This window comes from Musca domestica, unplaced genomic scaffold, assembly GCF_030504385.1.
Source record: "Musca domestica strain aabys unplaced genomic scaffold, Musca_domestica.polishedcontigs.V.1.1 17, whole genome shotgun sequence".
Lineage (NCBI taxonomy): Eukaryota > Metazoa > Arthropoda > Insecta > Diptera > Muscidae > Musca > Musca domestica.
The window spans coordinates 12,072,614-12,182,159 of record NW_026712230.1 but is presented as its reverse complement, the minus strand read 5'-3'; the positions used below and the strand labels follow the sequence as shown (position 1 = coordinate 12,182,159).

At 36.6% G+C, this 109,546-nt stretch overlaps 1 protein-coding gene across 2 annotated transcripts; it reads right to left on the bottom strand.

Annotated features, from left to right (window-relative positions):
• Positions 1–837: 837 nt before the first annotated feature.
• Positions 838–78,339, bottom strand: LOC131801657 (putative transcription factor SOX-15). 2 transcript variants are annotated; one of them, XM_059120548.1, is made up of 4 exons: positions 77,409–78,339; positions 67,561–68,592; positions 6,637–7,619; positions 838–3,216 (listed from the first exon to the last, which is right to left on the bottom strand). In XM_059120548.1, exons 2-4 carry the CDS (start codon positions 67,656–67,658, stop codon positions 1,394–1,396), a joined length of 2,904 nt encoding a protein of 967 aa, XP_058976531.1. In that variant the 5' UTR covers positions 67,659–68,592; positions 77,409–78,339; the 3' UTR covers positions 838–1,393. The 2 variants fall into 2 exon arrangements, with proteins under 2 accessions (XP_058976531.1, XP_058976530.1); XM_059120547.1 differs by having other exon boundaries at positions 67,561–68,348.
• Between the last annotated feature and the right edge of the window lie 31,207 nt (positions 78,340–109,546).

Below are 109,546 nucleotides of genomic sequence, written 5' to 3'. Positions count from 1 at the left end.
TTAATAACTTCAAATACGACATCTCAAACAATTTCGGTGAGTATTGTACCTAAAATCGTCAAAATACCGAATATAGGGAGGTACTGATATATGAGGCCTATACGAAGACCTGGACCTGCATAGACAATTTTCTGTCACAGACTGTAGTTCCCATTACGAACTCCAAATGCGTAATTTGAAACTACTACGGTGAATAATGTACCTAAAATCATAAAAATGCCGAATATAGGGAGGTACCGTTATATGGGGTCTATACGAAGACCTGGTCCTGCATAAACAATTTTCTGTCACAGGCTGTAGCTTTCATTACGAACTTCAAGTACGACATCTCAAACACTTTCGTTGAGTATTGTACGTAAAATCGTCAAAATACCGAATATAAGGAGATACTGATATATGGGACCTATACGAAGATCTGACCCTGCATAGGCAATTTTTGAAAGTATATAAAAATCTGAGCCGATTTCGATGAAATTTGGCAGAGGTATTTTCGAGCTGTATCTCATGTCCGGTATCAAACATCCTTGTTGTGGAGTACATATTACGCATGTGAGGGACTTTAACGCCAAATCGGATGAAGCATATATAGGGCAGCTATAGCTATATCTCAACCGATTTTTTATGTACTTGCTTCTAGACTGAGTTCGATCGGATGTGCCAAAGTTCAGGTCATTTGGACTGATATTGGCCATTTGGTGCACAATAAACTTGAATTCGGATGAAGATATATATGGGAGCTATATCCAAACCTAATCCGATCTCGATAAAGGTATTTTAGGCTGTGTATAATAGCTGGTATCAAATATTATTCTTCTGCAATGTATTTTACGCATTTGAGGGAGTTATTGTTCCGGCATATCTGGGTCAAAAAGTGGATATTGGTGAGAAAGTGAATATTTTTGGTACGGCTTCTTTAAAAAGTCTAGTTTTTCCCACATTCCGTAGAAGGGCTTGACGCACGCAGGATTGACAGCAGCAATTAAATGATTCTGCTTCTTTAAAAGTCTAGTTTATCCCGCATTCCGTTATCCTTCCAATGAGCAAAAAATAAAAATAGTGATTCAAGATATGTTCAATCGATTTTCTTTTATTTACAAAATTCACTTTATATCAAAATAAACAATATTCGTTTACACAATAGATTTTCATTTTTAACAAGATGCAATACTGGGATGGATATCTCATGAACGAGTGGAATGATACAAACAAAACTTGCTACACACATACAAAAAAAAAAGATTACAACTACTATTGATACTAATACAGTATAAATGAATTTATTTTTTATAAATTAAAGAAGAAAAGCAAAAAAAAATGTTTTATATACGATTAAGTTGAATGACGCAGGATGTTGTGGTCCAACGAAATTTGCGGAATAACTCCCCAAATAAAATCAATTACTATAGCAGGTTTTGCGTACACCAGCCAAAATATTACTAATTTCTTCATCACGCCTCGATTCGATAAGCATTTCTCCCACACCCAAAACTGTGCCCGAGTTTGGAACCGTTCCGAAAACTTGCGGATGATGATGGTGATTATGGGCATGGTGATGATGATTGTGCGGATGGCTGGCATAGGAAGACGTTGTTGACGACTGTACAAGGCTGGCGGGCAAGGAAGGCGTTGTTGCGGCACTGGAAGTTGTTTGTGTCATATTGATTCCGCCACCAAGTTGCGAGGGTGAATTGTTACCACTATCCCCGATGTGTGACATTTGTGTCGACAACTGGGGACTGTAATGATTATAATGAAGGTAACTTTGGTTTTGATTGTGAGAGGCGACCTGACCATAAACTCCCCCTGCCAATGAACTCTGCTGCAATGGCAGGGCCAGTTGGAGGGGAAACGATTGCCCAGCCAACGAGTAAGGCAACTGACTATAGTAGCTACCACTGGAGGTAGATACCACCATGGGATTGAAGGTTTCATAGCTGTCGTAATTGTGATTGGTGTCGGGATATTTGGTCTGCTTCAAAGCATTGATACTCTTGAGAGTTTCATCTTCAATATTGCCGGCATTATTTTCACTTGATGCCGAGACGTAATCACTATCGACAAATTGGGATCCATGGGCAGCGGCTGCATGGGCACTGGAGGTATAACGCAAATAATCCTCATAGGTAACATTTGGGCTTACGTTGTAGGCATTGGAGGCTACCAAATAATCTCCGGATGGTGACACACCTGTCTGTGCGAGACGCGTCGAATCTAGCGCCGAAAAATTGATGTCGCTTTGATGCAAATGCTGTGAGCTATAACCCAAATGCATGCCACTGCCACCGGAGGAGTTGGCATGGGCCATTGACGTTGTATGGCTGCTCAAGTGGTGTTTATCCTCATCCAGACTCGATACAGGCGGATAAAACGTACCCTTAACCGAATGGCCATGGTCCAATAGACCACGATTTGTACAGGTCACATACATGCCGCGTCCGGCCACCACTGACATCGATGTGGCACTTAGCGGGTATGTATGGGATGAGATGGATGTTTCAGCGCTGTCTTTACTTTGTTTTTGTGACTCTTTTGAGTGTTTCGTTGAGTTTGTGTTGCTGCCTGTGCGATTTCTGCCCTGGTTCTTTGGCGAACCCGTTAAGGTAGGGTTTCTTGAGCCAATTTTCTTGTAGGTCGCTGAAGAATTAGGCGATGCAGTGCCATTCGACTCCTCAATGGCAAAACTACTTCCCGCCCTCCCTGAACTCAATTCCGCACTTTGTGCCGTCGCTGAGGGGGGTTGACAATTTAAATATTCCCCATTATCAGCTCCACCTCCCGCTCCTCCTCCGCCGCCTGTTAATTCCGGATTACTATAACAATCCAAAGAACTGGGAGAATAGTTCGATCTTAAGGTCTGTTCATAAAGACTGGTGGTGACGGCCCCACTTGTCGGTGGTAATTGTATTTGCGGTGTGGAGTTCCTTTGATTTGAACTCGTTTCATATGTCCCCGAAGACATGGAGTTTGAGGGTGGTGTTGCCGCCGATTTTTGTTGGTTATTCGCGCTTTTATTGGGCGATTGACCCCCATTGGGGTTGGTTCCATTTTGTTCCTTTGCCACGCCATTGGGTTGCAGGGAACGCATTTTTGATTGTTTCCTTCGCCGTGGACGATATTTGTAGTTGGGATGTTCCGTCATATGTATAACCCTGAGACGTTCAGCTTCTTCCACATAGGGTCTACGATCTTGAGGTGTTAGAGATCGCCACTTTTTACCTGAGGAGAAAAAATGAAGAAGAAAATGTAATTAATTTGAATATAAAATAGATGTGTTCGATAACTTATCCAATAAAAATTACTTAACAATTTGGACTGAAAGAATTTTTTTTCTCGCCTACAAAGATTTTGAAAAAAGTTGTTCAGAAAAATTAGATATGAAAAAATAACACTGTGCAACACAATGTGAAAGTAGAGCTAAAACTGGAAGTTACGTGTATTGGCATTTTGAAAGTTTACATAACAAAGTAATCTAAAAAGATTCCTTGGAATGCATACATTTAACGCAAGTTATGGTATTCAACAAATTTACTTGTGTCAAAAAGTCAAAATCTTATTTTAATGTCTGGAATTCAAAATACTCCTTAAAAGAACGACATGAAAGGCTAAATTATTCTTCAATAAATTCCACTACAAGTCAACTAGAAAATGAAATCTCTATTTCCAAATATATCAGGAAAATATTTTCATGATTTCAAATTAATTGTGCACCAAATGGGCAATACAAGGCCGAATTTAAAAGATACAAATGCTTCGGCATATTTAGTCCTTTGAACTTTAAATTATAATTATGATCATAGCGTGTATGATTGAACTCTCCCATAAAAACTTTTAATTGTTATGTGGAGCTCTACTAAATTAGCAAAGTGGTGTAGGGTATCAAAAAGTCGGCCACGCCCGACTTTAAGACTTTCTTTACTGGTTTTTGATTAATTTTTCATCTGTCTTTTAGTAATCAAGTAATCTTTTAGTAATTCATCAAATTTAGTAATATTCAAATCTAATAATATTAGAGTCGCCGCAAATTTTCTTTTCAGTTTCAGATTTCAAGCACTCTCTGTTCACACAATACAAAATTGTATCAAATACAGTTCTATTTAGTACTTTCCGTGCACCTGAAACACACATTTCCAAAACCACATCTTTATCACAAAACTACCGTCAACAGGGAGCCCAATACTAAATTTCAAAATTCTGGCTTTTCCCTGCATCCTAAACCTATCTGTCCTAAATTTATTACCATTTAGTACAGTTTGCACATTTAGTACATATTTTTAAAACCACCTTTATATATCAAACTAAATTTGTAACTACATAAGAAGCTTGAAGTCATGGATAGGCATATTTTGTGACATTTCATAAAGGGATTACAGAGCCGCACTAAAATTCTGCCGTCGTTTTCCATTATAATTTGACATTAATATGCCTAGCCATGGCTTCAAGATTTTTATGTACTTGCACCTTTACTTTCCAACCGTGATTCTCAAATGTCAAGTTTGTAGCTCTATCCGTTCACATACTACCAAATGGATAGAAGTTTAGTAACATTTTGGAACTGTTCGTAGCTAGCTCATTTCGTTTGTCTAATACGAAGTATTTAAATTTTAGAACATTTTAATACTTTTCGTACCATTTTAGTACGTAATTCCAAAAACGTAGCCTTATAACATGTATACGCACCAAGACTGACCCGTATGTAAAATTACAAGATCCTACTTCAGCCGTTTCGTCTGCGCGTTGATTCTCGATCAGTCAGTTATTTCACAACTCTTTTATTAATTTAGATAACAAGCTGAACCCAGTGCGCTTTTATATACAAATATTTTGTGGTTAAAAAAAACAAATTCGTCATCATCGCTACATCGACTCCAAATGTCCTGAAATGGATATGGTCCAAAGAGATCGTTATTTCGATGAGGCACGTTTTGGCCGTATCAAAGGAAATATACCTTCTCTAGCTGGCTGAGGGTATAATAAGCACAAAACAGTAAAACTGGGAGCCAGCAACGCGGATCCGGTCATTTTTCTGCATAAAAATAAATTTTATAATATTTTCTACTTTTCATTTATCTATTAAAAATGATAAAACCAATAAGTAACCAAACATAACCAAGAAACCAAAATCTCCACCACCCATGTTATAAGAAATTTACTTTCTCCGACTAAACAGTACAACGCCAAGTTTTGCATGCATTACGAAGTACATGTCGCCTGGCGTTTTGGGATGGGTCCATACAGTTGGTCTCTAAAGGGTTGATCGCAACTCTCCCTCCATCTCAGGCTTCTGGGACAATCAGTACGGCTAACGTCATTCTGTGGGTAATTATTAGAAACTCAGACCCAGTATGGTAATTTTTAAAATGGTAATGATTTAAAATGGCATTACCTTGAGTTGTAACAGTCTTTATACCCTACAACACTTTGTGTTGGGGGTATTAAAAGTTTGATTGGGCCAAAAATTATGTAACACCACGAAATATCTCACCGACCTGAGTCGATCTAGCTATGTATGTCCGTCCGTCCGTCTGTCCATGTGAATTTGTAATCACTCTACAGGTCGCAATTATGGCCCGATTTTCACGAAATTTAAAATGTAGGTGGGGTTATGGTCAGAATAGAACCCTATCGTTTTTGGAGATAATCGCATATTTAAGGGTTGAAATGGACCAAAAACAGAAAAATTTCCTGATTTTGCACTTGCTCTATAGGTCACAATTATGAACCAATCGACGCGAAAATTTATATGGAGTTACAGTTTAGGAGTGGGCAGTAGCGGGTAAAATAGACCCTAACTTTTATGTAAGAAAATAGGAAAATGTCCACTAAACCGCGAATATTGTCAATCCCAGCCAAATCACAAATACATTAAAAGAGCACTTCTGATCGTTAGAGTGACGCTAATAGCCAAGACATCGGATATATAGCAAAATAGGTACAATATATATGTAAAAGAATTGATCTTATTTATTCTGGTTATAAATCAAGAACCGCTGGGCCGATTTCCACAATTCCGATCAATTCGGAATGGTCTCTTGCCATAAAACGATGAAATATAAGAAAATCGCGGAAAAATATACCAATATATCGCATGCGATTTTTTCAATTTGACTTACAATTTTGAATTGTAAATTTTCTAAAATTTTACACCCCCCAACACTACGTTTTGAGGGTATTATACTCATATCGCAATTATCGTCCGATCCACACGAAATTTTGCATGGGGGTAGGGTCAAAATTAAAGCCTATTGTTCTTAAGATGTGCATTTAGAGGTGCAAATAGACTAAAAAAAATATTTTTTTTTTCTAATTTTTTTAGTCGCCCACAATTGAAAACTAATCGACACTCTGGCGAATATTTACTCCTTATTTGAACTGAACTGTGTAACTGAGCAATAATTTCGTTTTCTCTTGCTTTTTTTTTCATGTATAAAACGAATTAGAATGTGATTCAGTGCAGATTTATAGGTCTAGCTGTTTGCCAAAACACGTAAATAAATTACCACTTACCACTGTGTGGCGAATGAATCTATATCTATGGTCAAAGCCAATATATTCCTAGAGAACACTAAAAATGGGAAGTAGAACGCGTAAACACGCGTATCTAAGATGCATTCTAACAAAATATACAAACATACTTACCCAACATTTTACTCAAATCCGCATTATGCAAATCAGGATTCTCATCGGCCAATTTTTTACGTTCGATTTTGGCCCAGACCATAAACGCATTCATGGGCCTTCGTATTCTAGCTTCTTTGGCACATTTAGACTGATTGTTGGCGACAGCACGAAATTTAACTTCGTTGACTAATTTGTGACGTTGATCCAGATAGCTGGCATTGGCGGCACACAGTTCACCTTTGTAATCATAGGCCCACATGGGGCTATCCATTAAAGTACCGGACATCACACCACCACCGGCGCCGCCGCCGCTAGCACCAAGGCCCACCGATGATGTTGCGACACCCATGTGCCCAGCATAATCCTCGGTATCCGAAGACATTGCAATCGACATCATATTTGGATGCGTTAAATATTTATTGAGCATTGTGGCCGAGGATGCTGCTGAATTCGCATTGGCTAGCATAGAGGGTATGTTGGAACCAATTAAATGCTGAGATGTTTGTTGCTGCTGTTGCTGATGCGGATGGTGTTGTATGTGCTGTGAATGTGTTGTATGTGATCCAGGCGAAGGTGTTGAGGCGACCATATACGAATTGGACATTATTACCGAATTGTGACACTGCGAGGTCAAAGGTAACGACACGGCAACAACACTACTTGGATCTGGCGCATTATGAGGATCACCGTCATAACTGTTGTGGTTGTGCGTAGGTGTAGACCTTGAGGTGGAATGATGATGTACTACCGGTGAGTGGAGGCTAGACGAGGAATGTTCACTGCCATGCCGATATTGGTAGGCAATATCTGTTGTGCTGCTGTTGGGGCCGCTTGCAGCCGCTGTTTCATGTAGCGAACCTAAACGACCGTCGGCAAGAATTGCATTTGCAGTTTGCTCATGAAGTTCAGCGCCATTACCGCTGCCACCGGTCACGGGGTTGTTGCTGCTGCTGTTGTTGTATTCTGGGGTACGATTTATGGGTGAATTGTATTTTTTTGAACTAAAAGTAGAAAAAAGAAGAAAAACGAAAAAAAAAATGTTAAAGAGTTCAGTTCAAAATAAAAAACAAAAGCGAAAAGAACGCTAAGTACAGGAGTTGAAGTTAAGTTAGTCGGTAGATTGCTGACAGTGAGTGCATGAAGAAAGTGTGTTTCTAAGGGGTTTAATATAAATTTAACAAATGTCGCCTGGCCAGACAAAGGAGCAATGTAGAACGTATTTCACGCGACGAACAGGGGCGTAGATAGTAGTGGCAACCCGAACAGGAGGTTAGCAATAAATGACCCATTAAGCAAAAATATTCAATAAAGAAATGTAAGCACTTTTAAAAATATTTGAATAAATCTCTTGGCAGCATAGCAAAATTGTCACAGGTAACAAGAAATTACGCTCTTTAAATTGTTTATAAGTTATCTATCGATTTTACCCTTACATTTTATTGCACACCTATATAAATGTTGTATACTATTATTACGTATATCAAAATTAATTTGTCGGTGAGCTGAGTCGGTCTTGTTATGTATCCGTCCATGTAAATCTTACAAGCCTGTTTGGTACTAATCGGATAATTTTTATGAGACGAAATCGGCCAGGAGCTTTTATCGGATAAATGAGCAAATTTCTATAACTAAACTTGACCATTTTGGAACAACAAAATACTATGGTATCTCGAACAAACATGTCAACACTGTTCCAGTGTTTCCTTTTTCGGAAAGAATAGTAGGAAAATTTTCATCGTTTACAGCAAAAAGTCTTCAAAATCTTTAATTTTGAAGTTTACAGAGGAGGAACCAAAAACTATTTCAATGTCTCCATATGTGAACCCATGGTATAATTATTACAGGTAACAGCAAGTTTCAACTGATTTGACTCTATAGTAGTACTAGTGTCAAAGTCGATATGACGTTTTGTGATTTAATTCCATTTCTTTATATACAATAGGTATACCCTTTTTATACCCTACAACACTATGTGTTGGGGGTATTATAAGTTTGATTGGCCCAAAAATTATGTAACACCTCGAAATATCGGTTTCCCACATAGGAAAGTATATATGGATCATCCTATCTCGCCGAGCTGAGTCGATCTAGCTATGTATGTCCGTCCGTCTGTCCGTCTGTCCGTCTGTCCATGTTAATTTGTAATCACTCTACAGGTCGCAATTATGGTCCGATCTTCACGAAATTTGGAATGGAGATCGGGGTAGGGCCAGAATAGAACCCTATTTCTTTCTGAGATGATCGCCAAATGTTTAGGGGTTGAAATGGACCAAATACTGAAAAAATGTCGGATTTTGCAGTAGCTATACAGGTCGCAATTATAGACAACGCGGAATTTCGCATGTAGCTAGAGTTTAGGGCGGGGAAGAAGCCTACTAATTTGATTGGCCATCGGATAATATTTAGCGGGTAAAATAGATCATATATTTTGTGTTGAAAAAATTCAAAATTTTTCATTAAACCGCGAATATTTTAAATCCCGGCGAAATCACAAAGCCATGACAAGGTTACTTCTGACCTTTACATTGATGTTAACATCCAACAAATCGGATATATAGCAAAATATGTGCGATATATATGTCTATCAAAGAAGATATGATTGAAAGATCTCATATATGTCGAGAACGGCTGAACTGATTAATTCATTATGGCCTCTCGGCAGGAAAGAAAAAACGTCTAAAAAAATCGCATAAAAATATCTTTTTAAAGATAAAAATATTGATTTTGTAAAATTTTCTCATATTTTTTCAATTTTGTCATATTTTTGGCAAATTTTCATTTTGAATTAAACATTTGGTAATATTTTTACAGCTAACAAAACTAAGTGGTTAGGATATCAGGATATCATATACAGATCGCATTTATGGCCCAATCCTTACGAAATTTTGCATGGGGATAGGATGAGGGTCAGAATAGAAGCCTACTCTTTTTGGAGATGATCGCCATATATTTAGGGGTTGAAATGGACCAAAAAACTGCAAAATGGTCGGCAGGTCGTAATTATCGCTAGATCCTCACGCATTGCAAAAACCAAGCAGTTTTGGATAGCCATCCAAAAATATTCAATGTGTGAAATAGTTTGCCAACTTTTGTAGACAAAATACGAAAATGTCCATTCCAGTGACTTTTCGGAGAATTCACAAATTCGTTTAAGAATATAGTCAAATGTCTGTATCTCATATAGATGTGTTTCAGTCAAAAACCAATAATAAATGTTAATCTTTTGCCACTTCTGAGAGATTATAGGTCTTTGGGAAATATTGGTTCCAGATCTAGGAAGACCGTTTACGTGCAACATCTACCAATAAATTGGAAATGAGCAAATTAGTTTAAGTTGCTATTATTCGAAAATTATAGAACGAAACCTGATGGTTTTCTTTTATAATTTGTCACAATATCTTGTGGAATTCTTTCGAGTATCTCGCCTATATAAACTGTATCGTTTATAGTAGTGTTGTAGGGTATTCAACGGTCGGCCCCGCTCGACTGTAGCCTTTGCCTACTTGTTTTGATATAAAATTCCACTGCAGGGCTATATGAACATATTTTTTGCCTAGTAATAGAAAAAAATCGCCGTTGTCCTTAACAAAACGCCAAAGGCGATGGTTCCGTAACTTTTTTGCGGTTAAGGTCGCTGTTCCAACAGCTAACAGGGGAATAATGTGAAAGCATTAAAATTAAATATTTTAAGAAATATTCTTCTGCATTTTCACACTGACACTTATATTACATACAAAAATAAAATTGTTTGTGGTTGTTGTTACGATTGTTGTACAACAATACTTGCTGTTACCTGTAATTTTTCTACCAAGATGTGAACCCTATATTAAATTTCAGAGTTGTATATCTATCCCTTCACCCAATACCAAATTTAATACCATTTAGTAATTTTCGTTCTCAATACATAATTTTAAAATTCAGCTGTTCACAATAAACCAAACTTTCATATTTACAGGGTGAGATAAAAAAACTGCAACAAAGTCAAACGCCATAATTTTTACATTTTTTTTTAATTTAATTGAATGAAAGCAAAAAATGTCGGAAATAGCATCAAATTTTAGAATATGTTTAGATTTGTTCGAATTGGTCACCTTTGGCACGAATTATGGCATGAAACCGTCATACGCTGCCCGAAAGTTGCTCTGCGGTATTTTGGCCCATTCCCGGCGAAGCGCTCGCTTGAGGTGATCGACTCTTTGGTATTTTTTAGTGCCAACCTTGCTTTCCAAAATACTCCAGACACAATATTCCAATGGATTGATATTCGGAGATTTTGGTGGCCATTGGAAATGCAGCGAGGAACCTCATTTTGTAACCATTCTGCGGCAGAAATGTTTGCATACCCAAAGCTTTAAAACTCCCTCCAGAATATTTTCGGGAAAATATTCGGCATTTATTCTGATGCCACGGTCGATTAATACGAGTGGAGAGCGAACATCATCACCATGGCCGGCGCTTGAGTTCTGGTGGCAAGTAAACACGATCATTTTCTTTGTTTACAAGCTGCTGGACAAAGAATGTTTTCTCATCGGAGAAAACCAAATTCGGCAGTTCACCACTTTCAGCCAAGCGAAACAACTCTTTAGCTCTTTTGAGTCTATTTTCTTTCTGTTGCGGTATAAGTTCTTGCATTTTTTGGAATTTCAATGGCTTTACCCTGACCCCATTTTTCAATATTTGCCGAATGGAATATTGCGATATGTTCAGCTCACGAGTCATTTTCGGCCACTGCGACGCGGGTTTCGATGTTGCTGTTTTCTTCCGTCCACTTCCTTGACGTCGGGCTACGTTACCAGTATCACGGTAATGAGCGATGGTACGAGACACAAAAGATTTATTCACATTTAAATGCTGGAGTGCCCTTACGATAGCCACTTGTGGTTTTCACACTATTACGCTTGAATTCCGTCACAAATAACTTTTTTCTGGAAAATTATCATCAAAATGCTTTTAAACGCTTGTGAACTATATAATGAGCTGTCACTGGACGAGTGGTTTGGAAATGACAGCAGTCTGTAGATGGTTGCAGCTTTTTCATTTCACCCTGTATATATAACAAATTTTTGATTCTCATACCAAATTTCAAGTTTTTAACTGTAGAACTTTTCGAATTTCCAAAAACCCCTTGTTACATCTACCCTGCACTCAATCAGCGGCTTTCATTCCAAATGTCAGAATTCTAGCTCTTTCCTTTTATCAAATACAAAGTGTTAAATTCATAGTACCTTTAGTATGTATTTCCAAAAGCCGAGCCTTATCACACGCACCATGCATATAGTTCAAGATTCTAGCTTCAGCTGTTTCGTCTAGCCAATAAATCCCTAATATATGGACATTTCGTCGTATGGGGCATTCAGAGTTAAACTACGTACAAAGAACCCGTGTTGGTGCGTTTGAAAGCTATGTGACCTCAGCTGTGTTATTGTCCCTCCTACTACAAGTGCTTGTAATAAACGACATCCATAAAGTTTGACAGTATTGAGATGCTGTTTCCAAGCAGAGATGAACTAAACTGAGCCAAGCAACCTCTAATCGGTCTGTCGATATATACTGACGGACCAAAGATGAAAAAAGATACCGGAGCCGGAGACTTCCGTGAGCAAATAGGAATCGCCTACTCCTACAAGTAGGATGGAAAATGCAGCGTTTTTCAGGCAGAGATTGTTTAAAACTATGGAAAATGAAATAACTAAATCAATTACTATATATCAATTGCGATGCAGTGCAGAAGTGTAGAACGATTCTGAAAAATCGGCACACGACTCTACCAAGTCATTGTAATATTGAAGGGAATGAGAAGGCCAATGAATTAGCAACGAAGGGCTTGGAGTCTTTGAAGTCACCGACATGTTAAAACCGACATTTTAATAGACGAACAAACCACTGTGCAAGGTATCAAAAGCATCTGGCCAGATAAAGGGTGTCCCAAATAGAACGCCATTTTGAAATTTGGCGCCATTCGAAGTGTTATTGCTTGGCGTTTAAACAGTTCTTATTGTCTGCTAATAGAAGGTATGATGTTAGTAAATATGGAGCGGTACACGAATACCAAAATGGTGAAAGTTTTGCGGCTACAGTTCGCATTTGGGGTTACCATAATGCTATAAAATAGCTAACTGTAAAGAGATGAATTGAAAAAATTTCCCGATACTGGGTCTGTTAGTGATGTAAAAACAACAACGAGACTTCGACCAGTTCGATGTCGCTCATCCACCTTAATTCGATAACGAGCTCGCCGAATTGATATGTCCAAATCCACTATCAAACGAATTTTAACAAAAGATTTGACTCAGGAGCTGAGGCCAGCTGACCATGGACAGCAAAGGGAGTTCGTTAATTGGGCATTGGAGAGACAACATGAAAATACTGATTTTGGCAAAAAAAATCACTTTCAGTTATGAGGCCCTTTTCCATCTTGATGGTTTCGTCAATAAGCAAAATTGTTGCATTTGGGGTGAGGTGTCCCTGTGGGGTGTGGTTTTTGGGCTAGAGGAAAAATTTGACTTTTTTTGTGAAAAGACGAAGGTCAAGCGCAAACAGTCAAGGGTGTTCCGTATCGTGATATGATAATCAGTTTGCTTAGAACTGAAGAAATGAATGTGGAGGGCATGTGGTTTCCACAAGATAGCGACTCGTGTCATAGAGCCAGAGAAACAATTCAATTGCTGCATCAATCATTGTTATTACCCGTGTTGGCGACCAGAATTGGCAGAATTTTCTTTAGGGTTTTCTGAAGCCGAATAAGGTGACGAAAACTCAAGCCTTAAAAAAGGAAATTTAACGCTGCACAATGAAATACAGCAGGATTTATACAAAACAGTCATTGAAAATTTCATTAAAATATCCGTGAGCTGCGATATATTCATAACTTCATTCTGTCTACTTTACTATATCATAAAGTTTCACTATTTGTTGTTAGTTTCTATGTTTTATTTAAAATGTAAAAGTTACGTTATAGTTGGGAAACCCTCTCTTCGCGTAGTCTCCACTAGCATGAACAAATTAACGTTGCGGATAACATTAGGGATATCAACTGGTCAACATTCGGTCTAAAAAATTCCAAATTACGTCTAACGTCAAATACTGCAGGCTGTGTGAGAAAGAGAATGAAACGATCAAACACTTTTTGTGTCACTGTCCTGCTCTATCAAGGAAAACACTATGTGCTGTGGGGGAACTTCCGACTCATGATCTCAGTGTACATTCAGAACCATATATAATTTTGCAAAAAGGCTGTACAGGTTCCGGAGGCGAAGTTATAACACCACTCTATTCGAAGCCGTCCTTCATCCTTTCTACTTCTATACAAAGATTAATCACCTTTCATATATTCCGACTTTAATTTCTCTTTCTTTTTCTCTTTTACAAAGAATGACCACAATGGACCGTAAAGGTCTCCGAGGGAGCTGACCTAACTCAACCTAAAGCCCTAAGACCTGTACTGTGCGAAATATCATCTCGAACACATGCACAAAGTGCTGAAAGCTATTAAGATAGTCAACTTAGACAGTTTATTTCTCTTTACAATTAACATTTGCTAATAAAAAACCAATAAAGAAAGCCTTAAAGTCGGGCGGGGCCGACTTTATGATACCCTACACCACTTTGCTAATTTAGTAGAGGTGCGCATAACAATTAAAAGTTTTTATGGGAGAATTCAATCATACACGCTATGATTATAATTATAATTTTAAGTTCAAAGGACTAAATATGCCGAAGCATTTGTGTCTTTTAAATTCGGACTTGTATTGCCCATTTGGTGCAAAATTAATTTGAAATCGGATAAAGATATATATGGGAGCTATATCCAAATCGGAACCGATCTCGATAAAATTTGGCAAAGATATTTCTGAGCTGTATTTGATATATTTCCCTGAATATCGTTGTTACGGAGTGCAAATATGACAAATCGGATGAACAGTATATATGGGAGCTATAGCTATATCTGAACCGATTTCGATCAAATTTGGCATACTAGCTTCTAGACTCAATTCGGTCGCATGTGCCAAATTCCATCCCATTTGGGCAAATATTAGACGTTTGGTGCACAATAAAATGTAAGTCGGACGAAGTTATATATGGGAGCTATATCCAAATCTGGACCGATCTCGATTAAATTTAGCAAATGTATTTCTGAGCTGTATTTGATATATTTCCCTAAATATTATTGTTACAGAGTGCATATTACGGCTGCGGAGGACAAAAATAACAAATCGGATGAACAATATATATAGGAGCTATAGCTATATCAGAACCGATTTCGATCAAATTTGCCATACTTATTTTCAGGTCCAATCTGATCGTACGTGCAAAATTCCATACTATTCGGACTGATATTACACGTTTGGTGTACAATAAAAGGCAAATCGGACGAAGATATATATGGGAGCTATATTTAAATTTTGACGATTATCTCCAATTTCAATAGGGTTCGTCCTTGGGCCAAACAAATGATTTGTGCAAAATTTCATCTGGATAGGGCAATAAATGAGAACTGTACTTTGTTTACAAAAATACACGGACAGACGGACGGACGGACATTCATAAATCGACTCAGAATGTGATTCTATGCAGGTCATCAGAAGGAACTATGGGAACAAACAAATGCACAAACACATAATACCCTGACCACCTTGTGGTGTAGGGTATAAAAACTCCACAAATATGCAAATTATCACTATACATTGACTGGTGTCTCCCATCAGAGAAATTCTGTCAAAAAAAAAAACCTACGCCAATGCTATGGAAAAAAGTTGGTAGTAGGTAAAAAAAAGTACACACAGAAGAAAGAATCTAAAAACCGTGGCAACTGACGACAGTTAACGATTTATAGGTTCACTAAATATATGTATTTAAAGTAGACATATTGACAGTTTATCCTTAAATATTGAAATTGAACGAGAAAAATTCCCCCCGAACACAGCCAACCAACCAGCCAGCCAGCCAGCCAGCGATCCAGGGCAGACATACAATGCAAAAGGTACCCCATGCCAGAAAGCCACAAAAAACCAAAGCAAATTCAAGTGTCGTGCTTTAACTGGGCTCTTTTGGTCACCCAGACCACAACCGCCGCCACCACCGTCATCACCGGTTGGCGGCGGCAGCAGCAGCTTCACTCCAAGTACTGGCAAAACGTTTAAGTTTAAACAGAACTGCATCACTTTTCCATTGTACTGTGGTGGCTACTGCTTGGTATTTGTTGGTAAGCCATGGGTTCACGTTTTTGTTGCTTTTGTTGTTATTACTGGTGTTCCTTAGTTTTACAACAAAACTACTTTTGTTGACTGTTTTGATTGCCCAGTTTAAGAGAAAAGCCTCAAATATCCATTCATTGTCGTTGTTGTTGTTGCTGGCCATTTTGTTCTTGTTGTGCTGCTAACCAACCATCCAACCAACCAACCAGCCAGCCAGCCACCAGCCGGCCAGTCAGCTAACCAAAATATATATTACCCAGCTCAATGAAAAATTCGCTTAACATCGGTTTTCGGTAGACATACTCGTAAATGTAAATTGGGCGCGTGCAGCTATTGTCATCATCAAAGCGGATACCGCAACGGTATTTGCCGATCGACACATACTTCTCTAAACTAAACTCCTTTAGGTTTGAAAAAAAAACCCGAGGACGGACATGCAACGAGTCGAATGGCTGTGGATGGGGACAGACAAGCGGATAAACGGATCTACGGTGGAAATGAAAGAAATATATAGCAGCCAATGATAAGAGGATGTGTTCTGTTCGTATGCAGAATGGGTGACACTGAGAAACAGCGAAATAAGAAAGACTATTTAGCTCAAGCTGAATTGAAGTGTAGTCTATTCAGTTTAAGATGAATAAAATTTTTCCTAGGTGTACAAAATACTTTGTACATACTTTTGAGTGCGGTTGATGCGCTGGGATATTCTAAAATTATACAATTCCCAGCCGCCATAAAATATCACATGTGAAAAATTCGGTGATCTTGTGAGCTGACGCATACGATAATGCGTGAGGTTATGACCCACACGCACAGATATCGATGCGCTCAGTAGATGTACAAGACCACTTGAATGAGATATCGAGCAGCCCTGCAATGTTCTCGATTCCATATTAGAATAGATAAGAACAATTGTGTGGCTGCGACTAGGTTAAGTTAGATTAGTTTCAGTAGGACGTAAGGAACATATTTTAAAAATAAAATCAGAATTGAATCAACAACCAAACCATTCGGTCGTATTCTTTTCTCATTCATTGGTCCTTCGAAAAATAAAGAATCGACGACCTTAAATAAAATTGGTTTGAGTCAAAAGAACCAAAAAAGAAGTAGCTATTCTTCAAAAAAGAGGAGAACAGCTACAAAATAAAAGTCTGCTGAGACATTTTAAAAAATAGTCGAAGAGATTAAAGTATATGAAAAAGCCATAGTGCAAAAATAAAAAAGTCATAGAGGCAGAATTTAATATATACATATTACAAAAAAGACCCAAAGGGCAAAAATTACAAAACTCGTCACAGGGGCAAACCCAAAAAAAAGCAACTTAAAAAAAGAGATAAGAGGACAACAAAGTCCCAAATAAAGAAAAAACATACAATTTTAAAAAGAGGACATTAAAAGTCCCAACTGAACAAATCAAAAAATTGAAAAAAGCCAAGAAGGCAATATAAAAAAGTTTTGAAAAGAGGACACATAGTCCCATCTAAAGCATTTAAATTAAAAATGAATAAAGAAATTGAAGAAGATATTAGCACTTTGGCAGATTATTTCCAGTTATTAACGTCGACGTCAGCTTTAGAAAAGGTGAAACACGCCGCGGCATGGAAGGTACTGGTAGAAAATACATATTACCAGTTACGACGGTACTTGAGGGTACACCAAAAATATCTTCCAACCCATATGAAGACAGTACCCTGTGATGTGGATATGTGTATGTTATCGGCAATGAAGCTTTTAGCAATGATGAAGAAATCGAAGATTCGATGAAACCTTCATTACGATGGATACTCTCGCTGAAATGTGAATATTTAACTTGGGAAGAGCAAGGGGAAGAAAACAGAGAACTTAACTATGTAGAAACAAAGGAAGATTACGACAGAGAATTAGAAGATGGTTTACACGAACAAATGCAAGCCTATGAAAACAATTTACAATCTCTGCAGGGACAAACAATTGAATTGCGTTCTCAATTAATAATCGAAGTGGAAAAATGTGAATCGATACTGAGAAATGCAAAGGCCCACAAAAAATATCTGCTCGAGAAATCTGAAGAAATCCTGCGGGCCAAAGATGAGAAATTCCACATTTTGAGGAAGGGAAAGAAGAAGAAGAAAATTCCGCCCTGACCAATGAAGAACCCGAAAAACATAATGATATTGGAGAAAAGGAAAAAGGAATAAAGACGCTAAGCTCAGAATGTCCCATCATTTCCAACAAATATGGGAAAGGATTAATCGAAGAAGTGGGAAAAGACAAACACAGTTCTCTGGTTCCAGTTCCTGAAAGATATTGCCTTAGAGAAATCAATACCAAACCTCCAATGGCCGTGAAAACAGAAGAAGACATAGCAGAGCGTACCATGGAGCCAATGGCATTCCTTTCCGACGTGAATGATGGCGGTCTGCATCGATGTACTATTAATGCGGTATGGAGAATGAAGCCGGCAGATAAAAGTGGTGACATTGGCAAGAAGGACTGGACGAATGGAAGCAGTTACTTAATTGAATATTTAGATTGTTTGAGCATATATAATTAGTTTCCTTTTCATATTTTTATTAACATACACATTTATGCCGCCCGGGAGAATGTACAAAATACTTTGTACATACTTTTGAGTGCGATTGATGCGCTGGGAAAATCTAGCAATAAACAATAAATATTCTAAAATTATATATTTCCCAGCCGCCATAAAATTTCATATGTGAATAATTCGGTGATCTTGTGAGCTGACGCATACGATAATGCGCGAGGTTATGACCCACACGCACAGATATCGTAAGGAACATATTTTAAAAATAAAATCAGAATAGAATCAACAAACAAACCATTCGGTCGTATTCTTTTCTCATTCACTAGGGGAAAACTCTATTCAGCTTAAGCTGAATATAATTTTTCCCAGAAGAAAACTGTATTCATCTCAAGCTGAATAAAAGTTATCCTATAGAAAACTCCATTCAACTCAAGCTGAATTAAAGTTTTACTATGGAAAAACTGTAATCACTTTGGGCTTAAGCTGATTTAAAGTTTTCCTATAGAAAAGTACATCCAGTTCAAGCAGAATTGAAGTTTTCCCATGGTTTAACTCTACTCTTATCAAGCTGAAATGTTGTGGTGTAGAAAACACTATACATGTTGAGCTATATACTTTCTTACGAATTGTTTCGCTAAGTGCATTTTGAATTAATACAGGGAGGGTGCTGCCTCGGTTGCCCCGAGCATCAACATGCTTGGTTGCAGAAATCAAAAGCATTTGAATAGCCGGCATCCACAGTACCACTGGCAGCGGTGGCGGCGGCATCAACATTTATGCGACACATCTTCTTCTTATTCTTCTCGTTTGGCCTTAGCCTACGCTGGCTGCAGCTTCTTCTTCTTCCTCTTTGGCTTTTGCGACACATTTCGTAGTAAATACGGCCTTCTTGGAATTTGCCAAAATAAAATGTATTCGCAATTCCAAATCTGCAAATACCCGATCGAATACGCCAATGTGACTGTCGGAGCGAATTCATAGCACCGAAAATGTGAAATGCGAAATGTGATGATGACACTCGGCCACTAAGGCGGCTAGCCGTTTGTCCCACATGGCTAATACGGTATTTATGGGATAGTTTTGGTTGTGACAGACACAACGATTGGCATTCCCGTTGGTATGTCCTTTCAACACATTTTTCTTTTTGAAGAATTCGCCAGATTGGGAATAAGACAGAGAAACTGTGCCATTTGTTGGCGTGGTCAATGCTGTCGTTCGGCTGCTGCATTGAAAATCTATTACAAAATATGAAACTAGGACTCGTCTTAGAATTGACACATTGCCTTTGGGGATATTCGGCTATTGTTTGCGTGGTGTCTTTGTTTTGAAGAAGCTGTCATTTCTTTGTTGTAGCATTTCCATAGATATTCGCTAACTGTAATGTCAGGCCAAAAGGAATTCTCAGGGCAAGCGAAGAATGAGTCCAAATCTTGTCTGACTCAAAAGGATGTGAGCCACAGTTTGATAATTTATTGAGGATTTTGTGACATTTTATTGGAAGGGTTAAGCTTGATTTGTGGAAGCTGTATTTTTAATACGAATACAGTGGTTTGCCGGACATAGATATTAGCTTCGATGAACAGAAAAGCTTAATATATTTATTTTAAGATTTCTTTAGGAAAGATTAAATTCGTTTTAATAGGAAATAGAGTTTTCCACAGGAAAACTTCAATTCAGATTGAGCTGAATAGGGTTTTCCACAGGAAAACTTCAATTCAGATTAAGCTGAATAGAGTTTTCCATAGGAGAACTTTCAATTCAGTTTGATCCGAAAAGAGTTTACCATAGAAAGCGTTCATTTCAGCTTGAGCTAAATAGAGTTTACGATAGGAAAATTTGTAATCACTGTTTTCTCCACTGAATTACATATGCCTAAGAATAAACTTATTTTTCGGCAAGCCCTTAGCTCCAGTATAGTTTGGCATAAGGCAGTTCTGCACAAAATGAAAACAACACTAACAACAAAAGTAGAACCGACAAAAAGTGACAGTGTCACAGCATAACCGTAGCAAAATGTTCTTTTGTTGGTGTTGTTCACCACATTATGCTGCAAATATATGCGAGTATGTGGTGGTACCGTGACGACATTGCCGGCAGTTATTCCAAAATGTTCTGCAATGCCAATGGGCTCCTTATTTGAAAACTCTTTTCTGGGGTACCTTGTGTCTGATTTAAAATAGGGCAACGAGCTACCGTGCATAATGTGACATACACACATATCATATCTGCTATGCATTGAGGAACGGCAAACACATAAATGTCCTCAACAAACTACAGTGTGGATAGCAAACATAAGGTTAAGCAAGTAAGCAAAGGCTATCGACGTGCGGGGCCGACCATGTGATACCCAACAACACTACAACATGTTGGAAGCTCCCTTAGGCCCAAATCTATTTTAGAAGATTTCGTTTTTGAAATAATGTCATAGAGCCCTGCCCTGATATTACCCTTAGGTTTTTGACCCGAGCAATTTGCCCAATATTTAAACACTCCATCGTGTTTTTATACCCTCCACCATACATAGTATGTAGGGTATATTAAGTTCGTCATTCCGTTTGTAACTCATCGAAATAATCATTTCATCATCATCAATCAATCAAGATCATCAATAATCAAGACGATTTAGCCATGTCCGTCCGTCTGTGCGTCTGTTGTAATCACGCTACAGTCAAAACGAATTAAGATAGGAAGCTAAAATTTTACACAGATCCCTCTTTTGTCTGCAGGCAGGTCAAGTTCAAAGATGTGAACACTTTACCCCCTGACAGGGATTTCTCTATATAGGTCCATGATATCGTATATTCCCCATATAACGCTACCCCCCGATATTCGGTATTTTGATTATTTTAACCACATTTTCTAATGGAATGGTCTGAAAATCCTTATGAGTACTTTATCCCTTGAAAAAGAATTATCTATATAGGTCTACGATATCGTATAGCCCCCATATAACGATACCCTCCGATATTCGTTATTTTGATTATATTAGCCATATTTTTCAACGGAATTGTCTGACAATCCACACAAGGAGTACCTTGCAGGTACTTTATCCCTTGGAAGAGAATTATCTATATTGGTCCACGATATCGTATAGCCCCCATATAACGGTACCCCCCATATTCGGTGTTTTGATGATTTAACCCACATTTTTCAACGGCATTGTCTGAAAATCCACACAAGGAGTACCTTGTGGGTACTTTATACCTCGGAAGAGAATTATTTATATAGGTCCACGATATCGTATAGCCCCCATATAACGGTACCCCCGATATTCGGTGTTTTGATGATTTTAGCCATATTTTCCTATGGTATTGTCTGAAAATCCACACAAGGAGTTCTTTGTGAGCCCTTTAACCCCTGAAAAGTAATTGTCTATATAGCTCCACAATATCGTATCTCCCCCCATAAATCACCTTCCGATATTAGATATTTTGTAGATTTTAACAGAATTTTTAATGGATTTTATTTTTTGAAAAATTTCTAGTTCGTTCCAAATAGTGGAGGGTATTCAAAGTTTGGCCCGGCCGAACTTACTGCTTTTTAACTTGTTATGTATTCAAATCAATTTCACACTAAAGTTGTTTTCCATTTTACACCTAAATATAATTAAATAATTCTTAATTCTTCCCTGTCCTTAACTCTCTTTTCATGCAAAATTCCGTGCGTCTCGTACCATCGCTCGTTACCGTGACACTGGCGATACTCTCCGCTCATATTAGCCCGACCTCAAGGAAGTGGACGGAAGAAAACAGCAACATCAGCAGAAATGGTTCGAAAAGTAAAGAAGCGACTTGATCGAAACCCATATATTGTAATTTTCCATTCGGCAAATATAAAAAAATGAGTTCGAGGTAAAGCCATTGAAAAGTGCAAGTACTTACACTGCAACAGAAACAGCAAGAAAATATACCGAAAAGAGCTAAAGAGTTGCTTCGGTTGGCCGAAAGTGGTGAACTGCCGAATGTGTATTTTTTTTTTCGATGAGAAAACACTCGTTGTCCAGCAGTTTGTAAACAAACAAAATGATCGTGTTTATTTGCCAAAGAGGTCAGCTGAAAATGTGCACCCTCGGTTGGTCACAAGAACTCAAGGGGCGGCCATGGTGATGGTGTGGCCGCCATAACCGACGATGGTCATTCTCCGCTCATATTAATCGACCGTGGCATCAGAATAAATGCCGAATATTATCGCGTATATTATCGGAGGATATATTAAAGCTTTGGGCACGCAAACATTTTGGCCGCAGACCTTGGATATTCCAACAGGACTCAGCACCATCGAACTCAGCACCCGCCACCCAAGAATGGTTACAAAATGAGGTTCCTCGCTTCATTTCCAGCGCATAATGGCCATCAAAATCTCCGGATACCAATCCGTTGGACCATTGTGTCTGGAGTATTTTGGAAAGCAAGGTTGGCACTGAAAAATACCAAAGTGTCGATCACCTCAAGCAAGCGCTTCGCCGGGAATGGGCCAAAATACCGCAGAGCAAAATTCGGGCAGCGTGTGACGGTTTCATTGGCCGTTTGAAGGTCATAATTAGTGTCAAAGGTGACCAATTCGAACAAATCTAAACTTATTCTAACATTTGATGATATATCCCATATTTTTGCTTTTATTCAATAAAATTTAAAAAAATAAATTATGACGTTTAACTTTGTTGCATTTTTTCATCTCACCTTATATATAACAGATCAGAGGTGGGATCATGTTTACTATGCAGTTAAAATTTATAAAAGATAAGTTATGCATAGCTAAGAAGGGTTATTTGAAATGTACATACCTTTAGTTAATTGTACCACGAGGAAAACTTTAATTCGGCACAGTTAAATATGGAGTTCTATAGGAAACTTCAAATCAGCCCTTCTGAGTTAGGGCTTTTCTTTTTAATAGGAAAGCTTCTTACTCATCCTTATACAATTTTTCAGCAGTATATAACTTTGAATACATAAACATTCTTATTTAAACTCAACCATACATTAAAATGTTTATGGCTATACACATGTGGGTAGGTAGGTACGCGGCAACTGAATATTTCAAACGTCCACACATTCGAATGCATGGATTATGGATCAGCGATTACTTCAAGGAGACCTTGCTTTTCCCCATGGCCTCATACCACATGGAGAAACACCAAACAGTAGTGAGTTGCAGTGGATGCTTCAAAATTCTCAAACAAAATTTGGAGACAAACCGACAACCGACAAAGTCGCGTACTCAGCGCTCATAACATTGGTTGATGTTGCCTCTTGTCGTTGCCACAAACATTTGGCTAGCACACTCATGGAGCAATACGGGTACAACAAACCACACAGAGCATGCATGTAAGCAACAACAAAGCAAAGACAATCAAATCAAGTCGAACAAAGTCGATATATTTTCTGAGCTGTAAAATGTCAACATCTTTAAGAAATGTTGCATATTCGAAAATCTGGTCCAGCAGTCGTCGGCGGCGGCAACATGTTACTACCGTGGCTGTGTGTGTTGTTGCTATTTTGGCGACTTTTTAATATACAACAGCACCACACCAAAAATATTGCCTTAACTAGCCTCCTTGTCCGCCTGTCTGCCAATTGACCGACCGCCTTGTTTATTCTATGCCTCTAGTTTCGAGCTATGGATAGTTTTTAAGCAGTAGTGTGTGTAGAGTGTGCTCGTGTTTTTGTTTAATATAAAACTCTTTTTCGGCCAATGGGGAATTAGAGGTTTTGGAAATCCTATATATATTCATTCAAATGAATATTAAAACCGAAATTTTTGTTAAATAATTCAAAGCCATATCAAGAACATGTTAAATCTTTTGTAGACCTCAGCAAGGCACTTGATTGATTACAATTTTCAGTAATGTTTTGAAATCTTAACAAGAAAATTCGGGTAAAATATTCATATCTCTGAAAGCGATGAACCGTATACAATATTTTAAACTTTAACAAAATCAGAAAATGAAAACCTTATTCGAATGGTCGATTCAAATCTATAAAAATTCCAAATCGATAAATGACCCTTGCAATAATTCAATTTCTGTCCGGGAATGTATGTTATACATATCGACCAATTTTTTAAATTCTGAAATATTGTAAACACAAGTTCCGCCACCGGAACTAGAACGCACTACGAACTACAAAAACAAGTTTTTTTAAAAACCACCGAATATCGGGTGGTACCGTTATATGAGGGCTTTACAAAAACGTTGACCTATGCAGGGTGAGATGAAAAAACTGCAACCAACAATAGACTGGTGTCATTTCTAAGCAGCGTTCGAAAATAAACAGTACACTAACATAGTGTACTGTACCGGTACAGTATCACTAAAAAAATTTTTAGCGGTAGTGTTCCGGTACACTACCACTAAAAAATATTTTAGTGATACTGTTTCGGAACACAACGATGACCGTAGTGTACCGCAGTCGGAGCGCTAAAAAATCGTAGTGTACCGCAGTCGGAACACTAAAAAATCGTAGTGTACCGGAGTCGGAGCACTAAAAAAACGTAGTGTTCCGCAATTGGAGCATTAAAAAATCGTAGTGTAGCACATGTACCACATTAAAAAAAAATCGAAATCATAAAACTGATTTTAAACACTCAGCCATACACTGTAAAATATTTACTTTTTTACACCAACACTCATTCATTTTTCGGTACCACAAAATAGCAGGTAAATGATTTGCATAATAACCCATTACAATGCAACCACTGAAATAACCTTTTTCGCGGAAAATTCCAATTTTCAATGGTTAAATACAAATTATTATGACTTCAGATTTGGTCCTTTTTTATTCTTTCTACCTATTCCCATATTTTTCTACTTTCTTCAATCTTGCAACCAATCTAAACATACATGACAAATAAAATAAATCCAGCTTTTATTTTCATAATATTGAATTATTCTAGTAATTTTTGCATTTAATTATAATTTTTCTCACAAATCGTAAACAACACATATGTGGTACACTACCGATACATTATTTTTTTAATGTTCCGCCATGCGGTACACTACGATTTTGTAGTGCTCCGACCGCGGAACACTACGATTTCGTAGTGCTCCGACTGCGGAACACTACGTTTTTTAGTGCTCCGACTGCGGTACAGTACGATTCTTGTTGTGCTCCGGTACAGTATCACTAAAATATTTTTTAATGGTTGTGCTCCGGTACGGTACATTATCTTAGTGTACCACTCCACCTCGGAACGGTACAGAACACTACGGTACAGTACCATACTGTTTATTTTCGAACGCTGTTTCTAAGCCACTCGTCCGACATCTGTTAAAATTACTTGTTATATTATTTATAAGCGTACAAGAGCATTTTTGTGAGAATTTTCCAGAAAAAAGTTATCCGTAATAAAATTCAAGCGTGATAGTGTGATTTCTTTATATTTGGCTGGAAAACCACAACTGGGTATCGTTAGAGCACTCCACCATTTAAATGTGAATAAATCTTTTGTGTCTCGTACCATCGCTCGTTAATATTAACTGGTACTAGTAGCGTAGCTCGACGTCAAGGAAGTGGACGGAAGAAAACAGCAACATCAGCAGAAATGGTTCGAAAAGTAAAGAAGCGTCTTGATTGAAACCGCGTCGCAGTGGCCGAAAAATGGATCGTGAACTGAACATATCGCAATACAGGGTTGCCCATATTCGACGGACCCATCTGACAACGCCATAACTTTTGACAGAGATGTCACATCGCTTAATGACATACCACGTTTGAAGCGTCAGTCCAAGCAGATTTTTACCATGAACCAATACACGCCACGCGAGCGCTCTGATATAGTTGAAATTTACAAGAAGTCAATTGTGAAAACTCAACGTGCTTTTAAAACATTAAAAAATGTGAGAAGTGCGCCTTCTAAGAACACCATTAAGCGTTTATACGAAAAATTTTCGACTGGTAAGGCTCTTTCTAATCCGAAGAGGCCATATAAAAGTCGACCAAGGCGATCGGCCGAAAATATCGCTGCCGTACGTGCCAGTGTTGAGAGGTCCCCAAGAACACCCCAAAAACGCCATTCTCAGCAGTTGGGCATGGCTCGGTCCACTTTACAACGATTATTCGCATTGATTTGCATTTGTTCCCGTACAAAATTCAATTGACGCAAAGAATGTTGCCTGCGGACAAGCCTCGTGGATTGTAATGGGCCCAAAGGGCCCAAAGGTTCGTCAAATATGGTCAACCCTTATTTAATTCGGCAAATATTACAAAATGAAACAGCAAGAAAATAGACTCAAAAGAGCTAGTTTGGCCGAAAGTGGTGAACTGCCGAACTTGGTTTTCTTCAATGAGAAAACATTTATTGTCCAGCAGTTTGTAAACAAACAAAACGATCGTCTCAAAGAGGTCAGTTGAAAATCTGCACCTTCGGTTCGCCACCAGAACTCAAGCGTCGATCATGGTGATGGCGTGGGCTGCCGTAAAAGCCGATGTGCGCTCTCCGCTGGTATAAATCGACCGTGTCATCAGATTAAATGCGGAATATTATCGCGAAAATATTCTGGAGGGTATATTAAAGCCGTGGGCATGCAAACATTTTTGCCGCAGGCCTTAGACATTCCAAAAGGACTCAGCACGCGCCACTCAATAATGGTTACAAAATGAGATTCCTCGCTTCATTTACAGCTCACAATGGCCACCAATATCTCCGGATACCAATCCGTTGGACCATTGTGTCTGAAGTACTTTGGAAAGCAAGGTTGGCACTAAAAAATACCAAAGTGTCGATCACCTCAAGCAAGCGCTTCGCCGAGAATGGTCCAAAATACCGCAGAGCAAAATTCGGCAGAGTGTGACGGTTTCATTGGCCGTTTGAAGGTCATAATTCGTGCCAAATGTGACCAAATCGAACAAATCTAAACTTATTCTAAAATTTGATGCTACTTTCGACATTTTTAGCTTTCATTCAAAAAAAAAAAAAAAAAAAAAAAAAACAAAAAAAATGTAAAAATATGGAGTTTGACTTTGTTGCCGTTTTTTATCTCACCCTGTACACACAATGTTTCGCCACCAAAGTTAGAACCCATTATGACCTACAAATACCAATTTTTTGACAAATCCATGCAAAAATGTGGCTAAAATCATCAAAAAACCGAATATCGGGAGGTACCACGTGAACCGATATATCTGATTTTCAATACCAACCATCATAGACACAATACAAATTGTTCTGCCAAATTTTGAAGCTCTACGTCAAATAATGTGGTTGGGCTGTATCGTGATTTCAACAGACATACAGACGGACATTGTTCAACCGAATTGTATGCTGATTATGAATACATATATATACTTTATGTGGTCTACAACGAATATTTAGGGATGTTACAAACGGAATGCCAAAGTTAATATACCCTCCTTTTCAAGGTGGAAGGTATAATAGAAACAGTAAATAAAGTTTCCTTTTGAAGACTTGTTTGTGTAAAAAGTAATCATTTTTCGAATGTATCCATTTTTGAAACGAAAAAAAAATTTATTCAACTGGTGTAGCTGAAAAATTTGTATGAAAAATTTGTCCAAGAAATAATAAAAAAATGTTGCATTTTGAGTTACTAAAATGAGTTGATGGAATGAATTTAAATTTGAATGTGGACTATTCGCTGACAAAGTAGCGGGCACTGGCTAGTCTATCTATAAAATGTGAATAAAATAGACAAAAACTGTTAATTTTATAGGGTTGTGGTTCTCGGACCAAATTTAAATATTTTAAAAACTTGACGAATTCGAAAAATGTTATCAAGGAAGATCATGCTTCCGAAAATTCCTACAATCGGAAAATTAAAACTAGGATGTAATGGAAGTAATGAGAAGAAGTTAAAAAGTATATCTTGGTTTAGCCGACAGATGTATACCCTCAGCCAATGTTCGATTATTAAAATATATTTTGACTTGTGTTATGATTACTCAAATTGTTGACCATCTATGCAGTAGGTTCTGAAGTAATGGACCAGTATTGTTCATTTTGTATCAGACCTAAACACATATGATATAAATATTTCGACGTGCCAGGTTTGAACTTTATTGGTAACTTCCTTCACTTCGTATGAGATATGTGATAATTTTTAGAAAATGATAAAATGTGCGTGAGGTATAGTCGATCGAAGCTTTCCATTTTCATTCTTCATGTCGTACAGATTAATATATCGAAGTAAAAAAAAATACAAACAAATCGAATCTTTATATCCAATTTTGTGGGAATTCATAAATTCCATATTCATCTTAAGTTTCTGGTTGAAATCAATATTAAGACATAACAAGTTGTAAAGATAAAAGTATTGTGGGTGAGGCACCAGAAAGTCATTTTCACAACAGATCTTTTGTTAACAAAAATGTTTGTATGTGTAAAATTTTCAAAATATTGAACACTATGTGTGTGAGGTACCAGAAGAAATCGTCCGATCTCTACCATCTTTATAATAGAATTTGTGTAACAAGTCTGAATGGAATCGGATGTTCATTTCACCTTTTATGATCTTCATGAATATTAGAAATGTTGACCCTTTGTAGGGTGGTACCAGAAGGAGTAGACCGATATATACCATATTCACACCATATATATACCATATTCGTGGGGGAGATGCCAGGAGTATTCCCATCTCTACCATCATTATAACATGTCTTGTGTTGATGGAAATAATCAGATGTGCCAAGTCTAAATGGAATCGGATGTTAATTTCGCGTTTTATGAGCGACCTTTTGTGGGGGAGTACCAGAAGAAGCGGACCGATATATTCAATCTTTAATACCAGATCTTTTGTTCATAAAAAATATTGGGATCTGTGAAAGATCGGATTCTTGCATCACATTTTATAAGGGTTATAATTATTCAAAATTTTAACCCTTTGTGGTGGTGGTAATTGATGGAGTGGACCGATACTACCCGTTTTTGCACCTGACCTAGAACTGATGCATATATTAAGATTTGTAAAGTTGGAGCAAAATCTAATTATTGCTTCTCTTTCTGTGCAGAAAATATTTTTTTTGTTTGTTTTTTTTTTACCTTTTGGGGGGGAGGTACCAAAAGGAGTGGACCGATGTATTCCATATTGGTACCAGACCTTGGATTACTAAATTGGGATGTGTGAAATTTGAAGATAATCGGACTCTTACATCATACAGGGTTGCCCATATTCGACGGACCTTTGGGCCCTTTGGGCCTATTCAAATCGACGATGCTTGTCCGCAGGCAACATTCTTTGCGTCAATTTAATTTTGTACGGGAACAAATGCAAATCAATACGAATAATCCGTTGTAAAGTGGACCGAGCCATGCACAACTGCTGAGAATGGAGTTTTTGGGATGTTCTTGAGGACCTCTCAACACTGGCTCGTACGGCAGCGATATTCTCGGCCGATCGCCTTGGTCGACTTTTATATGGCCTCTTCGGATTAGACAGAGCCTTACCAGTCGAAAATTTTTCGTATAAACGCTTAATGGTGTTCTTAGAAGGTGCACTTCTCACATTTTTTAATGTTTTAAAAGCACGTTGAGTTTTCACAATTGACTTCTTGTAAATTTCAACTATTTCAGAGCGCTCGCGTGGCGTGTATTGGTTCATGGTAAAAATCTGCTTGGATTGACGCTTCAAACGCGGTATGTCATTAAGCGATGTGACATCTCTGTCAAAAGTTATGGCGTTGCCAGATGGGTCCGTCGAATATAGGCAACCCTGTACATAATGGAGTAGACCGATATTTCTCATTTTCACACCTGACGTATCACTGACGCAAATATTAGGATTTGCAAAGATGGAGCAAAATGGGATTATCCTTTCTCTTCCTACTCCTATATACCCTCTGTAGCAATATAGCTGAGGGTATAAAAACAGTACCCAAAACGTTTTAACTGTAATTTTCAATAGACTGACAGTTTTCTTCCTCCTGAGAAAGCGAAACGCCAAATTACATCCTCTTAGGTTGATAAATGAGTCTTTAAATTTCAAAATATTTATATTTGTGCAATACAGTTTTAAAACTGTAAAGAAACCCACCGAAGTACGAAATAAATACCAAATAGTTCATGATAGAGTCTAAACGAATAACAATTTTTAAATCAGGAATATGTTTCCGGGAGACATTTTAATAACTAAGAAAGTCTGTGGGGATTATTTGTGAAAGAGTAATTTTTAAGTTCAGGACTTTTCAGCCCATAAGCGAAAACTACAATCTATGATTCATACATATCTTCACATAGACCAAAATATTATTTATTTTCGTTTTATGATGGTTGTTCTACTGCTTCAAATTGTAATGACAGTTGTTGTTGGCCTTGTTCTTTTTTCGCCGTTGCTCTGTTGCTTTCAAAGGAGTCGAGTATTTGGTGCAACTGCTGCAAGACGAACAAAAAAAATTGCAAAACATTTTAAATTATTGGTAGGAGACATCAAGATGCCACACTTTATGGTAAAATAACAAGAACAACAATAATGTCATCCAGTGCAACAACGCCAACAACAATATCGCCAAGCTTAAAATGGATTTTGTTTATGGCCAAGAAATACAAACAAAAAACGTATGCAAGCAGTCTTCCTCACTGCGACGGTATGGAAAACCGGTAGAAAAGTGTCAAGGCTTTAGCATATTTCATGAGAAGTGGCTTTAACACGTCCCTTTTTACTTTCCGATTCGTTAGCAAACTCATCCAGCCAGTCGGCCAGCGGCCCATGTAGAAGACAGCCCGCCATATCCCAGCATCCATTTCAATGCAAACCATGCTCGATCCAAACACTAGGATTTAGTTCTTGTTGTTGGCAGTTTTGGGGCCTCTGTACCGATGACGTTGGTGTTATTGGTGGAGATATTGTGTTGTGCCTACTCGTGGTGGCGGTGTTGTTGTTAGTTGTGGCGGCTGCTTCTAAACCTGGATCATATATCGCCAACTACAACCAGAAACAGAGCAGTAGAAGAACATCGTCATTTACGTCTTCGGCTGATGTTGTGGTTGCTGCTGTTGTTGGTGTGTTGTAGTCGTTTTGGTTGTTGATCTCCCGGTCGTCTTCGGTGTCACATACAGCGCATGCTCTCGTTCATTCGTACACACAGTGGCAAAAGATTTATATCACCGCCAATAATGGCATTTTTGTAACGATACGTTTTTTGTCATTATTTTTAGGAGAGTATAAATAAATTTCAATAATTGGAACGATTCGTTTCATGGCAAAATATGATAAAAACGTCCAAATGGACTTATAAATATTAATGCCCACCCTCCAAACATAGAAATGTGTGTGTGTGTTTGTGTAGTGGCATATTTATAGCGCATAGTAAAAAAGTGTCCGAATAATTATAGAAACAAATAGGGGTCAGTTAGTACGAGATTTGTCATATATAGGATAGTTTCCCCAGGTAATAAGAATGGTGGACATCCGTTAAATCGTCATTAAATTCCCCTAGTTCAAAACTTAAATAAATATCAGAGCTAGCGGTTCAAATTGTAAGGAATAAAGCATACGAACTAAGATTACCATTGAATGTAAATTACAGCTTTAGAATGCTTTAAATTCGAAATTCAATGAAATGAATGAATGGGAACCATATTTTAATCTGAATCGAATCTCACTTAATTTGATGGAGGCATTTTAATGTCGTATGTGATCTCTTGTACCAAAATATATACGACTCTGAGAAGGCTTATATATTATCGGATGAAGCATATATATTTAAGCTAAAGCAATATCTGAATCGATTTCATCCAAACCATTCTAATTAGAACTTGATTTTGTGATCCACAATTTTAATCTACTTGTGCCAATGTAGTATGGATGACACAAAATCTACATCTACCATTGTTATGGAGCGCATATTATGGCTTTTAAAATAAAATAACATTGGAACTAGCAAGTACCCGTAAAGTCCACCTTAAACAAAATTTGTGTTAGGCCTTTTTAGTACTAACAAGTAAAAAAACATTAAGTTCGGCCGGGCCAAACTTTTAATACCCTCCACCTTAGCGCAAAGGAAACATTAGAAGAAATGTGGCAAAAAACATTAAAATGCCGAATATCGGGAGGTACCGTTGGACCTACACATGCAATGTTTCGCCAAAGAGCTAGAACCTATTATGACCTACAAATACCAATTTTCAGATAAATCCGTGGAAAAAATGTGTCAAAAATCATCAAAATACCGAATATTGGGAGGTACCGTTATATAGGGACTATACCAAAACATGGACCTTTACATACAATGTTTCGCCACACGAACTAGAACCCATTCTGGCCCATAAATACCATTTCTAAGACAAATCAGTAAAAAAAATGTGGTAAAAACCATCAAAATGCCGAATATCGGGAGGTACCGTTATATGGGGGCTATACCAAATCGTGGACCCATACATGCAATGTTTCGCCACCGGAGCTGGAACCCATTATGACCAACAAATACCAATTTTTAGACAAATCCGTGAAAAAATGTGGCATACCGAATATCGGTAGGTACCTTTATATGGGGGCTATACCAAAACGTGGACCTCTACATGCCATATTTTGCCACACGCAAAGGGACTCGTCATGACCTACAAATGCCAATTTTCAGACAAATCTGTGTAAAAAATGTGGCATAAATCATCAAAATACCCAATATCGGGAGTTACCGTTATATGGGGCCTATACCATAACTTGGACCGATATATCTCATTTTCAATACCAACCATCCTAGACACAATAAAAATTACTCTGATAAATTTTGGCGCTCTACGTCAAATAATGTGGGTTGTATCGTGATTTCAACAGACAGACGGACATCGTTAAACCGACTTAGAATTTTATGCTGATTATGAATATATATACTTTACTAGCTGGCCCGGTCCGCGTTGCCGGCCCGTAGTTTTTGTCTATTATGCTTACATTCCCAAGCATAATTATTCACAGACTGATATAAGTGTTCACGTACATGTCGATTTAAAGTGTTTTAAAATACCTGTACCCATTTTTAACCAGTGGGCTTCAATATTTAAACCGTGGGCTTCAACTGTGTGGATGTGCTATACAAATCTATTAAAAAGTATATATCAATCTTATCGCCATATAAGGGATCAAATTAATTTTTAATATGGTAAAAATCGTAGCAAAATCTTCCAGTCAAATGAGCAGTAATTTGGAATTTGCTGTATTTTGTATACTACATAACTGAGGGCTGAATGATTTAAGAATAGCCAAAGTTAATTACTTTTTTAAACCCATTAGCAACTTAGATTGTGCATTAGAGTCCTCATAAGTCCCCCTAACCATGTCAGTCTGTTTGTCCGCCAAAAGGTGGACTTGAGAGGGTATTATAACATGGATAAAAATTCTAAAATTTGTAGATATGTTGAAATTTTAGTGTAAGATTTTCACCCCCCTAATACGCATTATTAGCCAAATTCTTTGAAATGTGGTTAAATTAGGAGGTACCTTCTTTATATGGGCACTACTCCGAAACATCGACCTACATTGAAAAAAAAAATATATCAGAACAATATAGCATGTCATAGCATTTCGCGTGATTTAAATAAGTAAAAATAGTTTTATCCACCTCATAATTGCGGGCAGAATGATAAGATGGGAATTAATTTTATTTGCCATTTAAATTGTAAGTTGGAGACCCCTTAAAAGTACGTTTATATATATGAGGGTTAACCCACTGGATTTGGATTTAAATTGCCATATCCATTACTTTTACTTCAAATAAATCCTCTCAAAGTAGGTTAACCCTACAAAAAGTTCTAACGTAAACATGGCATAAAGTCCATATTTTCATCATAGGATAATTCAATGATGAAACAAATATTCGGTCCCGTGCTACTTTCTTATATTTGTAATTTGTTCATGTTTCCACAATTTATTTCATATGGATGCACATCCCAAATCTACGTTCCCAACCAATATTCTCTTGGGGGTTAAAAATTCAATAGAATACAAAATGTTCTTTTCTGACCACACATTAGATGTGAAAGTGGACTTGGGGATACTCCAATGTGGGGACTTTACTTAAATAAATTCCTATGTGGCAATTATCTGTATGATGGTTCCCTACCCCAGGGTGGCATAAATAAAATTTTTTAGCCAAATCAATTGATGAATGTGGTCAATACCAATATGGGCCCTACTCTGAAAATTTCAAATTTTATGCGAAGAGGTTATCTACCCCCTTAGAAACAAAAATGTCAAATAAGGGCCAAAAAATGAAAAAAGTGGCCGGCCAAGACCCCAAAAATAACTTAAATCATAGATGGTTATATAAATATGAAATCGGGTTGTTCCCTTATCCGTGAGTTATGATCGATATAAAGACCTGCAAAAGTGATTTTAGGTATTTTGAATGTTTGGGAAGAATTTCTGGAAGGATATAAAACCTTTTCTTACTAAAAGTCCCATTCGCTCTACTATTTTGCACCTTTTATTTCAATATTGGTATATTACTTATTATTCTCCCAAAGAATTTTGCATTTTGAGCTCTCATTGGACGGATCATTGTCACGCTTTGAAATGAGCCCCATTAAGCTTTTTCGGTCATTTTTGTTTGTTTAAATGTGTTCGCATCTTCCAGCCAACCCAATATGATAATACAAATTGAAAAAAAAAATTGACAAAAAAAGAATAACAAATTGAAAAAGTCTTCAACTTTTTCGCTGATTTTTTACAGCAAATGTTTTAAGATCCTTCCTTACAAAGTTTGTCAATAGAATGTACTATTACTTTAAAATTCGATTCCATTGAAAATGTTTTTTTGATTTTTGCAATGAGATCTCTTTTTCATGATTTTTCAGCGATTTAAAAAAAGTAATTATCTTTTAACTTTGGTGTGACCGCGTTAAATTATTTCGATATCATCTATTCCGTTTCGCCACCACATAATTCGCTACTACACTTCCCGCCATCAATTTCAGTTCTCAAGAAATCAAGTCAATTAAATAAATTGGTATAAATATTCGAATTCAAAAATAAAATATAAAAAAACACTACAAATGTACATTAGAAAAAAGTAAGTCAAAATGGAAAAAAATCATGCAAAATAAAACATTACTATTGTACATTTGAAAAGTCAAAATGAAAATGTTAATATATCACATTTTTATGCGATTTTTTTGGATATTATCCTTTTCGGAGAGTAGACAACTCCGAATTTGTGTGAATCGTTAAAATTAATCCAGCGGTTCTTAAGTTATAAGCGTAGTAACTAACACAACTTACATTTATATATATAGATGGGGTCTACGACGAATATTGAAGGATGTTACAAACGGAATGACAAAGTTAATATACCCCCCTTTCTAAGGTGGAGGGTATAAAAATGCATATTTTTCTTCGACAAAATTTTCTGATCATAACTTCATTAATTGTACTTAATTTTGCAAACCTTCGAGGTTTTCTACATTATTAAAGTTTTTCCCCTATATCTCAATCCCTCTCAACAACAGACACTAACAGTGACTTCCATTTCAAACTTCAGGATTTCAGCTCTTTAACTTCTCCCATTACCAAATTTAGTTCAGTTTAGTACTTTTCGAACAACTATAGTACGCATTTTCAAACCCACCTCCATACTCCAATAGTGACGTCAATATCAAATTTCAGAATTTCAGCTCTATTTCTTCACACAATATCATATTAAGTACAATTTAGTATTTTGGGTGCAATTGTAGTACATATTTTCACAAACACCTCCATATCGCAATCTAAGACACCAGCAGAAACCTCAGTAGAAAAATCCGAGATTCCAGCTCTATCCCTTCACCCAATACCAAAATTTGTACCACTTAATACTTTTCTAACAATTGTAGTAGACATTTAAAAAACCACCATCATATCTCAATCCCAGATACCAACACAGACCTCAATATCAAATTTCAAGATTCCAGCCCTACCCCTTCACAGAATTCCAAATTTAGTACCATTTAGTACACATAAGTACGTATTTCAAAATTACATTCCAATTGAAGTCTTCATTCCAAATTTCAGGATTCCCCCAAAAATTAAATTATACTAAATTTAGTACCACTCGGTGCACATAAGTACGAATTTCCAAAACTTTCTTCTTACATCCATCTTAAAATGCAATTTTAATCTTATTTCCAATTTTCAGGATTCCAACTCTACCGGTTCTCCCAAAAATTGAGTTATACCAAATTTGGTACAATTTTGTACACATAAGTATGAATATCCAAAACTATCTACATAACTCAGTCCTTCAATGCAATAATAATCTTATTTTCAAATGTCAGCATTCCATTCCAATTTTGTACCATTTAGTACTTTTCGTGCACACAAGTACAAATTTCGAAAACTACCTCTATATCCCAATCCAACACACCCCCAAGTTCAAATTTAAGGTTCCCAGTTCCTCCAAATTGGAATTGTACCAAGTTTAGTATCGTCTAGTACTTTTCGTACTAATTAGAAAATCAACCTTGATTCTAATGACAAATGTCAAGTTTCTAACTCTAACCGTTCACATGATACGAAATGATAGTAAATATAGTACATTTTAGTACTTTTCGTACACTTATAGTGCGAATTTACAATAACCCTTTGATATATCCATCACACACTCTATCAGTCACCCTTCTTCCAAATGTAAGAGTTCTAGCTGTACTGATTCGTTAATCATATTAAGTACCTTTTAGTACTATTCGTACCGTTCTAGTACGAATTTCCAAAAACCCAACCTCACCTGACCCCTTCGGATCAACTCTGACCCTCACCCACAATTTCAAGATTCTAGATTCAGCCGTTTCGACTGGGCGTTGATGAATCGTTAAATCAGTTAGTCAATTACTTTACTTTTTTATTAATATAGATTCAAGTTTTTCCTTTTTTTTGGAAGGAATAATAGGCAAATGTTTACCTTTTACACCAGAAAGTCTTCAAAATCTTTCATTTTAAAGTTTACCGAGGAGGATATTAGTAAAATCATTGCATGATGGACCCACATCCAATTTTTTTGTCAAAAACTATTTCAACGCCTACGATATGAAACCCCTTGAAACCAACAGTTCATTCTAGATATCAACAATGATCCAAAATTAGTACTATTCAGTACTTTTCGAACAATTATAATACGCATTTGCAAAACCACTACCAGATCTCAATACCGGAGACCTCAATATCAAATTTAAAGATTCGAGCCCTATCCTTCACCCAATATCAAATTTAGTACCATTTAGTACTTCTCGTTCACTAATAGTACATATAGCCAAAACCACCTCCAAAGCTCTACCTCAGATACTAACAATAAATATTAAATTTCAAAATTGTATCTCTATCCTTTCACCCAATGCCAAATATAGTCCCATTCAGGAATTTTCGTACAATTATAATATACACTTCCAAAACCACCTCAGTATTTTAACCACAAACACCAACAGTGACATCAATATAAAATTTCCGGATTTCAGCCCTATTGCTTTACACAACAGCAAATTTAGTACTATTTAATACTTTTCGTACACTTATAGTACGAAAACTCAAACCAGTTTCTTCTCTCAACCACAGACAGCAACATTGGCATTCATATCAAATTTTAGAACTTTTAGCCCAATACCAAAATTTAGTAACATTTAGGTTGTTTTCGTACAATTATAATACACACTTCCAAAACCACATGACCACTTCAGGGTTACACATGAACAGTGATCCTAATACAGCATTTCAAATTGCAATCACACTACAAGTCGCAATTATAGTGTGATCCCTCATGAAATTTTTCATGGAAGCGGCGTTAAGGTCAAAATAGATTATTGTTTTTGGAGATGATCGCAAAATATTTAAGGTTCGAATGAACCAAAAACAGAAAAATAGTTTACAATTAAGACCAATCGACTCGGCATTTTGTATGGGACTAGAGTTTAGAGCTGGACAGGAGCCTACAAATTTGGATAGTTATTGAAAAATATTTAGCGGGTGCGATTTACACAGCTTTTATGTAAAATAAGTTAAAAAGCAGTAAGTTCGGCCGGGGCGAGCTTTGAATACCCTCCACCTTAGGGTAAAAGAAGCATTAGAAGAAATGTGGACCTATAATTACATTGTTTCGCCACACAAACTAGGACCCATTATGACCCACAAATACCTATTTTTAGATAAATCCGTGAAAAAATGTGGCAAAAAAAAACTAAAATACCGAATACCTTTATATGGGGGCTATACCACACCTATACTTGCCATGTTTCGCCACACGCTCAGGGACCCGTTATGACCTACAAATACCAATTTTCAGACAAATCCATGAAAAAATGTGGCATAAATCATCAAAATACCGAATATTGGGAGGTTCCGTTATATGGGGACTATACCAGAACGTGGACCGATATATCTCCTTTTTAATACCAACCATCCTAGACACAATGCAAATTGCTCTGCTAAATTTTGGCGCTCTACGTCAAATAATGTGGGCTGTATCGTGATTTCAAATATATGCCATCTCATTTATCAAAGCAAGGGATATTAGTTAGATCGCTTATAGCTCAAGAATGGTTGGACGGATTTGGACCATTCTCACAAATTCAGAGTGACCTTTTGACAGAAAAGAAGTAAAATCTAGAAAAATCGCGTAAAAAGATGCCAATAAAAATGTGAATATTTGTTATATATTTTTTTTGTCGCATGAGATTCTTTCAATTTGACTTACAATATTGAATTGTACATTCTGTAATATTTTTTCACCATACAACACTATGTGTTGCGGGTATTTTATTCAGGTCGTAATTATAGTTTGATCTTCGTGAAATTTTGCTTGGGGTAGGATTAGGATCAAAATAGAAGCCCATTATTTTGAAAGATATTTGCAAAATATTTGGGGTTTAAAATGGACCAAAAACCTAAAAATTGTCAAGAATCTAAAGTCACCCAACAGTTCTCAACTAAGGACCAATAGAAATGGAATTTTCTTTAAAGTTTAGAGTTTAAGCTATCGGATAATATTTAGTTATTGCAATGGACCACAAGTTTGTGTAAATAATAGCCAATAACAGAATCACAAAAGCATGATAGGCGCACCTTTGATCTTTACATTGATGCTGACGAATACAGCTAAATATCAGAGTTACAGGAAATCATATAGAGTAATTATTTTTTATACCCTACACCACAAGGTGGTCAGGGTATTATGTATTTGTGCATTTGTTTGTAACAGGCAAAAGGAAACGAGATAGACCCATAGTTCCTTTTGATGATCTCCATAGAATCACATTCTGAGTCGATTTATGAATGTCCGTCTGTCCGTTCGTCTGTCCATATATTTTTGTGAACAAAGTACAGTTCGCATGTATTGCCCGATCCAGATGAAATTTTGCACAAATCATTTGTGTGACCCAAGGACAAACTCTATTGAAATTGGAGTTAATCGGTCAAAATTTCGATATAGCTCCCATATATATCTTCGTCCGATTTGCCTTTTATTGTGCACCAAACGTGTAATATCAACCCGAATAGTATGGATTTTTGCACACACAACCAAATCAGGCCTGAAAAAAGTATGGCAAATTTGATCGAAATCGGTTCAGATATAGCTATAGCTCCAATATATATTGTTCATCCGATTTGTAATTTTTGTCCTTCGCAGCCGTAATATGCACTCTGTAACAACAATATTTGGGGAAATATATCAAATACAGCTCAGAAATGTCTTTGCTAAATTTTATCAAGATCGGTTCAGATTTGGATATAGCTCCCACATATATCAAGTGGGCAATATAAGTCCGAATTTAAAAGATACAAATGCTTCGGCATATTTTGTATTTTGAACTTTAAATTATAATTGTAATCATAGCGCGTATGATTAAAAAAAAAAAAACATTTAATTGTTATGTAGAGCTCTACTAAATTAGCAAAGTGGTGTAGGGTAGTCGGCCCGCCCGACTTTAAGACTTTCTTTACTGATTTAAATATTGTTTTGAATACACATTAAGACAACATAGGGCGTAAATATAAGGCAAATACTGCGAATATTTGCATGAGCTTGTGGTTTCGGTAAACAGCCAGGATAAAACTTTTGCAGGATTATACAATGTACCAATTCTACAAAATGAAAATATTCTTTCGAAAAGAACGATTAAACGCAAATCAAGTTCGGAGATGGAAAATATCGGTCCACTCCTTCTGCATTAGTATTATCGGTTTCATAACATCCCCTACTCCACAAAAGCTTACTATTTCCCAAAAAAAATTAACAATTATCTCAAATCAAGGGGAAGAAGTACACGATATAGGCCACACCTGGCACATCAGTTTTAGTGTTTAATGCTTATATTTAAGAACACTGTTATACTCAAATTAAATTGCCTAAAACAAGTAAAGTGTATAGACTATGGACTCTCAGCTGCAGTCTATCAAACTGATGCAACTTTTGAACCCATTCTTTTAAGGACTATGAATAAAATGATCATTGACCACCTTTATCACACCTTCGGTAATTTGGAATTCATTTAGAAATCATGCTGCAAGGCATCTAGTTTCGTTTTCCTTATGATTGAGGGCATAAGCAGTTCAAGGCAGATTATCTTGTTATTAGCTATTTTGGGGGTAACTTATATTGGCATCAGTTTGTAAGACCACAAAATATTCTTTGGGAACACAGAGATTAAAATTCTACGTCAATTAAACTATGTCCGTCTCGTCCATCTATAGAGAACATGATAGGGGTTGAATTATTTATGATAGATGTTTTAAATTTGCACAGACATATACATTATTTTTACGATGATTCGTATTGAGGGAGGAACCGATCTCGATAAAATTTGGCAAAGATATTTCTGAGCTGTATTTCATATATTTCCCTGAATATCGTCGTTAAGGAGTGCATATTACGGCTGTGGGTAACAAACATAACAAATCGGATGAACAGTATATATGGGAGCTATAGCTATATCGGAACCGATCTTCACCAAATTTGACATAATAGCTTCTAGACTCAATTCGCTCGTAAGTGCCAAATTTCATCCCATTTGGGCAAATATTAGACGTTTGGTGCACAATCAAAGGTAAATCGGACGAAGTTATATATGGAAGCTACATCCAAATCTGAACCGATCTCGATAAAATTTAACAAAGATATTTCTGAGCTGTATATCATATATTTCCCTGAATATCGTTGTTACGGAGTGCATATTACGGCTGTGGGTAACAAACATAACAAATCGGATGAACAGTATATATGGGAGCAATAGCTTTATCCGAACCGATCTTCCCCAAATTTGACATACTAGCTTCAATTCGGTCGTAAGTGCCAAATTCCATCCCATTTGGGCAAATATTAGACGTTTGGTGCACAATCAAAGGTAAATCGGACGAAGTTATATATGGGAGCTATATCCAAATCTGAACCGATCTCGATAACATTTAGCAAATGTATTTCTGAGCTGTATTTGATATATTTCACCAAATATTGTTGTTACAGAGTGCATTTTACGGCTGCGGAGGACAAAATTAACAAATCGGATTAACAATATATATGGGAGCTATAGCTATATCTGAACCGATTTCGATCAAATTTGGCATACTTATTTTTAGGTCCAATCTGATCGTACGTGCAAAATTCCATACTATTCGGACTGATATTACATGTTTGGTGCACAATAAAAGCAAGTCGGACGAAGATATATTTGGGAGCTATATCTAAATTTTGACCGATTATCTCCAATTTCAATAGGGTTCGTCCTTGGGCCAAACATATGATTTGCGCAAAATTTCATCTGGATAGGACAATAAATGCGAACTGTACTTTGTTTACAAAAATACATGGACAGACGGGCGGACGAACGGACATGCATAAATCGACTCAGAATGTGATTCTATGCAGATCATCAAAAGGAACTATGGGTCTAACTCGTTTCCTTTTGCCTGTTACAAACAAATGCACAAAGACATAATACCCTAACCACATTGTGGTGTAAGGTATAAAAATTTACCAAAAAATGTCTTTTTGACCACAACCCCATTTAAATGGTATCTTCAACTTTAAAAAAGAAGCGTTAAACCAGGCCAAACATTTAATACCCTCAACCATTTACAAAGTTATACATTTTTAAAATGTGTCTATATGTAATTTTTTTTTTTCATAGGCTTTAGTGTCGATTCCGAACTTCAAGTTCGAAATTTCAAACAATTCCTGTGCATAATGCCCGAATCCGTGAGCCTGCATAAAGATTTTTCTCTCATAGGTTGTAGTACCCATTACGAACTTCAAATACGAAATTTTAAACAATTCTGGTTCATAATGTCTCTTAAATCATCAAAATTCCAAAAACGTGGACCGACATGGCTATTTACGAACTTAACCTGCCTACTGGCAAAATACACACGTTTTCAAAATTTTAGCTTTCTACCTCAATTTGTTCGAAAGATAGCGTGATTACAACAAACAGGCAGACCGACATCGCTAAATCCAGAATATTTGTAGGGTAGGGGCTAAATTCATAAAAATACCAAATGATCCAAAAATGGCCCTCTTCTGCCTCTGAACAAAATCCGCCCAAACATTGACTAGTTTTGGTTGCATTGGCTTATCAATATATGTGCCCTAAATTCGACATATTCGTACAGCCGAAGGATAAAACTAACTATTTCAAATCAGACATGAGCTAAGTATTACCACTCACGAAATAAGTACTAGTTTAAAAACAAGTAAAACATCAGTAACGTTCGGCAGGGACTAACTTTTAATACCCTCCACCATTCAGAAGGAACTTCGAAAATTTCAACAAATTACAAAAATACCGCTTGAATGATGATCTTTATACGGGGACTACACGTAGACGCGGACCTGCATAAGTTTTTTTTTTTTTGTCATAGGCTGTTGTAGTAACAATTATCTTCTTTCAAATCTTCAAATATGAAATTTGAAACATTTCCGGGCTTAAACCATCAAAATACCGAATAAAGGGAAGTACCGTTATATGGAGGCTAAACGAAGACGTGGACATGCATACGATTTTTTTTGCACACGCTGTAGTACCCATTACGAATTCCAAATAAGGAATTTTGAAACAACTCCGTTGAATAATTACCCTAAAATCGTCGAAATATCGGGGGTACCGATGTATATGGGCTATACGATATCGTGGACCTATATAGACATTTCTCTTCCAGAGATAAAGTAGATCTATGCATACAATACTCTTTCAGGAGGTAAAGTACTCACAAGGGACTCCTTGTGTGGAATTTCAGACAATTGCATTGAAAATTTTGGCTACAATCATCAAAATACCGAATATGGGGGTACCGTTATATGGGGCTATACGAATTCGTGGACCGATATAGCCCATCTTCGAACTTGACCTCCATGCAGACAAAAGACTGATGTGTGCCAAATTTTAGCTTCCTATCTTAATTCGTTTTGACTCTAGCGTGATTACAACGGATGCACAGGCGGACGGACGGACACGGATACTAAATCGCCTTAGAATTTTACTCTGATCAGGAATACATACATACGTTGTTAAGTCTCAAATGAGTGAGCAACAATAGACACAAAACTACTCTTTAAAATACCCCGCAGGTTTGTATCTTAAGTCTTTTTATACCCTCCACCATAGTATGGTGGGTATATTAAGTTTGTCATTCAGTTTGTAACACCTCGAAATATAAAGTTTAGACCGCACAAATTATATATATTCTTGATCAGCATAAAATTCTATGTTGATTTAGCGATGTCCGTCCGTCTGTGTAAATCACTCTAGCTTCCGAACGAAATGAAAAATTTTCTCAAATGCATAATAAGCATAAGCGAAATTATTCTCCGGATTTGTTTCAAATTTGGTATTTGAAGTTCGTAATAGATACTCCAGGCTATGACAGAAAATTGTCCGTGCAGGTCCACGTCTTCGTATAACGGTACCTCCCGATATTCGGTATTTTAATGATTTTAGCGACATTATTCACCGGAATTGTTTTAAATTAGGTATTTGAAGTTCATAAAAGATACTACAGTCTATGACAGAAAATTGTCTGTGCAGGTCCATATAATGGTTCATCCATATATTCGTTCATCAAAATTGCCTATGCAGTTCCACGCCTAAAATAACGGCTATATTCGGTATTTTTAAAAAATTAACCAAATTTTTAACAGATTTTATTTATTTATTTATTTTTTTTTTTTTTTTTTTTGAAATTTGCCAAATTCGTTCCAATTGGTGGTGGGTATTCACGCTTTAGATTTTTTACTTGTTATTTGTAGGAGGCTTGATTGCTTTGTCATGGACAATAATTGTATAAAGCTGGCAGACTTAAAACTTATTTTAATTCATAAAAAGCCTATTTTCCATTTATTCCATATTCCAAAAATTTAGATTTTGTATGCACATATCTATTGATCGATTACAGATACAATCTCCAAATTTGGAATGCGTAACGGAATTTGGAACAAAAATAAATTGGCCAAATTATATTGAAATCGGTTCTGATCTGGATATAGCTCCCATATATATTTTCGGCCGATTTCAAGCATTTGATGCACCAAACACGCTATGTTTCCCTAATGAAAAATTGATTTCCCAAATTATATTGAAATCGGTTCAGATTTGGATATAGCTTCCATATATATTTTCGACCGATTTCGTTTATTTGATGCCTCAAACACGATATGAATGTTCGATTCCAATGAAATTTGGAATGTTTAACGGGATTTGATCCGAAAATTAATTTATCAAATTATATTGAAATCGGTTCAGATTTGGATATAGCTCTTACATACATTTTCGGCCGATTTAATTTTTTTGGTGCACCATACACGATATGTATGTTCGATTTCAAAGAAATTTGGAATATGTGACAGGATTTTGATTAGAAAATAAATTAGTCAAATTATATTAAAATCTGTTCAGATTTGGATATACCTCCCATATATATTTTCCGCCGATTTCACATATTTGATGCCCAAAACACGATACGTATTTCCGATTCCAATGAAATTCGCCATGAGTGACTCAATTTGGTACAAAAATAAATTTGACAAATTATATTCAAATTCGCTCAGATTTAAGGTTTGATATAGCTCCCATATATATATTCTCGGCCGATTTCACATATTTGACGCACCAATTTCAATGAAATATGAAAGTTGAGGCGGAATTTGGTGTAAAAGTACATTTTTTAAAATTAGAACAGTGTGGCTTGTTTGTTCGGGATACCGTAGTATTTTGTTGTTGCAAAATGGTTTTTTACAATTATATTTAAATCGGATCAGATTGGGATATGATTACGCCTTAGGCTAACACTTAAAAACAACACAACAATTAATTTGAAATTCCCTTATTACGGGGAAGTATGTTGCTACCTCGAATTCACTAATTGGAATAGAAATGCCACTCAACTTCAAAAAATTGCAGTTTCATGCACGCTTGGTATTTGGTAGCGAAGCGCACAGGGTTCAGCTAGTAGAACTATATTTTTCTGACTAGAGAAGAAATAAGTTAGGCCCTTAAGTGACAATATATTTGATTTTACATTTTCCTTGAAGTCGCAGTCATAATTGTATTCATCAATTAACCTTGACAACACAAAAATACAATTCACGATTTCAAAACATGGCCTAATTTATGCTAATGACCGTTTAACTACCGCATTTATCCACTTCCTCTATTGGAGGAAGCAGTCACTTCACACATTTGCCCATTTAAATGGGGTTTCATTGATCTCATACCGACCCCCGCCCCACATGTGAAATTCAATAAGAAATTTACTTCTCCTATTCTCTATTCTAATATGAATTACCACAACAATTCCTATTGAAATTCAATTCAAAATTTCACTAGCCAACAACAAACAATAGCCAAAGGAAGACAAACGAACTAAACTAAACTAAGCCAGGCCAGACCAGACCAGACCCGGCCAACAAACAATCAAGAAAGCACAAAACAATCACTGTTAGTTGGCCTGACTGGCCGGGTGGCTGACAAATATGAAATTTACAACAATTTGTCTTGCAATTTGTTTTGTTATACTCTCTGGCAGCGCCACTAACTCTGAATACAATAACAACAAAAAAGCTGCTACTGCTCTCAACTGTGGAAGCGCAACAAAAACAAATGGAAAATGTTAAAAACAAGGTGATGATGCCGGTGTTGGTGGTGTTGATGCTGGTGGTGATGCAGTGAATCACGTTCATTCCAGGGGTGTATTGTTTTTGTAATACTCTTTACATGCCGTTCCACATAAGTACGTATGTATGTGCGCATGTGTGTACACAAATAGATATGGCTTATAGGAGATTTGTAACGAATACCGATTGGCATCACACACCGTCACCATCACCAACGCCATCGTCATCATCATCACCTTCGTCATGATCATCGTCGCCTTGTTTTCCTTCTCTCACAATATAACGGAAACCATTTTGGTTTTTATTTGCCTTTCTGGTAGGGGGTGTGTCCAACCAATGATCGAAGAGCAAACTGTGATTCTAGAGTTGCACTTCATTGGTTACCCCCGGTGGAGGCCTCCTAAATGCTCACAACACAGAGTGTTATTTTTAAATTGACTTGGAGAGTAGAGCTCTTTAAACATTGTTTACATATCGAATGAACACACACACAGACACACACCGACAGACAGATACACTCAAACTTACACTTATATAGAAATCTGTAAAAAAACCTCACCGAAAACCAGTCAATCTGGTATGTGGTGGCTGGCGCACACACACACATTACCACAAGCCACATAACTAGCCACCCAACACACTTTAGCCCGGATTCAATATTCGAGCTAATATGGAGTTGGAGTCGGCGTTGTAGTTTTTTGTTTTTGTTGCTTTACCAAGTGGCGCAGTAAATATGGAGAATTGAACAAGAGTGTCCATTGTCCATTAGCACCCATACATGAATATCTTAATACATGCAGCCACATATATGGCAATCGTACGTTTGGAGATATTCATTGCTCGCTTGGATTTGAAGCATATGTTTTGGAATATATATGTGGCTTTTATATATCTTCTTTATATAGCCATAAGTATGCACGTGCAACTACAATGTTGTCAGTTTTGGTTACATGGTATATTTTTAAAAACAAAAGTATATACAAAATGTAAACTATGAAAACATGAGTCTAGAACTCTCAATTTAAAGAAATCCCAATTTTCCAATTTTAGAACGATTATAATTTGAAATCGAATGAAAGTAATATATAGAATATATAGGCACGTAATATGAATCAATTTGCACCAAATGTGATGAAGGTAATTTAATGCTGTATATGAAGTCTCGTACAAAATATCATTGATATATAGTGCATATTATGGTTTTGAAAAGGACGGCCCAAATATAGAGGAGCTATATCTTTATCTAAATCCCTTTGGTTGAAACTAGTTCTTTCCTCTAGTCGTACCTTGAATGGAGGATCTACAATTCAAACTAATTGGACAAAACTAAGGGGAAATATACTATATACAGGTTATACATATTCAACGGACCCATCTGGCAACGCCATAACTTTTGACAGAGATGTCACATCGCTTAATGACATACCGCGTTTGAAGCGTCAGTCCAAGCTGATTTTTACCATGAACCAATACACGCCACGCGAAATAGTTGAAATTTACATTCAACAGAAGAAGTCAATTGTGAAAACTCAATGTGGCTTTAAAACATTAAACAAGTAAAAAAGCTGTAAGTTCGGCCGGGCCGAACTTTGAATACCCTCCACCATTTAGAACAAATTTGGTAATTTTCAAAAAAAAAAAAAAAAAATAATAATAATAAATAAATAAACACAATAATAAATGCACAGACAATTTTCTGTCATAAGCTGTAGTATCCGTTACGAACTTCAAATACCAATTTTGAAACAACTCCGGTAAATGAAGACCTATAGCCCCCATATAACTGGAGGTACCGTTATATGGGGGCTATACGAAGACATGGACCTACATGTCCCATTTTCAATACCAAAAGTCCTGCAGACATAATACACATTTGAGTAAATTTTTATCAACCTACATCATTTCGTTCGGAAGCTAGAGTGATTTCCACAGACGGATAGACGGACGAACATTGTTAAATCGACCTAGAATTTTATCCTGAGCAAGAATTTATATAATTTGTGGGGTCTTAAATGTATATTTCGAGGTGTTACAAACGGAATTACAAACTTAATATACCATCCATACTATGGTGGAGGGTAGAATAATTTTTAGAAAATGTTAACTTGAGCGTGAGGTACCAGATATAGTCGACCAAAGCATTCCATCTTCATATGTATTCGATACATATGAAACCAGTACAGAAAGTATTAAAGTCGGTCCCGCCCGCTACACCACTTTGCTAATTTAGTAGATCTCCACATAACATTTAAAAGTTTTTATCGGAGAATTCAATCATACAAGCTATGATTATAATTATAATTTAAAGTTCAAAGGACTAAATATGCCGAAGCATTTGTATCTTTTAAATTCGAATATGTGTTGTTGTTGGATAAAAATATATATGGGAACTATATGCAAATCTGAACCGATCTCGATAAAATTTGGCAAAGATATTTCTGAGCTGTTTTTGATATATTTCCCTGAATATCGTTGTTACGGAATGCACGGAATGTAACAACTACAACAAATCGGATGAACAATACATATGGGAGCTATAGCTATATCTGAATCGATTTTCACCAAATTTGACATACTAGCTTCTAGACTCAATTCGGTCGTAAGTGCCAAATTTCATCCCATTTAGACAAATATTGGACGTTTGGTGCACAATAAATGTAATGGAAAATGTATTTCTGAGCTGTATTTGATATATTTCCCCAAATATTGTTGTTGCAGAGTGCATATTACGGCTGCGGAGGATAAAAAGAACAAATCGCATGAACTATATATAAGGGAGCTATAGCTATATCTGAACCAATTTCGATCAAATTTGGCATACTTATTTTCAGGCCTAATTTGGGTGTATATGCAAAATTCGATACAATTTGGGCTGATATTACACGTTTGGTGCACAATAAAAGTTAAATCGGACGAAGATATATATGGGAGCTATATCTAAATGATGACCGATTATCTCCAATTTCAATAAAGTTCGTCCTTGGGCCAAACAAATGATCTGTGCAAAATTTCATCTGGATCGGGCAATAAATGCGACCTGTTTACAAAAATACATGGACAGACGGACGGACGGACATGCATAAATCGACTCAGAATGTGATTCTATGTAGATTATCAAAAGGAACTATGGGTCTATCTCGTTTCCTTTTGCCTGTTACCAACAAATGCACAAAGACTTAAGTGCGCCTTCTAAGAACACCATTAAGCGTTTATACGAAAAATTTTCGACTGGTAAGGCTCTTTCTAATCCGAAGAGGCCATATAAAAGTCGACCAAGGCGATCGCTGCTGTACGAGCCAGTGTTGAGAGGTCCCCAAGAACATCCCAAAAACACCGTTCTCAGCAGTTGGGCATGGCTCGGTCCACTTTACAACGGATTATTCGCATTGATTTGCATTTGTTCCCGTACAAAATTCAATTGACGCAAAGAATGTTGCCTGCGGACAAGCCTCGTCGATTGGAATGGGCACAGTGGACGGACATGGGTCCGTCGAATATGGGCAACCCTGTACATCCGAATTAATATTAACAAAATTTGGCAAATGTATTTCTAGACTGTTTATTATATCTTATTACCGCTTTGGGGGATATTAAGAGCTATATACAGGGTGAGATGAAAAAAACTGCAACCAACTTCAGACTGCTATCATTTCTAAGCAGTTGTTAAAATTATTCCAGTGACAGCTTATTATACTGTTTACAAGTGTACAAAAGCAAAGCGTAGCCCGACGTCAATAGTTCGAAAAGTAGAGAAACTACTTGATCGAAAACCGCGTCACAATGGCCGAAAATGGCTCGTAAGCTGAACATTTGGCAAATATTGAAAAATGAGCTCGGGGTAAAGCCATTGAAATTCCAAAAAGTGCAAGAACCGGCCATGGTGTGTGCCGCCATAACAGCCGATGGTCGCTCTCCGGTCGTATTAATCGACCGTGGCATCACAATAAATGCCAATAAATGGAGGGTGTATTGAAGCCTTGGGCACGCAAACATTTTGGCTGCAGACCTTGGACATTTCAACAGCAATCGACACCATCGCACTCAGCACGCGCCACCCAAGAAACGTTACGAAATGAGGTTCCTCGCTTCATTTCCAGCGCACAATGGCCACCAAAATCTCCGGATACCAATCCGTTGGACTATTGTGTCTGGAGTATTTTTGAAATAAAGGTTGACACTAAAAAATACCAAAATGTCGATCACCTCAAGCAAGCGCTTCGCCGGGAATGGGCCAAAATACCGCAAAGCAACATTCGGGAAGCATGTAACGGTTTCGTTGGCCGTTTTAAGGCCATAATTCATGCCACAGGTGACCAATACGAACAAATCTAAACTTTTTCTAAAATTTGATGCTATTTTCAACATTTTTTGCAGAGGTATTTTCAGACAGTACCTGATGCGCGGTATCAAATATCATTATTGTGGAGTGCATATTACGACTTTAACACTAAATCGGATGAAACATATGTATGGGAACTAGAGCTATGTCAGATCCGATTTTCGCTAAAATTTGCTTCTGAGCTAAACTGCATCGGAAACTCCAAAATTCAGTCCATTTCTGACACTAGCAATTTGGTGCACAATAAACCTGAAATCGGATAAAGATATATATGGGAGCTATATCTATATCTAAATTTAAATTGTTTGGAATATTTCATCTCAATCGGATAATAAATACGGCCAGCACTTCGTTTACAAAAATACATGGATAGCTGGACGGACGGACAGACCGATCGATATGCATCAATCGACTCAGAAAGTGATTCTACTCAAAAGTATCAAAAGTATTTTTAGCATTTTTTGAAAGGAGGATGACTTTTGCCAAATTGTAAATATTGAGATACACAACGTTTGATGAAAATCGCAGACTTGTTTCGCATGTTATAAGGGATATAATTATTTAAAATGTTGAACCTTTCTGGGGGAGTAAACCGATAAATTCCATCTTCACACCAGATGTTGTGTTAGTGAAGGTATTGGAATGTGTAAAGTTTAGAAGAGAATTGAAGTTTGAAGAGAATTGAATGTCCAATACTCATTTTTCGATCGTTTCGGCTATTGAACCTTATGTGAGGGCTTTTTAAAGGGGTGGTCCGTTATATCCCGTCTTCACACCAGATCTTGTATATGCAGATGTATTTAATTGTGCGAAGTTTGAAATGAATTATACTCTTATTTTACATTTTATGATCGTTATAATTATTCAAAATTCTGACTCGTTTTGGGTGAGGTACCGGAAGAAGTTGTCCGCTATATCCCATGAAAATATTGGAATGTGAGAAATTTGAAAACAATTGGACTCTTATTTCACATTTTGTAAGAGTTATAATTATTTATGAAGAGGGCCAATATTTTCTATTTTCGCAAAATTTGAGTAAAATCCAATGATCTGTAAAAGGGTATTTCCTATAAAAATATTGACTTTTTGAGGGAGAGGTACCAGAAAATTAGGCCAATATTGCCTGTCTCCAAACTCGATCTAAGTTTGATAAAAATGTTGCAATGTATCCAGCTTGGACCGGGTACTCCCTTCGAGAGTTATCATGCGCACTAGCCAGTCAGCCAAAGAGATAGACGGCGGACGCCCTAAGATCGACTCCTATTTGGTCCAAAGAGACCTAGGATTTGAAACCTTTTATCGATAAGGCACTTTTGGACGTATCAAGTTATATATACCCTCTGTAGCCATTGTCTGAGGGTATAAAAATCTAAAATATTTCCGAAATAAGAATTATTCTAGATCAAAATTTAGCACTTTTCCCAATTCACTGTCCTTTTTAACATGTTTTGACCATAAACAAAAGGAGCCCTTTAGCTTGAGATATAAATCGCAATTTAAAGATAGATAGAGCTTTGAAATTTGATAGACATCTTTGAATTACATCCAGAATCATTGGTTTAGGAAATGGGTCCACATTTTGAGTTAGTACCCCCGTGAGAATATATCCGATTCCAAGACTGATATTAGTCATTTGGTGCACAATAAACTCGAAATCAGTTAAAGATATATATGGGAACTATATTTAAATTTGAACCGATTCTCACTAATTTCAATGTTTTTCGTCCTTGGGCCAAACAAATATTTTTTTGCAAAGTTTCATCTTGATCGGGCAATAAACACGATCTGTACTTTGTCTACAAAAATATACATATACGACTCAGAATGTGATTCTATGCAGATCACCCAAAGAAAGCATGGGTCTAACTCTCTTCCTACTTATGTTACAAACAAATGCAAAACGGCACAATACCCTGACCACGGTGTGGTGTAGGTTATAAAAGAATTAAGTGGACGGAGACGTTGTAGGGGAGCCATACCAAAACAGAGACAATTTTCTACTACAGGGGTTGTTATCTGTTGCGAGTCTTTAATATTACAATTAAAATAATTCCGTGAAAAATGTGGCTAGGATCATCCTAACACCGAATATCGGTCGGTACTGATATATGGAAACCGTGGAGCAATATGGGCAACGTTCTGAAAATAGAAAAATTAGATTACATCTTCAAAACAAAGAATATCTGAAGGTAACGTTATATATGGACTATAGTAAAAAATGTACCTGTACCGGAAATGTTCTGCCGCTGGAGTTAAAACCCGTTGCAAACTCTCAATACCCAAAATGGAACAATTCCGTGTAAATATATGACTAAAACAAAATATGTGACGAATATCGGAAGGTATCGTTATATGGGAGGTTATATGAAAACGTGGGTCGATATATTTCATTTTCTATAACAACCATCCTAGACACAATACAAACTAATGTGCCAACATTTCACTACGTTCATTAATGTGGACTACAGAGTGATTTCAACAGACATCGACTTAGTCGTTAAATCGACTTAGAATTTCATGCTGATCATGAATGTATCATATTCGACAAATCGATGTGTTACAGGTGGAGTGCATAAAAAAGCCTAACACGAACTGTTGGAGCGAATATACAATTATACAATTTTAAGGTGGATTATTCACTGGCGCAGTAGCAGGCACTTGCTAGTACTATATATATGACAAGTTTGACATATATATATATATATACCCGAAATAGTTCGAACTCTTTCTGATCCTCCCTACAATATGTCAACATTTAAAATAATAATAAGCCTCTAAAGGTGGAAATGAATGTCCGATTTACTTCAAACCATTCCGTCCACTGACGTAGTTAGGGGGAGTCTCAGGGTCAGGAGTCCCCCGTGATGGTAAATTTTTAGATATTTTTAGGAATTTTGCTTGGTTTTGTCGGTTGGGCCCTCCCCTGAAATGGTACCATTTCTAACTAAGTCGGTGTCCTATTTCAATATTTGATCTCTATTAGAGCTAGTGTGGATATGGACAATTAAAATTTCGAAATTAATCGCACATATATCACATATAAAAGGGGTCAATTAAGCTTAAGTATGGCCCGTGGAGCATGGAAAATACTGGCTCACTGTTCCTCTATCGGAACACTGGCTGAAGTTTTCTCAAGGCCATAGTATGCCCTCTAAAGCAAAGATATTTGGTACGATAAAAATATGTCCATGAAATTCATGTCGGAAAATTGATTTAAATTACGATGCAGCTCTGGAGAGCTAGATAAGGTATATATAATTTGATACGGCCAAAACGTGCCTCATCGAAATAACGGTTATAGACCACAGGTCTCTTTGGCCAAATCCCTTTCAGGACATTTAGAGTCGATATAGCAATGTCCGTCCTTCCGTCCGTCCGTCTGTATGGGTGGTGCTTGGTACATCGTAGTATTACTATCAAACTTAGATTGAGTTCGTAGATGGACAATATCGGCCTTTCTGGTACCTCCACCACAAAAGATAATAATTTTCAAAAAATATTTTACAGCACAGAAAGTGAAAATTTAATCCGAGTGTGCTCCGACTTTGCAAATCCTTATATTTGCATCAGTGCAAAGGGTCAAAATTTTCATTAACCATGAAGTTTATAAAACGCAAAATTAACATCCGATTCCATTCAATCTTGGCACATCTCAATATTTCTATCAACACAAGATCTGTTATAAATATGGTAGAGATAAATATGGTAGAGATCAAGATTTTGAAAAACAATTCACACAAGGAAAACGAAATAAGCATCCAACTCCCTTTAAATTTCACGCATACAAACATTTTTGCTAACACTTGATCGCAATAATTATAGCATATTTATTTACGTCCGATACGAAGTGGACAATATTGGCCAATTCCTTCGCAACCTAATCCATTGAGGGTCAAAAATTTGAATAAATATAACAGCAGTCAAAATATATTTAAAGAATCGAACATTGGCTGAGGGTATAGATCTGTCGGCAAAACTGACTGATACTGCCTAACTTCTATTTTAGTTCCATTTAATTGAAATTTAAACCGCGGTATGGCAAAATACTCATTACATAACAAATTCCCAATAAATATTTATATTCGTTGTGGGTAAATATGCAGTGGAGTAGGTTATCACAAGGTCGACCCTACCTGCCTTTTGTCCCTTTCTTATTGGTTTCTTGTTATCTTTGTGCCGCAACATGTTGTTTTTGTTACTTTTATTTAATGAAACCAACCAATAAACATCCACCGCAGCAAACCCGCGGCATCCGCAGAAGCAAAAACAATTTAACTGGTTCTTGTTCTTTATGAAAGGAAACAAAATCTCAGTCGACACATCTTCAGTGAGAGTCTGAGTTTCTTTCTACTCAGAGTGTAAATTATAAAACCCAAATGATTAACCAACCACAACAACTCCACATCATTGCTAATTAAGATAATTAAAAGAGTGAAAGAGCAGGAGAGGAAGATCTTAAGAGAACCCCAATAACGCAATGCGTTCATGTGGATACTGTGGCATGACATTGTGCATGTGTGTTCGTAATGGAGCCGCAGTAAGCTCTCCCATGTGTGCACGAAGGTAATACAAGTGATTTTTCATTCGTTCGTTCGTTGCCGTTCATTCGGTGGATGGAGCTGTTTTGTTGGTTCATTTAGTTTGTTGTTGCTGTTGGCATTGGGGGCCTTCTTATGTATGGTTGTTTATTGTTGCTGTTGTTTTTATTTTATTTATCGAGGCTACATGACATGATGTTGTTATTGCTGTTGTTTAGTTGTGGGTTCTCATGAATATATTTTCTCTTTTGTGGGTGATGTGCGGCAGACCGAATGTTCGTTCATTTGCTAGCCAAATAGCCAGCCAGGTATGAATGTTGGTGTGTTGCTGTGGTGTGTGTGTGTATGTGAGTAAGTGTCTGTTTTTGTGTCCGTTGATTGCTGTGTGCTTTTCTGTAATATTTCTTTTTTCTAAGTTAATGGCAACGCAGTAGACCTAATTCTCACAGCACCATGCTCAGTCGCATATTTAAGATCTTGGAAAATAACCACTAAGACCTCCATCAACAACATCAGCAGCAGCAGCAACAACAACAACAAAATGAAAATAATCATAAAAAATAGAAGTAAAATAACACAGCTTGTCTAGAAAATCCTCCCTCCATACTCCTCCAAACCGAGTCACAATCCAGCGACACAGAAAAGTAAAACGCGCGCGTTTGGCTTTGGCAACTTTGGCAAAAGACCCAGCGCGCAATCTGTTGTGGTGGCAAGTGAATGAGCCAAAGAAACAGCAACAACAACAACATGCTGTGGTTCAGATCATGAAATACTAAATTAATGTATTTATCATTTACTACACGAACCATGACATACATACGCTTATAAATATCTATGCACGGCGCACAGCACTCACTGCCAATATGGCCTGTCATACGACGACTGCCTGCTGTTTTCCACATCTACATGTATATATGTATGTGTACTTAAGTACATACTTAAATTTTATGTAAGTATGTAGTGCATACTAAACATTAGTATAAACAAGCCAACAGCAGCATAGACATCAGACCCACATTCATACTAATGTACAAGCAACTCATACAGCAAAAAAACAACATCCATCCAAATACAGATACAAAATTGACGTTCCAAATTTGTACTCGGAATGATGTTATGATGATGACGACGATGAAAACCTCCACCCTAACCCCAAGAAAATAAAACTAAAACGTAAATAAATCATCACGCTTTAGACATTTCTGTCTGACTGCTTTATTTTCATTCATTCATATTTGGCCAAGCTCACAACCGAAAGTCTCCTCCATTTCTTGCAGACAGAGACGTTTTTAATACTTTCACCACCGAAAGAAATACATTCTTCAACATAAAATCCTCTTAAAATGGAAGTTCTTTGTGGAGTCGAGACAACGTCATTAAGACCACGACCAAATGAATTAATTATTTTTGTTTTTGGCTTTTTTTAACAAAAATTCAAGGAAATTTTAAAATAATAAAACAAAATAATGGCACTAGCTAAGCTGGTAGCATTGGCATCAAAACAAAATTAATAAATGTCCAAAAAACATAAATCGTCTTTATTAGGTCACTCAGTCAACCGTTTGTATTTCAACAAAATGTTGAATGATTTAGTTAAATTTCCATCTAATATTAACAAAATATCTTAAAATTATATGGGAAAATTGTGAAATATAACAAAATATTGTTAATTTAATAAACATGCCACATCGAATCTGAAAAGTCAAAGAGCAAAACAAGTGAAAATGCTTGAAATTTCGACTTGGTGAAACTTTTGTACCCCACAAAATGAAGGATAATATTTTAGAATTTGGGGTTTCAAAGTGAAAAAGTCAGAATTATATTAAAACCACATCAAAATGTAGGAAAAATACGACATCGACGTACTTACAAATACTTATGACATTATTAATTGCAACAGGAAAATACAAATGTAAGACAGCTAAACCCGAGCGGTCGGGGTGACTGTATCATCACTATGCATATTTAGAACTTTTATCCGTAACAAAAATACGTAGATATTAGGAAAATGTGTGAATGGGAGATATGTCTTTATTTCAAACTAGCTGGCCCGGTCCGCGTTGCCGGCCCATAGTTATAGTCTTTAATGCAAATTTTGTATAGAATAATATTTCACAAATCTGACTCATAAAGGTGAACAAATTTTAATATAAATATTTATCCGACTAAATAGAAATAAATACCAAGGGTTCTCTACTCACAAAGTAGCCTAAATACAGCAAAATCGATTGGAAAATGTGGTCAAGACCCTCGAAATAGAAAAGCCAAGATGTCAAATAAAGGCCAAATCAGGGGAAAAACGTCATGACCACGGTCATAGCTGAAATCAGGGATACATTCATATGAGGGTTATACCAAAACGTAGCCCAACCAATATTCTCTTGGGGGTTACAAATTCAATAGAATACAAAATTTTCTTTTCTGACCACACATTAGATGTGCGAGTGGACTTGGGGATACTCCAATATGCGGACTTTACTTAAATAAATTCTTCTATGGCAATTATCTGTATGTAGGGAACCATCATACAGGGTAGCATAAATACAATTTTTAGCCAAATTGATGAATTTGGTAAAGACCAAAATGGAACCTACTCTGAAAATTTCAAATTTTATGCGAAGAGGTTCTCTACCCCCTTAGAAACAAAGATGCCAAATAAGAGCCAAGAAATGAAAAAAGTGGCCAAGACCCCAAAAATAGCTTAAATCGTACGATGGTTACATAAATATTTAATCCGTGTGTTATGATCGATATCAATGCCTGCAAAAGCGATTTAAGGTATCTTGAATGTTTGGGAAGAATTTCTGGAAGGATAGAAATCCTTTTCTTACTAAGAGTCCCATTCGCTCTACTATTTTCCACCCTTTATGTTTGGTATTTTACTGATTGTACTCCCAAAGAATTTTGCCTTTTGAGCTTTCATTGGACGGATTATTGTCACATGAGAGAAGTAGGCCCACGCTTCGAAATGAGCCCCATTAGGCTTTTTCGGTCATTTTTGTTTGTTTAAATGTGTCGCATCTTCCAGCTGAACCACGATGTAGGCCCTGGAGTTGAAAGGTAGATGTCAGTTAACATCTTATTTCGCACTTATTTCATTTTTTGGTGAAAAATTGTATATAGTGAAAAATTATTCTTTATTTTGTTCACAAAAAATTCACTGAATTCAATATAATAATACAAATTGAAAAAAATTGACAAAAGAAGAATAACAAATTGAAAAAAATCTTCAACTTGCTCGCTGATTTTTTACGGCAAATGTTTAAAGATGCTTACAAAGATTGTCAATAGAATGTACTATTATTTTAAAATTCGATTTCATTAAAATTTTTTTTTCGATTTTTTCCCGATTTGAAAATTTTTGCAATGAGATCACTTTTTCTGGTTTTTAAGGGATTTTGAAAAAGTAATTATCTTTTAACTTTGGTGTGACCGCGTTAAATTATTTCGATATCATCTATTCCGTTTTGCCACCACATAATTCGGTACTACACTTCAATGTAACCCGCCTTCAATTTCAGTTCTGAAGAAATCAAGTCAATTAAATAAATTGGTATAAATATTCGAATTCAAAAATAAAATATAAAAAACACTACAAATATTCATTAGAAAAAAGTAAGTCAAATTGGAAAAAAATCATGCAAAATAAAATATTACTATTGTACATGGATATTATCCTTTTCGGGCAGTAGACAATTCAGAATTTGTCTGAATCGTTAAAATTGGTTCAGCGGTTCTTGAGTTATAAGCGTAGTAACTAACACAACTTTCTTTTATATATATAGATAATTTCTACTAAATTTGGCTGAGGTATATATTTTTTGGTTTATGTGACCTCTCGTAACAAATATCGTTGCTATTTTATGACTTTAAGAAGGTCATACACAGATTTCGACAAAAAAATGGCAAAAAACGAATCGAACCTCTTACAATGAATATCATTATTAAAGAGTACACATTACGGGTCAGCTTTGATGGGTGTAAAAGTCAAATCGGTTAAACATATCTGCAATTTTTTTTACAAATTCAAAAAGGTTGGGGTATTGTAATAGGTTAACAGTTGTGCTATTTGAAAACATTTGAACATATTTAGGCAAAATGAAATCTCTTAGTACGGTTCTCAAGGAGATTTCTTAAAAGGATAAAAACATGGAAGTTGTGACCATGTTGATGTAAACCAGTGAAAAACCGGTAAGAATTTGGAAGTTTTCAAATTAATTCCGACGAAAAATATTGCTAAAATCATAAAAAATAAAAATGGAGCTAATATCGGCTGTGCCAAACTTTAAATGCCCTCTGCCATTTTTTAAAAAATCCGAAACAATACCTTAATTAAAAACCCCTATATATGTGGGCCATACGAAGAATTGGTCCTGCCTAAGTAATTTTTTGTCATAGGCTGTAGTACCAATTCCGAACTTCAAATATGAAATTTGAAACAATCCGGTGAAAAATGTCGCTAATATAGTATAAATACCTAATAGAGAGAGGTACCGATAAATGTGGGCTATACGAAGGCATGAACCTGCAACAACAATTCCGGTGTGCACCCACATAGCCTACTATCTGAATTCGTTCGAAAGATATTGTGATTACAATAGACAGATGGACATCGCTAAATCGACTTAGAATTTTACGCTGATCCAAAATATATATACTTTGTAGAGTAAAAACGAAATGGCAAAATTAATATACCCTCCATAGAATTGTGGAGGGTATAAAAATACCGAATATAAGGAGTTACCGTTATATTAGGTCCTATACGAAGACGTGTAATTTTAACAAAGGCCATTTGAATATGAAATTTGGAACAATTCCGGTAAATAATGTCGCTAAAATAGTCAAAATAACGAATATCGCGAGGTACCATTATATGAGCAATTTTCTGTCATAGGACGTAGTACCCATTGTGATCTTCAAATTACAAATTTGAAACATTTCCGGTAAAAATCAACAAAATACCCAATACTATACTATTTGCGGTAAAGTATCAGCAGATCTGAAACCCATTTGTCGAGAGTGAAAATTCCACTCAGAAAATCCCCGTATCTACTACATAATAAAAGCAAATGTTGAACCTAATTGTACGTCTTTTCGAATAATCATAATAGATCTGGAACCAATATTTTCCATAAACATACAATCTCTAAAAAACATCGGTATTTTACAAAGCAGATGCTACTACTACTGCTACTGCTTTAAATATTTAATTCGTTCTTTCGGATAGAACTGAAATTTTTTATTTAGGTATTTGTGATTTCGCCAATTTGGGTATTTTATTACACAAAATTGTGGCAAATTTCAACAACTAAATATTATCCAATGGTCATCAAAACTACTATGTAATTTTGTGAAGATTGAACGATAATTGCAACCTGAATATAATACCACAAAGGTATTGTAAGGAGAAACAAATATTAAAAAAAAAAATACAATTCAATACTGAAAATCAAATTGAAATTAATCTCATGTAATTAATAATATGACCAAAAATAAAAATATTCAAATTTTGATTGGCCTTAAAATCGTTAACATCCCGAACATCAATGAAACTAAGAGCATCATCCTCGTTTTCCCAAATAATATTCAACGCGTCCACAATCGACGGTTCCAGATTACCTTTAAATCGTCACCATACCAAACGCAAGCGTCATCCGAATACAAGCATCGTAATTCCTGATCTCTCGCACCAATTAACCTTTGGGGACAATCAATAAGTTCCCGATTATCTTCAAATCGTCACCATCACGAACGCCGAATACATGCAATATAATTCCCCGACGCTCACCCAGGATTATCTATCACCTTCGAATCGTTGGCTAATTACACTCCACATCAACCACCCGAGTGTCAATCGTGAAAACCCCAACATCATTCCCGATTGTCCACAACTCGGTCACCTTCATGTCTACGAGATGTCGTAAACGTCTAAATCTCGATCATCAATTGAACAGCACTACTTTAGATTCCCGAACATCTCTTATAGTCTTATCGATTTAAACACGAGTAGATTGTAATATAGTATTAACAAGTAAACAAGCAGCTAAGTTCGGGCAAAACGAACTTTTAATATCCTCCACCATTTGGAACGAATATGGAAATTTAAAAAAAAATAAAATTCGATAAAAATTCTTTTAATGCCGTTATATTGGGATCTATACGAAGACGTGGAGCTGCATAGACAATTTTCTGTCACAAGCTGAAGTACCTATTAGGAATTTCAAATATGAAATTTCAAACAATTTCGGTGAGTATTGCAGCTAAAATCATCAAAATATCGAATATAGGGAGGTACTGATAGACAATTTTCTGGCATAGACAATTTTCTCAAATAGACTGTTGTTCCTATTACGAACTCTAAATACGAAATTTGAAAAAATCCCGGTGAATAATGTCCCTAAAATCGTCAAAATATCGAATATCGTGGACAGACAGACATTTCTCTTCCAGGGAGAAAAGTGCTTAGACTGAATTTCTAGTAAGGATTTTTAGACTATTTTCATAAAAAAATTTGGCAACAATCATCAAAATACCGAATATCGGAGGGTACCGTTATATGGGGACTATACAATATCTTGGACCGATATAACCCTTCTTCAAAATTTAAGTTTCCTATCGGACGGACATGGCTAAATCGTCTGAGAATTTTACGCTGATCAATAATATACAGGGTGAGATAAAAACTGCAACAAAGTCGAACGCCATAGTTTTTACATTTTTTTTAATTTTATTGAATAAAAGCAAAAAAATGTCGGAAATAGCTTAAAATTTTAGAATAAGTTTAGATTTGGTTACCTTTGGCACGAAATATGGCCTTCAAACGGCCAAACAAACCGTTGCCGAATATTGCTCCGCGGTATTTTGACCCATTCCCGGCGAAGCGAGAAATCACATTTTGTAACCATTCTTGGGTGGCGAGTGCTGACTGCGATGGTGCTGAGTTCTGTTGGAATGTCCAAGGTCTGCTGCTTTGCGTGCCCAAGACTTTAATACACCCTCCAGAATATTTTCGCGATAATATGCGGAATTTATTCTTATGCCACGGTCGATTAATACGAGCGGAGAGCGACCATAGGCTGTTATGGCGAGTTCTGGAGGCCAACCAAAGGGGCATATTTCCAGCTGACCTCTTTGGCAAGTAAACACGATCATTTTGCTTGTTTTCAAACTGCTGGACATGTTTTCTCATCGGAGAAAACCAAATTCGGCAGTTCACTACTTTCGGCCAAGCAAGCAACTCTTTAGCTCTTTTGAGCCTATTTTTTTCTGTTGCGGTGTAAGTTCTTGCACTTTTTGGAATTTCAATGTCTTTACCACGAGCTCTTTTTTCAATATTTGCCGAATGGAATATTGCGATATGTTCAGCTCACATACCATTTTTCGGCCACTGCGACGCGGGTTTCTATCAAGTCGTTTCTTTACTTTTCGAACCATTTCTGCTGATGTTGCTGTTTTTTCCGTCAACTTTCTTGACGTTGAGCTACGCTACCAATATCACGATAATGAGCGATTGTATGAGACACTAAAGATTTATTCACATTTAAATGCTGGAGTGCTTTAACGATACCCACTTGTAGTTTCGAGCCAAATATATATCTCGCTTGAATTCCATCACGATTAACTTTTTTCTGGAAAATTCTCACCAAAATGCTTTTGTACTCTTGTAAATACAATGAGCTATCACTGGAATAATTATAACAGCTGTCGGATGAGTGGCTTAGAAATGACAGCAGTCTGAAATTGGTTACAGTTTTTTCATGTCACCCTGTATATATATTGTTATGTCTAGAATTATTATTTCGATGAGTTACAAACGGGATAACGAACTTAATGTACCCTCCATACTATGCATGTTGCAAGGTATAGAAATCAATAAAACATCCGATTTTTAGCCCAAGGAAAGTGAGAATTCTACTCTTCTCATATGGTTTAGTTGGTCCTTATGGAGACCCTGGGTACAGCTGAGCTTACCTTGGCCGACGAGAAAACCACGTTGCAATCTCTTTGTAGAGAGTAAGCCTTCATACAAAAAAATTTTCAAGATTGGCCCATATTTTAAGAGTTGACGAAAACAATGCACAACTGAGACTTTATACATTATTTCCAGATATTAAGTTTTTTTTTTTTTTTCAAAACAAGCCAAACAAAGTTTTGGGGTTTGGCAGGAAAAAAACGGGATTTGGGACCCTATTGCCCTGGTCTGGTAAAGTTTTCCACTGAAAGTTTTAGCTTGCACCTGCCATACCATAAATAAAACGATCTATTTTATTCATTGACATTCATTAAAATACACCTCGCTATTCCCTAGGTAGTTAATTTCTAAATTAATTTATAGCAACAACAACTAAACATAACGAAAAGCATAGCAAATGATAAAAAGACAGAAATTAAAATCGATAAATATGTTGAGTCATTCATTCGGCGATACGGTCTTTTGAAAGGTTACTCAACACAAAACACTTGCACCCATTCTCGTTCCAGCAGAATAGAACATGCCATGGAAAATAGTACGAACAGCAACAACAACAATGAATGTGAACTTAACTTAAATTCTAAATGTAGAAATCTGCATAACGTCAAGTGTCTCTGAAAATCAGTAATTACAGAAAATGTAAAAATGTACATTGGTATGTAAATAAAAGAAGGTAACGGCACAACGAATAAATCGGAAACACTCAGTGTTGTTGTGCTGCTGTTGTTGCAGTTGTAGCTGCAGCTGTTATTGTCGTTGTCGTTGCCATTGCAGTTGCACAGGGAAAAGCTACAAGTTGTCGTAGACCGACAAACACACACACACACTCACACAACTAAACTCTTGCTTTGCCATTGTCACACACAGCGAACTACGCCTGTACACCTCTATTTATTATGGTTATTATCTAAAAGATATGTATCTACGTTTCACTTGGATATAATTAAAAAGACAAACAACTAAAACAAAAATAGCAACAACAACAAAGTCACCAAACGGCAATAATAATCAAAAATACCTACAGACATTTTTCTACAACATCATAGGGTAAGAACAGAAAAAATTTAATTAACGTAAGAAATTATAAAATCTCGGGTGCCTATTTTCAACAATTTATTAGTTCTATTTATTTTCTGTGATCGGAATCGTAACACTGGTAAAGACCAAAGACCTAAAATGGTAAAGACTAGACAAAATGCATTTTGAGCAAGTGGTTTGTGTCTACAATACATAGAGTAACAGCATATGGCAGAGACATGTTAATATAAAAACCACAATTACAAAAACGAATAACAAATAAAAATTTGAAAAATTCAAAATTTTGGTTTGAAAATTCTATTCCATAGACCTTTCCAAAAATTTTCATTTTGTCTTAGCGGTTTAAATCAGTTAACATTGGTAACTATGTTGTTATGATATCGTAACAACAGAGGCATTTTCGCAGGGTTGCCATATTTTATTTTTGTCTTGTCCTATTTTTACACTTCTATGTCTTTGAAAAGTAACTTGACAGTTTCATCATTACTCAGACAAAACAGCTGCAATTAGAATCTTGAAATTTTGTTGGGGTTCACCATTGAGGAAAGGGTGTAAAATGCAAGCTATAAGAGGATAAACGTTTTTTAAATCCTAAAACTAGGCAAGATGATGTGTTTGTAAATTCTAACAGGTTGTAAGGGATGGATAGTGAGTATGTAAATACTCAACGAAATTGTGTGATTATTCGGATATTTACCCAAATACTGGGTATAAAGAATTTTCTTTAGGGTATTTAGTAATTCTCCTCAGCCATATGGCTAGAGGGGGTATATATCATTTGATACGGCCAAAATGTGCCTCATCGAAATAACAGTTTTAGACCCTAGGTATCTTTGGACCAAATACGTTTCAGGATATTTGGAGTCGATCTAGGGGTGTCCGTCCGTCTCTCTGACTGGCTGACGCACGATAACTCTCGAAGGAAGTATCCGATTTAATTTAAACTTGGTACATCGTAATATTATTGTCAAACTTAGAACGAGTTCGGCGTTGGACAATATTGTTCCACTCCTTCTGGTACCACCTAAACAAAAAGTCAAAATTTTCACAGAAAAACAGTAAATAAAGCCCAAAGTCGGGCTGGGCCGACTTTATGATACCCTACACCACTTTCCATGTATCCTATTTGAGCAGATATTACACTTTTTAGGCACAATAAATGTGAAATTGGATGAAGACATATATGGGAGCTATATCCAAATCTGAACCGATCTTTATAAATTTTAGCAAAGGTATTTCTATGCTGTATCTGACAGTTGACACCAAATATCGTTGTTGTGGAGAGTATTTTACGGTTGTGAGGAAGTAAGCGGATGAAACATATATATGGAGCCAATAGCTATATCTTAACCGATTGTCACCAAATTGGATACACTTTCTTCAAGGCTAAATTTGTTAGTATGGGTTTATATTAACCATTTGGTGCACAATAAACTTGAAATCGAGTAAAGATATAGATGGGAGCTATATCCAAATCTGAACCGATCTCGATTAAATTTCGCAAAAGTATTTCTGAGATGTATTTTATGTGTTTCTCCTAGTATCGTTGTTACGGGGAGCCTATTTCGGCTGTGGAGAAAAATATTTAAAATCAGATGAATAATATTATTATATTATAATTTTGACTCACTTATTTCTAGGGTCAATTTGGTAATATGTCCCAAATTCGAACCAATTTGGCCTAATATTACACACCTGGTGCACAATAAAAGGCGCACTAATTTTTGACCGACTATCTCCAATTACAATAGGGTTCGTACTTAGGCCAAACAAATAATTTTTGTAGAATTACATCTTGATCGGATAACGCCACCTTTACTTTATTCACAAAACAAACAAAAAATGGACTCAGAATGTGATTCTATGCAGATCATCAAAGTAACTATGGGTCTATCTCGATTCCTTCTCTGTGTTACAAACACAAACCCACTTTAGAGCACAGTGTGCTCTAGGTTAGGCCGTCATAGGAGGGTCATACTAGTTGAGAGTCACTTTCTAGTTGAGAAAAATATTTAGATAAAGCAAGTTGTAAAGAATAGTTGACTTGTTTCGCAAGTTTTGACAGATCAAATTATTAACAAGTTAAAAAGCAGTAAGTTCGGCCGGGTCGAACTTTGAATACCCTCCACCACTTGGAACGAATTTGGAAATTTAAAAAAAATAAAATCCTTAAAAAATTCTGTTAAATTTTAACAATGGCTAATGGCAAACCATGCCTATGGACCAACATAGGCATGGTTTGCCATTAGCCATTACCATATTCAAATTCGAAACTTGAAATAAACGGTGAATAATGTACGTAAAATCATCAAAATATCGTATATAGGGAGGTACCATTATATCGGAGCTGTGCGAAGACCTGGACCAGCATGGACCAGCATGGACGGAAGAAAACAGCAACATTAGCAGAAATGGATCGAAAAGTAAAGAAGCGATTTGATCGAAACTCGCGTCGCATTGGCCGAAAAATGGCTCGTGAGATGAACATATCGCAATATTTCATTCGGCAAACATTGAAAAATGAGCTCGGAGTAAAGCGATTGAAATTCCAAAAAGTGGTAGAACTTACACCGCAACAGAAATAAAATAGACTCAGAAGAGCTAAAGAGTTGCTTCGCTTGGCCGAAAATGGTGAACTGCCGAATTTGGTTTTCTCCGATGAGAAAACATTCGTTGTCCAGCAGTTTGTAAACAAATGAAATAATCGTGTTTACTTGCCAAGAGGTCAGCTGATGCTGAATGCACCATCGCACTCAGCACGCGTCACACAAGAATGTTTACAAAATGAGGTTCCTCGCTTCATTTCCAGCGCACAATGGCCACCAGAATCTCCGGATTTCAATCCCTTGAACAACTGTGTCTGGAATATTTTTGAAAACAAGGTTGACAGATCATTTAAAGGAACTATGGTCTATCACATTTCTTTTTGTCTATTACAAACAAATGCTCAAAGGCATAATACCCTGACCACAATGTAGTGTAGGGTGTAAAAATTCTCCCGACCTAATTGTGACATAAGTACTTTTGGAGCTATATTACCGCACAGGCGGCAAACCATTATTTAAATCCAAAAATTTTAGTGTTGCAGGTATTCAAATAAATTTTCAGATCGGTACTCCCCCCAGAGTACCAACTTTCATAAATTTAAATCTAAAACATATAATATGGGACCCCACACCGTTCGTATGCGTGCATGTATGCAAGTCGGATAGTAAAGTACAGGGGAGTAAAGCAAGTTGTAATGATAATGAAGGAGAATAAAAATAAAAATCTACAACAACTTAAAGTAGAAAAAAAAACTTTGTCATGGGAAAAATGTAAATATTGTATTACTTGTAATTTGTTAGTAGATGTTGTTGTTGTTGCTGCTGCTGCGACTGCGACTGTTGATGAGAATGATGTTGATGTTCGTGATCATATGAGGGTTCCATTTTACGTTGCTCGACGTCGTCACCGTAAATTTCGTTGTGGTCTTCGTCACTTTATTTGGCGGCTTTGACTTTGCAGCAGAGGTTTGAGAGAAGTAGCAATAGTAGTACTACAGGTGGTGGTGGTGGTGGCAACAAAGTCCGTGGTGCTGGCGGTTGTGGTGGTTGAAGCGGTGGCGTGGTGGACAGGCCAACACAGCGGCGGCAATAAAACACAACAACAGCAACTTTAAGATCACTTTGAAAACTTTGTGTTTTAAAAAATAAATTTACGTTGCTAAAATGTATTTGTTGTTGTTGTTGCTGCTGATTTTTGCTGTTGGAGTAACGTGGTTGCCTTAGTAATGCTAATAATAATGATGTTAATACTGATGATGATGATGACGACGATGATGATAGTAATAACAATAATAATGGTAGTAGTGCTGGCCAAACTAGTACTCGCTGTTGCTTTAGGGCCAAAAGCATTTTGTTCAATGTTGCATTTTTCCGTTAGATTTTCCCTTCGCCAGCAAATGAGCGTTTCTTTTTCTTTATATTTTTCTTGGGTTTTTTCTCACACACTAAGACACACACACACCCACTTTATGTAGGCACACGCAAACACTTTTAACGAGATTTCTTAAAAAAAAATGCTTGTTGTTTTCTTTTAATTTTTCTTCTTTGGGTGCACTGTGTTTTCAATTCTTCTTTCTGTGTTTTAAACGGGAACAATGAAAAAAAAATGATTACTTATTTATATTTTCAGGGCACTTGAAATTTTCTTCTGGCAGTGCGGTTTTCTCAGTTATTAAATCTCTTAGGTTTTGACTACACAATTACGGCCTCAGACGATGACGAAAATTTGTTAACTGAGGTTGAGAGCAGTTCTCTGGCTGGCTGACTGCCAGCATACAATGTGTGTCATGTATTATTTTAAACGGTTTCCTGTGCATGACTAATTCGCAAAATTATTTTTTTTTTTTTCTAATTTCAAGTTATAAGTGATATCAACAGAGTTGGACTTTGTTTCCACCGAAAACGCAAGGCAAATGTTTATAATGTGAATTAGATTTTGTTAATTTATTCATTTTTCCAAAGGCATTTTCGTGTTCGTTTCTTAAGTCTTTTGTTTTGGTAAAGGTATTTCGTTATTTATATATCAAAAAAATTGAAAGTAACCAAATCTCACATAGGAGTACATAATCATATGAAAAACCTGCACCATATTAGGCCTTAGTCACATACGTAACACTTTAAATGTGATTTTTATACCCTACACCACAAGGTGGTCAGGGTATTATGTCTTTGAGCATTTGTTTGTAACAGGCAAAAGGAAACGAGATAGACCCATAGTTCCATTTGATGATCTGCATAGAATCACTTTCTGAGTTGATTTATGCATGTCAGTCCGTCTGTCCATGTATTCTTGTGAAAAAAAATGCAGGTCGCATTTATTATCCGATTGAGATGAAATTTTGCAAACAACATTTGTTTGGCCCAAGGACGAACCCTATTAAAATTGGAGATAATCGGTAAAAATTTAGATATAGTTCCCATTTATATCTTCGTCCGATTTGCCTTTTATTGTGCACCAAACGTGTAATATTAGCCCGAATAGTATGGAATTTTGCACATACAACCAATTAGGCCTGAAAATAAGTATGCCAATTTTTATCGAAATCGGTTCAGATATAGCTATAGCTCCCATATATATTGTACATCCGATTTGTTATTTTTGTCCTCCGCAGACGTAATATGCACTCTGTAACAACAATATTTGGGGAAATATATCAAATACAGCTCAGAAATACCTTTGCTAAATTTTATCGAGATCGGTTCAGATTTGGATATAGCTCCCATATATAACTTCGTCCGATTTACCATTTATTGTACACCAAACGTCTTAGTCTAGAAGGTAGTATGTCAAATTTGGTGAAGATCGGTTCAGATATAGTTATAGCTCCCATATATATTGTTCATCCGATGTATTGTATTTGTTACCCACAGCCGTAATATGCACTCCGTAACAACGATATTCAGGGAAATATATCAAATACAGCTCAGAAATATCTTTGCCAAATTTTATCGAGATCGGTTGAGATTTGGATATAGTTCCCATATATATTTTTATCCGATTTCAAATTAATTTCGCAACAAATGGGCAATACAAGTCCGAATTTAAAAGATACAAATGCTTCGGCATATTTAGTACTTTGAATTTTAAATTATAATTATAATCATAGCGTGTGTGATTGAATTCTCCCATAAAAACTTTTAATTATTAAGTGGAGCTCAACTAAATTAGCAAAGTGGTGTAGGGTATCATAAAATCGGCCCCGCCCGACTTTAGGACTTTCTTTACTGGTTATATTCTAGCATTTTGAATGTTTTTAAGGGAGGTATCCTTAACCAAATCGAATACTAGGTGAAGGGGACCGAAGTATCCCTTCCTATATCTACACCTAGTGGTGATAGAAATATCGAAGCGTGCAAAGACAGATGGAAATCAGGAAATATTACCTTCATTCACATGATTAGGAAGAAATTTTGAAAAAAAAAAACAAAGTACACATTTTCGGGCGGCCCGATTGGAAAATCAAAAATTTATGTATAAAAGGAACTCAAACATTCTAAATATGGCGAAATTAAATGGAAAATATGTCAACTTAAAAAAATATGTCAACTAAATAAATTTAAAAAAAATTTCTTCAGATCTGAAGCCCTTTTGATTAGAATAAATATTCCGCCGAGAAACATCCTCATATCTATTACTTTGGAATAATCTTCATGGATCTGAAACCAATACTTTCCAAACAAACCAAGCAGACGTTCCTAATGCGATTCCTCGGAAAAACAGAAATTTAAAATTTTTTCCATGTATATTGAATATGTTACTTTCACTTAATTCTTGTCACCTAGTCCTGCATTTACTTTGGTTTCGACCAAAACCACGATGTCATGAGAATCTATATTTGTCCTATATTTCCGTCCTATGTCCTGTTAATGGCTATTCAAAACAATATTTGAAAATTTAGATTCCTCTATATGGTTTCCTGTATCTCCGATATTTGGCTATGTTCGTCAAATACATCAGCATCAATGTAAAGTCCGATCTCTACCATCTTTATAACAGATCTTGTATTGATGGAAATATTGAGATGTGTTAAGTCTGAATGGAATCGGATGTTAATTTCGTGTTTTATGAGCTTCATGAATATTCAAAATTTTGACCATTTTCGGGGGAGGTAACAGAAGGAGTGGGCCGATATATCTCATTCTTCACACCAGACTTTGGGTTAATAAAAATATTGTGATTTGTGGATGCTTATATAGGATTTTATGGTCGTTTTGGTTATTCAAAATTGTAACCCAGGAGGAATGGTATTGTGATGTGTGTAATTTGAAGATAATCGGACACTTACATCACATTTTATAAGAGTTATAATTATTCCAAATTTTGACCGTTCGTGGGGAATGTACTTGATAGAGTGGACCGATATTGTCCATTTCTGCACCTGAACTAGCACAGATGCAAATATTAGGATATGCAAAGTTGGAGCAAAATCGGATAATTCTTTTCTCTTTCTGTGCAGTAAATTATTTTCTTTGAGAATTTCGAATTTTTTGTGGTAATAATATTACGATGTACCAAGTTTGGATCAAATCGAATACTTCCTTCGAGAGTTGTCGTGCACACCAGCCAGACGGACGAACATCGCTAGATCGAACCCAAATGTCCTGAAATGGATTTGGTCCAAAGAAACCTAGGGTCTAAAACCATTATTTCGACGAGGTACGTTTTGGCCGTTTGAAATGATATATACCCTCCGTAGCCATATGGCTAAGAGTATAAAAATGTGCAATTCAAATTGTAAGTTAAATTAAAAAAATCAGTAAAGAAAGTCTTAAAGTCGGGCGGGACCGATAAATATTAAAAGTTTTTATGGGAGAATTCAATCATACACGCTATGATTATAATTACAATTTAAAGCATTTGTATCTTTTAAATTCGGATTTGTATTGCCCATTTGGTGCACAATTAATTTGAAATCGGATAAATATATATATATGGGAGCTATATCCAAATCTGAACCGATCTCGATAAAATTTGGCGAAGATATTTCTGAGCTGTATTTGATATATTTCCCTGAATATCGTTGTTACGGAGTGCATGTTACGGTTGTGGGTAACAAATATAACAAATCGGATGAATAATATGTATGGAAGCTATAGCTATATCTGAACCGATCTTCACCAAATTTGGCATACTGCTAAATGCTAAATGCTAAATTCCATCCCATTTAGACAAATATTAGACGTTTGGTGGACAATAAAAGGTAAATCGCACGAAGTTATAGATTGGAGCTATATCCAAATCTGAACCAATCTCGATAAAATTCACCAAATGTATTTCTGAGCTGTATTTAATATATTTCCCCAAATATAGTTATAACAGAATGCATATAACGGCTGCGGAGGAAAAAAATAACAAATCGGGTGTACAATATATATATGGGTGCTATAGCTATATCTGAACCGATGTCGATCAAATTGGCATACTTATTTTGGGTGAATGTGCAAAATACCATACTATTTGGGCTGATATTACACGTTTGGCACACAATAAAAGCCAAATCGGACGAAGATATATATGGGAGCCATATCTAAATTTTTACCTATTATCTCCAATTTCAATAGGGTTCATCCTTGGGTCAAACGAATGATTTGTGCAAAATAAATCCGAACTCTACTTTGTTTACAAAAATAAATGGATAGATGGGCGGACATGTATAAATCGATTCAGAATATAAAGAAATTACGCTTGAATTCCATCACGAATATTTTTTTTGTCTGGAAAATTCTCACCAAAATACTTTTGTATGCTTGTAAACCATATAATAGGCTGTCACTGGAATAATTTTAACAGCTGTCGTAAGAGTGGCTTACAAATGACAGCAGTCTGAAGTTGGTTGCAGGTTTTTCATCTCACCCTATATTTATACTAGAATTTAAAGTTCTAGCTCCACTTATCCGCTCTCGCCTAGAATGCTTTTATCCTTTTTTAGCCACAAATTTGTTTTTTCTAGCCACAAAAAAATATTTTTTCCACTCTTCCTCTCTCAAACCTGTACAGACAGTTGTACAGACAGTACTTTATATGCTAGTCACCCTCACTCCATACCTAGGAAATAATGTAATTTCCTTTAAGTACTTCTTTAGTACTTTTTTCTGTATATCTGACTAAATTTCGGAATTCTAGTTGTGACTCATTTTCATATTCGAACTTCAGCAGGTTGTTACGCATCCCTTATTAGATGAATCATATAAGCTCTTCTACCTATGCTCTCGTTTCCTTTTGCCTGTTACAAACAAATGCACAAACACATAATACTCTGTGGTGTAGGGTATAATATAACAAAACGGATGAACATGGATGATGATGGAGCTGCAACTTTATCTGAACCAAATTTAACATACTTGTCAATATGGTCAATTTGGTGATAAGTGCCAAATTCCATTGTGTGTCTGGAGTATTTTGGAAAGCAAGGTTGACAATAAAAAATACCAAAATGTCGATCACCTCAAGCAAGCGCTTCGCCGGCAATGGCCCAAAATACCGCAGAGCAACATTCGGATAGCGGTGACCAATTCGAACAAATCTAAACTTATTCTAAAATTTGATGGTTTTTCCGACATTTTTTTTGATTTCATTCAATAAAATTAAAAAACTGTAAAAATAATGGCGTTCGATTTGGCTGCAGTTTTTTTTATCTCAACCTGTATTCGAGGTTTACTGGAATATTTCATAGTTTCTTACATAAAAGTTATGGTCTCTTGCAGTTGCTCTGCATGTCGCAATAATAAACAAATCAGCACAAGATTTAGCTTGGGGCTAGAGTTTGGAGCTGAAGTCTACCATTTTGATTGGTCATCGGACAATATTTAGCGGGTAAAACAGACCATATATATTATTAATTTCGTCATTCCGTTTGTAACTCATCGAAATAATAATAAGCGTAAAATTATAAGACGATTTACCCATGTCCATTCGTCCGTTGTAATCACGCTAGAGTCAAAACGAATAAAGGTAGGAAGCTAAAATTTTGCACCGATCTGTCGTTTGTCTGCAGCAAGACAAGATCGAAGATGAGCTATATCGATCCTCGATATCGTATAGCCCACATATAACGGTACCCCGGATACTCAGTATTTTTATAATTTTAGGCATATTATCAATGGAATATTCTGATTTTCAACCCAAGGAGATCCTCGCGACTACTTTACCCCCAGAAAAAAATTTCTGTAGAGGCCCTCGATATCGTATATCTCCCATATAACGGTACCTACCGATATTCGGTATTTTGATAATTTTAGCCACATTTTTATGGAACCGTCTCAAATTCCACACAAAGAGTTCATCGTGACTACTTTACCCCCCCGAAAAAAATTATCTGTATAGGTCCACGATATCGTATATCCCGATATTCGGTATTTTGATGATTTTAGCTACATTTTTCAATGGCATTGTCTGAAATTCTACACAAGGACTTCTCTGTGAGTACTTTATCCCCCGAAAGAGTATTGCCTATATATATACGCTTACAACTAAAGTACGGCTGCACTGATTTTGACAATTCACATCACTTCGAAATGTTCTCTTGGGAGAAAAGGATATAATCCAAAGGGAAAATCGCATGCATTTTTTTCAATTTGACTTACTATATTGAATTGTACATTTTGTAATATTTATATATAAATATACCCATCTACACTATGAGGTGGACAAAACAGTTTATAACACCCCGAAATATTAGTCCGACCATGTATTATATCGATCTTACTATCTCGCTGAGGTGAGTCGACTTATCCAGTTAGAGCTTAAAATGGTTCGAAATAGAACATTTTCCTGATTCCACAACAGAATCATAACTTATTGTGACCATAAGTACGTAAGACATCGCCTGGGCAAATATTTTGGTTTGTTCCAATGTTCTACATCTTAAGGTAATTAAATAATAATTTAAAGCCATTATGGCTTAAGAATGCGGCCAAAGCCCTTTATAGACTGGTATCGGCCGGTACCGCTATATTAAGCTTCCGTCAAATCGAAATTATAAAAACCGTATGGCAAATATCAGAACAGGCTAATCAACACTGAATTTTATTCTGTTCAATTATGTTCCTTGAAATATTCTCTGGATATGAAACAGAATGATAATTGTAAGGGCATATCACGTCGATGGTTCTTTACCAATACAAAAAAAAAAACAAAAATTAAAATCATATGTGATTATGACCTTTAAACCACTAAAACTAAGGAATTACAGCCAATTATACGCCTGAAGCCTTCGAAATACCGAAAATATATACTTCATTGTGAGTTAATTTACTATAAGATCCTATAGATAGATATAAATATAAGGAATTATATGGAAGCTATAGCAAATAGGACATAAAAAGGACCAAAAACAGAAAAATGACCTGATTTTGCTGTCGCCCTACACATCAAAATTATAGAGTATTTTTGATGAATATTTTTGATGTCGAAAGCCACTTCCCACCGAAATCGAAAAAATTACACTTTTTTTCTTACATTGATACAGATTTCATTGACGTATATACATATAGAAATATTAAGTTTTAAATATTGTTTTAAATACCCATTGGCACGACAGAGACCGTAAATATATTGCAAATGCAACGAAAATTCACATGGCATCGTGGCTCCTACCACACCCAAGATAACCCTTCTGCATGGCTGCCGGACTGAGGTTTGAATACCCTCCAAATTCAAATTTGGAAATTTTCAAAAAAAAAATCGGTTAAAAATTCTTAAAATCGTAAAAATACCGAATATAACCGTTATATTTGGGTCTATACGAAGACGTGCAACTTTTGTCATAAGCCATTAAAATTACATAAACTCAAAAAAAAAGTAAAAAGACATTAAGTTTGGCCGGGCCGAACTTCTAATACCCTTTACCATTGGGTAAAGAAAACATTTCTATGCAAAAGTATTTCACACAGATCTATTAGAAATTGTGGCTTAAATTTATGTATGGCGCACATACTATAGGAAAACGTGGACCCAGGTATTCAATGTTTTGACACCGAATGTAGAACCTACTACGAGCTACAAATACCGATTTTTAGACAAATCCCTAGACTAGACTATCAAAATACCGAATATCGGACTACAAATACCTTCTTTTTAGACAAATACGTTGAAAAATGTGGCAAAAGTCATCAAAATGTCGAATATCGGGTGGTATCCTTATATGGGGCTATACGAAAACGTGGACCTATGTATACAATGTTCTGGACCTAAAGCTAGAATCCATAACGAACTGCAAATACCAATATATAAGGAGAGGTACCGTTATATGGGGACTATCCCAAAACGCGGACCGATATATCTCATTTTCAATATCAACCATCCTAGATACAAAAGAATCAACGATGCCAAATTTAAAACCTCTACGTCAAATAATGTGAGCTGTATCGTGATTTCAAAAACAGACAGACGGACCAACCGAAAGACAGATAGACGAAAATCATTAAATCGACTTCGAATGTTATGCTGATCGTGGAATTTTCTATATAGGTCCACAATTTCGTATATCCCTCATTTTTATACCCTCCACCTTGGAAAGGAGGGTATATTAAATTTGTCATTGCGTTTGTAAAACTTCTAAAAAATATATTGTCATTCAGTTTGTAACACTTCAAAATATTCGTCATAGACCCCTTAAATAATATATATATATATATATATATATATATATATATATATATATATATATATATATATATATATATATATATATATATATATATATATATATATATATATATATATATATATATATATATATATATATATATATATATATATATATATATATATATATATATATATATATATATATATATATATATATATATATATATCCTATCTATCTTAATTCGTTTTGACTCTAGCGTGATTACAACAGTCGGATAGACAGGCGGACGGACATGGCTAAATCGTCTAAGAATATTATACTAATAAATAATATTTATTTCGATGCGTTACTAACGAAATGGCGAATACCCTCCATACTATGTACGGTGGAAGGTACATAAATGGGCCATATATGAACATAAAATATATGATATGTTTATGTTTGAGAAAAAAGTTTTTACTGTTAAATTTATGATCTTTCGTCATTAAGAGATTGTAGGTTTTTGGACTATATAGATTCCAGATAAATGAGGACGAAATGAAAGAAGGATATAATAATCCCAATATCCGCTTTTAAAATTGAAATTAAAACATTATAAACCCCACAAAACGAAAATTAGAGAGCGAACCTTGAATGTTTTTTTAAGAAGTCCAATTATGTATCCTAATATCTTGAGGAATTCGTTTATTTTGTACCAAGGGTATCACATCCACAGAAACTTTCAAATTAATTCTGGTATTGTAATTCTCGTATTTATTATGTTTTAAACTCACGTAAGATAAATGTTTTTCAATAAATTTTGAAGAGAGAGAGAGAGAGAGTAATGACTTCGTGAAACAAAAGACTTAGAAAACGAACCTGCCAAAATTCATCTTTGCAATAGCGCTTGTTTCTTAAGTCTTTTCCCTTTTTTTATTTTTACATCAAGATTTAACTAAGGGGATGATCATCACTCCTGTCCTTATATGATACAATAAAATATATCCACAAGTTTCATTAACGCCTGAAGACGTAATCAATTTCATTTGAATTTTTAGATTCTTACATCTTGACTCTGTAATGTGGTCTGTAGATCACGAATACTTTTTTAAAAGCTCAATTATCTTTTAGATGTTTTCCCCTAATTTACACACATGTAATTATTTTTGTTAGCACTTTTACACGCTTTTATGAGCTCTTCACCAAGCGACAAACTTTTATCTCGATGTTGTGCAAAGAATCTTCTTGAGATTTTTTTCTTTCTTATTTTGTTTTGATGTTATTTTTCTTTATTTATTTTTTCGTGTCAGGCAATTTAATTTGCAAAGCAATTTGCGTTGAACAATCTCATCTGATCTTTAATTTTCCTTTAATTTGAATACTTTATTGCCATTTGGATGAAATTTTCGAAATCACTTTTTGGGTGGCACAACGACTGCGACGACGACCACGACGACAACAACGGCACTGGAAGACAAACAAACCGAAAATGCGCTGCGAGCGAGCGAGTGAACGAAACGAGCGATCGATTGAAGAACACGATGATGGAGATACAAAAAATAAGGCAAACCAAAAAAAAAACGAAAAACTTCAAAAAAGTCAAGCAATCGGGGCAGACGCGACTTTAAGAAACGCGTTTTCAGATTGCGGAACGTCTTGCACAGACTTAATGAACGTATCTGGTGCTTAAAATCAAGGGCTCTGCAATTTACATGCCTTCTTGTTGGCGGTGATGCCGATGGTGGTGGTTGGTGTTTGCTGGCCGCTTGTCTTACTGCTGACAATATTATAGTTGTTGTTGTTGTGGCTGGTTGCAGCAAGAGCAACAGGCCAAGTCGACCCAGCACAAGTATCTCTATACTCTTGGGAAAAAAGTACACAACACCAAACTTAGCATGAAGACAAAACAGCAAATACAACAACAGTACATACCCCCAACAAAAACAACGCAACACTTTGAATTTTATTTTAATTTTTTTCTTAAGTTTTAAGATACGTTGTCTTAAAGAAAAAACACTCATACACTCGTTGTTGTTGTTGTTGATTTCATGCAACTCTACTTTGTTCTAATGTTGCATTCTCGTGGTGTTGGTGGATGATCGCCGATACAAAATCCCATAGAATTCACTTTTTTGAGAAACAAATTGAATTTTCGAAATTTGAGCACTCATCCGTCTCAATGTTCTAAACACGACCGTTCGACCGTACCGTCATCGTATTACAGAGAGTCGTCTCATTTGGTTAACTTGACTTAACTGAACTACGGAGGTCGAACGATCAAACAAGCGACCGACGGATAAACCAACAAACCAACCCCATGCACAACCATTCGTTGTTTTGTGTCAGTATGTGTATCACACACATGTTAACCAGCTAGCCACTGCTGTGGCCAAAAAGCATTCTCAGTTTGGCTCAAAATTGTTGAGCACAAGTAGGAATAACCAATTTAACATCACTCTCTCTCTCTCTCTCCCTTATTTACTCTCATTTTAAGTGGTTCTCACGAATAAAGCTTTGCTGTATGATAGTGTTGCCATTGGGTTTTTAAAAATACCCCAATATCGGATAGCCCCAACACCGATATTAGGAATTTTGTTACACATTTGACACATTTTCAACGAATTTGGAATTTGGAAAAAGGAACCAGCAGCAAATCCCCTCTCTGTTGCTGACGGCAAGTAAAAAGAGAACCGGATACGCGAAGTGATAGGCTCATGTGCAAAATTCCGGCGTTGCCACATGTAATTATATTTAGGTAGGGAAATACAACTCTGGAGGGGAGAATAGTAGTTAAAAGTAGGCGCGTTTAAAACATAAGAAGATAAATAGGAAAAATCCGGGAAAATGTGAGAAAAGGGGGAAAATCAGCTCGCTTTTTGTCTCTATAACAAGGCAAATCGGGGAAATGTCTGTTTTATTGGTCTGTGGTTTGTTGTGTGCAAGTCATCTTTCCAGTCATTAAGATAAAAAAATACGGCGTAACAGTTTTTTGTTTTAAATTAATACAAAACAAGTAGGCAAAGGCTACAGTCGAGCGGGGCCGACCGTGGAATACCCTACAATACTATAATAAACCATGCAGTTTATATAGGCGAGATACTCGAAAGAATTCCACAAGATATTGTGACAAATAATAACAGAAAACCATCATGTTTCGTTCTCTAATTTTCGAATAATAGCAACTTAAACGAATTGGCTCATTTTCAATTTATTGGTAGATGTTGCACATAAATGGTCTTCCTAGATCTGGATCCAATATTTCCCAAAGACCTATAATCTCTTAGAAGTGGCAAAAGATTAACATTTATTATTGGTTTTTGACTGAAACGCATCTATATGAGATACAGACGTTTGACTATATTCTTCAACGAAATCAGCGTTAACGAAATAGTCAGAAGTGCGTCTTTCCTGTATTTGTGAATTCTCCAAAAAGTCACTGGAATGAGCATTTTCGTATTTAGTCTACAAAAGTTGGCAAACTCCCTCACACATTGAATATTTTTGGATGGCCATCCAAAACTGCTTGGCTTTTGCAATGTCCGGTAATTACGACCTGCCGACAATTTTGCAGTTTTTTGGTCCATTTCAACCCCTAAATATATAGCGATCATCTCCAAAAAGAGTAGGCATCTATTCTGACCCTCATCTTATCCCCATGCAAAATTTCGCAAGGATCGAGCCATAAATGCGATCTGCATATGATATCCTGATATCCTAACTACTTAGTTTTGTTAGCTGTAGAAATATTACCAAATGTTTATTGAAAATGAAAATATGCCAAAAATATGACAAAATTGAAAAAATATGAGAAAATGTTAAAAAACCAATATTTTCATCTTTAGAGAGATATTTTTATGCGATTTTTTTAGACGTTTTTTCTTTCCTGCCAAGAGGCCATTCTGAATTAATGAGAACTGTCGAAATCAGTTCAGCCGTTCTCGACAAGCATATCTTCTTTGATAGACATATATATCGCACATATTTTGGTATATATCCGATTTGTTGAATGTTAACATCAATGTAAAGGTCAGAAGTAACCTTGTCATGGCTTTGTGATTTCGCCGGGATTTAAAATATTCGCGGTTTAATGAAAAATTTTGAATTTTTTTAAACACAAAAGATATGCTCTATTTTACCCGCTAAATATTATCCGATGACCACCCAAATGGGTAGGCTTCTTGCCAGCCCTAAACTCTAGCTACATGCGAAATTCCGACGATTGGTCTATAATTGCGACCTGTATAGCTACTGCAAAATCCGACATTTTTTTAGTATTTGGTCCATTTCAACCCCTAAACATTTGGCGATCATCTCCAAAAGAAATAGGCTTCTATTCTGACCCTAACCCCACCTTCGTGCAAAATTTCGTAAGGATCGGGCCATAATTGCGACCTGTAGCGTGATTACAAATTAACATGGACAGACGGAGAGACGGACGGACATACATAGCTAGATCGACTCAGCTCGGCGAGCTAGGAATATCCATATATACTTTCCTATATGGGAAACCAATATTTCGAGTTGTTACATAAATTCTGACCCAATCAAACTTATAATACCCATTATTGTGTGACAAAAACAGAACGTTTTATGTTGAAGGGCCTTTTATGCAATATGTATTTTGGTTTAAGGTCTCGCCAACGATAGCCACCAAACAAAAATACCCTGGCCCCTATATATGTATTTGGAGGCGGTCAGAAACCATTTTTGGGAACAATCAGAACAACCCATTCAAGTTCCACATCTAACTAGCCGGCATTCAAGAGGTGACCAAAAACGCGCCAAAAACGCGCTGAAATTATTTTTACCGACATTTAAAGAAAATAAGATTTCAAATTATTCATAGATATTTGAGACAAGAATATGCACAACAGAGACAGAAACCCCAAATTACAACAAAAGAGAAAATAACAATTTTAAATTAATTTTGTTTTTTATTTTTTTATGTTAAATTAATTGTGATCGTCCGTAGATTATAGTCTAGTACTTAAGTTTTATTAATTGTGAGACTTCTTAATGCTAGGGAACCGTAAGTGAGTGTAGGGTTACCCCATTGAATTGGGACTTAGTTAAGCTAGCTTTTCTGGACCAAAAAGGTAATGTTCAGCATTAAGAGAGCTCTTTTAGGGGAAATTAGAAATTGAGTTAGCGGCCAGATTTGACAAATTTGAAGTCCTTAGAGTTATTGGTGGTTACCTGATTAATGGCTCACAAAGTTTATGTTTAATTTTACGTTTGTGATTATGAAATGTTGAGAGTATAATTGTGAGAGAGGGACTATGAGTGTATGTAATTGAGTGGTAAGTGTTAGTGGAATATGGGACACTTTAAATTGTTCATGATAATTAGGATCAAAGGGTCAAGGATGGGCGGGCAAAGTGTGGGAACAAAATAACACCAAGTTCCCTTGTCATAGTTGTACACTGGTGGCCAAAACTAAAGCAACTAAAATAATTAAATTTTGGCTAGTAGTCGATAGCATAACCATTATTTTTGATAGCAGCTGCACACCTACGAGCCATTGAATCTATAACACGCTCAATTTGATCCTTGGGTATGCTTTCCCAGGCACCCCGAATTCTTTAGAAAATGTTGTGCTTATTTATTTCCGAATCTCGCTTGATCTTCCTATCTACGATACTCCATGGAGTTTAGGTCAGGTAATTGTGCCGGCCATGACAAAAAATCAGTTTTTGACTCCCGCAACCAATATTTGACAAGTTTTGATGCAAGTTTGGGAACATTGTCATGCCGAAACACCCAAATGAGCCGAATATTTTACTCAGTGTAAGGGAACAACGTGATGTCCAACACATTTTTGTAAACAAACCGATCCATTACTTCCTTTATTTCATGAATAGGCCCAAGTCCATAGAAAGAAAAACAGCGCCACGCCATTTTTGACCCTCCCTCATGCTTCACTGTACCTTTGCAACACTGCGGCTTGAGTTCTTCATTTTTTGGTCTTCTCACCGTAAAATTGTTCACGTCTGAGCCTTTAATATTAAACGTAGACTCATCCCAGAAATAATGTTTTTCCATTGAGCTTGATTCCATTTAATATTATCGTTTCCGAAAGCCTTTTTGATTTTTTCAGATATAAATGGTTTTTTTGATGTCTTACGGGCATGCAGACCAGCTGCCACTACTCGTCTACGCACTGATCTCGAGCTTATATCCAATGATTGCTCTCTCAACAATCCAGTTGATCTCTTAAATGGTTGTTTTTTTATTTCTCTCACAATTTGTGGATCAGTACGAGCTGAAGTTTTTCACGGCCTTCATCCGTTATAGACTGTTGCTACTGATCCAGTTTCAAAAAACCGACTTAGTATACAGAAATAATTATGAAATCACATAAATATTTATGAAATATTTCTCGGAAATCATTTTCTGTGATGTGTTGTTTTCATAGTCACTGATAATTTGCTGTTTTATTCAGGTACTGTATTTGCTTCTAGCCATTTTTAATTTTTTTTGGGCAGTGCTTAAAAAACGGAAACTTAAAAAAAGCGATAAATATCACAGTAAAAACAACTGAAATTGCAGCGGATATATGAATGTACAACAGAGTTGCTTTTGTTTGTCCAAGCCAAAATCGGGTTAAGTGACTTTACCATACATTATTTTTTATATAAAAATGAATTTTGGTTTTTTGTTTTAAGTTTTTAAAAAGTGAATAAAGTACCTACTTTAAGACTAGAAAAACTTTCTCATTTTCTTAATTTTTAAAAGAGTTATGGGGCATTCATTCTCCTTGTAATTTCAGTTGCTTTAGTTTTGGCCACCAGTGTATGTCGTGTTTGTCGCTTTATTTTGTATTTTTATTTATTATGTCATTGCCTTTTTTGATTGTTAGACGCCTAGGGCTGAGAGTGGAAGGGTTGAGAACCCCTGACAAAAATAATGTACCCCGACTGAGCTTGTCGGAACCCCACCACAGCGCCGCAGGAAGCGGTACGCAAAAATATGGCGTCCCAATTGGCTGTACATAACACCTCCTACCAATTTCACTGGGATTTGTAGTTTAAAATGGTATCCGAATATTAATTTCCAATATCTTTCTTTTTTAAATCTTCTTTGTCTCTTCGTGGAGGGTATTAAAAATTTGGCCTCGGCCAAACTTAACTCTTTTATTACTTGTTCCTAACTAACTTTTTCAGAATTTTTAGTACCCAAAATGCACAATTTGTTCAGTTTGACAAAATTTTTTTTTATCAAAACTTCCTTTATCCTACTACGTGTTCAGACTTTAAAAGTCTTATAGACAGGTTGTGTCTTTTTTGGAAATATTAATGGGGAAATTTTTACCTTTCATAGCAAGAAGTCTTTAAATTCTTTAATTAACCAGGAGGATATTAGTAAAACCATAACACGACGGTCTCACATCCACATTGTTCTGATTAAAACTATTTCAACTCCTCCATATATAAAACCTTGAAACCAACAGTGGCCTCGATATCAAATTTCAGTATTCCACCTCTGTTCCAACATCCAAAGGCACATTATGGACTTTTCATATGTTCATAGTACGCTTTTCCAAAACCACCTCCTTCAATGAACTACAGACACCAACAGTGTCATCCATATCAAATTTCAGGATTTCAGCTCTACCCCTTTTCCCCCAAATCCAAATTATGTAACATTTAGTTCTATCCGTACAGTGAAAGTACACATTTTCAAAACACAACCCATATTTTAACTCCGGATACCAACAGTTACCTTAATATTGAATTTAAGGATTTCAAATCTGTAATTCCTCCCATTAACATTAAATTTAATGCCACTCAGTACAGTTATATTACACATTTCTAAAACAATCTCCCTATCTTAATTCCAGCTACTGTCCCCTCACCCAATACCAATTTAGTAACATTTAGTTATTTTCGTACAATTATAGTTCACATTTCCAACACCGCCTCTACATTTCAATTCCAGATACCAACAGAGATCCCAATATTAAATTTTGGGATTCCAGCTTTATTCATTTACCCAAAAACCACTAAGTACTTTTCGAACAAGTACACATTTGCAAAACCACTTCCACAACTTAACAACAGATACCAACAAATTTCAGGATTTCGGCTGTATTCCTTCACCCATATACAAAATTTAGTACTTTTTAGTAATTTTCGTACAATTATAGCACATTTACCGAATCATATCCAAATGTCAATACCAACGAAGACCTCACTTTTATACTTTTTAGATTACCGATACTATCCAGGTTACACATGACTGAAGTCACTCAATACCAAATTGTACCAGATATAGTACTAATTAGTACTCTTCGTGCACCTGTTGTAGACATTTCCAAAACCACATCTTTATCACAAACCTTCCACAAACAGGGACCCCAATACAAAATTTCAAACTTCCAGTTTCATCCGTCCACCTAAATTTATCTCATCGCAATTCCAGATACCAATTATATCAAATTTGAAGATTCCAGTCCTACCCCTTCACCCAATACCATATTTGGTACCATTTAGTTCTTTTCATACAAATATAAGACACATTTCCAAATCACAGCCAAATCTCAAACACAGATACAATCAGTAATCGATATATCAAATTTCAGAATTTTATTTCTATCCCTTCAGCCAATACCAAATTTATTACCATTTAGTACATTTCATTCACTTGTTGTACACATGTTCTAAACATCAAACTATCTTTCCAAACTTGATTCTTTTACTAATTTCAAAACTTTTCATAGCCTTAAAGTTTGGATTTCCAATAACCCTTTAGTACATCTATCCTGCACTCCATGAATGACTCTCATTCCAAATGCGGAATTCAACCTCATTCCGTATGTCTATCTATCTATTTCTTTTTTTTTTTTTTTTTTTTGTCAAAGGAGTTATTTTTAAAATAACTCCTGGGGAGAATATTTTAGACCAAAAACAAGGGAACTGATGAGGATTGGTTGCTCTTTCCGAAACCTAGGTATACCTTACCTAACACCCTGGTAAACATTACCATCTTTCTCTACTAATAAACAAACAATAATGGGATTAAGCCTGACTATTTTTCAACAACAAAATACTACGATATCCCGGACAAACATGACAACACTGTTCAAGAAAATAATATTTTTACCTTATCGACGACAAACATTTAAATGTTTTAAAATTGTTGCAACCAATACTTTTTAATTCAAACGAAAACTTTAATTGTATTACTCTTATACATGAATCGAATTCTATTTTAAATGAAGCGTCATTTTGTTTGAATAAAACCCTTTAAAAAATACATTTCTGCGACATTTTATTGAAAAGTTGACTTTTTTGGGCGACTTTTTTTAAGAAAATTACTTTTTGTGACCCTTTTTAATAATTCCTAGCGGTAACACTGGCTGCATAAATAAATATATATTTTTCGGGAGACTCCCACACTCACAAATCCAATTCACCTCTCCCTCTCATTGACTCGCTCACAAATTTAGCAGTCAACTCTTCAACATTTACAAATCTCGAACACGTTAAGAACCCCCGCTGGAGATCATTAAAGCGTGACTGATAGTAACTTTTTTCCTGTTCACATGTACTTTGCAGTTTTCCGAAAGGGAAATCCGCTGTTACAATATATATTTTAGCAGCAACAACAACATCAATTCACTATTAGAACTGGCAAATGAATTGAAACAACTAACCCATTCGGTGCGTATGTAACACCAAAGGGGGGGAGAGTGGGTCACAACAGAATCCCGTGCATACGAATTGAATGCCATCCAACATTCGATATTGAAATCAAATTTAAAATCGTGGCAATATAAAAATGTGTGTATTTGTGTTGGAATCTGTGGATGTGTTAATAGATTTACTACATGGCAAACAATTTTGCATTACAATTAAAGCCATTAATTAATGACAACAAAAATTAATTATTTTTAGTTTTTTTTTATTTTGCTGTTGTTGGGAAACAGATAATATTTAAATTGGTTGCTTGTGTGAGTAAGAATTTGTATTTCTAAATGTAAATTATGTTAATTGAATGTAAATTTGAAAATAAATTTTGTTTTAACATAAATTAATGCACATTACGAAAGGGGATAACATATAAAATTCTTGATAATATATCCTTGCTGGGGCTTGAAAACACTTACAAGTCAAAAAACAACCAATTAGGAATCTAATAACAAAAATCCTTAATTTCTGAGTTGGGATTATCAATACACAGCCTATATAACGGTAATGAAGAAACTGTAATTGATGTGCACCCTCACATGAACACTCCACGTACAGCTGGTCATGAGAAAAGCAGGAACATGCCAAATTTAATCCGCATACACGAAGTATTTGTCCTTGGGATTTGTTAGTCGTCATATCAAATGCCAATGGTACAGGAAACTGCAATCTTTTAAAGTTAAACGACATTTTTGTGGCTATTGGAGGGATTCTAGGTAGCAATACATATAAATCTACATACTTTCCCGTAATAACGTAGCCTCAATTAAACAGTTTCGAAATTTTTTATACCCTACACCACAAGGTGGTCAGGGTATTATGTCTTTGTGCATTTGTTTGTAACAGGCAAAACGAGATAGACTCATAGTTCCTTTTGATGATCTGCATAGAATCACTTTCTGAGTTAATTTATACATGTCAGTCCGTCTGTCCATGTATTCTTGTGAACAAAATGCAGGTCGCATTTATTATCCCATTGAGATGAAATTTTCCAAACAACATTTGTTTGGCCCAAGGACGAATCCTATTGAAATTGGAGATAATCGGTAAAAATTTAGATATAGCTCCCATATATATCTTCGTCTGATTTGCCTTTTATTGTGCACCAAACGTGTAATATCAGCCCGAATAGAATGGAATTTTGCACATACGATCAGATTGGACCTGAAAATAAGTATGCCAAATTTGATCGAAATCGGTTCAGATATAGCTATAGCTCCCATATATATTGTTCATCCGATTTGTTATTTCTGTCCTCCGCAGACGTAATATGCCCTCTGTAACAACAATATTTGGGGAAATATATCAAATGCAGCTCAGAAATATATTGTTTATCCGATTTGTTGTATTTGTTACCCACAGCCGTAATATGCACTCCGTAACAACGATATTCAGGGAAATATATCAAATACAGCTCAGAAATATCTTTGCCAAATTTTATAGAGATCGGTTCAGATTTGGATTTAGCTCCCATATATATCTTTATCTGATTTAGAATTAATTTTGCACCAAATGGGCAATACAAGTCCGAATTTAAAAGATACAAATGCTTCGGCATATTTAGTCCTTTGAATTTTAAATTATAATTATAATGATAGGGTGTATGATTGAATTCTCCCATAAAAACTTTTAGTTGTTATATGGAGCTCAACTAAATTAGCAAAGTGGTGTAGGGTATCAAAAAAACGGGCCCCCCGACTTTAGGACTTTCTTTACTGGTTTTTACTATTAGATTAGTTCCATAGCAAAGGCGTTGTGGGTATTGATTAATTTTCGACCAAATTCTGTCACACATTCTAAACTTCTTTGAAAATTGATATGCATAGCGCGTTTGTCGCATCATATACACCAAATCGTCGAAAAAATCTGAAACGATTTCAATATAATTTCACAAATTGGTTTCCAGATTTTATTGAAATTAGATTTCCGTTACATAAATTTGGAGACTGTATCTACAACATATATCAATCGATATGTGCATTCAAAAACAAAATTTTCTGGAGGTACCTCCGATTCTGATGCTACATATTCATTTTAAAAATTTATATAGCCTATGTTACTTTCAGTCGATGCTGCTGGAACTAAATATTCAATGTTCTGCCACCGGATCTAGAACCCATTATGAGCTACAAATAAAAATTTTTAGACAAATCCGTGGAAAAATGTGGCAAAACTCATAAAAATACCGAATATCTGGAGGTACCGGTATATGGGAGCTATACAAAAACGTGGACCTATACATACAATGTTTCGACACCGGAGCTAGAACCCATTATGACCTACAAATACCAATTTTTAGACAAATTACTTAAAAAAAATCTGTGGCAAAAATCATCAAAATAACGAATATCGAGAGTTACCTTTATATGGGACTATACCGAAACGTAGACCAATATATCTCATTTTTCATACCAACAATTCTAGACAAAAAGCAAATTGTTCTGCCAAATTTTGAAGCTCTGCGTCAAATATCGCGATTTTGATAAACAAACTGACGGACAGACAAACGGACATCGTTAAAACGACTTAGAATTTTATGCTGATTACGAACATATAGGGTGAGTCAAAGTCAAACGCCATAATTTTTACATTTTTCTTTTAAATCTTATTGAATGAAAGCAAAAAATGTCGGAAATAGCATCAAATTTTAGAATAAGTTTAGATTTGTTCAAATTGGTCACCTTTGGCCTTCAAACGGCCAATGAAACTGTCACACGCTGTCCGAATGTTGCATCAAAACCTTGGTGCTTTTTAGTGCCAACCTTGCTTTCCAAAATATTCCAGACACAATAGTTGTTGTTGTTGTTGTTGTTGTAGCAGTAGTGCATGTGTGTGTTTGTGTTCTGCTAATCTGGTTCCAGCTCCAGGTTTAGAAATTCGGCTACTTTAACGGGCTGTAGCCAGAGATCCTCTGGAGTGAGTTGTGTAGGTTTGGCTGAGCAATTAAAAAGGTGTAGCGTATTGTGCGGGCCTGTATCGCACGCCGGGCAGGCGTCACGCACATCTTCATCAATTCGTGCCCAATACGAATTGAGGCGACTACACCATCCTGAACGCAATTGCGCCAAAACTACCCTGGTTTGTCTAGGCAGCTGACGTTCTTCGGCTGCAATGGATGGGGGGTGGACTCCGAGGACGGCATTCACTTTATAACTGCTCATAGCATCCGCGACTGCATCGGTGTGAATGCCACTCAGACCTGCCTGATAGGATTCTTGATCTAGAGGCTCTCTCTTGTAGCGCTGGACCTCCCTCTCTAGATCATGTATGTCCTTCCTGACACGCCAGGGTGGGGGAGAGTTATCCACCATATGATGGTTGGGATGACTCTCGCGGTAACACCCAAGCAGGTACTGCAACGAAAGCATATGAATGCCACTCAGACCTGCCTGATAGGATTCTTGATCTAGAGGCTCTCTCTTGTAGCGCTGGACCTCCCTCTCTAGATCATGTATGTCCTTCCTGACACGCCAGGGTGGGGGAGAGTTATCCACCATATGATGGTTGGGATGACTCTCGCGGTAACACCCAAGCAGGTACTGCAACGAAAGCATATGATTATGCTGACGTAAGGGAAGGACTTTCGCCTCCTCATGTAGATGGTCCACTGGTGTCATGAGGAGGCACCCTGTCGCAGTTCTCAGGGCAGCGTTCTGGCAGGTCTGGATATTCTTCCACTGCGTAGCACTAGTATTCGCAGACCACACTGGAGCCGCATAGTTGACCACAGACCGACCTATCGCGTTATAAGAGGTCAACAAGGTTTCTTTGTCCGCACCCCAAGAGCTGCCGGCTAGCGCCTTGAGGACCTTGTTCCTACTTTTCATCTTGTCGCAGATAGCTGTGGCTTGCGCGGACGACTTGAACATGCTGTCGAACGTTACCCCAAGAATCTTGGGGTAGTTCGTGGTCGGTATTAGATTCCCCTCGACCTGAACATTCAGCTGTGTTCTCATCTCCGCAGACCATGTGGTAAAGAGTGTGGCCGTTGATTTCGTGGCGGATATTATCATATTCCTCGCGTGGAAGTATGCGGCAAGCTCCGCGAGATAGGGGTTCAACCTTTCGCATATGTCATCGACCACTGGACCCGACGCCATGATCGTACAATCATCCGCATACGTTACGATCTCAATGCCGTCTGGAGGGCGAGGAATTCCGGAAAGGTAGAGGTTAAACAGTTCCGGAGATATCACCCCGCCTTGGGGAACTCCCTGTTTCACTCTACGGGCTTTGGACTTCTTGTTCCGGAATTCCACGTACGACTGGCGTCCACACATATAGTTGATTATCCAACGTTTCAAACTTGGCCGGAGGGTAGTTCTCAGTACGTCCTCAAACAGTGTGGCATGATTGACCGTATCAAATGCCTTTGATAGGTCAAGGGCTACCAACACTGTTCTGTCACACGGCCTGTTCTGGTTTAGTCCTCTACTAATATGTGTGGAAATGGCGTGTAATGCTGTTGTGGTACTATGTTGTGGACGGAATCCATGCTGGTGGTTGGCAACTGTATAGCTTCCTCTAATGCTGGGGAGGAGTAAAGCCTCAAGAGTCTTTGCTACTGGCGACAAAAGCGAAATCGGCCTGTACGATTCGCCTTTACTGGCATCCTTGCCTGGCTTCAGTAGAGGGACCACCCGGCCCATTTTCCAGGTTTCGGGCACTATGTGGGTGGCTAGCGACAAATTGAGAACTTTCGTTAAGTACTCGACTCCCGGCGTATCCAGCTGCTTCAACATTACCATTGAGATTCCGTCCGGGCCCAACGCTTTGGATGACTTAGCGTTACGGATGACATTTGCAACATCACCCATCGTAAACTGTGGTGGTTCCTCCTCGGCGGGAAGAGATCTGATACGACGTAGTACTCTTCGCTTCGCCCAATCGCTCTCGGGGTGCTCGACAAATTGTCGGTTAAAATATTCCGCGCACCTCTTCGGATCAGTCACCGTTACGTCGTTAAAAGTGACTGAGGTCCTATCATCCTTTTTTCCAGGGTTCGAGAGCGACTTAAACGTTACCCACAGCTTACTCATATCGGTTCCAATGTTGCAGCACTTCAGATGGTCTAGCCACTTTTTCCTCTTATGCTCCTGTACCAACCGGTTGACTTCCACTGTCAAATCACTGATTCTAGGATCAGTAGTGTTGGTACGACGGAGATCATCACGCTCATTTGCTAATCCCGCTGCCTCTGCTGGGAAGTTTGGTCTTATCTCGGGTATTCGACCAGCAGGTATATAGCGAGCGGCTGCAGCTCTGATGATGTTTCGGAAAATCCTTTCTGCTACCCGAACATCAGAAGGGTTGGGCAGTTCTCTGAAGCGGCGGTTGGTGAATTCTCTGAACTCTGGCCAGTGAGCTTTCCCATGGTTAAGGAAAGTGCGGCGTTCAGAGGTTATGAAATCGGGCGACCTGCTTATGGAGACGATTATCGGGAGATGGTCTGAGCCAAGAGAAATGACGGGTTGCCAAGTCACGTCATTTATCAGACCGTGTGACACTATGGTTAAGTCTGGCGAACTGTGACACTCTCCTCTTATTCGGGTGGGGGCATCCTCGTTAACCGTGCAGAATGTGGAGCAGTCAATCTGCTCTGCCAGCGCTGATCCCCTCTGGTCATTACCTAGGACGGAATGCCACAACTCATGGTGGGCATTAAAATCCCCTAGTACCAGGCGGTTATTGCCTACCAATAATGGGCTAATATCAGGCAAATAACGCGGTTCACAGCTATTAATCGGCGGGATATACACATTAAGCACCTCTACCTCGGCAGTTCCACACTTGACTGCTACCCCCATACATTCCATGTATGGGTCACTAGAGACAAGCTCAAGCGAGATAGGTCTGTACTGAACAGAATGGTGTAACAGGAACGCTAATCCCCCACCTCCACTTCTGGTGCGATCCTTCCTTAATACGTTGTAACCATAACAACGTTGTAGGCTGCAATTTTCATTCAGCTTGGTTTCCTGCACCGCTGCGATCTTAATATTCCTCCGACTCATAAATTCCACTATCTCATCTATTTTGCCTCGAAGTCCGTTGCAATTGAATTGCAAGAATGATGCACAATCCGGAGTTGGAACAGCAACATGTGGCGTTAGGTGCTGCGGTGTTGGTTGCTGTTCTGGAGACTGCGGTGGAGTGCCATACTCCGACGACGTCTCTGACGAGGACGACGAAGAAGAGGACTCACTGGGGACTACGTTACTGCAGCAAGTCGCAACATAATCCCTTTCGCTGTAGTCTCGCAAACGCCTTAATCCGGAACAGTTCTTAAAGTGCACCCACTCTCTGCAATCATTACATCGCACCGAGACAGATCTGTGGTGGATGACGTTCTGACAAACCGAGCAGAACCAAGGTCCGGGGTTTTCCTCAATCCCGGCACGGACCAATAAAATCCGGAGCAAGCATTCCGGGATATGCTGCTCCCAATGCAGAAAAATAAACAAACACAAACATGTACATACTGGGTTGGCAGCCGCTGGCCGAAACTGGAATCTTGTTGTTTCGGGTCAATCCGGTATCGTAGAACCCGCTGCCGTGGGATTGAGACACAATAGTCCAACGGATTGGTATTCGGAGATTTTGGTGGCCATTGTGCGCTCGAAATGAAGCGAGGAACCTCATTTTGTAACCATTCTTGGGTGGCGCGTGCTGAGTGCGATGGGGCTGAGTCTTGTTGGAATGTCCAAGATCTGCGGCCAAAATGTTTGCGTGCCCAAGGTTTTAATACAACCTCCAGAATATTTTCGAAATAATATTCGGCATTTATTCTGATGCCACAATCGATTAATACGAGCGGAGAGCGGGCATCGACTGTTATGGCGGCCCACACCATCACCATGATCGACGCTTGATTTCTGGTGTGTTCTAGCGATAGCCACTTGTGGGTTTCCAGCCAAATATAAAGAAATCACACTATCACGCTTGAATTCCATCGAATAACTTTTTTTCTGGAAAATTCTCACCAAAATGCGTTTGTTCGCTTGTAAAAAATATAATGAACTGTCACTGGAATAATTTATCAGCTGTCGGACGAGTGGCTAGAAATGACAGCAGTCATCAGCAGCAGATATCATATATCCCCTATATAAGGGTTCCTCCCGATATTCGGTATTTGGATGATTTTTGCGACGTTATTCACCAGAATTGTTCCAAATTTCATATATAAAGTTCAGAACAGTTACTACAGCCCCCCGTATAGCCCCCATAAAATGGTTTTCATTTGAGTGGCCATTTCTGACGTATTTTTTTTTTTTTAATTTTTCAAGTTTTTTCCAAATGGTGGAGGGTATAAAAAGTTGTTTTTTTATATATATATATAAATTTGTGTGGGATTGTTGCATGATGACTTTTTAATGAAAAAATTGAAAAAATCTTAGGTACAAATGCGGAAACGTGCATTTTACCCATATTCAGAGAGGTATGTTTGGCTGAAAAGCATTGTTTTTTTATATATATATATAAATTTGTGTGGGATTGTTGCATGATGACTTTCTGAATGAAAAAATTGAAACATCTTAGGTACAAATGCGAAATCATGCATTTTACCCATATTCAGAAAGGTCTGTTTGGCTGAAAAGCATAAAATAAAAAAATAATTGCTTGGAAATACACCATCAAATATTTGAATAATTTTTTTACAATTTGTCATATATTTTTTATTTTTTGTCATTTTTTATATAAGGCGTATATAAGGTCGGCAAAGAAGACCAATTTTAACAATGCTTTAGCAATAAATAAACCAATATATATTGTCCACTTTCATTGAACTTGAACTATATACATTGATGGATTCAGATGCAATGTTCGCAGTAGTAGTAGTAGACGACCTTCTAGAAATGAGCTGAGCTTTCTGACTTAGTAATGCTAATGGTCGGAGGTTCGGTATTCGGCACATAAGGAATTGAAAGAATTAAGGAATTAATTTCAGTTTATCGAAATTCCGTTATTATTAAAACTCTATATAAAGTAACAGTAACAGAAATTAATGTATTGCAAAAGCCATTTTATTTCACTTGATGGGATATTTACTTTTCTGAACGCAAAGCATTCAAAAATAACAACTACATGCTTGTTTTTTGGTCTGTTCCAGAACTACAAGAATGAACAAATTTTTACTACGATAACCGATTCTCTCTTTATATAATCGAAAAAAATTGCAAAACTTGTAGATTCTTGCAGGTACTGGAACAGATCATATGAAATTATTGACGATTTTCAATAGTAGAGTCTTTTAAAGAAATGTTTTTGAACTATATACAAATTCTAAGAATATATTCAAAAATATATTGGGGATTTGATCTGAATAGTTAAATTATCAATTTATTTATTTAATTTTCCACAGATATAGTTACCTGGCCCTTAGGATGATGAACGGTTTCAGAAAAGTATATACAATATAAAAGCTAAATTTGCATTAAATATTTTAAAATGTTAAACAATTAGGATATATCCTATTAAATTTAAACAAATCATTAAAAATAGAAAAAAACAAAAATAAAAAAATGTGAGATGTTAATCATACTTTCATGCGAATTAGCAGCAATTTAATTTGTCGATTTTAAACAATTTAAGTATATAGTCTCCAATGGAATATTAATCATCTTTGTTTCATTTTTCGTGCTTCCATCATAATCCAACTGTACAAAATATATATTCCATAAAAAAAAGTTTTTTCCAAAAAAAATGATTATTTTTAATTTTGCACTTACTTTTGTATATACCAGCAACAAATACGGAATTTATTTGATAAATTCTAATCTTATTGATTTTATCTCTCATTTACACTCTCACTACTCGTATTCTGTACCAATTCTCACCTCTCCACTCAGTGAAAACGGAACTCATTTCTCATTTCATTTTATTGCTCATAAATCGGGAACCAATAGAGTCCCAACGTTTTCACATTGTCATGTGTGTAGAAAAGAGTAACAGTAAGCTAGGTGTGCCCACCAAGGCCCCCCAACTACCTCAAACGCCAGCAACAACAATCAATACTGTGAAACGAGTGTGGAACAAGTAAGCCTCCCCTTCCATATCCCACCACAAAATGTTGTATTTGTTTGTAAAGAAGAACGGGTTGTGGAGAATAAATCCGTTGTTGTTGTTGTTTTTGGTTATCTACACTCGCACATGTATAGACCAACATCTCCAATTGGTTGGAGCCATGAACACATACACACAGAGACTTTCACATATATTTACACACATATACTTTCAACCTTTTTCTTTGTAGTGGTTTGTCATGAATATTCATATTATTTGGATTTTTGTTGTTGCTATTGTTCGCCTTTTTGGGGAGTGTTGGACCACCACACCTATAAAAGGCTGTGTGTTACATATTGCAATCCCTAAGTATGGTGAAACGTGAAATTTTTTTAAAATGTTGAAATTTTGAATCGTGAAATGGGATATTTTTGGGTTGAAATGTGAAAAATATATGAATCATAGGATTCTTTATTCGAAGAAAATAATTGCAATGACCAATTTTGTGGATCAAGGGTTTTGAAGGAAAATGAGAGAAAAACTCCGTGCATTATTTCTCTCAAAACTTTGGCCACAAAATTGGCCATGACAATTATTTTCTTTAAATGAAGACGCTTTATATGTACCTCTACAAGGTGAGATGAAAAAACTGCAACCACCTTCAGATTGCTGTCATTTCTAAGCAATTGTCCGACAGCTGTTAAAATTAATCCAGTGACAGCTCATTATATTGTTTGCAAGCACACAAAAGAATTTTGGTGAGAACTTTCCACAAAAACTGTTATTCGTGATGTAGTTCATGCGTGATAGTGTGATTTCTTTATATTTAGCTGGAAAACCACAAGTGGCTATAGTTAGAGCACTTAGGACAGAAGAAAACAGCAACATCAGCAGAAATGGTTCGAAAAGTAAAGAAGCGACTTGATCGAAACCCGCGTCGCAGTGGCCGAAAAATGACTCGTGAGCTAAACATATCGCAATATTCCATTCGGCAAATATTGAAAAATGAGCTCGTGGTAAAGCCATTGAAATTCCAAAAAGTGCAAGAACTTACACCGCAACAGAAAGAAAATAGACTCAAATGAGCTAAAGAGTTGCTTCGCTTGGCTGAAAGTGGTGAACAGCCGAATTTGGTTTACTCCGATGAGAAAATATTCGTTGTCCAGCAGTTTGTAAACAAACAAAATTACCGTGTTTTCTTGCCAAAGAGGTCAGCTAAAAATGTGCACCTTCGGTTGGCCACCAGAACTCAAGCGCCGGCCATGGTGATGGTGTGGGCCGCCGATGGTCGCTCTCCGTTCGTATTAATCGACCGTGGCATCAGAATAAATACCGAATATTATCGCGAAAATATTCTGGAGGGAGTATTAAAGCCTTGGGCATGCAAACATTTTGGCCGCAGACCTTGGACATTCCAACAGAACTCAGCACCATCGCACTCAGCACGCGCCACCCAAGAATGGTAACAAAATGAGGTCCCTCGCTTCAAAACTTATTTTTCAATAGAGAAATATTCAAAACACGTTTGAGATCTTTGAAATACATCCAGAATCATTGTTGCTGGTCTTTGGTACATCTATCCTGCACTCATCAGTGACTCGCATTCTAACTCATTCCGTTTAATTTTAGTACATTTTAGTACTTTTCGTACCCTTTAAGTACAAATTAGCAAAAAGCATCCTTATCATCCACCTACGGACCAAGACTAACCCTCGTGAAACATTTCAAGATTCTAGCTTCGTCTGACCGTCGATTCTCAGTCAGTTAGTTATTTCACTAATCTGTTATAGACAAAGAACTTCTAGATCCAGATCTAGATCTGAATAGCATTGATACTGATCTAGTCACCGGTGTCGTAGATCAATTCTGTATGAATACCGTTCACTTAGTCTACTTAATTAATTGCAGCTGAAGAGCATGGACCGGGGAGGTTGTGATTAACACCTGTCTACAGTGAGATGCAGGCCTAAGCTGCATCTATTCAATTAACCCGCAGAACATACCTACTCATTTTCTATATTCAGTTAGGCTCTAGGGTAAAGAAGTAGGAGAATTTTTATGCCCTCCACCATACATAGTATGGAGGGTATATTAAGTTCATCATTCCATTTATAACTAATGGAAATAATAATCTTAGACCCAACAACCAACTAAGACGATTTAGCCCTGTCCGCCTGTCTGTTGTAATCACACTACAGTCAAAACGAATTATGCACAGATCTTTCTTTTGCCTGCACGCAGGTCAAGTTTGAAAATGGGATTTGTCGGTCCACGATATCGTACAGCCCCCATATAACGGTAACCCTCTATATTCGGTATTTTGACGATTTTAGCCACATTTTTCAATGGAATTGTCTGAAATTCTACATAAGGAGTTCTTTGTAAGTACTTTACTCCCTAAAAGAGAATTGTCTATACAGGTCCACGATCTCGTATATCCCCCATACAACGGCACATTCGGATTTTCGGTATTTTAATGATTTTAGCCAAATTTTTCAATGGAATTGTCTTAAAATCCACAAAATGGGTTTTGTGAGTACATTAACCCCTGGAAGAAAATTATTTATATAGGTCCACGATATCATATATAACAGTTCCTCCCAATATTCGGTATTTTAATGATTTTTCAACGGAATGGTTTATTCCCTGGAAGAAAATTGTCTATATAGGTCCACGATATGGTATAACCCCCATATAACGATACACCCCGATATTCGGTATTTTTATGAGTTCAGCCAAATTTTTTAATGGAATTGTTTCTTCCAAATGGTGGAGGGTATAAAAAATGCGGCCCGGCTGAACTTAGCTGATTTTTTACTTGATCAAATGGGAGTTGCTGATAGGATTTGATTGGGAGAAAAAGTATATCAGCTACATAACCAACCAAACTATTCATCTACAAACCTATCTGTATATAGAATACCTTCTACAGACAGAAGAGGAAGATATTCAATCAATCGATCTTTTATGTATGGAAATACAAAATTTTCATACCACAGGTCTGCCATTAATAGAAGGCTTTCAGTAGTAAGAAGTTTTTCTCAAGATTATTTAAATAGGAAATATACCCACATTAACCATCTCACCAAATTAAATCCAACTAATCCGAACATACCCTTATTCAAATTTATGTGACCGATGATGAGTTCTGAGATTTGCCGTCTTCAATCTGTTTCTGCAGAAAACTTTGAAAATATTTTGATTTGATGTTCTTTTCGTTCGGCAGCACCAATCATTAGCATTCCGCCTTGGAACCCAGAAGAAAACAAATATTCGCATTCACATACCAATCCCCAAAACAAAATCAACAACAACAAAGAAATCAGTTAACAGTACCAACCAGCTAATCTCAGGAAAAGAGGGTATTCCCTAAAATGAAACCAAACCAAACCAAACGAAAAAACAGCCGTACAATCATAATTAAGCTTGATCAGATAAAACATGGTATCTGCCCTGGCGGACGCCGTCACCACAAAAAAAAAACAAAACTTCAACTCCAAGGGAGAGACAAGAGCAACCGACAACAGACTACAACATGTTGCCACAGCATGGCTTAGACCAAAACGAAGCCCCGCATTGCTGTGTCCAGCGAGAGAGCGAAACAAAGTTGAAACAAATAAAAGAAGCATTAATACAATTTGTTTATGCGAATGGTAAACATCATCTTTTGGAAGGGTGGGATAGGGGTTCTAGTATGGAAATGTTCAAAACCAAAGTTTGAATTTGTTTATCATAACAAAAAAGTGTACGGATTTTAAACGAACCGATGGAATTAGCCTTTTGGCTTTGCCAATCGGCCGGCCGCCCAGCTAAACTATGGTTCAGACGTCATCGAACCAACAATTGAACTTTGATGCCAAGGAAAGAAAAAAATTGTACTTGGCTAAGGGTATACTCTACAGAAAAATTAGGCAACTTTGATTTGATTTTAAGAATAGGCATTTTAACACCCTCAGCCATATGGCTAGATAGGGTATATATTATTTGATAGGGCCAAAACGTGCCTCATCGAAATAACAATTTTAGACCCTAGGTCTCTTTGGAGCAAATCGGTTTCAGGACATTTAGAGTCGACCTAGCGAAGTCCGTCCGTCCGTCTGTCTGGCTGGCTGGCTAGTGCGCACAATAACTCTCGAAGGGATTTGGTTCGATTTGGTCCAAACTTGGTACATCGTAATATTATTATCAAACTTATATCGTTTCGGAAATGAGCAATATCGGTTGAATTTTCAAAAAAAAAATATATATATATATTTTACTGCACCAACTTTACAAATCTTTGCAGTGCTAGGTCTGGTGCGAAAATGGACAATATCGATTCACTCCATAAAGTACCTCCCCCACAAAGGGTCAACGTTTTGAATGACCAAAACGATAATAAAATCCGAAATAACCATTCGGTTCTCTATTGCACACATCACAATATTTTTATTAACCCAAGGTCTGCTGTGAAAATTTGACATATCGGTCCACTTCTTCTGTTACCTCCCCCACAAAGGGTAAAAAATTTGAATATCCTCATAAAAGGCAAAATCAACATTCCATTCCATTCCATCAACACAAGATCTGTTATAAAGATGCTATAGATTGGACCATTTCTACTGGTACCTCCCCCACAAAGGGTCAACGTTTTGAATATCCATGAAGCTCAAGAAGTGAAGATAATATATCTCGGAGCCCCTTCTGGTATTTCACCCACAAAGGGTCGCAATTTTTATACCCTCCACTATTCTATGGAGGGTATATTAACTTTGTTATTGCGTTTGTAACTCCTCGAAATATTCATAATAGACCCTACAAAGTATATATATTCCGGATCAGCGTAAAATTCTAAGACGATCTAGCGATGTCCGTCTGTCTGTTTGTCCGTCTGTTTGTCCGTCTGTCTGTTGTAATCACGTTATTTTTCGAACGAATAGTTGACCAGTAGGGAGGTTAAGTTTATAAACGGCACATGAGGGTCCATGTTTTCGTATAGCTACATATAACAGTATCTCTCGATATTCGGTATTCTCATGATTTTAGCGACATTATTTACCGGAATCATTTAAAATTTCGTATTTGAAGTTCGTAATCGGTACTACAGTCTTTGACAAAAATTTGTGTATGCAGGTCCAAGTCTTCGTATAGCCCCAATATAACGATACCTCCCGATATTCGATATTTTGACGATTTTAGCGACATTATTCATTCGAATTGTTTCAAATTTGGCATTTGAAGTTCGTAATGGATAATACAGCCTATAACAGAAAATTGTCTTTGCAGGTTCAAGTCTTCGTATAGCCCCCATATAACGGTACCTACCAATATTCGATATTTTGATAATTTTAGCGTCATTATTCACCAGAATAGTGTCAAATCACGTATTTAGAGTTCGTAATGGGAACTACATTCAGTGAAAATTGTCTATGCAGGTCCAGGTCTTCGTATAGGCCCCATATATTAGTATCTCCCTATATTCGGTATTTTTGACGATTTTAAGTAAAATACTCACCGAAATTATTTGAAATGTCGTATTTGAAGTTTGTAATGGATGCTAAATCCTCCGATAGCTCCGATATTACGGTACCTCCCTATAAACGGTATTTTGATGATTTTATCTACATTATTCACCGTTTATTTCAAGTTTCGAAATTGAATATGGTAATCGCTTATGACAACAATGCCTATGTAGGTCAACGTCGTATAAACCCCAATATAACAGCTATATTCGGTATTTTTAAAATTTTAACAGAATTTTTAACGGATTTTATTTTTTGAAAATTTCCAAATTCGTTCAAATGGTGAAGGGTTAGTTCGGCCCGGCCGAATTTACTGCTTTTAAACTTGTTTAAAATTGGACCTTTGTGGCACCTTTTCTAAAAAATTAAAAATAAAATGAAACGACTCTCTTAGAACAACTCTGGTACATATGACTTATTTCAGGTAAGTTCTGAATTTTTCCAACTTTACATTTTTTACTACAATATCTGATTACCAAATAATAGGTCACAAAACATCATCTTAACATCAACAAAACCTTTATTTCAATAACGACATGTCATAGAAAGAAAGTGCTTACCAATATGCAATCATGTGCCAAAAAAATTAGTTTAATCAAGTAACAAGTAAAAAAGCATTAAGCTCGGCTGGCAGAACTTTTAATACCTTCCACCATTGAGAAAAGAAAACATTTTTTTTTATCGAAGTATCTGAATTCAAACGTGTTCCACTTTAAGCTGCAAATACCAGTAAGAATGCCCGTGAAGATAAATTTTAAAATATAAATGCAATGTGTTGGTGCGCAAGGGGTTAATTGAAAAATAGTTTTTTTTTTAATATTAATGATTTTTACCATTTTTTTTTTTTTGGATAAATCAACGTATTTTTAAATTAATTTAAATTAAATTAATTAATTAAATTAATTTAACAGGAAAATGACACAATTTCCCGACGAGGACGAATAACCAGAGTGGTGTTGGCGGTAGGGAAACTGCATGGAAAATGCTGAATTGCACAAAAACTATGCTAGCTGCGTCATTGAGGCGGGTCTTAAATGAAAGGTCTCGAGGAGTACTTTCTGGCTATATATGCCTTATATTCCCAACTGATGTCAGATAATCTCGAGACCTTTCATTTAAGACCCGCCTCAATGACGTAGCTAGCATAGTTTTTGTGCAATTCAGCATTTTCCATGCAGTTTCCCTACCGAAACCGCCACTTTGGTTAGAAAATCGAAAAAATTCGATTATCTGAAATCAATTGGGAATATAAGGCATATATAGCCAGAAAGTACTCCTCGAAACCTTTCATTTAAGACCCGCCTCAATGACGCAGCTAGCATAGTTTTTGTGCAATTCAGCATTTTCCATGCAGTTTCCCTACCGAAACCGCCACTTTGGTTAGAAAATCGAAAAAAATCGATTATCTGAAATCAATTGGGAATATAAGGCATATATAGCCAGAAAGTACTCCTCGAGACCTTTCATTAAAGACCCGCCTCAATGACGCAGCTAGCATAGTTTTTGTGCAATTCAGCATTTTCCATGCAGTTTCCCTACCGCCAACACCACTCTGGTTATTCGTCCTCGTCGGGAAATTGTTTCATTTTCCTGTTAAATTAATTTAATTAATTAATATAAATTTAAAAAAAAAAATAGTAAAAATCATTAATATTAAAAAAAAAACTTTTTTTCAATTAACCCCTTGCGCACCAACACATTGCATTTATATTTTAAAATTTATCTTCACGGGCATCCAGTAAGAGTGGAATGTGATTATCAAAATACTAAACATCGATGGGTATCGTTATATGTGCGCTATTGGAAAACGTGGACCTATACATACACAATTTCGCCACCAGAGGTAGAACCCATCAATTTTTAGACAAATTCGTAAAAAATTTAGCGAAAGTCATCAAGATACCGAATATCGGGAGGTACCATTTTATAGGGGCTATACAAAAACATGGACCCATATACACAATGCCACTGCCGTGGGATTGTCGTCTGTGGTTCTGTGGCTTACGCAGTCAACATAAACATGCTCTAATCATTGGATTAAAGGGTAGTTAGATTTCGGAATTATTTATCCTGCACATGAATGTTATTTTAGTGGGTTATATTTCCATATTCCTCGCCTTTTATAATTCCCTGATCAGAAGTATTTCCCTGCCACACGGGTATTCCAACAGCATGTACATATAAGTACTCTTAGCTAAGCGATGGCTGGTCAACATTCTGAACCAATGAGCTTTTCCGTGATTTAGTAGAGCTACTTTCAGAAGGAATAAATTCAGGTGACTTTCGATTATGGAACGTGGTCTGATCCTAGAGAAATAATGGGCTGCAGATTTCGATCATTGATTAGGTCTAGTGGAACGAAGGTCATAGAGAAGTCAAGTTGCTCCACCAGCGCAGATTCCCTCATTGAATATTATCATGGGACAATGCCTGAAATTGTGATTGTATACCAGAGAGCTATTATCTTCCAAAACCGGGCAGAGGTAATGTAGGGTACAACCGCCCATCACAAAACAGACACATGTAGACACACACACATATTAAAGGTATTTTGCGGCTTATGCTCAGCCTTTAATGATCTCGTTGCTTAACTTGAACTTGTGATCAACCAACAACAGCAACAAAAACCCCATGTTTGTGTAATCGCCCAACTTCAAATGGAAATCTTGGCGCACGCGGCTAACAACAAAAACACAAACAAAAAAGTTTCCTTGTCCGATTAGTCTTTCTTTTGCTCTTTTGCTTGTCGATACGCCTGGCTATGTTGTTCTTAAACACTCTTCTTCTTCTTCTTGAATTGCTGGTCTGTTCCATACTGTTTCTGCCAATCCCGAAGGAAGAGTAGCTTTACACTTTGTTAGAGGTCAGTTAACATGAATGCTTGCGGCTGGCTGACAGATGATCCTATGGCTTAGCTGCAATGACGCTGATGATGATACCGAGAGCGAGAGGTTGGTCTATGGCGTCATATCGATGAGCATATCGACTGCTCCATAAGCACATAAAATAAAGGAAAACAAAGAAAAAAACAACAAAATATTACAAAGATGGGCGTGTGACATTACTGCCTCTATCTTGAAGCTTTTTACCTCTCAAATATTTGTACAAATTATTGATATCATTTGTTGTTGTTATTGTTGTTCCCGTTGATCTTTACGGTTGAAGGTCCCGAAAATTGTGTTTGATTTAGTACACTTCAAAAAACAAAACAAAATCAACAAAGATTGATAGAAGACATCTGGCGGGTCTTCTAAAGACAAAAGACCCCCTAGCGTTTTTCGATAAATAGAAGATCACCTGGGAGACTTCCGTTAACAATAGACCTCCTTTGGGTCTTCTATGGACAGAAGAACTCCTGGCGGTCTTCTATGGACAGAATACCTCCCGGCGGTCTTCTATGGACAGAAAACCTCCCGTGGTCTTTTATAAATAGAGGACCAACTGGCGGTCGTCTATAGAGAGAAAACCTCCTGTCGGTCTTCTATAGAGAGAAGACCACCTGGCGGTATTCTATAGAGAGAAGAATGGCGGTATTCTATAGAGAAAAGAATGACGATCTTTAATAGATGGAAAACCTCCTAGTGGGCCTCCGTGGATAGAAGGCTTCCTAATGTTCTTATCCTGTAGGCAGAAGACTTTCTGGTGTTCTTGAATTTTCCTCTTCAATTTTCTTCAAGTGTACGAACATCAATGAAACCCATTGCATCGAAAGGTGCAGTCGACTAAATGTTCTTATCTTAGATAAAACTGGTTAGGGTACTGCCTCCACATATTCCAGCTCAATCTTTAGGCTACAAGTGAACCCGAAAAAAACCGCAACCTTAAGAAGACCATCTTTGCAAAATATTTCAGCTGTGTTGAAAATTATGATGAACCCTAATGCCCACTCCAAAAGCGTTTTGCTTTGGAGTTAGTGTAATGCTCAGTGCTTATTGATTGCCTCCCCGCACACAAGACGGCAATCATCGTCATCATCGTCGCAAGACTGATTTCAGGTTGAACCCAGTCAATACCATACCGGGAACTATTATGTAAGTTCTCCCCAAGACACATGGACGCAGGATGAATGATGTTCGGATGGCGATTGTGGTGGCGGCGTTGGCGTCTACCGTAAATGGCCAGAGTAAGTTACCAACATTCTGCAACGGTGTTCTGTGTTGATTTGTGACTTTGCTGCGGCATTGGACATCTTTATGTTTTGCTGGGGTATACTCTGTTCATCCCGTGGCCGATATCAATCGTAGCCATGTGGCTGCGGTAGGTAGAAATGACTTAAACCATCTAAGATTTCAAATAGTTTTCGGCCAGCCCGAATGGATATGCTCAATAAAGTACTCTCCACAGATCATTAGCCAGAGATACTGTCAAAAGCTTTCAGTGGGTGTATGAAGAGCTTTTATTTTGTTTTATTTTTACCTGTTGTCGGGTTATCACTGCTGTCAGATGCAATGATGATGACCGTTATTGAAATATATTTTTATATGTTAGAGCGAATAGTAGAAATTAGAATACCAGAAATTGGAAAATTTTTCTGAAGTGGAAAAAGCGAATCCCAATTTTTTTGTTCTTCTACAAAAAGGCCGGTAGATAACTTATGCTAGAAAAAAACTATTCTGGCTGGCTTCTTCGTAAAAGATCAATTTTTCGATCTTTTCAAACAACAAAAATAGATTTTCGACTTCTCAAACTGTAACCAGCTGAAGGCGTTTTCTCGATTTCCAAGATATCGAATTTGTACTTTGTATAATTAAAAAAAAATTGGTTCGTGTGAAAAAAATATCTATCCCCCCGATATATGGGGGGATATATGATATTGTGGACCTATTAAGACAAATCAATGTCTGGGTGTAAAGTACTCACAAGGAACTCCTTGTGTGGATTTTCAGATAATTCCGTTGAAAAATGTGGGTAAAATCATCAAAACGGGATACCGTTTTATGGGTGATGGTATGGATGATATCGTTAACCTATGTAGAAAAATTCTCTGTCGGTGGGTAAAGTACCCACAAGGAATTCCTTGTGTGGATTTTTAGACAATTCCGTTGAAAAATGTGGGTAAAATCATCAATATACTGAATATCGGGGGGTACCGTTATATGGGGGACCTATATAGACAATTCTCTCTCAGGGGGTAAAGTACTCACAAGGAACTACTTGTGTGGATTTTAAGACAATTCCATTGAAAAATGTGGCTAACATCATCAAAATACCGAATATCGAGTGGTACAGTTAAATAGGGGATGTACGATATCGTGGACCTATATAGGTCTTTTTCAGGGGTTAAAATACTCACAAGGGACTCCTTTTGTGGAATTTCAGACACTTCCATTGAAAAATGTGGCTGAAATTATCAAAATACCGAATACCGGGGGGTACCGTTATATGGGAGCTATACGATATCGTGGACCTATATAGATAATTCTGTGCCGAGGTATAAAGTACCCACAAGGAACTCCTTGTGTGGATTTTCAAACAATTCCGTTGAAAAATGTGGGTAAAGTTATCAAAATACCGTATATCGGGGGTACCGTTATATGGGGGATATACGATATCGTGGACCGATATAGCCCATCTTCGAACTTGACCTGCCTGCAGACGGACAGACGGACAGACGGACAGACGGACGGATAGGGCTAAATCGTCTTAGAATTTTACGGTGATCAATAATAAATATACTTTGTTGGGTCTAAAATGATTATTTTGATGAGTTACAAACGCAATGACGAACTTAATATACCCTCCATACTATGTATGGTGGAGGGTATAAAAATCGACCAAAATGTAAAGTGGACATTGCGATTTTTACCCCAGACAAAAGTCACGTTGGACTTTTAGACCATTACCAATAGTCTATTAATCGGTCGGAGGCGATTTTTTTATGCAGGAATAAAGGTATTTTGGAGATGCAAGAATAATAGGTATTTGTTGCAAACGGCATATTTGCGCATGGAAAAGGTTTATGTTTATGATTATACATTTTTATACCCTGTTAGCTGAACCAGGTGCGCTCGCTACACCTTTTGGTTTTATACGCATTCAAAATGTTATCTACAAAAAAGTCAAGAATTAAGAACGTATTTATTGTAATGCTTTAGGATATGCAATATTGTTTTTTGTGTTTTTCTTTCAGGACTGTATAGCTGACCATGAGAAAAGCGGGAACATGTCAAATTTAGTCCGCATACAGACGAGTTTGTCCTTTGGATTTGTTAAACGACATTGTTCTAGCTATTGGAAGGATTCTAGATATCACTACATATGAAACTACATACTTCCTATCGTATCCTTAATAGCACTGTTGTGTAGTATTTTATACCCTCCACCATAGTATGGAGGATATATTAAGTTTGTCATTCCGTTTGTAACACCTCGAAATATACATTTTAGACCCCACAAAGTATATGTATATATTTTTGATCAACATAAAATTCTATGTCGATTTAGCGATGTCCGTCCGTCTGTGGAAATCACTCTAGCTTCCGAACGAAATGAAATAGGTTGATAACATTTTACTCAAATGTGTATTATGTCTGCAGGACTTTTGGTATTGAAAATTGGTCATGTAGGTACACGTTTTGGTATACCCCCCTTATAATGGTACCCCCTTTTTTCGGTGATTTAGGTGACATTATTCACCAGACATATTTCAAATTTGTAATTGAAGTTCCTTAATGATACTACAGCCTCTGAAAGAAAATTGTCTGGGCAGGTCCACGTCTTCGTATAGCCTCCATATAACGGTACCTCCCGATATTCCGTATTTTGATGATTTTAGCGACATTGTTCACCGGAATTGTTTCAAATTTGTCATTTGAAGTTCATAATGGATACTAAAGCCTATGAAAGAAAATTATCTGTGTAGGTCCACGTCTTCGTATAGCACCCATAAAATGGTACCTCCTGATATTCGGTATTTTGATGATTTTAGCTACATTATTCACCGGATTTTTTCAAATTTGGTATTTGAAGGTCGTAATGGATACTACAGCCTAAGACAGAAAATTGTCTGTGCAGGTCCACGTCTTCGTATAGCCCAAATATAATGGATTTTATTTTTTTGAAAATTGCCAAATTCGTTAAAAATGGTGGAGGGTATTCAAAGATCGGTCCGGCCGAAGTTGCAGCTTTTTTACTTGTTTGCCGTTAGCATAGTAACATATACATAAATTGGCAAAATTTAATTTTGAGCCAAATTCTATCACACATTTCATACTTCATTGAAATTTGGTATGCATTAAATACACGAAATCGGACGAAAAATGTTTGTAGGACCTATCTCCAAAACTGAACCCATTTCAATATAATTTTACAAATTTGTTTCCAGATTTCATTGAAATTAGAGATATGCAGCGTGTTTGGTGCATCAAATTCATAACATCTACCGAAAGTATACTATATGTGGCCTATATCCAAACGTCAACCGATTACAATATAAGTTGACAAATTTGTTTTTGTACCAAATTCCGTCACTTATTCCAAATTTTATTGAAATCGTGTTCAAAATACATGGAGTCGGCAGAAAATGTATATGGAAACTATATCCAAATCTGACCCGATTTTAATATAATTTGACTAATTTATTTTTGTTCCGCAATATATCGAATATATGAAATCGTCCGAAAATATATATGGGAGCTATATCCAAATCTGAAGAAATTTCAATTTATTTTTGTACCAAATTCCGCCCCTCATTCCGAATTTCATTGGAATCGGGCATACATATTGTGTTTGGTGCATCAAATGCATTAACTATGTCGAAAAATATATATGAGAGCTATATCCAAATCTGAACCTATTTCAATATAATTTGGCAAATATATTTTTTAATCAAATCTCGTTACTCATTCCAAATTTCATTGGAATCGAACATACATATCGTGTTTGATGCATCAAATAAACGAATTCGGTCGAAAATATATATGGAAGCTATATCAAAACCTCAACCGATTTCAGCAAACTCATTACTGTTCCAAATTTCATTACTTGTTCCACATAGGGACAAGGGTTTACGTCTTTGTGCATTTGTTTGTAACATGGAGGAGGACGGGAGATAGATCCATAGTTAATTTTGAGGATCTTCATAGAATCACTTTCTGAGTCGATTTATGCATGTCCATGTATTTTTGTGAACGGAATGTAGGTCGCATTTATTTCCGAGTGAGATTAAATATTGTTTGGCCCAAGGACAAACCCTATTGAAATTGATGAGAATCGGTCCAAATGACCCGATTTTGGCATATACGACCAAATTCAGTCTAGAAGCAAATTCATCAAGGTGACGAAAATCGGTTAAGATATAGCTAAAGCTCCCATATATATGTTTTATCCTAATGATGATTTTATCGACATAATCTACCGGAATTGTTTCAAATTTTATATTTGAATGTCCTAATGGGTACTATAGCATATTACAAAAAATTTCAGGTCCACGTCATCGTATAGCCCCCATATAACGGTACCTCTAAATATTCGGTATATTGACGATTTTAGCGACATTATAGAGCGGAATCTTTTTAAATTTCGTATTGGAAGATGTTAATGGCTACTGCAACCTATGACAAAAAAATTACTTATGCAGGTCCACGCCTTCGTATAGTCCCTATATAACGATATTTTTATGATTTTAGAGACTATATTTTTTTTTTTTTTAGTTGTTTTGATGATTATGGTGACATTATTCACCCGAATTGTTTCAAATTTGATATTTAAAGCTATGTCATCGTAAAGGCCCCATAAAACGAAAGCGACATTCGGCCCTATTACGGTTATCGTCGGCGTCGCAAAATTAAGTCGAGGCGACAATAATGATTTTAGGGTTGTCGTTTTTTGTCGATAGCGACAAATGGTTGCCATTATCATTGTCGATACAATAGTCGACGTGAAGTCGATTTTTGAGAATATCTGTCGCCGTAAAAAATTGTGACGACATAGCATTTTTCAGTCGACGTTGATATTGTAAGCATTTTGTATTTGATATTTGAGCATCAAAATAACAACAGCAAAACAATTTG

Coding starts and splice junctions, on each gene's coding strand:
- LOC131801657 (XM_059120548.1), bottom strand. CDS start 67,658: ATGGAACCCTCATATGATCACGAACATCAACATCATTCTCATCAACAG. Junction 7,620..67,560: donor CATCTACTAACAAATTACAA/GTAATACAATAT, acceptor TTCTACTTTTAG/TTCAAAAAAATACAATTCAC. Junction 3,217..6,636: donor GGATTTGAGTAAAATGTTGG/GTAAGTATGTTT, acceptor TTTTCTCCTCAG/GTAAAAAGTGGCGATCTCTA.